General features: G+C 45.0%; 1 protein-coding gene across 2 annotated transcripts; it reads left to right on the top strand.

The window, feature by feature from the left end:
• The first annotated feature begins 15,937 nt into the window (after nucleotides 1-15,937).
• On the top strand, nucleotides 15,938-114,656 carry LOC120943332 (CREB binding protein). 2 transcript variants are annotated; one of them, XM_040356567.1, is made up of 31 exons: nucleotides 15,938-16,046; nucleotides 54,204-54,886; nucleotides 73,721-73,897; nucleotides 75,847-76,096; nucleotides 83,202-83,315; nucleotides 84,904-85,128; nucleotides 85,277-85,373; nucleotides 88,490-88,636; nucleotides 88,746-88,863; nucleotides 89,569-89,761; nucleotides 89,841-89,894; nucleotides 92,075-92,202; nucleotides 92,671-92,853; nucleotides 93,200-93,652; nucleotides 93,747-93,911; nucleotides 95,704-95,893; nucleotides 95,997-96,115; nucleotides 96,315-96,554; nucleotides 96,708-96,796; nucleotides 101,928-102,008; nucleotides 102,474-102,530; nucleotides 102,743-102,820; nucleotides 104,008-104,075; nucleotides 104,395-104,545; nucleotides 104,761-104,907; nucleotides 106,615-106,728; nucleotides 106,913-107,078; nucleotides 107,653-107,820; nucleotides 109,225-109,386; nucleotides 109,883-110,164; nucleotides 110,975-114,656. In XM_040356567.1, exons 1-31 carry the CDS (start codon nucleotides 15,959-15,961, stop codon nucleotides 113,069-113,071), a joined length of 7,284 nt encoding a protein of 2,427 aa, XP_040212501.1. In that variant the 5' UTR covers nucleotides 15,938-15,958; the 3' UTR covers nucleotides 113,072-114,656. The 2 variants fall into 2 exon arrangements, with proteins under 2 accessions (XP_040212501.1, XP_040212500.1); XM_040356566.1 differs by having other exon boundaries at nucleotides 104,368-104,545.
• The last annotated feature ends 18,767 nt before the right edge of the window (nucleotides 114,657-133,423 follow it).

Below are 133,423 nucleotides of genomic sequence, written 5' to 3'. Positions count from 1 at the left end.
CTGTACAGACGAGCGGATCCATCCGTTGGAATGGATTCCAGCAGATGGATTTGTTGAGCATGTCAGCAAATATCCATCTGCTGGAAATCCATCCCAGGGGAGATTTATCCGCGGATAAATATCCGACGGAGTGTACACACCATAGAATCTATCCGCAGAAACCCATTTGATGGGATTTATCTGCGGATAGATTCTATGGTGTGTATGGGGCCTCAAGGCCGAGTACACACGGTCGGACCAAACCGATGAAAACAGACCTAAATTTATTTTCATCGGTCCAAACCGACCGTGTGTACGACCCATCGGTCTTTTGTCCGTCGGACAAAAATCATAGAACTTGCTTTAAAATTGACCCGATGGCCCGCTGAACGATAGGTCCAAACCGATGGTTAGTACACAAAAGCATCGGTTGAAAACCCGCGTATGCTCAGAATCAAGTCGACGCATGCTTGGAAGCATCGAACTTCGTTTTTTTCAGCACGTCGTGTGTTTTACGTCACCGCGTTCTGACCCGATCGGATTTTGAACTGATGATGTGTACACACATCAGACCATCAGGTGTCAGGGGATGCCCACGCAGGCATCCGAGTACTGAGTTACAGGTCAATGGGCTGCACTAATGGAAACAGGCACCAAGATAGTGAAAAAATATATATGTTTATTAAGTTAAAGCACACGTGAAAAACAATCAATGAAAGCAAGCGTGACACAGCAACCAAAAACCACTAAGCAGGTAATGCAGGGATAAGACATAAGCAAGTCCAAGGTCCAAGCCAGGGGTCAAGGATAGGAGAGAGCAGCAAAGTCCAAAATACAAGCCGGGGTCAGTAAGCGACAGGGTCCAGGGCAGGGAGCGAAGCAGGAACAGATGGGCAACAGCTAACAGGTCAGGCAGGGAACAGGCTGACAAGCAAAATACTGAAGCCCTGAACTCCAGTTTAGGGCGGGCTTAAATACCTGTGCAAATCTGTATTGAGCGACACCTGCTGGAGGCCACCAGAACTGCACCCCTGTTACTGAAGAGAACAGTGCCACCAGCAGGTGACCAGAGTCATGACACAGATCATGACATCAGGTCACTTCAGCGATGGACCGATGAAAACGGTCCGTCGGACCGTTCTCATCGGATGAACCGGTCGTGTGTACAGGGCCTAACAGGTTTTCTTCTAAGATTGGCCTGTATATGTCTCCATCCATCTTCCCATCAACTCTGACCAGCTTCTCTGTCCCTGCTGAAGAAAAGCATCCCCCATGTTTCACAGTGGGGGTGGCATGTTCAGGGTGATGTGCTTTTGCTTTTAGGCCAAAAAGGTCAAGTTTTGGTCTCATCTGACCAGAGCACCTTCTTCGATATGTTTGCTGTGTCCCCCACATGGCTGCTCGCAAACTGCAAATGGGACTTCTTATGGCTTTCGTTCAAAAATGGCTTATTTCTTGTGATTAGTAGCTTTCTTCTTGCCACTCCTCCATAAAGGCCAGATTTGTGGAATGCATGACTAATGCCGCATACACACGACCATTTTTAATGGTCTAGAAAAAAATATGTTTTTTTCGACGTGATTCTCGTCAAGCCTGCCTTGCCTGCACACGATCGTGAAAAAAAATGCTCGAACGAAGCGCGGTGGCGTACAACACGTACAACGGCACTATAAAGGGGAAGTTCCATTCGGATGGCGCCACCCTTAGGGCTGCTTTTACTGATTTTGTGTTAGTAAAAGTTTGGTGAGAGAGACGATTCACGCTTTTCAGTCTTTGTGCTTTTCAGCCTGTTACAGCGTGACGAATGTTCTATCTCCATTATGAACGCTAGTTTTACCAGAATGAGTGCTCCCGTCTCATAACTTGCTTCTGAGCATGTGCGTTTTTGTCACTTCGTTAAAGCCTACACACGATCGTTTTTCACGATGTGAAAAATGACAATGTGAAAAACAACACAAAAAAATAGAGCATATTCTAAATTTTTAATGCCGATTTTTCACGTGATGAAAAACTGTCGTGTGTATGCGGCATAATAGTTGTCCTGTGGACAGATTCTCCCACCTGAGCTGTGGATCTCTGCAGCTCCTCCAGAGTTACCATGGGCCTCTTGGCTGCTTCTGTGAATAATGCTCTCCTTGCCTGGCCTGTCAGTTTAGGTGGACGGACATGTCCTGGTAGATTTGCAGTTGTGCCATACTCTTTCCATTTTTGGATGATGGATTGAACAGTGTGATACATTTGCCTATATGTCTCAGTTTACTGCTCCCTGCTAGCCAGGTTATTGATGTGCTAATGTCCCCTCACTATTTCTAAAGGTTAATTGATCTATTGTGTTGTGTGAAGGAGAGCTGGGTTTAAGTGGCTTGTGTTAATTATTCTGATTGCTTCATTGTGGTAATTATCTCTCTATATGCGGGGTCGAGCGGTCTGGTTGATGTATTCAGTACAGCTAGTGCTCAGCGTCATTGATGTCATTGTCTAAAGAAAATGTGTTTTCAGCATCGGCCCCGTCGTGTCTACCTAGTCATCTGTATGGAAGCCCCAGTGTGAGGGGGGCGGAGATTTGTCATTGTAACAGTTTTGGAAATGACATATAAGCTGTGTGTGTTATAACATTAAAGTCTCTGTTGTTCAAGCAGTAAGCTGGTCTCATGTGTGGCTTTCTGGGCGATTCCAGGGATATCCCTCCTCGTGGAATATTGGGGTGATTTTCGTTATGGGAAGAAGGGAACGTTGACGGGGATATCATACCGATACCGTCACAATTGGTTGGTAGCAGTGGGATTTTTCCCTTCTATTCCCCTTCACACCCGGATTCCAAGCAGACACTGGAAGAACTACTGGAAGTTCGTGGAAGGATTGCTAGCAACAAAACCAAGCGGGTCATCATAGCAGAATCAATGGAGCTAGACCAGGAGGACGGGATTGCAGCAACGCCAGCAGTACAAGAGATGGAGACACCAGTGATTCAGGAGGAAGAATCGCCAGCCAACAAGCTAATGAGAGAGAAGCTAGCGTGGTTCGGCCCGAACCCAACGCCAGATGTGGTACTGAAAGTGATGGACCTGTTAGCGAAGGAGGCTAAAGAAATAAGAGACGCGGAGCTACAGAAGGATAAACAAATAAGGGACGCAGAACTACAGAAGGATAAACAAATAAGGGACGCAGAACTACAGTTAAAACTGGCAGCAGTCCAACAAGCAGCCGCACCTTCTCCGAACAGTGAGTACAGCACAGCAGACGCAAGGAAGATTCCGTTTAGCGCTTTTAAAGCTTTTGATGAAAAGGACTGTGAGATTGATAACTTCCTGGCGGATTTTGAGCGACAATGTAACCTACACCGAATAGCTAGAGGAGACTGGGTTGCAATATTGTCAGGCAAACTGTCAGGCAAAGCTTCTGATGCTTTCCGGACCGTGCCAGATCAGGATATCCATAGCTACGCCAGGGTTAAAGAAGTGCTCCTGGCTCGTTATGCAGTAACCCCAGAGTCCCACCGACAGAAGTTCAGGGACTCACGCAAAACCACGAAAGACTCTTATGCGGAATGGGCATGCCAATTGTCCCGGTCGGCCTCTAACTGGGCTAACAGCAGCCAGGCCACCACCGCAGAGGACATTTTGCAACTAATGCTCCTGGAGCAATTTTACAATCACATCCAGACGGACGTCAAAGATTGGGTGAGAGATCGCAGGCCCATGACTCTACCAGAGGCCGCGAAGTTGGCGGATGAATATGCAGATACTCGCAAGACGAACCAGGTCACACCACAGGAACAACCTCCACCACAAACGGTGCCCTCACACCCACCAACCGCTAGATACCAACCTCCTAACAGACCGGTGACATCTAGCCCTCGCTATCATCGCCAGGAGGGCAACGAACAACGCTGCTTCCGGTGCAAACAGCTGGGTCACTTCAAGCAGAATTGCCCCATGAATGACAACACCAGGTCAAATTGGTCTCAACCTGGGTACCGCCCACCAGCAGCAGCCCATTGTGTAGACTCGGCTTGGGATCCAAAGGAGCTGGGTCAGGAAGAACCATTGGGCACCCCTTACGAAGCCCTCATGGTACAATCTGTTATTACGGACAACAGGGAACACCATTGTCAGCTGGTCATGGGCGACAGCCCTGAGCCGGAGGGGCCCTGGAGGGAGCTGGGCAGAAAGAGGCACCGCCGGCCACCCTTCAAGAAGAAGAGGTCCTGGAAGCCGTATAACAAGCTGACCTGGGAGGAGAAGAAGCGACTGGAGGAGAGGGAGTCGCAGCGGGCGTCCCAGATGCGTGCCGAGATGTTCGCCAAGGGCCCACCGGTGGCCCCTTACACCACCACCCAGTTCCTGATGATGAAGGACCATGTGGAGAGCCTGCAGGACATGAGCAAGCAGGAGCTGATCCGTGAGTACATAGAGCTGGAGGAGTGCATAAGCCGCATGGAGGAGGAGAACAACCACCTGAGGTCACAGCAGCATGAACTGGAGATGGAGCTGGAGAACCGGCGGCTGCGGAGGGAGCAGGGGGTGGCTGACCTTATGGGGCTCTGATTCCCCCCCCCCCGGACTCTGAGCACCAGTGCTACAGCATTTCAACAAATATAACTTTTTCTTTTTATGAATCTCCTGGGATTGTCACTTCAGAGCCATAACCTGCCCCCTCCCATAGCGGGACACCTAGACGGCGGCGCACAGACCCATTCGCTGTCTTCACACTGACTTCTGGTGACTTTGCAGATCGCACAAAGACTTGGGGACTGACCGGCGTGTGATCTGACGACCCGGTGACATACCTGAGTCTGAAGCAGTTGCCAAGGGAGGTCAGTCATGCCAAACGGAGTTAACCTCTGACTAATAGCTCTGAACCCGTCAACCCTACTGGACCAGGGAAGGTCCAACCGGGTTTGCCGGAACAGGGAGCAAAAGGGGGGCCATTGTGATACATTTGCCTATATGTCTCAGTTTACTGCTCCCTGCTAGCCAGGTTATTGATGTGCTAATGTCCCCTCACTATTTCTAAAGGTTAATTGATCTATTGTGTTGTGTGAAGGAGAGCTGGGTTTAAGTGGCTTGTGTTAATTATTCTGATTGCTTCATTGTGGTAATTATCTCTCTATATGCGGGGTCGAGCGGTCTGGTTGATGTATTCAGTACAGCTAGTGCTCAGCGTCATTGATGTCATTGTCTAAAGAAAATGTGTTTTCAGCATCGGCCCCGTCGTGTCTACCTAGTCATCTGTATGGAAGCCCCAGTGTGAGGGGGGCGGAGATTTGTCATTGTAACAGTTTTGGAAATGACATATGAGCTGTGTGTGTTATAACATTAAAGTCTCTGTTGTTCAAGCAGTAAGCTGGTCTCATGTGTGGCTTTCTGGGCGATTCCAGGGATATCCCTCCTCGTGGAATATTGGGGTGATTTTCGTTATGGGAAGAAGGGAACGTTGACGGGGATATCATACCGATACCGTCACAAACAGTGTTCTAAATGTGGCGGGATAGGACTGACTGGGGGAGGAGACCGATCGGTGTTGCTATATACTAGGAACACATGATCTGTCTCCTCTCCCCTGACAGGACATGGATTTGTGTGTTTACACACACACAGATCAACGTTCCTGCTCTGCCACAAGCATTGAGGAGCACCGGCTCCTCAGTGAAGCTGCAGCACGAACATGCCCCCTATGTCCCTTAAAGCAGCCGCCGTTCTGCTACAGCGTTTTACACAGAGGAGCCATTCTGCCGCCGTTGGACAGTCGGCATGTGGTTAAACATCTCCACAACTTTATCCCTGACCTATCTGATGTGTTCCTTCCTAGGTGACTTCTGAAGGCAATTGGTTCCACTAGATTTTAGTTAGGGGTATCAGAGTAAAGGGGGCTGAATACAAATGCACGCCACACTTTTCACAAATTTATTTGTAAAAAAATTGAAATCCATTTATAACTTTCTCTTCAGCTCGCAATTATGTGCCACATAAAATCCCAATAAAATACATTTAGGTTTTTGGTTGTAGAATGACAACATTTGGAAAATTTTAAGGGGTATAAATCGATTTTCAGGGCACTGTATATATATATATCAACCCATGCAATCTATACATACAAAGAAACCAAAACAAATACTTTCAGAAATTTAATTTTTTGTAATAAAATGGAATGACACAGGGAAAATTTTTAAGGGAGCTTCAACATGCTTTTTCTTCAGCAATGGAGTCTTGCGTGGTGAGCGTGCATACAGGCCATGACAGTTGAGTGCATTACTTATTGTTTTCTTTGAAACAATTGTACCTGCTAATTCCAGGTCTTTCTGGAGCTCTCCACAAGTGGTCCTTGGCTCTTGGACGACTCTTTTGATAATTCTTTGCACTCTTGTCAGAAAGTTTTGGTAAACTTCAATCTGTATTTTTTATGTTTGTATCAGCAGTGGGGTCCTCCTGGGTTTCCTACCATAGAGTCCCTTTTCATTCAGATAGTGATGTATAGTGCGATCTGACACAGTTGTACCTTGTGCCTGAAGGTCAGCTTTAGTTTGTCTGGAAGTTGATCAAGGTTCTTTAGCCACCATTCAAACAATCCTTCAATGCAATCTTTTATCAATTTTTCTCTTTCGTCCACATCCAGGGGAGATTAACAACAGTGCCATGGGCTGTAAACTTCTTGACAGTGTTGCGGACAGTGGACACAGGAACATCTAAGATCTCCGGAGATGGACTTGTTATCTCGAGATTGTTCATGCTTTTCCACAATTTGGCACTGCGTCGCTTTAAATGACAATTGCGCAGTCGTGCAATGCTGTACCCAAACAAAATTGACGTCCTTTTTTTCTTACAAATAGAGATTTCTTTTGGTGGTATTTGATCACCTCTGCGTTTTTTTTATTTTGTGCACTATAAACAAAAAAAGAGCGACAATTTAAAAAAAACTATGGTCTGGATTCTCAAAAGAGATACGACGGCGTATCTCCAGGTACGCCGTCGTATCTCTGCGTTGTGCCGTAATATCTATGCGCCTGATTCTTAGAATCAGTTACGCATAGATATCTTTTAGATCCGACAGGCGTAAGTCTCTTACGCCGTCGGATCGTAACTGCATATTTACGCTGGCCGCTAGGGGCGTATACGCTGATTTATGCGTCGAAATATGTAAATCAGCTAGATAGGCTTTTCCCAGGGTAAATTTACCCCTGCTATATGGTGGCGTAAGTGCGGCGCACCAATTTTAAGTATGGTCGTCGTTCCCGCAACGAAATTTGAAATTTTTACGTTGTTTGCGTAAGTCGTTCGTGAATGGGGCTGGACGTCATTTACGTACACGTCGAAACCAATACGTCCTTGCGGCGTACTTTGACGCAAGGCACACTGGGATATTCCACGGACGGCGCATGCGCCCTAAGTGAAAAACATCAATCACGTCCGTTCATGGATAATTTACATACCACACGCCCACCTCTTCACAATTTGAATTAGGCGGGCTTACGCCGGCCGATTTACGCTATGCCGCCGCAACTTACGGAGCAAGTGCTTTGAGAATACTGCACTTGCCCGTCTAAGTTGCGGAGGCGTAACGTAAATCAGATACGTTACGCCCGCACAAAGTTACGCGCTCCTACGAGAATCTGGCCCTATATTTATAACTTTTTTCTATAATAAATATCCCAAAAAAAAAAAGTATTTTCATCAGTTTAGGCCAATATGCATTCTTCTACATATTTTTGGTAAAAAAAAATCGCAATAAGTACATATTGATTGGTTTGCGCAAAAGTTATAGCGTCTACAAAATAGGGGATAGATTTATTGCATTTTTATTATTATTATTATGTTTTTTACTAGAAATGGCGGTGATTAGTTATTCTTAGTGGGACTGCAACGTTGTGGTGGACAGATTGGACACTTTTTTGGGACCAGTGACATTTATACAGCGATCAGAGATAAAAATAGCCACTGATTACTGTATAAATGTCACTGGCAGGGAAGGGTTTAACACTAGGGGGAGATCAAGGGGTTAAGTGTTCCCTAGGGAGGTGTTTCTAACTGTGGGGGGAGTTTACTGACAGAGAGTAGAGAGAGATCCTAATCACTAGGAACAGCAGATCTCTCTACTTCCCTGACAGAATGGGGATCTGTCTGTTTACATTGACAGATCTTCATTCTGGCTCTCTGAGAGCCTGCCATGCACATTGGCTCCAGGGGGACGCACCCACTATACACCTTAAAGCAGCTACCATACAGCTACAGCGATTCACACAGGGGAGCCAACCTGCCGCTGTATAACGACGGCGGCTAGTCGGCAAGTAGTTCATTACAATTTACAAGAGCATCACAAACTTGAAATGTAATTATTTCTTACAAGTTTGAGAAGGTGACAATAATTTTGTCCGGTCCATTTTTGGAGTTTGGCGTGGAATGTGTCAGATTTGGCTTTTTTTTTTCCACTTTTTTGTGTCATACCTGTACATTCAAAAGAAATAAACACGAGAATACTTTAAGATTTGTAATTACAACAATTATCTGGGTGAAGTGGTGCATTATCTGATAGAAATGTTAGGGTGCCAATATTTTCAGGCCATGACTTTATAAAGGGGTACCAGATAATATATATATATTTACATGGAAAGGGGTACCAGATATTATATATAAGGGACGCTATGGTAGGAAACACAGGAGCAGGGCCACCATCAGGGGGGGGGGGTGCCGCCGCTAATTGAGAAGCGGGGGGGCTGTGAATTGAGAAGCGGGGGTGCCACGAAAAGCGGGGGGTGCTGCCGCCGCAAATTGAGGTTGGGTATTGCGAAACAAAAAAAAAGGGGGGGTTGCCCCGGGACCTCTGGGCCCCTTACAAAAAAAAAAAGAAATAATAAAAAAATATATATAAAAAAAGGGGGTAGCCATGCGGAGCCCTGGGTACCTCTGGGGGCCTTTAATAAAATAAAAAAAAATGGCTTTTTTTTATAAAAAAAAAAAGAAGGGGGGTTGCCATCCGGGGCCCTGGGGACCTCTGGGCCCTTTAATGAAAAATATATATATATATATAAAAAATATATATATATATAAAAAATGTTTTATAAAAAAATTATTTAAAAAGGGGGGTTGCCATCCGGGGCAAAACATTTTTTTTTTTTAAATATTTTATAAAATAAAAAAAGGGGTTGCCATCCGGGACCCTGGGGACCCCCGAGCCCTTGGGGACCTCCAGGCCCTTTAATAATAATAAATAAAATAAATAAAACATGTAAAAAAATTTTTTTTAAAAAGGGGGGTTGCCATCCAGGGCCCTGTGGACCTCCTGATGGCGGCCCTGCCCAGGAGGACCCCACTGCTGACACATCAACATAAAAAAAAAGTCAGATTGGAGTTTGCCAAAACATACCTGAGCAAGCCAATATCCTTTTGGGAGAATGTTCTGTGTACAGACAAAACAAAATGACAGCTTTTTGGTAAAGCCCATCATTCTACTGTTTTCAGAAAAAGAAATGAGGCCTTTAAAGCAGAGGTCCACACAAAAAGTGAACCTCAGCTTTTCGGAACCCACCCCCCCCCCCTCCAGTGTCACATTTGGCACCTTTCAGGGGGAGGGGGTGCAGATACCTGTATTATACAGGTATTTGCACGCACTTCTGGGAATATCATTATTATTATTATACAGGATTTATATAGCGCCAACAGTTTGCGCAGCGCTTTACATCAGGGAAGACAGTACAGTCACAATACAAATCAATACAGGAGGGATCAGAGGGCCCTGCTCGTTAGAGCTTACAATCTAGAAGGGAGGGTCAAGTGGAACAAAGGGTAGTTAGCTGTGGGGGATGATCAGATGGACTCAAATGAAAATACAGTTGTTAGGTGTGGGTAGGATAGGCTTCTCTGAAGAGGAGGTTTTCAGGGATCCTCTAAAAGCCAATAGAGAAGGAGATAGAGGGATAGATTGGAGTAAGGAGTTCCATAGGCTTGGAGAGGCTCTGGAAAAGTCCTGGAGACGAGCATGGGAGCAGGTGATGAGAGAGCTAGAGAGTAGGAGGTCTTGAGAAGAACGAAGAGAACAATTAGGTTGGTATTTAGAGACTAGGTCAGTTATGTAGCTGCGGGCAGAGTTGTGGATAGCTTTGTAGGTAATTGTTAGTAGTTTTGAATTTGATTCATTGAGTGAGCGGAGTAGCAGATGCAGAGAGGTTGGTAAGGTGGATGAGTCTGGCAGCAGCATTCATGATGGACTGAAGGGGATAGAGTATGCTGAGGTAAGCCAATGAGGAGGGAGTTGCAGTAATCGAGGCGAGAGATGACCAGGGAGTGAACTAAGAGCTTTGTGGTGTCATTGGTTAGAAATAGGGTTGTCCCGATACCGATACTAGTATCGGTATCGGGACCGATTCCGAGTATTTGCAGGAGTACTCGTACTCCCGCAAATACCCCCGATACCGAAATAGAATACTTGCCGCCGCCGTTACGTCGCATCCCGCCGAATCCGCGCTGCCGCCGACTGTTTAACACGCGCAGGGAGTGTAATGATTGGCGCCGCGCAGCGTACAGACACTCCCCCTTGCTCGGGTGAACTGTCCAATCCCGAGCAAGGGGGAGTGTCTGTACGCAGCGCGGCACAAATCATTACAGCTGTAATGATTGGCACCGCGCCGCGTATAGACAATCCCCCTTGCTCGGGTGAACTGTCCAATCCCGAGCAAGGGGGAGTGTCTGTACGCAGCTCGGCACGAATCATTACAGCTGTAATGATTGGCACCGCGCCGCGTATAGACACTCCCCCTTGCTCGGGTGAACTGTCCAATCCCGAGCAAGGGGGAGTGTCTGTACGCAGCGCGGCACCAATCATTACACTACCCGCGCGTGTTAAACAGTCGGCGGCAGCAGCGGATGCAGGTAAGGGGGATATGGGGGGAGACAATGTCTGCATATGGGAGACAATGGCTGGATATGGGAGACAATGGCTGGATATGGGAGACAATGGCTGGATATGGGGGAGGACAATGGCTGGATATGGGGGAAGACAATGGCTGGATATGGGGGACATGGCTGCATATGGGGGGAGACAGTGGCTGGATAATGGGGGGAGACAGTGGCTGGATAATGGGGGGAGACAGTGGCTGGATAATGGGGGGAGACAATGGCTGGATATGGTGGGAGACATTGCTGCATGGGGGGAGACAGTGGCTGGATAATGGGGGGAGACAGTGGCTGGATAATGGGGGGAGACAATGGTTGCATATGGGGGGAGACAATACCTGGATATGGGGGACATGGCTGCATATGGGGGGAGACAGTGGCTGGATAATGGGGGGAGACAGTGGCTGGATAATGGGGGGAGACAGTGGCTGGATAATGGGGGGAGACAGTGGCTGGATAATGGGGGGAGACAATGGCTGGATATGGTGGGAGACATTGCTGCATGGGGGGAGACAGTGGCTGGATAATGTGGGGAGACAGTGGCTAGATAATGGGGGGAGACAGTGGCTGGATAATGGGGGGAGACAATGGCTGGATATGGTGGGAGACATTGCTGCATGGGGGGAGACAGTGGCTGGATAATGTGGGGAGACAGTGGCTGGATAATGGGGGGAGACAATGGTTGCATATGGGGGGAGACAATGGCTGGATATGGGGGACATGGCTGCATATGGGGGGAGACAGTGGCTGGATAATGGGGGGAGACAGTGGCTGGATAATGGGGGGAGACAATGGTTGCATATGGGGGGGAGACAATGGCTGCATCTGTGGGGGGACATGGCTGCATATGGGGACACATTTAAAAAAAAGTATCGGTATTCGGTATCGGCGACTACTAAAAAAAAAGTATCGGTACTCGTACTCAGTCCTAAAAAAGTGGTATCGGGACAACCCTAGTTAGAAAGGGGCGTATTTTGGAGATGTTGCGAAGGTTGAGGCGGCAAGATTTGGACAGTGAATGAACGTGAGGCTTAAAGGAGAGTTCAGAGTCCAGGACTACTTCTAGGACCTTGACATGTGGGGATGGGCTGATAGTTGTGCCATCAATTTTGACGGAGAGATCAGGGGAAGAGGCATGTGGGGGAGGGGAAATGATAAGTTCTGTTTTGGATAGATTGAGTTTGAGGAAGTGGTGTGACATCCAAACTGATATATCTGATAGTAAATTAGTGATACGTGAGGAGAATGAAGGAGTGAGTTGAGGGGTAGAGAAATAGATTTGAGTGTCATCAGCGTAAAGATGGTATTGGAAGCCGCGGGAGGCTATCAGCATGCGCAGTAAGGAACCGGGCAGTGAAGCCGCAGCGCTTTACTTCCTGATTCCCTCACCGAGGATGGCGGCGGGGACAGCCGAGAGACGAGTAATTGCTCGGGCTCGGCTGCCGACATCGCGGGCACCCTGGACAGGTAAGTGCCCATTTATTAAAAGTCAGCATCTGCAGTATTTGTAGCTGCTGGCTTTTTTTTTTTTTTTTGGGTGGACCTCCGCTTTAAAGAAAAGAATACAGTACCTACAGTCACACATGGTGGAGGTTCACTGATGTTTTGGGGTTGCTTTGCTGCTTCAAGCACTGGATTTCTTGACTGTGTGTGTGGAATTATGAAATCTGAAGACTACCAAAGAATTTTGGGGTGCAATGTAGGGCCCAGTGTCAGAAAGTTGGATCTCCATCAGAGGTCATGGGTCTTACAGCAGGACAATGACCCAAAGCTCATGTCAAGAAGCACCCAGAAATGGTTTAACCACTTTAGCCCCGGAAAAATGTACCTCCTTCCTGATCAGGCCATTTTTTGCGGTACGGCACTGCGTTGCTTTTAACTGACAATTGTGTGGTTGAGGGGTGCTGTACCCAAGTGGAATTGATGACCTTTTTCCCCCACAAATAGAGCTTTCTATTGGTGGTAGTTAATCACCTCTGCAGTTTTTATTTTTTGCGCTATGAACAAAAAAGGAGCGACAATTTTGCAAAAAAAAACAATATTTTTTACTTTGTCACCCGCTAGAGGGGTGACACCATCCCTTTTTTTTTAAGCTGACATGCCCAGCCTGCCCTGTGCAATCCCAGCCTGCCCTGTACCACCCCAGCCTGCTCTGTGCCACCCCAACCTGCCCTGTACCACCCCAGCCTGCCCTGTATCACCCAGCCTGCCCTGTACCACCCCAGCCTGCCCTGTATCACCCAGCCTGCCCTGTACCACCCCAGCCTGCCCTGTACCACCCCAAACAGCCCTGTACCACCTCAGCCTGCCCTGTACCCCCCCCAAACAGTCTGTACCACCCCAGCCTGCCCTGTACCACCCAGCCTGCCCTGTACCACCCTGCGCTGCCCTATACCACCCAAAACTTTCCCATGCCACCCCAACTTGCCCTGTGCCACCCTAACTTGCCCTGTACCACCCCAATCTGCCCTATGCCACCATAACTTGCCCTATACCACCCCAACCTGCCCAATGCCACCCTAACTTGCCCTGTACCACCCCAACCTTTCCCATGCCATCCCAACTTGCCCTATGCCACCCTAACTTGCACTATACTACCCCAACCTGCCCTGTACCACCCTAACTTGCCCTATACCACCCCAACCTGCCCTATGCAACCCTAATTTGCCCTATACCACCCCAAACTACCCTATATCACCCAACATGCCCTATACCACCTTAACCTGTCCTATACCACCCCACTACACCAACCTGCCACTATACCACTCTATACTACCCTAACCTGCCACTATACTGCCCTATACTATCATTCACAGGGGCTGGTTTGGGGTGCGCCCCGTGCCTGTGCGCTGCCTGCTTGGTGCTGGGCAGCCTAGACAGAGGGGGGGGGGGTGACACCATGTTTTACTGCACCGGGTGACACCAACCCTAGTGACGCCACAGCTTACAAGTTTGAGAAGGTGACAATAATTGTGTCCGGTCCATTTTCTGAGTTTCGCGTGGAATGTGTCAGATTTGGCTTTTTTTCCCTCCACTTTTTTGTGTCATACCTGTACATAGAAAAGAAATAAACACGAGAACAACAAAACATTTGTAATTGCAACAATTATCTGGGTGAAGTGGTGCATTATCTGATAGAAATGTTGGGGTGTCAATATTTTTGGACATGACTGTATAAAGGGGTACCAGATAATATATATATATTTACATGGAAAGGGGTACCGGATAATATATATATTTACATGGAAAGGGGTACCGGATAATATATATATTTACATGGAAAGGGGTACCGGATATTATTTATTCATGTGACAGTTCTGAAAAATATGTTGTATTTATTTTGCAGCTTGTACACCTGTGTATGGTTTGCTGGGTATATATATATACATGTAGGGTTTGCATGATGATGCCCCACGCATGCATGCAGCTCTCCTGTCTGTGTATTATGCATTGCTCTCCCCCTGACCCGTAATCACAGCCCAGGGTTGTCACTCAGCGCTCCGGTGACAGCAGTCCAGCGGAGGATTCCTCCGCTACTGCTGCTTCCACCTTCAGCCGGAGCCTCTGGGCGTGGCCAAACCGTACGTCAGCGGGCGCGGCCAACCATCCATGGGCGTGCCCTGCCACTCCCTACAAGGCGTGCCCTCCCCTCGCACAGCAAGTCTACGTGCGCTTCACCTCCACCCGCTCCGTTTAGCTTCATTCTCCATAGCCTGTACGTCTAACTCCTCCCCCATCCCCTCCCGTGCGTGCTGCGTGGCTCCGCCCCCTCCTCCCGCCGTCGTAGAAGAGAGGAGGAAAAAAAAAAAAAAAAAAACTTTTTTTTTTTTTTAATTGAGGAATCAACAGCCGCCATCTTGTCGCGGCTCGGTCAGCGCCGGAGATCTCCGGGGCCCAGCGAAAGAAGAGAGAGTGGGGCTGCCGGTATTCGAGAGGCAGGGGGGGGCGGCTCGTTCTCCCCGCCACCCCCGGAGGAGGCTGCTGTTCGTCCTGTAATCCCCCGGGCCCCCCGTGTGCCAGCGGCGGCTCTTCATTGTTTTCCCTCCCCTCCCGGAGGAGGAGGAGGAAGCGGCCGCACGGTTGCGTGGGCGGGCGGAAAAGGGACCGGCAGCGGCGGAGGGGGAAGGGGGGCCGGAATCAAAGGCCTGACGCAATCTCCATCTCCCCCGGGGCCTACCTTCTCCTGACACCCACCCGACACCCCCAACTTTTTTTGGGGGGGTCGACAGTTACCCCAATTTTTTTTCCGGTGACCCGCTTTGACCCGACGGGAGCGCGCATTGCGGGTTCATTTTTTTGGGGGGTGACGTTACTTTTGGGGGTCTTTATTTATTTTGGGGGTGACCCAAGTAATTCCTGATTTTTTTTCTTTTTCCTGCCATTGGCCACACTCAAGGGAATTTGTTTTCTGAGGTGGAAGTGAGGTCCCAAGGAGGGGGGTCACCCATAGAACAGGCAGTGACAGCGGACACCTATATAAGGAGCAGGCACTGACAGCCCCCTATTTTGGGGTCCTAATACCCCCTACCTGTGGGTGGGCTCTGACACCTGGTGGGTCACCTGTGATTGGTTATTGGGGTGCCCTGATTGGAGGGGTTTCTGGTCAGTGATAGTGGGGTGCACCTGTGATTGGTGGAGGGGAGGGTATTGGGGTGCACTGATTGGGCTCCGATAGTGGGGCGCACCTGTGATTGGTGGAGGTGGGGTGCACAGATTTGGTGGGTGGGGGGGTCACCTGTAGGATTAGTATTGGGGTGCAGTGATTGGAAGGCAGATCCCATCCAGAACAGATCAGGGGGGTCTGCAGGTGAGCCGGGTCTCCCGTACACCGGTGAAGCTCCCCCTGCAGGGGGTCGGAGTTTGGGCCTTCCCGGCCCCGCGGGGTCCCTCCCCCCCGCTTCTCTCTCCGGGGACGATGCAGGACTCGGGGGGTTGCTGAGTTGTGGTCAGGTAGTAGTAGTACGAGTGCCGGGAGGAGGTGGTGGCCGGCCCGGGATCTCTCCTCCTCCTCCCCTCTCTCTCTTCTCTCACTGCTCCTCCTCCGGGGAGGGAGCCTCGTCTGTCTTCGGTGACCGATCAGAAAAGGGGAGAAGATGGCCGAGAACCTGCTGGACGGGCCGCCCAACCGGAAGAGACCCAAACTCAGCTCGCCGGGCTTCTCGGCCAGCGCAGACAGTACAGGTAGGTGGGCCGGGGATCGGGCGGGCCGGAGGGGATGGGACAGGAGGAGGATGCTGGGCCAGATGTGAGCGCTGCATGGAGAGAGAGTGAGAGAGAGCATGGAGCAACTTCATCACTGCACACCGGACACACTCACCCAACTCTACCCGGGAGAGATCCGGACAGTGCAGGCCTCGGAGCACACCATGCACGGGGGACGTGTGATCTCTCTATGGTGTGTGTGTTCTCTCTCTATGGTGTGTGTGTGTGTTCTCTCTCTCTATGGTGTGTGTGTTCTCTCTCTATGGTGTGTGTTCTCTCTCTATGGTGTGTGTTCTCTCTCTATGGTGTGTGTGTGTGTGTTCTCTCTCTATGGTGTGTGTGTGTTCTCTCTCTATGGTGTGTGTGTGTGTTCTCTCTCTCTATGGTGTGTGTGTTCTCTCTCTATGGTGTGTGTGTGTTCTCTCTCTATGGTGTGTGTGTGTTCTCTCTCTCTATGGTGTGTGTGTGTTCTCTCTCTCTATGGTGTGTGTGTGTTCTCTCTCTCTATGGTGTGTGTGTGTTCTCTATCTATGGTGTGTGTGTGTTCTCTCTCTATGGTGTGTGTGTGTGTTTTCTCTCTCTATGGTGTGTGTGTGTGTTCTCTCTCTATGGTGTGTGTGTGTGTGTTCTCTCTCTATGGTGTGTGTGTGTGTGTTCTCTCTCTATGGTGTGTGTGTGTTCTCTCTCTATGGTGTGTGTGTGTGTGTTCTCTCTCTATGGTGTGTGTGTGTTCTCTCTCTATGGTGTGTGTGTGTGTGTTCTCTCTCTATGGTGTGTGTGTGTGTGTTCTCTCTCTATGGTGTGTGTGTGTGTGTTCTCTCTCTATGGTGTGTGTGTGTGTGTTCTCTCTCTATGGTGTGTGTGTGTTCTCTCTCTCTATGGTGTGTGTGTGTTCTCTCTCTCTCTATGGTGTGTGTGTGTTCTCTCTCTCTATGGTGTGTGTGTGTTCTCTCTCTCTCTATGGTGTGTGTGTGTGTTCTCTCTCTCTCTATGGTGTGTGTGTGTGTTCTCTCTCTCTCTCTCTATGGTGTGTGTGTGTGTGTTCTCTCTCTCTCTCTCTATGGTGTGTGTGTGTGTTCTCTCTCTCTCTCTCTATGGTGTGTGTGTGTGTTCTCTCTCTCTCTCTCTCTATGGTGTGTGTGTGTGTTCTCTCTCTCTCTCTCTATGGTGTGTGTGTGTGTTCTCTCTCTCTCTCTCTATGGTGTGTGTGTGTTCTCTCTCTCTCTCTATGGTGTGTGTGTTCTCTCTCTATGGTGTGTGTGCTCTCTCTCTATGGTGTGTGTGTGTGTGTTCTCTCTCTCTCTCTCTCTATGGTGTGTGTGTGTGTTCTCTCTCTCTCTCTATGGTGTGTGTGTGTGTGTTCTCTCTCTCTCTCTATGGTGTGTGTGTGTGTTCTCTCTCTCTCTCTATGGTGTGTGTGTGTGTTCTCTCTCTCTCTCTATGGTGTGTGTGTGTGTTCTCTCTCTCTCTCTATGGTGTGTGTGTGTGTGTGTTCTCTCTCTCTCTCTCTATGGTGTGTGTGTGTGTTCTCTCTCTCTATGGCGTGTGTGTGTTCTCTCTCTATGGTGAGTGTGTGTGTGTGTTCTCTCTCTATGGTGTGTGTGTGTGTGTGTGTGTTCTCTCTCTATGGTGTGTGTGTGTGTTCTCTCTCTATGGTGTGTGTGTGTTCTCTCTCTATGGTGTGTGTGTGTGTTCTCTCTCTATGGTGTGTGTGTGTGTTCTCTCTCTATGGTGTGTGTGTGTTCTCTCTCTATCTCTATCTCTCTCTCTCTCTATGGTGTGTGTGTGTGTTCTCTCTCTCTCTCTATGGTGTGTTCTCTCTCTATGGTGTGTGTGTGTGTGTTTGTGTTCTCTCTCTCTCTCTATGGTGTGTGTGTGTGTTCTCTCTCTCTATGGTGTGTGTTCTCTCTCTCTATGGTGTGTGTTCTCTCTCTATGGTGTGTGTGTTCTCTCTCTCTCTCTCTCTCTCTCTCTCTCTCTCTCTCTCTCTATGGTGTGTGTTCTCTCTCTCTCTATGGTGTGTGTGTTCTCTCTCTCTATGGTGTGTGTGTGTGTGTGTTCTCTCTCTCTCTCTATGGTGTGTGTGTTCTCTCTCTCTCTATGGTGTGTGTGTGTGTGTTCTCTCTCTCTCTATGGTGTGTGTGTGTGTGTGTGTGTTCTCTCTCTATGGTGTGTGTGTGCTCTCTCTCTAGTGTGTGTGTGTGTGTGTGTGTGTGCTCGCTCTCTCTATGGTGTGTGTGTGTGTGCTCTCTCTAGTGTGTGTGTGTGTTCTCTCTCTCTCTCTATGGTGTGTGTTCTCTCTCTCTCTCTCTATGGTGTGTGTTCTCTCTCTCTCTATGGTGTGTGTGTGTGTGTGTGTGTGTGTGTGTGTTCTCTCTCTCTATGGCGTGTGTGTGTTCTCTCTCTATGGTGAGTGTGTGTGTGTGTTCTCTCTCTATGGTGAGTGTGTGTGTGTGTTCTCTCTCTATGGTGTGTGTGTGTGTGTGTGTGTTCTCTCTCTATGGTGTGTGTGTGTGTGTGTGTGTGTGTGTGTGTGTGTTCTCTCTATGGTGTGTGTGTGTGTGTGTGTGTGTGTTCTCTCTCTATGGTGTGTGTGTGTGTTCTCTCTCTATGGTGTGTGTGTTCTCTCTCTATCTCTATCTCTATCTCTCTCTCTCTCTCTATGGTGTGTGTGTTCTCTCTCTCTCTCTATGGTGTGTTCTCTCTCTATGGTGTGTGTGTGTGTGTGTGTGTGTGTTTGTGTTCTCTCTCTATGGTGTGTGTGTGTGTTCTCTCTCTATGGTGTGTGTGTTCTCTCTCTATGGTGTGTGTGTGTGTGTGTGCTCGCTCTCTCTATGGTGTGTGTGTGTGCTCTCTCTAGTGTGTGTGTGTGTGTGTGTGTGTGCTCGCTCTCTTTATGGTGTGTGTCATTGTACAGATCTCTTCATACATCTCTGATCGCAGTGCTCTTCACCTCTGTGTGTGACATGCATTGCGTCTTGGGTGTGTCGCTATTAAACATCTGTGTGTTTTAATAAATGGGCAGCAAGAGTGTGTTTTTTGTTTTTTATTTTTATGAACGGGGCCTAAGGCTGCCTTGTCACCTGAGTGTTTTGTGTGTGATTTTTGCGCACATTTACTAAATGCACAGCTCGGGGCCATTCATTACACAACGCGTTTTTCTCATGGTATAGAATTGAAAAGGTTGCATGAGCTGCTCTTTGGGCAGACTGGAGGTTTTGGCGCCACAATGCATGAATGAGGCCTAAGGGTCTGTTCTCGTGGTGTGGGAAAGATGCGTTCTCCGTGCGTTTTACTATTCGTGAATGCGCTGCCTTTGCTAGGTTCACACTACGAGTTGCATATGAATCTCACAGAAACGCGCTGAGCTCATTCCTGTGCAATTCTGTGTGGTGCGATTTCAGGCAATTCATTTATGAATGGGCTCAAATCACACCATAGTTCACCAAAAGTAGTGCATGCACCAATTTTAGTGCCATGCGATCTGGTGCAGACAAATGTGCTGCGTTTGGGGTGTCTTTTATATTGCACTGATACCCGCTGCATATTGCAAGGGCAGTGCATTTTAACGCATGCGATTTTTCCACACTGCGTTCTGGTGGGAACTGGAGCTTAGGGCCAGTTTACACCATAAATCATACGTTGGCGTGCTGTGCGTTCCTGTGCTATTTACGCGCTTTTTGGTTACAGTGCGATTTCAGCCCATTTATTTGGGTTGAAATGACGGACTGCAGCAAAAAGTGGTGCATGCGTGGCTTTACACAGAGCGACCGGATCACATAGGAACCCTGTACCACGCAGTCTGGTGCAGACAATCGCACTGTGCGCTTGGGGTGCCATTAGCATGGCACTGACACCCGCTGCAGATCACAAGTGCAGCGCCATTTGAATGTGGTGCGTGAAACTTTCGCAAAACAAGGGTTTCCCACATGCCAAATGTTTTTTGGTTCTGGATAGGATGGATTCTGGTGACAAATTGTTTCGCGTGTTCAACTTTTTCTTCAACCGGCAACCCATAACACTGGCTGCATTCACACACAAAACGTGTGTCATGCTTGTGGTGCCGTTTGTTTATGGCGCACAAGAAATGCAAAATATCGCTCATAAAGGTGCATAAGTTACTTTGCTGTATGTTGGGCAGCATATTCATTTGTGTGTGTGTATAGCATGAAAACACGCAGGCTTCAGTGTGAATGGGGTCTCATTCTTCATGGTTGTGTGTAAAATGTTTCATATTTCATGTGTACAAGTGGAACTTCATCCAAAAGTGGAAGTTCTGTTTGCCCCCCCCCCCCCCCATTGCCAGATTTGGCACTTTTTTGGGTGGGCACCTGGTTTTGACAGGTACCCGCTCCCTCTTCTGGTCCTATTACCATAGCAATGTTTGGCCCCTCCTTATTGCCCCTCTGCCTTCTGTTACACATCACAGGTCCCAGAAGACTGCAGAACCATTTCCCAAACACAGCAAGGCTTGCACATGCGCAATAGGAAACCGCAAGACTTCACTGCTGGTTTCTCTTGTATAAGATGCTGGCGTCTGCGCCAGAAGCAAATGGAACAATCAGGTTGGGTGAGGACATCGCGGGATCCCTGGACAGGTAAGTGTCCTTATAATAAAATTCAGCGGCTACAGTTTGTAGCTGCTGACTAAATTTTTTTTTTTGGGGGGGGGAGACTGGAGCTCCTCCTTAACCTGCAACCCAGAACACATCTGCACTTTCCAGTGTAGTGCGCAGAAGTGCGTGTTCCTGCAACGCACAAAAAATGTTTGTTGGACTTGTGGTGCTATTAATTGCTAATGGCACCCCAAACATGGCCAGCAAAAGAACATTTCCATCCAAAAAGGTGTGTGTGTGTGTGTGTGTGTGTGTGTGTGTGTGTGTGTGTGTGTGTGTGTGTGTGTGTATATATATATATATATATATATATATATATATATATATATATATATATATATATATATATATATATATATATAAATATAAATTTGAGTATAAGCCAAACTTTTCAGCACTTTTTTTTTTGTGCCGAAAATGCCCCACTCGGCTTATACTCGAGTCACCTTTTTCGTGCCTGATCTCCCGGACTTTGGGGACCCGGTACCGGCCGGCCGTAGGTTCCCTGGCACACATGTAGCCTCCCTTTTACTCTACAAGTGTGCAAAGTTTGTTGTCCGGGGGACCTACGGTCGGGGAGCACTGATTTTTCAAAGCCGGGCACCCCTTCCATAGACTCCCATGTTAAACGTCAGTCTAGGCATGGACACAGTGAGGCATGCAGATGGACACCCTAGGCTTATACTCGAGTCAATACATTTTCCCATTTTTTGGTGGTAAAATTAGGTGCGTCGGCTTATAGTCGTGTGTGTGTATATGTATGTATGTATGTATGTGTGTGTGTATATGTGTGTGTGTGTGTATATATATATATATATATATATATATATATATATATATATATATATACATTCTGCTAGCCATGGTGTTGTGTGATCTTGCATTAGAACAGGGATCCTCAAACTACGGCCCTCCAGCTGTTGTAGAACTACACATCCCATGAGGCATTGTAACACATTGACATTCACAGACATGACTAGGCATGATGGGAATTGTAGTTCCTGAACAACTGGAGGGCCGTAGTTTGAAGAGACCCATGCATTAGAACATCCACTGACAGGGGAATGTTCCCTGATATCCACTTATGCATCAGACTGAACTTTGTGAGATGGATCTGTCCGGTGCGCAGTTCAATGTTGGGGGAACATTCCCAAAGAGAGCAGGCTGTCTTTTTCTATGAATTAATAAAAAGTAATTTTCCTCAGCTTTATAATATTAATAGTATGATAAAAAATATTATAATTGTCATTTCAATATGTAAGGCAGTTGGTGTCATTTCACTGGACGTGTTTGAGAATACATTTCTTATAATGTTTAGTGAACGGTAAAGCATGTTACACGAGCGATACAAGTGATTGCAGATGTTTAATGTTGGCTGGATCACATAGCAAACATAGTTCTGTCTCAAACACAATTCACTATTCGACAGTGTACTCGGAGGGCGCAGACTTTTCGTAGCAGCATTTGTGATATCAAAGAAAACTTCATCTTGCTTGTATAAAAAAAAAAAATTATGCATACACTTTAATATAAAATCGTATGCATCTCGCCTGCAAAATATGTGATGTTTTTTCCTCATTCTGCAGATGAGGTGCATGATTTTTGTGTGATAATTTAAAACATTTAAAATATATATATATATTAAATGTTTTAATTATGTGTGTCTGTATATGTTAGAGCTGCAAGATTAATCGTTAAACGAGATTGCGATTCTTTCCCCCCTCACGATCTTAACAAAGCATTTTCCTGATTCTTTGCAGAGTTCTCTGCTCAATCCGACAGCTGTCAAAAAAAAAACAGGCAGTCTGCCAAGTTTCAACATTCCTTAGCCACTGAGCTAACTATAAACATTGTAACGTTTTGTTCTTTAGATCAAGGGAATAAACTTTGGTCTGTAAATGAAGAGTTTACCCACTTAAAGGGGTTGTAAAGGTTTGTTTTTTATTTTCTAAATGGGTTCCTTTAAGTTAGTGCATTGTTGGTTCACTTACCTTTTCCTTCGATTTCCCTTCTAAATGTTTTGTTTCTTTGTTTGAATTTCTCACTTCCTGCTTCTCCTCAGTAAGCTTTCCACCATCATCCGAGCGGTGGAAACTCATTGAGAACAGCTTACGGAGGAACAGGAAGTCAGAAATTCAGACAAAGAAAAAAAACATTTAGAAGGGAAATGGAAGGAAAAGGTAAGTGAACCAACAATGCACTAGCTTAAAGGAACCTATTTAGAAAATAAAAAAACAAACCTTTACAACCCCATTTTAAAGGGATTGTAAAGGTTTGTTTTTTATTTTCTAAATGGGTTCCTTTGAAGCTAGTGCATTGTTCACTTACCTTTTCCTTCAAGTTCCCTTTTTTTTTCCGAATTTCTCACTTCCTGTTCCTCCTTGGTGAGCTGTTTTGGCTGGCTGACTAACCCCCATGGATGATGACAAGCTTACTGAGGAGAAACAGAAAGCAAGAAATTCAGACAAAGAAAAAAAAACATTTAGAAGGGAAATCGAAGGAAAAGGTAAGTGAACCAACAATGCACTAGCTTAAAGGGGTTGTAAAGGTAAAGTTTTTTTTACCTTAATGCATCCTATGCATTAAGGTAAAAAAACATCTGACAGCACCGAGCCCCCGTTTTACTTACCTCACCCCTCGAAAGTCCTGTGCGCGTTCTCGTCCTCCTGTTCGGTTCCCAGCCTGGCCGTTAATTGGCTAGGCTGGGCGGATTGATAGCAGCGCAGCCATTGGCTGGCGCTGCTGTCAATCACAGCTGATGACACGCTGCCCCGGGGGGGCGGGGGCGATGTATCATGGGAGCGCGCTCGCAAAAACTTCTCCACCATGCGAGGGAGCTCGTATGAACGTGGAAAGCTTTTGCGAGGAGGAGCAGAGACAGCCCCCGAGGGACCCCAGAAGAGACGGATCGGGGTCACTCTGCAAAATGATCTGCACAGCGGAGGTAAATATAACATGTTTGTTATTTTTAAACCCAAAAAATCTTGCCTTTAGTGTCCCTTTTAAAGGAACCTATTTAGAAAATAAACAAACCCTTACAACCCCTTTTAAAGACTAAACCTTTTTCTGACACTTGTTGGTATATTTTTTAGCAGTGACCCTAGAGAATAAAATGGTGGTTGTTGTAATGTTTTATGTCACACTGGATTTTTTTTGGGGGGAAAAAAATGCACTTTAACCACTTGCCGACTGGCTCATGCCGATATGTCGGCAAAGTGGTATGTTCCCGCGAAACCCCATATGGGTAAGTTGCTCCCTTTTTTAAAACCCATAGGAGGCGTGCACCCGCTACATGAGGGGGACGCGATGCGCGTGACGAGCAGGCGTGATCCTTGTAAACGCACAAATCCCTGTTCCGACAGGGGAGGAGATACAGATCATCTGTTCCTTCTAAGTAGGGACAACGATCTGTCTCCTCCTCTAGTCAGTCCCATCCCCTCACAGTTAGAAACACACCTAGGGAACACATTTAACCCCTTGATCGCCCCCCTAGTGTTAACCCCTTCCCTGCCAGTGACATTTATACAATTACCAGTCCAAAAAATGTGTCAAAAGTGTCCGATCTGTCAGCCGCAATGTTGCAGCACTGCTAAAAATCGCAGATCACCGCCTTTCCTAATAAAAAAAAATATATATAAAAACTGCAAAAATCTTTCCCATAGTTTGTAGACGCTATAACTTTTGCGCAAACCAATCTATATACGCTTATTGTTTTTTTTGTTTTTTTGGCAGTATATTGTGTGACATCTCTAGTCGGAGCTGCTGAGCTATTGTGTTCTGTCGGAGGGCTGCCCCCCGCCAGAACACTCCGGTCAGTGATCTTTGCCATTGGCTGAGAGCGCTAATTGAGAGCCAATCGGCTGCTGGTTTTCCAGCATGCTCGACTGACAGAAGCCGGCTAAATGGCTGGCTTCTGTCTGACCGGCTGCTATACACACTGGCTGATTGTCGGACGGTTTTTATTGAACCAGCCGATGTCTCCCGACATTTGGCACGTTTGTACCAGGCTTTACACACTGCAAAGTACTTGGTACAAAAGCTTCCTTCGATCCATGTAGGAGTGAGAGATCTAGCTATGCCTTTGTGTGTGTATAATGTTCAAATATTTATAGTATAGGTCAGTGTTTCTCAACTCCAGTCCTCGGGGCGCACCAACAGGTCATGTTTTCAGGATTTCCCTCAGATCAAACTGCTGTGGTAATTACTAAGGCAGTGAAACTGATAAAATCACCTGTGCACAATAATGGAAAGCCTGAAAACAAGACCTGTTGGTGCGCCCCGAGGACTGGAGTTGAGAAACACTGGTATAGGTATACATGGCACTGTTATGGCATATGGATTGGCAAACACATTTGTATGATAGTGATGTAAAAGGTAGGTTTTAAGTTTGTAAGTATCTGCTTAAAGTAGAGTTCCACCCAAAAGTGGAACTTTCGCTTTAAGGTATTCTCACCGCCTGACATGTCACATTTGGCATGTCGTTTATTTTAATTTTGGGAGGGGTGCATAGTTTTGACGGGTACCCTGCCCCCACTTCCGCCCTCACCACCTAGGCGGCTCTTAATCCCCCCCCCCCCCCCCCGGCATCTTCTAGGGCAGTGATGGCGAACCTCGGCACCCCAGATGTTTTGGAACTACATTTCCCATGATGCTCAACTACACTGCAGAGTGCATGAGCATTATGGGAAATGTAGTTCCAAAACATCTGGGGTGCCAAGGTTTGCCATCACTGTTCTAGGGCATGTCATAAAATATTGCTCGGCCATTAAGGGCATGCAGCGCGACTCGTGCATGTGCATTGCACACCCGGTTGTGAAGCTGCAAGCACACTTCAACTCCACACTTTTTTTTATGATGTGCTTATTGTAGTGTGTGTGTATTATATATGTATTATTAAAAAAAAAAAAATATATATATATATATATATATATATATATATATATATATATATATATATATAATTAGGGCCGAAACAACTAATCGATTATGAAATTAATCGATTAATCGGCCAGTAACTTAATGGGGTTAAAAAAATAAAAATAAAAAAATGGCCCTTTATAGTACAGAAAAAGCAAATCGCTACTGTAAATATTACTTTCACTGTTCAACAGTAAAAAATTAACCCCTTACAGTAGCAATTATTTGCTCCTTTTTATACTAATTTTAGTTTTTTTTTTTTTTTAACCCCATTATGTTACTAAACATCTCAGGCTGGGGTCACATCTCTGTGTTTTTTGGTGCTTTTTACAGAAAGACACTACAGTTCATTTAAATGTTTTCCTAGTGGACACGTTCACATGCATGATTTTTTTTCAGCTGCTGCGTACTTGGAAAGAACAATGACTTTTTTTTTAATGCAAAATAGTGCTATTTTGTGTTTTTTTTTTTTTTTGGTTCAATATAAGAAGAAGCTGCAGAAAAGTATGTAATGCGTTTTTGTGAAAATTTGTGTTGTTTTAATTTGGCCAAAAAATAAAAATGCAAATCACTGCAAAATGACTTTTTTTTTTTATTAACCGATTAACCAAAACAATTGGCCAACTAATCGATTATGGAAATAATCATTAGTTGCAGCTAACGATTATTCATAATTGATTAGTTGGCCGACTTGTTTCGATTAATCGGATAATAGCCTTAAAAAAAAAAAAAATGGCTTTCTTTTTTTGGGTCAGTTTGTTGTTGGGCAGATTACAATACACAAATTGCCGCAAAAACACATTGCATGCTTTTCTGCAGCTTCTCCATTGAAGTATATTAAACCAAAAATTAACAAAGTTGCCCTTTCCAAATACACAGCAGCTGAAAAAAAATCATGGATGTGAGCGTGTCCCATAGGAAACCATGTAAATGAACTGTAGTGTGTTTCTGCAAAAAGCACCAAAAAACACAGAGGTGTGACCCCGGCCTGAGATGTTTAGTAACATAATGGGGTAAAAAAAACAAAAATAAGTACAAAGAGCAAATAATCGCTATTGTAAGGGGTTCATTTTATTACTGTGGGACAGTGAAAGTAATATTTACAGTAGTGATTTGCTTTTTTGTACTATAAAGGGCTTTTTTTTTTTTTTTTTTTTTAACCGTGTGTGTATATCTATCTATAAAATATGTGTCTATTTCATTTTGTATGTTTTAAATGAAATTTAAAAAAATAAATAAATACAACATATTTTATCAAACGCTTTTAGCTTTTTAGACTCCATGCACACTGAAGCTGATAAAAGCTATAAAAAAGCGCCAGTAGCTTTGCAGGGAGCCTGTCAACGTTTTTTTAGCGTTTTTGCAATAGCTTTAATCAGCGTTTTTCAGTGGATTAAAAAACGCTGCCGCCGGTGTTTTTGAGCGTTTTTAAATCGTTTTTTTTGCGCAGCAGAAGCAGTGACACAAGGTTAGAAAAGTAGTTGTGCTCCCGGAGTGCTGGGACCGGCGTTGGGATGTGTTCACCGTACTGTCGCAAGAGCATTGAAAGTGGCAGGGATGCAAATAGACAGTTTGGATGTGTGAGGACGGATCGCGGGAAGTGAAATGGCTGCTCAGACAGGCTGGACAGTCACTTCACAAAGCAAAGGAATAAGGGGAAACGCACAATGCACGGGCGCCAACAATAGCAAGTGGTGCACTGAATTGGAAGTGTGCTATAAAGTGAGGCATCCGTTTACACTAATAGGTGATCTATATAATATAATTGGTGTGAAGCAATGTGCAGTGTTTACTGGAAGAACATTGTTTAGGGCTGTGGGGACAACATAGATGGGATATGGAGAACGGTTTACTATGTGTTGATAGAAATATGTAGAACATTACAGCAATAGTATGAATGTTGCAACAGGGTGGATTATTTTTTTATTTTTATTTTTTAACGTTAGAAAGAAGGCTTGATTTAACCACTTGAGCCTTAGCCTATTTTTCAAACTTGTTTAAAAAATTTATTTTTTTTATAGAATATTACTTGGAACTCCATTTATATATATATATATATATATATATATATATATATATATATATATATATATATATATATATATATTAATTTTTCTAACTCTCGAATAAAATGGCAGTAGTTGCAATACTTTTTGTCACACCGTATTTGCGCACCGGCCTTACAAGCACGCTTCCTTTTTTTTTTTTTTTTTTTTTTTATTGTGCACTTTTTTCAATAGTAAAGTTAGCCCGATTCTTTTTATATTGTAAAAGATTATGTTACGCCAAGTGAATTGATGTCACCCTTCAAAGTTGCGCCCGCTAGTGGAATGGCGACAAATTTTTATCCCTAAAAATCTCCAAATGCAGCGTTTTAAACAATTCTACAGGTTTCATGCTTTGAGTTAAAGCGGTAGTTCACCCCCCCCCCCCCCCCCCCGACACATTTTACCATCGAGACAGGCATTGTAGCGCGAGCTACAGTATGCCTGTCCCGATTTTTTTAACCCCGAACTCACCTTGTAATCCGACATCGTAGGTTTCGGCTCCCGCGGGGAATGGGCGTGCCTATGGAGAGGGAGGATGATTGACGGCCGGCCCTGGCACGTCACTCTCCCCGAAGACAGCCGGAGTAGGTCTCGGCTCTTCACGGCGCCTGCGCACAGGCTATGCGCACGCGTCGTGAAGACCAAGCCTATTTCGGCTATTTCCGGAGAAGCGTGACGCGCCAGAGCCGGCCGTCAATCATCCTCCGTCTCCATAGGCACGCCCATTCCCCGGTATCTTCGATGGACGACTACAAGGTGAGTACGGGGGTAAAAAATTCGGGACAGGCATACTGTAGCTCGCGCTACAATGCCTGATTTTAAGGTAAAAGAAAAAAAATTTTTTTTTTTTGGTCGATAGGGTGAACCCCCGCTTTAAAGAGGAGGTCTGGGGCTATAACTATTTCTCTCGCTCTAACGATCGCGGCGATACCTCACGTGTGGTTTGAACAGTTTTCATATGCAGCTGCTACTCACGTAAGCATTCGCTTCTGCACGCGACCTCTTCAGGAGGGTGCGCGTTTTTAAAAAAAAAGAATTTCACTCATTTATTTTACTGGTTTGTGGTGTTTTTTTTTTTTTTTTTTTGTTTTGTTTTGTTTTTTTACACTTTTGCTATAAAAAAAATTGTGTCACTTTTATTTATATTACAAGGAATGTAAACATCCCTTGTAATAGAAAAAAAAGTATGACAGGACCTCTTAAGTATGAGATCTGGAGTCAAAAAGACCTCGGAATCTCATGTTTACACTAAAGTGCAATAAAAAAGTCTCTTAAGTGCCGACTTACAGCGCGACTTTGTAAGGCGACTTCAGTGCGACTTGGAGCAACTTACAATGCGACTTAAATTTGCCTCCAGAACAGTGACTTTAGCTGTGGCCAATCACAGAATAATCAGCTCTGTGGGAGGGAGGGAGGGGTTTGCCTGAGTAAACTATTTTCTCTTCCTGTAAAGTTGATTCAGTTAAGACAGTGATCCGACTTTGGAGGCGACTTCCATTGAAATCAATGGGTACAAGTTGCTTTTGAAGTAGTACAGGAACCTTTTCTGAAGTCAGAGTGTACATTAAGACGACTCTCATTCACTTTAATGGAATTTCTCATGTCGCCCATTACAAGTGGGATCCCAAGTCGCGGTAGTGTGAGCCGGTGACTTGTCGTTATGGTTCCCCTATCCAGATGGTTCCTGTAAGGACTGCGCAGGCGCAATCCTTGCCGACGGAAATCTCCGAACCTCGGCCGGCATCCAGGCTCATTCTTTAACATCCCCGTGGATTGGAGGATGTTAAAAAAAAGAGCCAGGAGGCCGAGCGAGCGAAGTGAGGCCGACTGGCCACTTTCCTCAAATTCCACGTCGCCCTGGATGCCGGCCGAGGTTTGGAGATTTCCGTTGGCAAGGGTTGCGCCTGCACAGTCCTTACAGGAACCATCTCGATAGCCGGAACCATATTGGCAGATCACCTGGACAAAGCCATGGGCGGAAGTGATGTTTGATGTCTTTTCCGCCCTGCAATGGTATGGAGCCCCAGGTCTTCCCCTCACTTGTCTCCATACCACATACAGAAACGGACACTATCCACCTCAGCAGAGGGAACTGGAGCGGGGTTGTCTGCCGGTAAGTGATCTTGTGGCGAATCCGCTGCAGAGACCACTTTTATCTGAAAGTCTGCCCGCTGAAGAAGAGGATACTAGGGTTTATGGTAGCTAGCTGCTGCCATAACGATGTATATAGCCGCATCCTTCATTCGGAGATCTGTGAATAAATAAAGTCCTGTTTTCCACTGCGGCAGATAGCTTGTAGTTCAGTGAGCTACGGGGGGCACTAATTAGTGCCCTCAAAGTTAAAGCGGAGTTCCACCCAAAAGTGGAACTTCCGCTCATCTCATTCCTTCACCCCTCCTGTGCCACAATTGGCACCTTTCGGAGGGACGGGTAACCTTTCTCACTTACGGGAGCCTCAGCCGTGGATATTGACGTCACCGCTCGGCTCCCTCCTCCTTCCTGTTGCTGGGGCCAGAAGGAGAGAGGAGCGGGCCTCGCGCATGCGCAGTAGGGTTCCCGGCGTGAAGCCACAATGCTACACTGACGGGTTACCTTGCCCGCAATGGCAGCTGCAGCACCTGATGGAGACATCAGCTGCGGTGCCGACATCGCTGGGCTCCAAGACAGGTAAGTAGCTGCTGGTATAAAATATATATATATATATATATATATAATTTGCAGACCCTCTCTTTAATTTACACTACTGGCTGAGAAAGCTGCAGGGAGAATGTGCAGGAGCCTGACAATCCACCTGTGATCCACTGATCGCGGTTGCAATGCTCTGCAGGCTCTTGAGGAAAATAAATAAATGCACAATTTGTTTTACCTGCAAAAACGTGCATGCCTCCTGTTTTTAAAAACCTTGTGGAATTTGATACAAATTTGCCTGTTTTCACTGGGTGTTGCCAGAAGCTGTAAACAATGAAAATAGCAATGTTAGTTTACATTTTCTAGAACCACAGATGAAAATATATGCTTCACTTTACCCTGAAATGTGTGTATAGTCCATGTGTGCTGAATAAAGGCACGGGTGGTCTGATCTCCCACTGAGGCTGCTGCATTTTGACAATCAACCCCACCGGCTGTCAAAATACCATCGCAGAACCTGCAGCTTTTTGGATCCAAGCTGCTATTTGACTGAAGTTTTCTCTCGCTTTTTCAGTTGAGGAATATTAAGCGGGAGGCGGCTGGTAGGGCCACCTATTGATCAGATTTCAGCCCGGTTTATCAGGAAACTGCTGAAACTCAAATGGTATATGGCTAGCCTTATAACCTATCCTGATCCGGTCTGGTCATGTAATTTCCCCTGTTTCTGCCAGCAGCAGCTGCAGGGGAATGGCGGGAGCGTTCAACGATGGCTTGTGTAATACCTGAGTGGTGAGCAGCTTACTATGGCCCATTCGTTACCAGTGCTGCCTTAGGGCCCTTTCAAACGGGCTGTCAGTTTTTTAGGCGGATCTGAACGGGCGCCCCGTCGCCTCTATGGAGCCACGGATGTTAGCGGTGACATGCCCACTGACATCCGACCCGCCAAAGTGTGAAAACCCTACTTTTCCTTCCGGCAGATCGGATCTGGACTCTATGGGCCGTCGTCATCTGACCCCCACCCCCCATAGGTAAGAGTGGCGCTCTCACAGGTCGGTCCCTGCACAGTGTGCAGAGAAAGACCTGTCATCTGCCTGCTCAGCGGGGATTGACAGAGCGATCCCCGCTGAGCAAAGCGGTGCCCACACACGGACAGCCCTGTGTGACAGGGCCCTAACTTGGCATTACTTTGTCATAAGCCTGGCACACACAGGCCACGTATTGGCCGGTTTGTACCACAGCCAGCCAAATGGGCATGCCTGAAAAACATCAGACCGGTGTCATATGGGGGGGGGGGGCTTCGTCCCCCCTGTCGGTACACAATAGCTCAACAAGGAGATCACTGTACTAACACTGAATAGTTAGTACAGCAAGCTTCTCTGTTGTTTTTTTGTCGTTTAGCTGTGTTGAACGAAATAAAACTGCTACTTTGTACCTAGCACAAGTTTGACCATTCCATAAAGGCTGAGTGAAGTCTGACAGTTGCTGCCCTGTGGAAGATCTGCTAGAATAATTTGATTTGTTATTTTTTTTTTGTCGCCTATGGCAAGAATTGGTGCAAGTCTCCCTGAGTAGCTGTAAGGCTGCTTTCACGCTCAAAGCACCGGCCGTTTGAGCTAAAGCGCTGCGCATTTTAGCACTGTTTAAGCGTCGCCTTTCTGCCGCTAGCGGGGCACTGTTGACACTCAAAGGGTTAAAAACGCTTGTTTTGCGGCGCTTTCTAAGCACTTCCCATTCATTGCAATGAGCGGGGACGTTTTGGGAGCGCTGTATACAGCTGATCCTTTTCCCGAACGTCCCGCCATCGTGGAGAATTCGAGGCAGTTTTCAGGCGCTATTTCTAGCGCTAAAATGCCTGAAAACGGCCTCAGTATGAAAGTGCTCTTAAAGTAGGCGTTTCCAAATTTAATGAATTTGTCATGATTAAAAAAATATATATTTTATTTTTTCAAACGTTCAGCCTGCTGCTTTTGGCTTTGGCTAGTTCTTGTATTCAAATATTACCAAGTGCCATCAAGCAAACCTTTTTTGTTGTGTGAATCGGTGTAAACGTATGGAGACGGAGTATGCAAGCAGGCGGAGCGGCAGATCTGCTTCATACAAAGCACAGTGAGGGAAATTGAGTTGCCGCCCCGTTTTTCTGGCGTCGCTCCCTCTTCTTAGAGTATTATCCTAGATTCATAAAGCATCTGCTATTCATTCCGTTTCTGACAGTGGCTCGTCTACCAAATTCGGGACATTTTAAAATGCGTAAATTTCACATTGTGGCGCGATGAATGCTCCGAATTCAAAATAAAAATACCAACAGTTTGTATCTTACCAAAGTGGAGCTAATTAAATCCAACTTTTTTTTTTTGGCCTACAGAGAAAAACTGGCGCAGACAGATTTTGCAAAAGTGTCTTGCGTGCATTTTAAAAGTGGCGCAGCATGCTCCAAATTCATGTTCTAGACGGGTGCATGAATTTAGTGCATGCCGCGCCAATTTTAGAACGCATGAGAGAGACTTTCACCAAATCTGTCTGTGCCAGTCTTTATGAATCCCAGGGAGTGTGTTTTTAGGTTGGGTTGTCTAATTGGCCATATGAATAAGACTACCAAGTTTAACCAAAAGCTATGCAATATTAACCTAAAATCATAATTTTATGATGATTATTATTAAAAAGAAAACAGAACCTTTAGTATCACTTTAAAGGAGTTGTAAAGGTACAATTTATTTTTATTTTTTCCAAAACAGCTTCCTTTACCTTAGTGCAGTCCTCCTTCACTTACCTCATCCTTCCATTTTGCCTTTAAATGTCCTTATTTCTTCTGAGAAATCCTCACTTCCTGTTCTTCTGTCTGTAACTCCACACAGTAATGCGAGGCTTTCTCCCTGGTGTGGAGTGTCGTTCTCGCCCCCCCCGGACTACAGGAGAGTCAGGACGCCCTCTAACACACAGCTCCTTTCTCTGTCTGCAACGTAGAGAGTGTCCTGACTCTCCTGTGGAGAGATCGGACCAAAACGGACACCCGATCCGATCTGCCATTGACGGATGGGGACGTATATCCATAAGTCTGTTTTTATCGGATCGTGTTGGATGTCAGCGGACATGGCTCCGCTGATATCCGACACTCCATAGAGATGCATGGAGCGGCCGTTCTGGTCCGCCGTCAACTGACAGGCGGACCTGAGCGGTCCGTCCGTGTGAAAGGGGCCTAATAGATTAAATCTGGTGAACATTTGACTTTCAAAGCAATTTCTTCTCCTTTGCTACAACATTTTGAAACAGCTGGGTCTGAAAATTAAGAGAATTTTTGATGAGCGGACGTGTGTGTGTGTGTGTGTGTGTGTGTGTGTGTGTGTGTGTGTGTGTGTGTGTGTGTGTGTGTGTGTTTTTTTTTTTTTTTTTTCCAATAATTTTTTCAATTTTTTCTGAAACAAAGGAATACAATCCATGGACATCATACATAACCTAATATCCATCTCTATCTGTTAATTAATATGCCATAGTATATTTATACACTCTTATGTTGAGTCTTTATTAATCACCCCACCCCCCCCGCCCCCGAGAAAACTTACTCGTAATGATTCAACTCAAACCACCACGGCTTGGACAACAGAATCCCCCCCCTAGATCTTCAAGCTATATTATATTCGTACTGATTTTTGTTTGGATTTAACTCAAAAGAAGCGTTGGGTATTTTTGGCTAAACAAACCATTACGTAAAAATTTACTACAGTTGTAGGCTTTTGGTCAACCTTTGTTACCAAAAGCAGGCAGATCAATGGTGGCAACATTTCCACGAATGATTTCTCAATGGATCATTTTTGACATCCAGCCAGATGAGGTGAAAATCGATGTGGGTCTGGCATTGGTAACCAATATTCTCATTGCATCCACCACTTTTGTCTTGAGAGATTTTTAGTAGTTCAATCATGCTACAAAAATTTTAAGCAATTATTTTAACGTGTAAAGCCGAGTACACACGTTTTTTTTTTTTCTCCCCTGCTAAGCTGTTGTGTTCTGACAGGGGGGATGAACATAACCCCCTGTCAGAACACTGAGCAGCGCTCGCTGCCATTGGCTGAGAGTGCCGATCAGGAGTCACTCGGCTGCTTGTTTTCCAGCATGGACATCCGGCTTCTGTGGGACAGACCGACATACCCACAAGCAGAATATTTTTTTGTACCGGTGATCTGACGATCTGGTTCCGGCTAACGAGCTGGTTCCTGTAAGGACTGCGCAGGCGCAATGCTTGCCGACGGAAATCTCCGAACCTCGGCCGGCATCCAGGGCGACGTGGAATTTGAGGGAAGTGGCCAGTCGGCCTCACGTCCTCGCTTCGCTCCCGGCATCCAGGGCGACGTGGAATTTGAGGGAAGTGGCCAGTCGGCCTCACGTCCTCGCTTCGCTCCCGGCATCCAGGGCGACGTGGAATTTGAGGGAAGTGGCCAGTCGGCCTCACGTCCTCGCTTCGCTCGGACAACTCGCTCTGCTCGGCCTCCTGGCTCTTTTTTTAACATCCTCCAATCCATGGGGATGTTAAAGAATGAGCCTGGATGCCGGCCGAGGTTCGTAGATTTCCGTCGGCAAGGATTGCGCCTGCGCAGTCCTTACAGGAACCAGCTGAATAGGGTAACTTTAACCACAAGTCACCGGCAAATGTCTCTTGACATTAGGCCTCATACACATGGGCAGAACTATTTATCTCTGTTGGAACAAATGGTAGTATTCGTTGCTTTGCAGCTGTAGCCATTGAGGTTTTTGTGTTTTTTTGCATTGACTTCTTTTGATTTGTGTTATCTGTTTTAAGTAGACTACTTCAGACCACCGACTAGCTTGTGTATCGGGCTCCCTCCAGTATGGTATAACCACATTTCCTGGTGAATCGAGCTTTGGTTGCGTGCTTGAAAATGGTCTGCCTGCCTCTTTGCAAGTTCCTTGTTTCTAACAGCCACTGAATAAAGACTTTTGATTTTATTTTTTACACAGCTTTAAGTAGTTTTGCACCCACTGACAAACTGGAATATTTACTAAAAATTAAATGGAGGTATATTTCAAAGTTATGCAGAAATGAAATGAGAACTTTTCATGCATCGGGAAATTTCTGTTCTTTTTAAATGCTGCATGCTAGGTTCCCATCCAGGAGATGAACCAAGACCATGGTCTCTGCAGACAGGGCTCCGAAAACTTGGATTTTGTTTGTTTATTTTTTTTCCTAAATTATGATCCTTAACCACCGCCTCCTGCACATATACGTCGGCAGAATGGCACGGCTGGGCACATGCACGTACGTCATCATTAAGTTCCCAGCCGTGGGTCGCGCACCCGCGAGCCTGTCCGAATCGCAGTGACCGCGGGACCCGATCGCTGCTGGAGTCCCGCGATCAGTCCCCAGAGCTGAAGAAAGGGGAGAGCTGTGCTTGCCCGTTCTTCACTGTGGCGCCGTCATTGATCGTGTGTTCCCTTTTTTATAGGGAAACACAATCAATGACGTCACACCTACAGCCGCACCCCCCTACAGTTAGAAACACAAATGAGGTCACACTTAACCCCTTCAGCGCCCCCTTGTGGTTAACTCCCAAACTGCAATTGTAATTTTCACAGTAAACAATGCATTTTTGCTGTGAAAATGACAATGGTCCCAATCGTGTGTCAAAATTGTCCGAAGTGTCGCCCTAAAGTCGTAGTCACGAAAACAATCACTGATCGCCGTCATTAGTAGTAAAAAAAATTTTTTTTTATAAAAATGCAATAAAACTATCCCCTATTTTGTAAACGGTATACATTTTGCGCAAACCAATCGATAAACGCTTATTGCGATTTTTTTTTTTTTTTCAAAAATATGTAGAAGAATACGTATCGGCCTAAACTGAGGAAAACATTTTTTTTTTTTATATATATTTTTGGGGGATATTTATTATAGTAAAAAGTCAAAAATATAGATTTTTTTTCAAAATTGTCGCTCTATTTTTGTTTATAGTGAAAAAAATAAAAACCGCAGAGGTGATCAAATACCACCAAAAGAAAGCTCTATTTGTGGGAAAAAAAGGACGCCAATTTTGTTTGGGAACCACGTCGCACGACCGCGCAATTGTCAGTTAAAGCGACGCAGTGCCGAATCGCAAAAACTGGCCAGGTCCTTTAGCTGCCACTTAAGTGGTTAAGTAACAGGCCACCTGGCATTGATCACATTTTACAATTTTTATGGCAACAAGTAATACAACTTTAAATTTAATTTTTACATAAGGCTGCTTTTAATCTGCTTGCCCAACATCGAATCTGGTTTGTGAGAACGAAGCGTTAAAGTTTTAAGATTTTAAAGCCTAAACAATTTTACCCTATTGAAATCCTTGCATTAGGCTAAAAGATGTTTTAGGCGTCAGTGTCCTCGGAAACCCCTTTCACTTACCTGAGCCCTCATTTAATCTAAAGCTCTTCTCTGCCCTCACTTTCTATCGTCTCTGGCTGAGGCACTGGGAGCCATTGGTTCCCGTTGCTGTCAATCAAAGCCAGTGACGAGGGGGCGGGGCCAAGTTCCGCTGTCTGTCAATAGACAGCCTGCACAAGAAAGCGGCTTTCTATGGGGGCACTCCGTGGAGAGGAGGAGCCAGGAGCGCTTGCGGGTGACCTGAGAAGAGGCGATTTAGGGCCACTCTGTGAAATTCTGACTTGGCAATATTTGCCCACTCTTATTTGCAAAAACACTCCAAATCTGTCATTGTGAGGGCATCTCCTGTGTACAGTCCTCTTCAGATCACCCCACAGATTTTCATCAGATTCAGGTCTGGGCTCTGGCTGGACAATTGCAAAACTTTAATCATAATCTAGTAAAGCTGTTCCTTTGATTTGGATATATGCTTTGAGTCGTTGTCATGCTGAAAGATAAAGTTCATCTTCATGTTCAGCTTTCTAGCAGAAGCCTGAAGGTTTTGTGCCAATATTGACTGGTATTTGGAACTGTTCATAATTCCCTTTACCCAAAATTGCCCCAAAGCATGATGCTGCCACCACCATGCTTCACGGTGTGTATGGTGTTCTTTTGGTGGTGTGCAATGTTTTTGCACCAAACATGTCTTTTGTAATTTTGGCCAAAAAGTTCAACCTTGGTTTCATCAGACCAGAACACATTTTCCCACATGCTTTAGGGAGACGTCAGATGTGTTTTTGCAAAATTTAGCCGGGCTTGGATGTTTTTCTTTGTTAAAAAAACACTTCACTGTGTTCTATGGTATAATGCCTTGAAAATTATTTTGTACCCTTCTCCTGACTGATACCTTTTAACAATGAGATCCCTCTGATGCTTTGGAAGCTGTCTGAGGATCGTGACTCTTGCTGTAGAATGTGACTAAGAAAATGTCAGGAAAGACCTACTAGAACAGCTGAACTTTATTTGGGGTTAGTCAGAGGCACTTTAAATGTTGGCAGGTGTTTACTGACTATTATTTAACATGAGTTTGAATGTGATTGCTTAATTCTGAACACGCTACAACCCCAGTTATAAGAGGGTACGCACACTTATGCAACCACATATATATATAATTTTTTTTTTTTTTTTCAGTTTGTAGTTGTACAGTTAATAGTTCAAATTAAAGGTGGAAAAAGTTCTGAAATTATTCATCCTTTGTCTTTTTAAAAAAAAAATGTTTAAACATCACAGAAACCCAACATTTTAACATGGGTGTGTAGAGTTTTTATATCAATTGTATATTCGGGTTTTAGAGCAACATACACTCCCATCCAAACAAGGTCTTTATCAGGGAAGGCCTGCATATTTCAGCAGGACAATGCTATACTGCAATGACAACGGCATGGCTTTGTAGTAGAAGAGTCTGAGTGCCTAACTGGCCTGCCTGCAGTCCAGACCTTTGATCCATTTGAAAATATTTGGCGCATCTTGCAATGAAAAATGGCAGACGACCCAGGACTGTTGAGAAGTAATGCCGCGTACATATGATAATTTTTTGGCATGAAAAAAAAAAGATGTTTTTTGGCATTTAGAAAAAACGAAGTTTTTCCAACTTCATCATTAAAACAACGTTGCCCACACAGACCAAAAAATGCTCTAGCAGAGCGCGGTGACGTACAACACGTACGACGGCACTCAAAAGGGGAAGTTCCATTAAGCCACCCTTGGGGCTGCTTTTAGCTGATTTCGTGTTAGTAAAAGACGATTCGCGCTTTTCTGTCTGTTACAGCGTGATGAATGTGCTTACTCCATTATGAACGGTAGTTTTACCAGAATGAGCGCTCCCGTCTCATAACTTGCTTCTGAGCATGCGCGGGTTTTTAACGTCGCTTTAGCCCACACACGATCATTTTTTACAACCCGAAAAACGACATTGTTTAAAATTTTGTTTAAAAATGCAGCATGTTCGAATTTTTTTTTTTCGTAATTTTTCAGAACCCGAAAAATGTTGTGAAGCCCACACACCATCGTTTTAAATGACATTTTTTAAAAACGTTTTTTTCATGCCGAAAAATGATCGTGTGTACGCGAGTTCTATTTCAGGCAAGAGTAAGACATCATTCCTCTCCCAAAACTCCAGTATCTGGTCTCCTCAGTTCTCCTGCGCGCCGCTGGCTCTCTCTCGCTCCTGCTCGCCGCTGGCTCTCTCTCGCTCCTGCGCGCCGCTGGCTCTCTCTCGCTCCTGCGCGCCGCTGGCTCTCTCTCGCTCCTGCGCGCCGCTGGCTCTCTCTCGCTCCTGCGCGCCGCTGGCTCTCTCTCGCGCTCCTGCGCGCCGCTGGCTCTCTCTCGCTCCTGCGCGCCGCTGGCTCTCTCTCGCTCCTGCGCGCCGTTGGCTCTCTCTCGCTCCTGCGCGCCGTTGGCTCTCTCTCGCTCCTGCGCGCCGTTGGCTCTCTCTCGCTCCTGCGCGCCGTTGGCTCTCTCTCGCTCCTGCGCGCCGTTGGCTCTCTCTCGCTCCTGCGCGCCGTTGGCTCTCTCTCGCTCCTGCGCGCCGTTGGCTCTCTCTCGCTCCTGCGCGCCGTTGGCTCTCTCTCGCTCCTGCGCGCCGTTGGCTCTCTCTCGCTCCTGCGCGCCGTTGGCTCTCTCTCGCTCCTGCGCGCCGTTGGCTCTCTCTCGCTCCTGCGCGCCGTTGGCTCTCTCTCGCTCCTGCGCGCCGTTGGCTCTCTCTCGCTCCTGCGCGCCGTTGGCTCTCTCTCGCTCCTGCGCGCCGTTGGCTCTCTCTCGCTCCTGCGCGCCGTTGGCTCTCTCTCGCTCCTGCGCGCCGTTGGCTCTCTCTCGCTCCTGCGCGCCGTTGGCTCTCTCTCGCTCCTGCGCGCCGTTGGCTCTCTCTCGCTCCTGCGCGCCGTTGGCTCTCTCTCGCTCCTGCGCGCCGTTGGCTCTCTCTCGCTCCTGCGCGCCGTTGGCTCTCTCTCGCTCCTGCGCGCCGTTGGCTCTCTCTCGCTCCTGCGCGCCGTTGGCTCTCTCTCGCTCCTGCGCGCCGTTGGCTCTCTCTCGCTCCTGCGCGCCGTTGGCTCTCTCTCGCTCCTGCGCGCCGTTGGCTCTCTCTCGCTCCTGCGCGCCGTTGGCTCTCTCTCGCTCCTGCGCGCCGTTGGCTCTCTCTCGCTCCTGCGCGCCGTTGGCTCTCTCTCGCTCCTGCGCGCCGTTGGCTCTCTCTCGCTCCTGCGCGCCGTTGGCTCTCTCTCGCTCCTGCGCGCCGTTGGCTCTCTCTCGCTCCTGCGCGCCGTTGGCTCTCTCTCGCTCCTGCGCGCCGTTGGCTCTCTCTCGCTCCTGCGCGCCGTTTGCTCTTCCTCGCCCCTCCCACTGACTTGTATGCCACTACAGGACCTACATGCTGGTGGGAGGAACTACAGAACACTTGCAATGATTGGGGAGCAGTGAATTTGCAAACATGATCCTAGTGGAAAGGTAATAATGACGACGATCTGGACAGTGTTTTAAATGCTAATATTAAAGTACTATAACTGGTGTGAGATGAAAGTTCTGGCATTTTTTTTTTTGCTTGTTTATTCGGCATTACAAGGAAAGCATTGTTCAGCCAATCATAGATTTGAACTGTCAGTTTTGGTTGGCTTGTGTTGATAGTCCATGTGTCTGCGTTTGGGGTTTCAGGCGTGGTGAGGGTTACGTTTTTTTTTTTTTCATGGTTCATTGAGAGAAAGGATCGCCTTTCAGCCGGCAGCTTTGTTTCTGGAACTTTGCAGTGAAATCCAGCCCACTTCTATGGAGGGTTTTCCTGCTGCAGAAGTGTTGTGTCCGTGCCACATGTCCGCTTTGTGGGGCTCGCCTGTCTCTGTTCATTTTACGAGCTGGGATCTGAAAGCGTGCAGGAAGCGATCTGACTCTTGCTTGTTAGGGTTTCTTACACGACTGTGGTATTTAAAACCTCGTAAGCATAAAATGTCAGCAGCCTGTTCCTCGTAGTGGACATACATGGAATGTGTAAGACAGGCAAAGTCTCTCAGCCTCCATTTACTTGTGCATGCTTACAAAATGGCAAAGTAAACCATGTTCAGCGCTCAAGCTGTTGATTTTTTTTTTATTTATTTTTTTATTGTGATTATAAATTGATAATGTAAACCTTGATTAGATCTATGAAAGTTAGAAGTTGGCATTCCTTTGTGTAAACTTTTTCTGAGATCTATGCAGGCTGACCTTCTGATAATGCTTGTTTCTTAGTAAGAGTGCTGAGCATCTGGTTTAGAAATTTAGAATTACTGATCCGATACAAGTAAGCTCTGCAGAAAAGATGAAAATCTTTCATAAACTTTTGGTGTGACTGCTAGACGACTAGCTTTTGCAAAATGAGGAACTGGCAATGGCAGCCTATATGTTTTTGATGGGTAACCGTTTCTTTTTTGGGTTGTGCAAAAAAATCGAGTTTTGGGTGAGCCAATTTTATGGGTTCTTGGTAGGGTTGTCCCGATACCAAGCATTTGCCCGAGTACTTGTAAATGCTCCCGATGCTTCACCCGATACTTGTACAGTCAGCGGTGATCAGTGCGTGGGGAAGTTACAAGCACCGATCACCGCTGTATAGATTTAAAAGTAATTTTTCCGCTTCTCTCCCCCCCCCCCCCCCCCCCGCGCAGCTTTCAGCTGCTTTAAAATCAGCGGTGATCGTAACTCCCCCACACACGATCACCGCTGACTGTCCCATGTCCTCCAGCCCCCCTCCGTTTTGCTGCAGTCTCCCTCCGTGTCCCCCGCCGTGTTTCTCTCTCCCTCCGTGTCCCCCACCGTGTTTCTCTCTCCCTCAGTGTCCCCCTCTCCCTCCATGCTCCTCCTCCACCTCCTGGAACTGTCAGGATAGAGAGCGGCGTTAGGAGCTGGTAAATCTGGCTCCTTACTGCTCCGAATAGACAGTCAGTGAACACTGACTCTGTCCATTCACATAACTAAAACATCGTAAACTGTGATTACAATGTTTCAGTTTATGAATGAAGAGAAGACGCTGTGTTCTCTCCATTCATTTTCAGCGCAGCTGAGGCTGCTGAGAAAGGGACAGGGGAACATGTGTCCCTAGTCCCTTTCTCTGTCTCAAAGGGGAGATGTCAGAGGTCTGTTAAGACCCCTGATATCTCACCAAAGCCCCCCAACAGGGCTGAAAAAAAAAGAAGAAAAAAAAATTATTGTAGAAAATAATAAAAAAATAAAACAAAAAACACACTGACACGGTCCCCCCCCCCCCCTTAAAAAAAAAAAAGAAAGCATTATAAATAAAAAATAAATAAAACATTTGTAAAAAAAAAAAATGTTAAAAAAAAAACTGACACATGTGCCACGGTCACATCTGTCAAATGAGATTAAAAAAAAGTATTGGTATCGGCGAATACTTGAAAAAAAGTATCGGTACTTGTACTCAGTCTTAAAGTGGTATCGGGACAACCCTAGTTCTTGGGCCCCATTCACACTTGCGTGACTTGTCATGGGACTTTGCACCCCACAGACCGCACCCTACGTTTCCCAATAAGTACCATTCATATCTGTGACTTAAAGTCGCAGTACTACTTTGATCTGACTTTCATGCAACTGGAGGCCCATAGAATGCAAACCCATGAAAGTCGCGCATGCGTGATTATACATGTGACTTGTAAAAAACTTCCCGGCAATGAAAAATAAATGGGGGGGAGCGTGTAACATGCTTCCCCTAACTGTACCAACCCTTCAGGTCTAAATATTTTATATATATATATATTTTTTTTTTTTGATGACTTTGTGTCCCGCCCAAAACCCATTCCAGACCCTTATCAGAGTATGCAGCTTGGCAGTTTAGAAATGGGGGGCGGGGAGGGACAAGCGCTCCCTTCTGAATCATACCAGGCCACATGCCCTCAACATATGGGGGGGGGGTGCATTGGAGCACCCAAAAGCACTCAACCAGCTATTCACACAGAATTATAATCGCCCAATCAACTTTCAACCCGATCCGAGTAGTTCTAAAAATTTAGAAAGAATGAAACCAATTTTTTTTCTTTTTTCTGTTCTGCACATGTCTAGTGACTTTGTAGAGCACAAACAAAATGATCACATTGGTCAAAGATTTTAGTTGGAAGGACTTGTGTACACACGGTCGGATAAACCGATGTAACGGATTTATTGCCAGACAGTTGAGGTGAGCATGAACAGCCAACATTTGTTGTAGTTAATTCAGCCAACAATTGTCTGATGGCGTATATACACACGGTCGAATTATCCGACGCAACCCGTCCATCAGACAATTGTGGTCATAAGATTGGATCGTGTGTATGGTCATAAGCTTGGATCGTGTGTATGGTCATAAGATTGGATCGTGTGTATAGGCCTTAAGAGGACGGGTTTCTATAGAGGTTTACGTTGGTCCCATGATGTAGGCACATGATATTGGGGGATTTGCTTTGTCAAAACTCTTGATACATATGTTGCTAGCGGGTAATTTGTTGGTGGACACTCTTGTGCATGGCAACACCTTAATTGGTAAGTTTGTTGCAATGTGGATTCATCACAACAGCCAGTTGTAGTGGTTATTGGGTGGGGACTGATGTTTAGTGCCCCTCGCTTGTCGGACTGTTGGAATGACCATAAATCTGTGATTAAGACCCCTTTCACACTGGGGCGTTTTTCAGGCGCTTTGGCTTTAAAAAAAAAGTGCTCTCAATGGGAAGGGGGCTTTAGGAGTGGTGTATTTAACGCTCCTAAAGCGCTGCAAAGAAGCTACTTGCAGGACTTTTTTTTTTTTTTTTGACGCTCTGCCAGCGCAGTGCTTCAGTGTGAAAGCACTCTGGCTTTCACATTGGGATTGCAGATGCAGCTTTTTTCAGGCGTTTTTTTTTACGCTAAAACGCCTGAAAAAAACGCCCCAGTGTGAAAGGGGTCTAAGGGAAACAATGGGGTGACATTGCAGATGCCTCCATCCACACTGGTTAGCATGGATGGTGGAATATATTGAGTTTATGGCTAGCTTTACCTACTTCTTTCTCTCCCTAAACACAGTTTTTCTGCATCCAGAGCAAATGGATCCAAGTGTGATTTAAATGTGGACAGATGAGGCTTCTGTCTGCTTGTAATTTGTACAGACTTCCTGGACTCCGCTCGCATACACCTATAATTCCTTCTATTCTCTGCATCTTCAATAGTAGTCACTGTGTCTACTATGCCTGCTCCTCCAGTCTTCCTGCCCAATAACAGAAGCCTTGGTATTATGTGAACACTTTCTCAAAATACAAAGGCTCCTGTGAATATGCAGCAGAGTAGAGGGGCGGGCATAGCTGCTGTGCGTGCCTCTCTCTCATCTTGGATCCCAGAGTGCGTCTCCGTTAGAACAATAAACCTTTTAAGAGAAGACCAGGAGATGGACCTAAAGAGGAAGTAAACTTCCTCTGCAAACTTTTACCTATAGGTAAGCCTATGATGATGAGGCTTACCTATAGGTATTGAAAATGTAAAGTTTAGGAGATATTTCCAGTGCATGTAGTCAGTGACATCACTGGTGCACATGCTCTGAATGCTCACATGCTCGCTGTTCCCGGGCGGCCTACGATTGAAGTGGAGGTTCACCCTAAAAAACATCTATATACCATTACATGCAGCATACTTGCGTCAGCTACAGTATGCTGGTATTTTTTTTTCGCGGTACATACCGTTATATAGTTCATTTTCTTTTCTTATTCCCGCGGGGAATAGGCGTTCCTATGAAGAGGCGTAGATGATTGACGTGTGGAAAAGGCGCGTCATGCGTTCCGAAAATAGCCGATCTGGGACACAGCGCTATACGGCGCCTGCGCACCGACTAGGAGCCGTGCAGAGCTGACTGCGCAGGCGCCGTATATAGCCGAGTCCCAGATTGTCTATTTTCGAAATGCGTGACGCGCCTTTTCTGCACGTCAATCATCTACTCCTCTTCATAGGAATGCCTATTCCCCGCGGGAGTAAGAAAAGAAAATGAACTATATAACGTTATGTACAGCGATAAAAAAACAGCATACTGTAGCTGACGCAAGTATGCTGCATGTAATGGTATATAGATGTTTTAGGGTGAACCTCTGCTTTGAGGTCGGCAAAGCCAGAACAGGGGGATGCCTTGTGAACAAGGCATTCCCCTGTTCTGCCTAGTGACATGTCGCTGATCTACTGTTCCCCGTGATCGGGAACAGTGATCAGTGACGTGTCACTGGTAGCTCCTCCCCCCAACAGTTAGAATCACTCCCTAGGACACACCTAAACTAATAGTTAACCCCTTCACTGCCAGTGTCCTTTTCACAGTAATCCGTGTATTTTTTTTTAGCACTGATCGTTGTATAAATGATAATGGTCCCAAAAATGTGTCAAGTGTCTGGTGTGTCCGCCATAATGTCGCAGTCACGATAAAAATCACAGATCGCCACCATAACTAGTAAAAATTTTTTTTTATAAAAATACCATAAAACTATCCCCTATTTTGTAGACGCTATAAGTTTTGCGCAAAGAAATCAATAAACGCTTAATGCAAATTTGCTTTTTAAAATAAAAATGGGGAATATTTATTATAGCAAAAAGTACTAAATACTGCTCTTTTTCGTCAAAATTTTCGCTTTATTTTTGTTTATAGCGCAAAAAATGAAAACCGCAGAGGTGAGCAAATACCACCAAAAGAAAGCTCTATTTGTGGGGGGGGGGGGGGGGGAGAAAGAAGTACATTTTGTTTGGGAGCCACGTCGCACGACCGCGCAATTGTCAGTTAAAGCGAAGCAGTGGCGAATCGCAAAAAGTGGCTTGGTCTTTGGCCAGCCAAATGGTCCGGGGCTGAAGTGGTTAAGGCAACTCTCGCCTTTCTTGGGTCGATGTTTAGTGTGGTGCTCACAATGATCCCAAACAGTTTATTTAGATTTAAATGGAATAACGGATTCCAATATTGAAGACAAGGCTGCATTTGCACACTGACTATTGTTAATGCGCCCCAACACAGAGGCAAAAATCCGAAATCCCCAGACCCCTTGTGATATTACATTCACCGAGAACTTTTCCTTCACTCTTTGTTTCTGTAATGAGAAGAATGGCCATTACATTTTTCCACACACAAAGAATGGGCAGCCCTGAGTTCTTTTGTTTCTATGCATGCGCTGCCAAGGAATATACAGCGGATGAAATTTACATGCAATGATCATGGCTTATCCCTGTTTCACCTTTTGTGAGTTTCCTGAGGTCATCTTGTCTGCTTCTTACCAAAGCTGAGGAAGTGAACAGATCTAATATACTCAAATAACTTTTGTGGTTTCACTTGCAACTCGTTTTCTTCTTCCCTCCCCCCAGGGGTGCAGAACTCTGGAAGAGACGGGGTTAAGTGTATTGTGAAATGGCATATTTCTATACTACGGCATGCACACAGGAACATCATTGTATGGGCACGCCCTCTTTTGTTTTACGATTTGTATGTAAATGAACTCGTACATGGTGGAACGTCTACCGATTCTGTGTACAGTAAAGTAAAAGGCAATAGATCGGCAGATTGATCAGTTTTAGGACACTGTATACTGGTATCTGTCTAAAAAATGTTCAAGGTCCTGGCGATTTGAAGCTTTATATTGCAAAACTGAAACCATGTGCATTTTTGGTACTTTGTGCATTTTTGGTACTTTGTGCCTTGTTGGTACTTTGTGCCTTGTTGGTACTTTTGTGCCTTGTTGGTACTTTGTGCCTTGTTGGTACTTTGTGCCTTGTTGGTACTTTGTGCCTTGTTGGTACTTTGTGCCTTGTTGGTACTTTGTGCCTTGTTGGTACTTTGTGCCTTGTTGGTACTTTGTGCCTTGTTGGTACTTTGTGCCTTGTTGGTACTTTGTGCCTTGTTGGTACTTTGTGAATTTTTGGAATTTTTTTTGTGTGCCTTGTTGGTACTTTTTGTGCCTTGTTGGTACTTTTGTATTTCCAAAATGGGATAAATGAGTTTAGTGGCTCTTGGCGATCAATCACCTTTTGTGTTAAGTGTGGTCAGTTTTTTCATGTTTCTGTGGCTGCGGGTACATGTGCAGAGTTTGCCACAATGGTTTACAGGGTAAATTAAAAATCAATGATATCATTATTAAATTGTGTGTTTTTTATTAATATATTACCGTATATACTCGAGTATAAGCCGAGTTTTTCAGCACATTTTTTTGTGCTGAAAATGCCCCCCTCGGCTTATACTTGAGTCACCTTTTTTGCGCCTGATCTTCCGGAATTTGTGGACCTGGTACCAGCCAGCCGTAGGTCCCATGGACCCCAAACTTGGCACACATATAGCACCACGCTTTCAAGTGTGCAAAGTTTGTTGTCCAGAGGACCTACGGCCGGGGTGCACCGATTTTTCAAATTCGGGCACCCCTTCCATAGACTCCCATGTTAAACGGTAATTTCTCCGATAACTTTGGGGACCCGGTATCGGCTGGACGTAGGTCCCCGGAACCCGAAACTTGTCACACATGTAGCCCCAGTTCTCCTCTACAAGTGTGCAAAGATTGCTGTCTGGGGGACCTATGGCCTGGGGAGCACCAATTTTTCAAATCTGGGCACCCCTTCTATATACTTCCATGTTAAACGTAAGTCGAGGCATGGGCACAGTGGGGGCATGCACATGGACACAGGCATGCAGATGCCTCATTTTCTCAGTTCTTTGTGGTAAAATTAGGTGCCTCGGCTTATATTCAGGTCGGCTTATACTCGATTATATACAGTATTTATTTTTTATCAGTTTTGTTTTTGAATTTAAATCTGATTTTTATAAAATTTATTTGAATAAAATGAATTTGGAATAAATATCCATCTAAAGATAGTTTTTCTGTTTAAAGTGGAGTTCCACCTTAAAAAAAATAAAAAAAACTACACCAGAAACCTGCAAAAAAAGATTTATTTTTTATTTTTTTTTACTTACAGAAATGCCGGTTGCTATGCGGATGTTCCTAATCTCGTGGTGTCTTCTGGGGAATGGTGCAGGCTGCCTTCTGGGAACTTTGTGTATCCCAGAAAGCAGCCGCCCATTCACAAAAGCGCCGCAAGACTCGCACATGCGCAGTAGGAAACTGGCAGTGAAGCTGCCAAGCTCCACTGCCCGTTTCCCTCAGAAAGGATTGCAGCGCCGGGAGCTGCCAGGGTCAAGGGATCGGCCTCGGGGGGCCGACATTCGCGGGCGCCTAGGGACAGGTAAGTGTCCTTATTAAAAGTCAGCAGCTACAGTGTTTGTAGCTGCTGACTTAAAAAAAAAAATTGCGGTTGGAACCCCCTTTTAACCACATCAATACTGAGCACTGATGCTACAGACATCGTTCAGATATCCTCTTTTTCAGCCAGCGATTCTGTACACTGTAAGAATGATCATAGCAGCAGTTCAGCTGCTAGATCGTTCTTACAGGTGATGGGAGTGGACACCCTCCGCCCCCCTCTCCCACCTTCGGTGCTTCTCCAGGCTCTCCCGTGCCATCAGGGACCCGGAGAAAGAATTGGCCACTGCTGGGTGACGATCATAGAGATTTACAGTCATCTCTACGACCGTCTGAGGAACAGGCGCGACGTTATCACGTCACGATCGCGTCTGGAAAGCACGAGATCGTGATATTTTTTTTTATTTTTTTTTTTGGATCTCATGCTTTTCAGCTTGGAAAATAAATGTGGGGTCTTATTGACCCTGCATCTCTCCATAAAGAGGACCTATCACACACCATTCCTATTACAAGAGATGTGTTTACATTCCTTGTAATAGGAATAAAAATTAAGTGTAAAAAAAAAAGTAAGCGCCCCAGTAGCTCGCGCACAGAAGCGAACGCATATGTAATCGCCTTTCAAACACACATGTGAGGTATCGCTGCATGCTTTAGAGTGAAAGAAACAATTCTAGTCCTAGACCCCCTATGTAACTCTAAACTGGTAACTTGTAAAAATGTTGAAAGCGTCGCCTATGGAAGTTTTTAAGTACCGAAGTTTGGCGCCATTCCATGAGTGTGCGCAATCTTAAAACGTGACATGTTGGGTATCTATTTGCTCGGGGTAACTTTATCTTTCACATTATACAAAAAAATTGGGCTAACTTTACTGTTTTTTTAATTCATCAAACGGGTCCCCCCCCAAAAAAAACACGTTTGAAAAATTGATAATTTATAATCGTATTGCCCTCTTTTTTGCTGGGTTATCCACACACAAAAAAAACAAACCCACTTGCATACCCAGAACATCCAGCATTGTTCAATTATAATCTGCCGCTCCCCTATGACATCATCTGGAGTCCACTGTCATTTCCTGGTTCCTGCAACCAGCTCCCCCTGATGACACACCGGGAACCCTGTCCTGTAGATTATCATAGGAGACCTCAGGTAGCTGGGGGATGTCCTTTTCACCTAGGTGAGAATTCCAAAAGTACAGAGATGGGGTTATCAAAGTCTTTTTAAAGGGGAGTTTCAGCCTTTTAGTGTTAAGTCGGCATCTACAAAAAGTGTAGCTGCTGACTTTTAATAAACAGACACTTACCTGCTCCACGGTCCAGCGACGCGGCCGCTCGGAGCTCTGCGCCTCCATTCATAGTGTGGGCACCCAGCCGTGAGAGCTTTCGGCTTCATGGCTTGGCATTCACTGCGCATGCGCGAGTCGCGATGCGCTCTGAGTGTACAGGCGATCTCCAGGGACCTGTCGCGTGCCCCTGGAGATTGCCTAAGGCGAGAAGAGAAGTCACCGAGGCGGAAGTGGGACCGGAAGTCCCACTCCTACCGAAAGCCCCCAAAAAATATTTCATGCCAAATGTGGCATGTAAGGGGGCGAGGAGTGCTTAAAGCGGAAGTTCCACTTTTAGGTGGAGCTCCGCTTTAAATAAGTAAATGAATGAAAAAAAAAGTGCAGTTGTGTAAAAGGATGGGGTTTAGAAGCAAAATGATGGAAAGTGGGTGAGGAGGGTGAAGGTCCTGATTGGTCAATGCCTTTTTTTTATAGCACAAAAGCTGTCAGTCATTTCTCGCTATACACTAGGTGGTTATTGGCATTCTGTGCCTATAACACTCTAATCAACCCAAGCTTTTGCACACCATTTTTTCCCTTTAAGCAGAGTAAATGTCCAGACTTGTCGTTCCTATCAGTAATACTTTCTCAGTGTTGGAAGGATAGTAGTACTGTAAGCTTACCACACACTCTTGTGGTTCTTAATGTTAGGTTTGGGGTTAGGATTAGGCATGTAGTACTTACAATCCTGTGTTATGATGAAAGGATATTGCATTTAACGCTAATCATTTTAATGTAGACAAAATTAGCCCTCAACCCTAACATTAGTAACCACTGAGGCCTATTGCATATTACTGGGCTGCTGTCCACTTGGTAGAGAAGCCTCAGCAAACCAAAAGGTTTGTTTTCAAGTGTTTCTTCGCACGCACTCTTCACTATCTTATAAAACTTGCCCAGACTATTGTGAAGGCCGATGTTCCTACTGATTGTTGACCACGAGAAATGATTTGGCCTGTAGAGTTGGCTGACTCGGGCAAATATGTACATTTGTGTTAGAGCTGCGCAATTGTGGATAAAAGGAGCGCCGCCCTTTTTTTTTTTTTTTTGCTTGGTATAAGGCATCGTGCACAGGACGTTTTTCAGCAGCTGTTTTTGGCAGTAGACATTTTTTTCTACAGTCAATAAACTCTCCATCATGTTATCCTATGTGTCCATGCACACACAGGCTGTTAGCAGCAGTTTTGGGCAGTGGCGTTTTTGAGCAGTAAAAAAACAAAACTAGTGGGTTCTGAGAGACGTTTTTCAGCTGTAAAAAAGCTCTAAAGCTGATAAACGTCACTCAGCAGCGTTCTTTACCATTTTTGATCCATTGAAAATATAAATAAATAGAGTAAAACATTTTTTCTTCAACCAAAAAACGCTAAAAAAACCCTAACGTGGAAAAACGCTAATAAACACTATTGAAAAAACTAGGGTTGTCCCGATACCGATACTAGTATCGGTATCGGGACCGATACCAAGCATTTGCCCGAGTACTTGTACTCGGGCAAATGCTCTCGATGCTTCACCCGATACTTGTCTTATGTCCTCCTCCAGCCCCCCCTCCGTTTTGCTGCAGTCTCTCTCCCTCTGTGCCCCCCCCGCCGTGTTTTCCTTCTCCATGTCCCCCGCTGTTTCCTTCTCTCCTCCGTGTCCCCCGCCGCTGTTTCCTTCTCTCCTCCATTTCCCCTGCCGCTGTTTCCTTCTCTCCCCCGTGCCCCCCCGCCGCTGTTTCCTTCTCTCCCCCGCTGTTTCCTTCTCTCCCCCGTGCGTCCCCCGCTGTTTCCTTCTCTCCCCCGTGCGTCCCCCGCTGTTTCCTTCTCTCCCCTGTGCGTCCCCCGCTGTTTCCTTCTCTCCCCTGTGCCCCCCCCCCCCCGGAACTGTTAGGATGGAGAGCGGCGGTAGGAGCCGGTAAACCCGGCTCCTTATTGTTCCGAATGGACAGAGTCTGCGATGACTCTGTCCATTCACAGAACTGAAACATCGTAAACTGTGATTACAATGTTTCAGTTTATGAATGAAGAGAAGACGCTGTCTTCCCTCCATTCATTTTCAGCGCAGCTGATGCTGCTGAGAAAGGGACAGGGGAATCTGTTTCCCTAGTCCCTTTCTCTGTCTCAAAGGGGAGATGTCAGAGGTCTGTTAAGACCCCTGATATCTCACCAAAGCCCCCCCAACAGGGCTGATTAAAAAAAAATTCCAATAAATAAAATAATAAAAAAAAAAATGTAAATTAGTAATAAAAAATTAAACACACTGACAATCCACTATCCCCCCCCCTCTAAAAAAATATAAAAAATAAAATAAAAAGCCACTGTAAAAAAAAAGAAAAAAACGCCACGGTCACATCACATTAAAAAAAGTATCGGTACTTGTACTCGGTCCTAAAGTGGTATCGGGACAACCCTAGAAAAAACTTTGAAAAAGGTTGAAAAACTCACTGCAAAGCTACTGGCGTTTTTATAATGTCCAGTGTGCATGAGGCCTAAGGGTCTCTGCTAAAAAAAAGTTTGTGTGTATTTATTTGGGGGTTCTAGGGCCGAAACAACTAATCGATTATGAAATTAATCGATTACAATTTTCATAAACGATTAATCGGCCAGTAACATAATGGGGTTAAAACTAAAATTAGCCCTTTATAGTACAAAAAAGCAAATCGCTACTGTAAATATTACTTTCACTGTCACTAGTAAAAAAAAAATGAACCCCTTACAGTAGCGATTATTTGCTCTTTTTTGTACTTCTTTTAGTTTTTTTTTAACCCCATTATGTTACTAAACATCTCAGGCCGGGGTCACACCTCTGTGTGTTTTTTGGTGCTTTTTGCAGAAAGACACTACAGTTCAGTTACATGTTTTCCTATGGGACACGTTCACATCCATGATTTTTTTTCAGCTGCTGCGTATTTGGAAAGGGGAAGGACTTTTTAATGCAAAACAATGCTCCTTTTTTTTTTTTTTTTTGTTTGGTTCAATATACTTCAATGGAGAAGCTGCAGAAAAGCATGTAATGTGTTTTTGCGGCAATTTGTGTTTTGTAATCTGCCCTTTTTTTAAGGCTATTAATCGAAACAATAATCGGCCAACTAATCGATTATGAAAATAATCATTAGTTGCAGCCCTGGTTCTAATTAATTTTCTAGCAAAAAAATACTGATTTTAACTTGTAAGCAAGTGTCAGAAAAGGGCTTAGTCTTTAACCACCTGCCGACTGATGCGTGCCAATATACGTCGGCACAATGGCAGCAGTGGGCATATGGGCGTACATGTACGTCATCTTTAATTTCATGTGTAGCGTGCGGGGCGCGTGCCCGCCACGTACTCCGTGAATGTGCCCCACACATTCGTTGGAGGCCCCCTGTTCGTGACACTATGTAAACATAGCATCTCCCTGTTCTGCCTAGTGACAGCAAAAATTAAAAAATATTCCTTTTTTTTTTTTTTACACTCTCTTATTTTGTTTATAGTGCAAAAAAAGAAAAATCGCAGAGATGATCAACACATCGTCGCACAACCGCGCAATTGTCCGTTAAAGCGACGCAGTGCCAAATCGCAAAAAAATGGTCCGGTCATTGGGCAAAATTTTTTTCCATAATAACCAGGCTCAAAGTTACCAACCAAAAAGCAACAAACCAAATTAACCCGTCTTGCTGTATGCATTAAAAACAGAGGTTTAGTTGCACGCATTTGCAAATTCCTGTGTAAGCTGCAGGCCCCGTCAAGGCACTCTGTGTACTGCAGTCCTAACTCTGACCTTTATAAAGTCTCCTTTTGTCAAACCCTGATGCCAGCAACTTGCAGGGGGAGCTGGTGGTTTTTCTGTTGAAGAATTCTACCGTTTTTAGGAGGTCAGTCGAACTAAAATGGTTGTGGCCTAATGATGTCTTTTAGTTGTCTGTCTAGATCAGGGTTTGACAAATTTTCTTGGAATCTAGGAGCCAGATAAAAGTTAGGAGCCAGAAAACGCACCCCGTCCCGACGAGCTTGCGCGCAGAAGCGAGCGCATACGTGAGCAGCGCCCGCATATGTAAACGGTGTTCAAACCACACATGTGAGGTATCGCCGCGATTGGTAGAGCGAGAGCAATAATTCTAGCCCTAGACCTCCTCTGTAACTCAAAACATGCAACCTGTAGATTTTTTTAAACGTCGTCTATGAAGATTTTAAAGGGTAAAAGTTTGTCGGCATTCCACGAGCGGACGCAATTTTGAAGCGTGACATGTTGGGTATGAATTTACTCGGTGTAACATTATCTTTCATAATATAAAAAAAAAAATGGGGATAACTTTACTGTTTTTTTATTTTTTAATGAAAAAAAGTGTAATTTCTTTCCCAAAAAAGTGCGCTTGTAAGACCGCTGCACAAATACGGCGTGACAAAGTATTGCAACGATCGCCATTTTATTCTCTAGGGTGTTAGAATAAAAAAATATACATAATGTTTGGGGGTTCTAATTAGAGGGAAGGAGATGGCAGTGAAAACAGTAAAAAAAAACACACATTAGAACTGCTGTTTAACTTGTAATGCCAACGGCCACCACCAGATGGCGCCAGGTCACAGAAGGAATCTTGGGCCTTCACAAGGCTGCAAAGCCGTGGCCTAAATTACCGGCCGTTGCGGGCCCGCCGCGATTGCGTGGAGGTGGGGGCGCACGGAGACACCGGATCCTGTGCCTCCGTGCGCCCCCACCTCCCCGCCACATGATCGCGTGATGGCCGGTAATTAAGGCCGCAGACTTCTAGGCCGCAAAGCCGCGACCTCAATTACCGGCGGGCACGGGCCCCAGGTCACGATTTCTTGTCGCAATTGCGACCTGGCGCCCGGATTTTGTCGAGCCCTGGTCTATATACAAGATGAATTGATGAAAGCTGCTCACTGCTAAAAACTTTAATGGTCAGTTTTTTGGTGTGAACTAGAAAATAAAACTGTCCTCCTAATTGGTTGTTGTTGACAGTAGTCCTGTTTTACCATAGTTGAAGATTTAGATCAGCTCCATAGTATCTTTTGTGTTAACTTTGTTTTTTTTCTTTTCTTTCCAGAATTCTTCTTTGACTTGGAAAATGACCTCCCTGATGAACTAATTCCCAATGGAGATTTGAACCTCTTGGGTGGAGGGCTAGGACAAGATGCAGCTTCCCAGAACAAGCAGCTGTCCGATCTCCTTCGTGGAGGAAATCCAGGGCTGGGCGCTGGCATGGGAAGAGGAGGTTCAGGTAGCCCTGTGCAACAAAGCATGGGAGGCCAGGGCCAGCAAAACAGCCCAGGCCTTGGCAACTTGGGCGGTCTCAACAAGAGCCCACTTAACCAAGGACTATCTGGCACCCCACCGTCTGGATTAAATAAACCAGCTACTGGCACGCCTGGTCCATCTGCACCCTCGTCCCAGTCGCAAAAACAAGTCGGCATGGTGGCAGGCAGCCCAGCTGCTCAACAGGCCTCTGCAGGACTCTGCATCAACTCTAACTTCAACCAAGGGCACCAAGCACTGATGAATAACAATTCTGGGCATGCACTAATGAGCCAAGGCCAGCCTGCACAGGGACAAGTCCTGAATGGCTCGCTGGGACCTGGAAGCCGAGGTCGGGGTGCAGGTCTACAGTACAATACTTCTACTTTACAGACCGCCCCAGGTAGCGTCCTTGCAGAAACATTGACACAAGGGACGACAGCAATGCCACAACACACAGGCATGACCACTGCCCAGACAGGACCCATGTCCAAGGTATGTGCTGCTTTACCATGGCTTTGTATACTTGGTTTACTATTACAGTGCAAAACGACATCTACAATTGGAAACTCCAGTTTAATTAAAAAATGTCATTGTTTTGCTGTATAAATATGACCTTTCAGTTTCCTTGTTTATATACATTCTGGCAAGACCTTTTAAAAGGGACAGCACACCTTGTAAAAACGGTGACTATTTACCTTTCCAGTGTTGAAACACCAATGATTTCCTTCTCCAAGGCCACTGCAGGTATTTGACACTTCGGGTGGGTTGAATGCATGTTACCCCTGCTGCACGCTATGGTTTCTTCTGCTGGCTCGTATGTCCTGTGGTGACATGTGGACCAGCAAGAGTGTATGATGGAGGAGCAGTTCTTATACACACCCAAAGATGCCGACTACTTGTAGCTGCTGTCAAGAAGCAGAATGGTGGTTTAGAACCGGAGGCTCTGGATATATTGTCACATCTTTTACATGGTGGGAATTCTGTGCAGGTGACACTTTAGTCACTTTTTTTTACCAGTCTATCCATTCGATTTGGCAATTAAAGGACCATTGCATCCAATAATGGTGTTTTTATGGGCAGAGTCTGGTGGGCTAGGGGCCCTTTCACACGGGCGGATCAGTAATGATCCGCCTCCGTGTGTCTGCAAAAGCTCAGCGGGGATCCTCCGTAAAATCCCTGCTGAGCTGTGCAGGGACCGCCCTGTCTTTTTTCTCCGCTCTCCCCTATGGGGATCGGATGAACACGGTCCGTATGTCCGTGTTCATCCGATCCGGCAGACGGAAGAAAAATAGGATTTTCTTCCGTCCGCAAATGTGCCGTCCGCAAATACGGACAAATTACGGGTGTCAGCGGATGGTCATCCGCTGACACCCGTAATCACATAGGGACCCATGTATGTTCCGTTTTCATCCGCAACGGACGGATGAAAATGCGGACATACGGTCCGTACGTGTGAAAGGGCCCTTAGTTGGCTGCTGTTTTTCATTTGCCTTTTAAAATCACAACAGTGAAATTTCACTTCTATATCTGCAGACTGTTCCTGTCCACCATGGAAATTTGGATGTTCCTATTCACCTTTTTTCTGCTCAAGCTTTTTTAGTAGCATTTTATATGTTCTAAACTAAAAACATCCGTTGCAGAGAGTGGGAAACCCTCACTATGGGCACGGCTGGGTTGTAGACCCATAGAATTGGGTATAGGGATTTCTCCAGTCAAGTCCCAGAGAGACTGAGGTGGTTTAACCACTTGACCACTGGGCACGTAAACCCCCTTAATAACCAGACCAATTTTCAGCTTTCGGTGCTCTCACAATTTGAATGACAATTACTCAGTCATACAACACTGTACCCAAATGAAATTTTCGTCCTTTTTTTCACACAAATAGAGCTTTCTTTTGGTGGTATTTAATCACCGTTGGGTTTTTTATTTTTTGCGCTATAAAAGAAAAAATGAAAATTCTGTAAAAAAAAATAATTTTTCTTTGTTTCTGTTATAAAATTTGGCAAATTTAGTATTTTTTCTTCATTTTTTTGCATAAATGTGAAAGATGAAGTTACGCCGAGTAAATAGATACCCAACATGTCACCCTTCAAAATTGCACACGCTCGTGGAATGGCGCCAAACTTTGCTACTTAAAAATCCCCATAGACGACGTTGCAGGGTATTGTGGGGTATTGTGGGGGCATTGCAGAGTGTGGGGGCATTGCAGAGTGTGGCTGGTACTGCAGAGTGTGGCTGGTACTGCAGAGTATGGCTGGTACTGCAGAGTATGGCTGGTACTGCAGAGTATGGCTGGTACTGCAGAGTATGGCTGGTACTGCAGAGTATGGCTGGTACTGCAGAGTATGGCTGGTACTGCAGAGTATGGCTGGTACTGCAGAGTATGGCTGTGGGGGCACTGCAGAGTGTGGCTGTGGGGGCACTGCAGAGTGTGGCTGTGGGGGCACTGCAGAGTGTGGCTGTGGGGGCACTGCAGAGTGTGGCTGTGGGGGCACTGCAGAGTGTGGCTGTGGGGGCACTGCAGAGTGTGGCTGTGGGGGCACTGCAGAGTGTGGCTGTGGGGGCACTGCAGAGTGTGGCTGTGGGGGCACTGCAGAGTGTGGCTGGTACTGCAGAGTGTGGCTGGTACTGCAGAGTGTGGCACAGGGAGGGATCGATGGCTGGATCTGTGACTGCATGTGTCACAGATCCAGCCCGCAGCAGCAGCAGCAGCAGCTGCTGCTTCCGCTCTCTCCCCAATCCTCTCTCACACTGTACTGTTCGGTACAGAGAGGAGAGGGAGGAACCGGCGTCATCACATGACGCCGGTTTGTTTACTAATGATCGCTCCGTCATTGGACGGAGCGATCACGTGGTAAATCGCCGCTATCAGCGGCGATTTACCGTGATCCGGCGGTCACGGAGACTCCCGTGTGCGCGCCCCACAGGGAGCGCGATTCTGGGAGGACGTACATTGACGCCCTCCCAGAGTTAAGCAACCGCCTTGTAGACATATTTCGTCTATAGGGCGGTTGCTAACTGTACACAGTGCAAATTTGCTCGATTTCCCCTTTAACACGAACAGTGTTGACATGGGAATCCCTCCTGCCGAGCCGATGTGTTCTCCCAGCTGGGGGAGCGGGGAAGCCGACCCGCCGGGAAACGACCAGTGATTATTATAGTTGCATCAATTTTTTATTTTTATTTTCCTTTCTTTTTTAACCGGTGCTTGTGCAAATACTCGGTATCGATATTGGTGCGTCCCTAGTAATTTTTACTAGCGGGTATATGGGCCACTAAAGTAATCGCATGCAAAATCTGGCAGGCTGGTTGATCGATCAACATGGTACATTCTGGCTGCCCATATAGTGGTTCCTGCTGAACTGGCTGAGATTTAAACCACCTATGGCTGGCCTAATGTTTCAGTATGCACCACAAGGAGATTGACATTGGGTGGGGCTGATCCTTTAGGCTCGGTTCACATAAATGCAAATCTGATGCGTTTTGAATCCAAGCCTTAATATTCAGGATAATGCAGAGAAAAGTGCTCCAGGATGGGACTACAGAGCACTGCAACATAGTCTTTGGTGGAGTCTGAGAAAGATTGGAAGTCAATATAAATGAATGTAATAACATTCACCTTTGTATGACACTGTATGGATTTAAAGGGGTTGTAAAGTTAAAAAATAATTTCCCTAAATAGCTTCCTTTCCCTTAGTGCAGTCCTCCTTCACTTACCTCATCCTTCCATTTTGCTTTTAAATGTCCTTATTTCTTCTGAGAAATCCTCACTTCCTGTTCTTCTGTCTGTAACTACACACAGTAATGCAAGGCTTTCTCCCTGGTGTGGAGAAAGCCTCTTGAGGAGGCGAACAGGAGTGTCAGGACACTCTCTACTTTGCAGATGGCGAAGAGAGCTGTGTGTTAGTGGGCGTTCTGACTTTCCTGCGCGCCCCCTCAAGAGGCTTTCTCGACACCAGGAAGAAAGCCTCGCATTACGGTGTGGAGTTACAGACAGAAGAACAGGAAGTGAGGATTTCTCAGAAGAAATAAGGACATTTTGGGCTCTTTCACACGGAGCAGATCCGTATTGATCCCCTCCGTTAGCCCCAGCGGGGATTCCTCCGTTAATCCCCGCTGAGCTGTCGGCGGACAGGGCGGTCCCCGCACACAGTGCAGAGACCGCCCTGTCTCTCCTCTGCTCTCCCCTATGGGGAATCGGATGAATACGGACCGTCTGTCCGTATTCATCCGATCCGTTCCGCCGGACAGAACAAAAATAGGGTTTTCTTCCGTCCGCAAAAGCGGATCTTTGCGGATGGTTGCGGACGTTAGCGGATGCATCATCCGCTAACGTCTGCAATCCCATAGGGATACATTACAAGTCCGTAAACGGACCGTTTGTCCGTGCGTGTGAAAGGGCCCTTAAAAGCAAAATGGAAGGATGAGGTAAGTGAAGGAGGACTGCACTAAGGTAAAGGAAGATATTTAGGAAAAAAAATGTTTTACCTTTTACAACCCCTTTAAAGCGGAGTTCCACCCAAAAGTGGAACTTCCGCTTTAAGCACTCCTCGCCCCCTTACATGCCACATTTAGCATGTACATTTTTTTTGGGGGGGGGGGTGGGAGTGGGGGCTTCGGTAGTAGTGGGACTTCCTGTCCAACTTCCTCCTTCCGCCCAGGGACCGCCTCGGCAACTTTTCTTCTTGCCTTAGGCCGCCCCCCTCCCTTTAAGCGATCTCCAGGGACACGTTACGAGTCCCAGGAGATTGCCTGTCCATTCATAGAGCGCATGCGTAGTGAGTACCCGGCTGTGAAGCTTAAAGATGTCACGGCCGGGTGCCCACACTACGAATGGAGGTGCCGGCCGGAGAGGAGTGGAGCTCCGGGTGGCTACGCTGCTGGACCGTGGCGCAGGTAAGTGTCTGTTTATTAAAAGTCAGCAGCTACACTTTTTGTAGCTGCTGACTTTTAATAAACACTAAAGGGCTGGAACTCCCCCCCCAGTGTGTGTAGGATTTGATCTCGCATGTAGCATCTTGTCAACTTGATTGATTTCCCTGTGTAGTTTTAGCAGATGAAAGCTGGTAGCCAATGGCAACAGATTTGTACTTTTCCCCTATCAGCCCAGTATAGATTTTAGACGGTCTTCAGGAGATGGTTTCGGACCCCCCTACAGAGTTCCCTGCCTCCTCGCTGTATTCGTGTGGTTTCTTGTCTTGGTTGCTAGAGCTGCGTTTGTTGGTTGCTCTGTGTGTGTTTGCCATTTAGTAGCTGTGATATGTTTTGTACTGCTAAATGTTGTGTTTTTTTTTTTTGTTTTTTTTTTGCATTTTGAGAAGCTGCTTTATTTGTGTGATCAGTCCCTATGTGTGTCTTTAAATTACTAAAAAGCACAGAGCTGCCATTTTTATATACAGCAAGTGAAGACCTTTGTGCTGCCATCTTTTACTGAACCGAGGATAAAGAAAAAGTGCCCATACCAACTGGTCAAACGCAGACTGGCAATTCTTTTTCCTGAAAGCCGTTTTGGTGTTGCGACATCGCAGCAGGCACGCAGCCATTCACTTTCACCTAAACTCGCTAAATAAACGTACCTGTGTTGGAGTGACTCGCTACGTGCTGTAACTACCGCTGCATTACAATAAATGGTGCATTGGCAGCCCATTCAAATAAATGGGCTACTTTAACACAGACGTCATATGGGTATGAATGGATCCGAACGGGTTTAAAAAAATCTAAATGGGTATGCTTGTTAAAGGGAACTGTAAGAATGGAAAAATGGAAGCTACTAGCGCTGACTTTAAAGTATTATTAACCAATTGCCACCCAGACCAATTCTGACATTACTCTGCTTTTGTTTTTTTTTTGCTAGAAATTATATACATTGTTTTTTATTTTTTCCAGCAGACACCCTACCTAGAGCAGGGGTGTCAAACTGGTGGCCCTCCATATATTGCAGAACTACAAGTCCCATCATGCCTCTGCCTGTGGAAGTCATGCTTGTAGCTGTCAGCCTTGCAATGCCTTGTGGGATTTGTAGTTCTGCAACAGCTGGAGGGCCGCCAGTTTGACACCTGTGCCCTAAAGAATAAGATGTCTGTCATTTCAACTTTTTATCTCGCTGTATTTGCGCAGCATTTTTTCAAACAAGTTTTTTTCCAAAAAAGAAAAAGTTTCATGCTTAAATTTTTTTTATAACAAGTTAAAGTTAGCCCAATTTTTTTGCATGATGTGAAAGATGATACACCGAGTAAATAGATGCCTAACATGTCGCACTTCAAAATTTGCACACACGCGTGGAATGGCACCAAACTTCGGTACTAAAAAATAGGGGGCCCCGGGCACACGGGGGCCCAAACAGCAGAGGGAATCGGTGTGGTTGGACAGAGGGGCAATTACAGGATGCCCTGTGCGGCTCTCTGCAGCAGCTGAAAACTGGTTTCCCTCCCCGCCGACTTTAGCTGCTGCAGGGAGAGACAGCTGCCGGCTTCCCTGCCCCTTTAATAAAAAAAATAACAAATTGTAACCCTGTATTGTTTTAATCCCTTCTAAAATATATACGGTACTTTTTTATATATAAAATGTTTTTGTTCAAAATGTAAAAAAAAAAGGGCTAATTCACACAGCTTTTCTGTTATCTTTGTGTCCCGCTAAGAATGATGTTAGTATATTTTAAAGCGGTTGTAAACCCGCATCAAAATGTAATTAATTTTTTCTCCTGCAAGGCAAAAGTCATAATGAGCTAATATGCACCGACATTTAAAAAAAGCTACAGGTTGCATGTTTTGAGTTAGAGGAGGTCTTGGGCTAGAATTATTGCTCTCGCTCTACCGATCGCAGCGATACCTCACTTGTGTGGTTTGAATACCGTTTACATATGCGGGCGCTGCTCACGTATGTGTTCGCTTCTGTGCGCGAGCTCGTCGGGACGGGGTGCATTTTCTGGCTCCTAGATTCCAAGCAAATTTCTCAAACCCTGGTTTACACACACAGATCCCAGTTCTCGCTCTGTCATGCGTGATTGTGGGTGCTCGGCAATCATCGCGCTCGCATCGGTTTTGACAGCGAGACGCAGACACGTGGGCCCCCCCTAGTGGCCAAAAGGCGATGCGACGTAAGATAACGTTGTTTCGCCATTCTGTCACAGTAAATGTGTGGCGGCTGGTTGGGAAGTGGTTAATCTGACTTAATTTACAGACAGAAGTTCATACCTTTTTGATCTAAAAGAACTTTGTTACAATGTTTCTCTTTAGCGCTGTTGTGAGAAACTCCCCCCCCCCCCCCTGTATTTATTTTTTTGGCAGCTTGAGCATAGAACTCTCTGCACTGAATCAGGGAAATGCTTTAAGATCGGGAGGGGGATAGAATTGTGATCTCAATTCTTTAACTACTAATCACGCCGATCTAGTATGAGTGTAAATTTATTTAGATGGCCAAAATAAATGAATATTCTACACAGTAGAATACATTTACGCTTGACACCATACACGCAATAAATGCACGTAGATGAGCAACAGCTTTTTTTTTTTTCTGCAAAGGTCTGGCAATGGAAAAAATCCAGCATGATTGAAGCATACGTTCATATGCCCATGTGCACAAGGCCTAACCATTGCTTTGCACACTGCTTTTATACCAGCTGAAGCCTTGGTCAACAAGGACTCATCTGTTTGTGAATAAATTACCCTAAATTTCATTGATTCTGGTTCTGTTTGTAAAACGATTGCTTCCACTGTTTGAAGTCCTCTACAATGACTGTAAAGGATCTGCATAATGATATGGTGACGAATGTCAGGTCCGAGTAATTCAAGTGGTTCTAAAGGCCAAAGGATTTTTACCTTGATGCATTAACCACTTGCCGACCGCCGCATGTATATGTACGTCCACAGAATGGCACGTACAGGCATATGGGTGTACATGTACGTCCATGCCTTTCCGCGGGTCCGATCGGGAAACCCCCCCACCCCCGCTACATGCGGCGGTCGGATACCCGCGGGGAGCGATCCGAGACGACTGCGCGGCTATTCGTTTATAGCCGCTCCGTCGCGATCGCTCCCTGGAGCTGAAGAACGGGGAGAGCCGTATGTAAACACGGCTTCCCCGTGCTTCACTGTGGCGGCTGCATCGATCAAGTGATCCCTTTTATAGGGAGACACGATCAATGATGTCAGTCCTACAGCCACACCCCCCTACAGTTGTAAACACACACTAGGTGAACCCTAACTCCTACAGCGCCCCCTGTGGTTAACTCCCAAACTGCAACTGTCAATTTCACAGTAAACAATGCAATTTAAATGCATTTTTTGCTGTGAAAATGACAATGGTCCCAAAAATGTGTCAAAATTGTCCGAAGTGTCCACCATAATGTCGCAGTCACGGTCAAAATCGCTGATCGCCGCCATTAGTAGTAAAACCAAAAAAAAAAAAAAAAAATGCAATAAAACTATCCCCTATTTTGTAAACGCCATAAATTTTGCGCAAACCAATCGATAAACGCTTATTGCGATTTTTTTTTTTTTAATTTTTTTTACCAAAAATAGGTAGAATATGTATCGGCCTAAACTAAGGAAAATTTTTTTTTATATATATATTTTTGGGGGATATTTATTATAGCAAAAAGTAAAAAATATTGCATTTTTTTTAAAATTGTCGCTCTATTTTTGTTTATAGTGCAAAAAATAAAAACCGCAGAGGTGATCAAATACCACCAAAAGAAAGCTCTATTTGTGGGGAAAAAAGGACGCCATTTTTGTTTGGGAGCCACGTCGCACGACCGCGCAATTGTCTGTTAAAGCGACGCAGTGCCGAATCGCAAAACCTGGCCTAGGCATTTAGCAACAAAATGGTCCAGGGCTTAAGCGGTTAAGGTAAAAAAAAAAAAAAAAACACCTGTGTGGAGCTCCCCCACCAGCCCCCCTTATACGGAATAACTTTTTTGAATTAAAAAATAAGAAAACTGTTAAATTAGCCCAATTTTTTTTCTTATATTGTGAAAGATATGCAGAGTAAATTGATACCCAACATGTCATGCTTCAAAAATGCGCCAACTCGTGGAATGGCTTAAAAATCTCCATAGGCAAAGTTAAAAAATGTCTACAGGCTACCAGTTTTGAGTTGCAGAGAAAGTCTTTTGCTAGAATTATTGCCAACGATACTAGAGATGCCTCGCATGTGTGGTTTGAACCAGGGCTGTGGAGTCGGTAGATAAATGTTTCGACTCCGACTCCTCAGTTTTATGTACTTCCGACCCCGACTCCGACTCTCCGACTCCTCTGTATTAATATGCGAATGTATTTTATACATTCCTTGAGTGAAAGAAACGCAACCTACCACAGGACTACTGGCTGGGAAGCCAACAGTCTACTGTATTGCACAGTTTAAGCAAAAGACAAACCCAATGAAAACAATCAAGTGACTGGATAGTAGCAGCAGGCATAAACATCAGGAACAGGATCTTTACCAGTTCAAAAATACAAACCACATTATTTGGTTGTTTTAGAACAAAAACAAAGCTTATCTATAATGAACCAAAAACAAAATCTGCAAAACCTAGAAATGGTTTATATTAATCTTGAAATGTAGTTCTAGGCTTAGCAAATGCAAATCAATTCAATGTAGAGTTCTAAGGAAGAGAATTGCCTCTGCCAGATCCTCTTTCATAGAGGCTCTTAAGTCAGACTTTATTATTTTTAGGGCTGAAAATAATCTTTCGACACTGACTTGGGTGGGTGGCATTGCAGTAACTATTCTGGCCACATCACTAACGATCTCTGGATAAACAAGGATGGCTTCTTCAACAGTAAGTTTTGATGAGCGATCATACTTTTCAACTTCTTTTAGTGCTTTATAAAACTCCTGTTGGAATTTTTTTATTTGGACACTTACTGGTTCTCTAACATGCGTTCCCTGTAAAAGCAGAACACAACACTATGGAAAGTATAAGTATTGCAGCTCCTAATTGTGCGTTGCGTGCCATATAGTGAAGCACATGAAAAGCATGCTTCTTCACGGTCACTTAACGTGTTCGTTTTGCGGTTACGTGAGGCACTGCATGCATTGGTCTTTATTCTTACAGTAGAGAAGTCATTAATTATAACTTTTTGTGAATTGGGACATTTAAACTTGCTTTTTTTTTTTTTAAATTCCAATCTAAATTTAGTAGGAGTCGGAGTCGGTGCATTGTTTGCCGACTCCGACTCCAGGTACCCAAAATTTCCCCCGACTCCTCGACTCCGACTCCACAGCCCTGGTTTGAATGCCGTTTACATATGGGGGCGTGACTTGCGTATGCTTCTGCATGCAAGCACCAAAGGAACGGGGCACTTCTTCAACAAAAACAAAAAATTCCCCTTTAAGACCATTGGGCGGAAATTCCCTCACTCAACTTCATGCTTCTAAGACTGCATTCACACCTGAGCATTTTGTCGCCTGAAGCGCGACGCTCAAAAACGCTAGAGGGGGAAAAAATACATTATTCCCTATGGAGATGGTTCACATCTCCACTCCAAAACGCCTGAAGCTCAAACAAGTTCCGGACCCCCGCGCGAATCGGGTGGTTTGGGCGTTTTTGAGCGTTTCTATTTCCCATAGAAAGTAATGGAAACGCTTGATTCAAGCGACTAGCGCGGCAACGGGCGTTTTTGTCGCTTTAATCAATAGAACATTTCACCCAGGCAGAAGATAAAAATCTACCAACATAGCAAAAAGTGATGAAAAGATGATAATTTTTCCTATTGGCTAAAATAAAAAACGAAGTGCAAAAACGTCGGACGACGCTGTATGCAAACGCGCAAATAAGCGCGACAAAACGCCGGAAAAAACGACCAAACTACCTACGCTCAGGTGTGAATGCAGCCTAAAGGGAAAGGACTGGATTGTCTCCGCCGCTACCGACAACTCTGATAAGTGGTGGACTGAATCGTCTCCCCCGCCACCGCTGAATGTGATCTTGCGGCAAATCCGCTGCAGACACCACTTTTATCTGAAAGCGGTCAGCCCACAGTTTTTAAAAATACCAGGGTTATTATGGCAGCTATCTGCTGACATAACGGTAATCGGCGTCAAAATACCGACGTATAAAGTGGGTGTAAACCCGATTTCATGAAATTTGAGCTGGGCACATATATCTGCAGTATTTTTTCTTATCTGAGTCCTGTAGTGTTGTTCTGTTATCAGCCTGATAACTTCTGACAAGTTCTCCAACTGATAAAAGCAGCCAGCGTTTTGTGTTAGGGAGGATGCTACAAATAGATTAGCAGAAAGCTATTCAAGGAACAGATCTGAAAGTCTCTACCTATGAGGAGAAGGGGTGTGTCCCTTTCCTCCAATCCGCTGTCTTGGCTGTATACCCAGACTTCCCTGCAGTGCTGAACAGGAATAGAAAATCTCCCAACAGGATCTGAACTTTCTAAAGAATATATAAAGCTAAAGACAGCAGATATGCATGTAAAACTTATGTAGGGAGATTTGTTTCATTGCTGTGTATCATCTGAGGCTGTTTACTTCACAGGGTATATGTGAGGGATTAACATCCACTTTAAGTGTTCTTGGGAACACTTTCTTACAATCCAGTGTGAGTTAGAGCTGCATGATTAATTTCGGAAATTCGTTATCGCGATTCTCCACCCCCCCACGATCTCAATCCTGGATTTGAACAATTCTTATAGGGTTAAAACAAATTGTCAGCTTACATTTTGAGGAGGTAAAAAGCATGCAGCGATCAATGGTGTCCCCGGGATGCTGGCATTAGTATTGCGGCATGATGTTGAGATTGCCTGTATCGGAGCAGAGGAGAAGCTGTTGGCCGCGACGGAACCAGCGTGGAACACATATGGCGGAGATACCAGAACTGACGTCAGCGAAGAACGTGATGGTGATGCTGTGAATTGGCAGTATCGCGCTTCTTCCCAATGAGGTCCCGGACAGCGCACCCTTGCTCCCACAATTGTTTACACGAGTCGCACTGGCAATTTTTTTTTATCTACTGAAATGTGAGCTGCTAATATTTACTGTCTATTTTTAAGAATCAGCAGAGTCTCTCCTGTAAAAGTATGGAAATAGAAAAAATGCTCACCTTTTAAAATAAAGTCTCCTCTCTAAAAGCTTTTGAGAATCGTAAGAGAATCGTGATCTTTATTCTAAGCAAAAGAATCGCGATTCTCATTTTTTCCAGAATCGTGCAGCTCTAGTGTGAGTTCACTCTGAGATATCGGAAAACTCAGTATAGTTTTTGTGGGATGTTAAAATGAAATACAAGTAGGGTTGTCCCGATACCACTTTTTAAAGACCGAGTACAAGAACCGATACTTTTTTCCAAGTTCTCGCCGATACCGATACAAAAGTCATGTGACAGTTTGACGGGTGGGCACTAATGGGCGGCTGGCACTTGCGGGCACTGATGGGCGGCTGGCACTTGCGGGCACTGATGGGCGGCTGGCACTGAAATGCTGCAAAAAATGACACAGGATTTAAAAAAAAGCTATGCTGCAACATCCATCTTGGTACACCCTGCACTTGGCTGCAGTAAGCAGCAGCAGACCTCTTGTTACACCCAGCCCATATAGCTCGGGCTGGGTGTAAAAAGGTGTCTGCTGCTGCTTACTGCAGCCAAAATCCTTTGCATCCTTGATGACAGCATTTAACCACTTGGTGCCCACGTTATAGCGGAAAGACGGCTACAGCATGGGCTTAAAATGCCGGGAGGGCATCCATGTACGTCCTTTCATGCTCGCGCGCTGCACATGATTGGCGGAAACTGTGATCGCTGAGTCCTCTTGACTCGGCTGATCACAGATCAGGGTAACGGTCCAATCACAGCAACCCTTTACTATGTGATCAGCTGTCGGCCAGTGACAGCTGATTATGGAAGTAATCAGAAGCCGGTTATCTACTTTTTCTTTTTTTTTCTGTTAATCTGCTTCTGGTACAGAAAAATTGGTCTCCTCAGTGCCCATCAGTACTGCTAATAAATGCCACCCCTCAGTGCCCTTCAGTGTCGCCTACCCGTGCCTCCTAGCAGTGCAACCTTATCGGTGCCTCCTGATCAATGCAGCCTATAGGTGCCCATCAGTGAAGGATAAAAATGATCTGTTTGCAACATTTTATAAGAAACTATAAAAAGTTTGTTTTTGTTTTTAAAATGTTGGTCTTTTTTGTTTAGCAAAAAAATAAACTGTTGCTTAAATACCACCAAAAGAAAGCTCTGTTTGTGTGAAAAAATATACAAATTTCATATAGGTACAGTGTTGCATGACCATGCAATTGTTATTGAAAGTGCAACAGAACTGAAATCTGAAAATTGACCTAGGAAGGAAGGGGGTGAAAGTGTTGAAGTGGTTAAAGCGGAGTTCCACCCAAAAATATAACTTCCGCTTTTCGGATTCCCCTCTGGTGTCACATTTGGCACCTTTCAGGGGGGAGGAGGGGGCAGATACCTGTGTAATCCAGGTATTTGATCCCACTTTCGGGCATAGGTCACCACGTCGGCACCTCCTCTGTCCCCCTCGCTGACTTCTGGGAGACGCACAGGTCCCAGAAGACAGCAGGTATCGCGCAGCGTGACTCGCACATGCACAGTAGGGAAACAGGAAGTGAAACCGCAAGGCTTCACTTCCTAATTCCCTTACCAAAGATGGCACCTTCACCCGAGAGCCAAGGGACAGATCTGCTTTGGGTGCCGACCATCGGACAGGTAAGTGTCCATATATTAAAAGTCAGCAGCTGCAGTATTTGTAGTTGCTGACTTTTTTTTTTTCGGCGACTCTATTGCCAAGGAGAGTAGCTGGCCTTGCAAAAGTTCACCAACTGAGTAACGTGTTCACTGTTTTTTGTCAGTGTCCAGCTTAGGAGCGAGTGTACCTGAGCATCTGAGGTCAGTTGGATGTTTGTCATGCTTTTCCTATGCTTTCACTTTGACTTTAAAGCAGGTGTGCGGTGAAAAAAATAAATATTAAAAGCCAGAAGCTACAAATACTGCAGCTGCTGACTTTTATTATTAGGACACTTACCTGTCCTGGAGTCCAGCGCCGTCCGCAGCAGAGGACGAGCGATCGCTCGTCACTCTGCTGCTCCCCCCCCCCCCCCCGCCATCCTCGGTGAGGGAACCAGGAAGTGAAGCGCTCCGGCTTTACTGCCCGGTTCCCTACGGCGCATGCCCGAGTCATGCTGCGCCTGCCGATTGGCTCCCGCTGTGTACTGGGAACCAAGTGTTCCCAGCACACGGGGGGGGGGGGGGGGGGGGCGGGAGGTGACGTTGTGGCCGGAAGTGGGTGCAAATACCTCTTTAGACAGGTATCTGCACACCCCTCCACCCTGAAAGGTGTCAAATGTGACACCGGAGGGGGGGAGGGTTCCGATCAGTGTGAGTTCCACTTTAGAGTGGAGCTCCGCTTTAAGGCTCAGTTCACATCTATGCGAGTGCAGCGATACCTGCACTCATAGTAAAAACATGCTGCTGTAAAAACACAGCACATTTGTGGTTGCTGGAACCGCAGGAAAATCGCATGGTCAAAATTACCATGCAATTTCACTGCAGGCCGCGTTTTGAAAAAGGTGCATGTACCTTTTCTGCCCAAGCGAACATGGTCCACATACTTGCAAAGGTGGGAACCGAGCCTAATGGAGGAATAAAGTAAAAGAACGGTTAACCGATTTTCAAACTGTAGACCAAAATGGGTGGCTGGGATGTTATAGGTCAAAAACACACATATGATTATATAAAATACTTTATTAAGCATGTACTAAGCTAAAAACACATAGACACAGGATTCTAGTTGGCATGTGAACAATAACCAAACGCTCAAAAAGCCATACAGTCAGGTGTGTCCTAAAAATAAAAGACGGGAAGAGTAGGAAAGGTTCACCATAGAGAAACCAACAAGTTGGGTTCTGATTCAGGACCAGCAGGTAACTATAGCTCCCATATGGACAGAATGGTGGCCAACAGCGCCGCCCTGTTGAGACCCCCCCAAGCTAACAAAGAAAAAAGGAAAAAATATACCTGTTGTGTTACTGGCCAGATCACCAGTTTAAAATGGAGGTGGAAAAAGCCAAATAAAACAAATGCAGCCATCACATCTGATGGGTAAGCTCTAAAATATTAGTGTTTTGGTTTTAATACCGCTTTAAATGTTGCTCAAAGAATGAGATTCCACAGCTGTGTCTCTGTTCAACTAGATGGGGTGTGAATGGATGGCTGTCATTTTTTTCCCCTTCTTATTAAAGCTGACGTTTTGGTACAATTTTTTTTAATTTTATTTATTTATCTTTTTGCTTGGTTACATTGGGCCATCTCCGGCCAATGCAAGTATTTGTATCTCATAACTTACCATAAGCTGCAAATCACTTCAAATGGTCACCTGTACGTTCTATATCTAGTTGTGATGGCTGATTGGACAATATGGAGAGGTCACTGCCTCTTCACCTCATTCAGTCAGAGAATGCCTTCTATTCATTGAAAAAGATCAAGGCTTTAACTACATGGCGGCAGTACCCAACAAGCGACCCCCTGAGCTACAGCTGCTTGGCATTGGACCTGGAGAAATGCTGTTATCCATATTGTAGTGGCGACTACTTCAGTGGTTTGCAGTTTTCACATAATGAGATTTGCCCACTTACATTGGCCCAGCTTGGACTAATGTAACTATACCAATAAAAATGGCACTCATAAGTTTGAAGTCTCTTTTGTAGGCTATTGTGTAAAAATCCATACATGTTTGGGGTGCTTGTTTGTGTGGCTTCTGTAGCTTGGATACCTGTATTTTCTGAGGGTGATGGCAGCTGTAACCAAAAAAAATGGAAGTCATGGCATTTATTCTATAACATTCCCTATCCCTAGTCAATATCACCCCCACAATCTGCTCTGTCATTGTAATGTGACTATATCAGATATTGGCAATTACTTTTTTTTTTGTATTTTTTTTCTTGCTACTTCCTCTGGACCAGGGATACTAAAATAACGGCCCTTCAGCTGTTGTAGAACTACACATCCCATGAGGCATTGTAACTCACCGACGTTCACAGACATGACTAGGCATTAGGGTTGGCCGATATCACTTTTTTGAAACCGAGTACAAGTACCAATACTTTTTTTTTAATCTCATGTGCCTTTTTTTTTTCTATTTTTTTTTTTTATTTTTTTTTTACATTGCTTTTTAAAAAAAAATCTTAGGGATAGTGGATTGTGCATTGTCAGTGTGTGTGTGTGTTTTTTTTTTATTATTATTATTATTATTATTATTATTATTATTATTATTATTATTATTATTATTATTATTTACATTTTATTAAATTATTTATTGCAATATATATTTTTTTTTTTTAAAATCAGCCCTGTTGGGGGGGCTTTGGTGAGGTCAAACGCACCTCTTGCCCTGTTACTTTTTGTAGGCTCCAGGATAGGCAAGAAATGTCAACAAGTTTTCCTTTAGGCCTCTTGATACAGAGCTCCATAGTGACCAGAAATTGAGTCCCCAGTGCCTGGGCTTTTGCCAGCCCACTTACCGCCAGGAGTGAGCAACTCCCAGTGTCCGACACCCCAGACATGCAGCGCCGGAGAGCAGATGTAGCTCCAACATCCAAAAGCAAAGAAAACGCAAGCTCTGCTGCTCACCTGCAGCAGAGCCAAAGTTGTTCTTCCTCTCCACACACCGGCACCCTCCGCCCCCTCCCCAGCATACCTTCCGTGCAAAAAGGCTCCCACACACACACACACCTCCCTCGGCACCAGCCGATTTGTGCGCACCTGGGTTTGCCCTTCTTCCTTGCCAGTCCCTGTGTGCGGCACTGGATACAAGCAGGGAGGTGAGCAGAGTCCAGCCCACATGCACACCAAAACCCTCAGCCCCAACAACCTCAAGTGTCAAATCACCACACTTCTAGAGCCCCAGAGGGACACACACCCCCTGAGCCCACCCAGCAGCATGCCTGGCTCCAGTCTCCTCCATGTGCCTTTTGGAGTTTCTTGCTTCATTGTTCCTTCTGGAATCAGGTGAATTGGGGCTTGGAGAACCTTCCATACTTACAGCCGCTCTGGTCTTCTACCAGGACATCATTCTTCAATTCCACAATCCAGTCCTGGTTTTTTAAAAGGTAGCTCCACCTTGTCGACCATGGTTTCAGGTTGTGACATTTTTTTCCCTGTAAAGTAATCTTTATTTTATTTTCTCTTCCGTTCATAGACGGACACCGCATCCTTTGACAGTAGGGTTATATCCGCTTCCCTTTAGGAGAGTTTAGGCAGAAAAAAAGCACTTTAGGTGTTAACACATTCCTCAGTGCAGCTCCTCCCAGGGGGCGTGGCCCCCCGGGTATAACCCACACCCAGCTCTAGCAGCCTCAGCTTTTTTTCCTGCCTAACGACAGGAGAGGTCAGGCACTTCTGGAGTCCTGTACCATGGTTTCAGGTTGTGACATTTTTTCCCCTGTAAAGTAATCTTTATTTTATTTTTTCACCCTTCTGGTTTGAATAGTAAGTAGCTTCACGCTAATGGTCTATAGCAGGGATATGCAATTAGCGGATCTCTAGTTGCAAAACAAAGTCTCATCATGCCTCTGGGTGTCATGCTTGTGGCTGTCAGTCTTGCTATGCCTCATGGGACTTGTAGTTCTTCAACAGCTTGAGATCCGTTGTGTGTGTGTGTGTGTGTGTGTATGTGTGTATATATATATATATCTATATATATCTATCCCTGCTCTATAGTTTGGTGCTTCCTTCCCATGTTGAGACATTCCTCTTTCGATATTTTAATGGTCTTTGGTAATCCGGCACGGTTCCTTTTTGTTTTTTCCTCCTGGTCCTATGTTCCCCCCCAGTGAGGGTTTTTGTGCCAGTTTCAGACATTTGGTCCTTCAGGCTGCCCCTGCGTTACAGGCAGGTATTCCTCAGTTAGTGGTTGATTGCTGATGCCCAATTTTGGGCTTCTTGATGGTGAAGACATTTTTTGTTCCTCGGTGGACAAGATGGAAAGTAGTTTGGGGAGACTCCCGTAATACAATGAGTGTCGTTCTTGAGTTTTTAGTTTACCAGTCACACTCCTAACACATAATAAGCTTTATCAACGTTTTTACTATTTTGTACCCTCCTTGTGCTGTGATTTTGTTCTACTCTATAAGCATTGTGATACCTGCTGTACCTCTGAGTTGTGTATTATTACTTTCTGTAAGATTTATTATTCTGAAGAATGCAATACAAATGTATTTTATTTCTTAATAAAAAAGGAAAATGGGATTCTTTGCACTTGTCGTAAAATCTTTTTCTTGGAGTCCATTGCAGGACACGGGCGGGTCCCAACCCTCCTTTAATTATAATCAGGCCCCTGGTACTGCCTTGTTACTTGAGATATGCTTGGTAGTAGGAGATTATCCTGGGCTGGCCTTACATTTTATGCTTGCCTTTGTGCAGTCATCTTGTAGGCCAGGGCTCGACAAATCCCGGGCGCCACGTCGCCATGGCGACTAGAAATAGGGTCCTGGCGACTGGTGGGTCTGGTGGTGAGCCATTGGTATTACAAGTTATTACCACCAGATGTGTAAGCTGGCGCCATCTGGTGGTGGCCGTTGGTATTACAAGTTAAGCATTACAAGTTAAACAGCAATTCTAATGTAATTTTTCACTATTTTCACTGCCATCTTCTTCCCTCTAATTAGAACCCCCAAACATTATATATATTTTTATCCTAACACCCTAGAGAATAAAATGGCGATCGTTGCAATGCTTTCTGTCACGCCGTATTTGCGCAGCGGTCTTACAAGCGCACTTTTTTGGGAAAAAATTACACTTATTTTAATTAAAAAATAAGACAACAGTAAAGTTATCCCCATTTTTTTTTTATATTATGAAAGATAAAGTTACGCCAAGTAAATTCATACCCAACATGTCACGCTTCAAAATTGCGTCCGCTTCTTGGAATGCCAACAAACTTTTACCCTTTAAAATCTTCATGGGCGACGTTTAAAAAAATCTACAGGTTGCATGTTTTGAGTTACAGAGGAGGTCTAGGGCTAGAATTATTGCTCTCGCTCTACCAATCGCGGCAATACCTCACGTGTGGTTTGAACACAGTTTACATATGCGGTCGCTGCTCACGTATGTGTTCGCTTCTGCGCGCAAGCTCGTCGGGATGGGGCGCGTTTTCTGGCTCCTAACTTTTTTAGCTGGCTCCTAGATTCAAAGCAAATTTGTCAAACCCTGTTGTAGGCAGAAGTTTGACCAGAAGGTGAATGACTTCCTGTGTCCCTCCAGAAAACCATTCACTAATTTTGTGTTTAATGTACACTACTCATTCTTAATATCTGGGATTTTTGGGTTCTTCTTCCAGCTCTTATGTTTGCTTATCTTTCCCTCTACAGATGGGACTTCAAAGCAACAACAGCCCTTTTGGACAAACTTTTAACCAAGGCCCAGGACAACAAATTCGAGCCCAAGGGGTAAATCCACAGCTTCCCACCAAGCCTGGCATGGCCAACAGCCTTCCTCCCTTTCCCTCAGATATGAAAAGCTCACCTGTCCCTAATGTGCCCAGCATGGTAAGTTGTATTTTTTATATTTTCTGTGCTGTCAATTTTTTTTTGCAGAAAGTCCTACATTGGAAAGTTAATATAGAGACCTATAATAAAGGGTCATTAAAGGTATTAAAAAAAAAAAATAACTAACATGTTATACTTGCCTCCACTGTGCAGCTCGTTTTGCACAGAGTGGCCTCGATCCTGGTCTTCTGGGGTCCCTCGTCGGCTGTCTCTGGTCCTCCCCGCAAGAACTCCACACATTCATGCAAGCTCCCTCGCATTGTGTGGAGTCCTTGCGGGCGTGCTCCCGTGATACAGAGAGCGGCCATAGCCGCTAACTGTATCACTCGGCCCCGACACACCGCGTCATTGGATGTGATTGACAACAGCGCAAGCCAATGGCTGCGCTGCTTTCAATGAACCAATGAATGAGCCGGGAAGATGGCCCAGAAGCCTGCGCGTTCACGGCGCGGGACTTTCGAAGGGTCAGGTAAGTAAAGGGGGGGTTGCTAATACAGATGTTTTTTCACCTTAATGCATTAAGGTGAAAAAACTTTTTCCTTTACAACCCCTTTAAATGTATTATATGTATAGAGAACTATAATTATTCTACCACAAATTTTGAAATGAATAGCTGCTTGATCCTCCATGGAATTTTTTTGTGTTTTTTGAATAGAGGCAACTGTAATCAATCTTAAATATTTTTAAAGCAAAAATGTGTGACAGTGCTGCCTCCAGAGCTTTGATATAATGTACAAGTATGGGAGACTGCCTCTTAGGCTGCATTCACACGTGAGTGTAGCAATTTACTGACTTTTATTTGCGTTTTTGAGTGTTTTTAAAAGTGTATTACAAGCGTTTTGCAGCTTCAGGCATTTTTGATTAGCCAATAGAAATCACCAGGTGGAGGTAATTGGGGGTGGAGAGCTGCAGCAGAAACTGTGTGACAAAATGCTCGGAAAAAGCTAAAGTCGCCCGTTTTTAGGCGTTTCTATTGAAGTCTGTGGGCCAAAAGATGCTTGTAATCTGAAAAAAAGCTCATGTACTTTTTTGAGAGATAAGCATTTTTCTTCAGGCGACAGAGCGCTCATATGGGAATAGGGGCCATTAAAATTAATGGGATTTGGCGTTTTGAGCATGTTGGAGCATCAAGCTTTGCTCTAGTGTGAACGGGATCTTGGGCGCGGTTCACATCTATGCCTGTTGCTTTTTGAGCAGTTCTAGGTTTCTTTTTGCTGTGTTTTTTTGAGGGGGTGTCTTTTTTTTTTTTAACATGTGTTGGGCAGATAAGACCCCAAACCCCTTCTCTGCCCTTGATGGCATTCAAAATGCCAATATCTGCATTTTTTAATACTTAGATTTTTTTTAAAACTGGTGTCTTTAAGGCTCCAGTAAACAGGAAGTGATGTCAACACATCGCTTCCATGTTAATAGATCCGATTCCGGCTTTGTTTGGGTCTCAGGCCAGCTGGCAGTGGGGGAATGTCCCTTCCCACTGCATGTAATAAAATGTGTATGCTGGCTAGCTGCATATGTTACAAGAAAGCTCATCGTCTGCTCTAAAGAACGGTACTGGGGTGATGCCTGCAGAAGCAGGCATCACCCCGGTACAACCCAGTAGAAGCAATATCGGTACGTTTCTGACTGATACTTTTGAAAAATTTGAAATCCGCCCCCGATAATCGGTCGACTCCTAGTAACCAGCGTGAACCCGAAAGCTCCTGCTGCATACCAGCGATCAGGGGCTTTCTCACCACGTGACAGCCAAGAACCCTTAAAAAAAACCTAAAGGGCCAGGAGGCGGTCGGCAGGAAGGGATCAACTGAACTTTTTGACATCTCTTTGCTTTGATGTACATCCCTGTTTCACAATTGTGTCTATCACACTTTTTTTGTTTAATTTTTTATATCTAGCTTTTTTGTTCTGTACCATTATGAATGTGTTTGTGTTTTTTTTCTTCTCTATTGCAGTCTCCTTTACAGGCACAAGTTCAGCAGGTTGGCATAGGTACAACTCCCTCCATGGGAACTGGCCCCACTGCCGACCCAGAAAAACGCAAACTCATCCAACAGCAGCTGGTGCTGTTGCTCCACGCACACAAGTGTCAGCGACGAGAACAGTCAAATGGTGAAATGCAGAATTGTGCACTTCCTCACTGCCGTACCATGAAAAATGTACTTAATCACATGACGCACTGCCAGGCTGGGAAGGCCTGTCAAGGTAAGTTGTTTCTACCTCTAAACCTCCTTGTAGTAACTGCTTTAACACTCATCTTTCTCCATTCACCAATACGGGGGAAAACTTGGACAGCCACACTCCAAAAAAACTTTCCTTTTATTAAAACGGGCTATGAATAAGCACCGAGCTACAGTGTGAAACGCGTCGGCTTCTGTTCTATTTTTTGCTGTGACATGTATTTTTTGTGACCTGTTTTAATAAAAGGAACGTTTTTTGGAGTGCGGCTGTCAAAGTTTTTCTCCGTATTTTTGCATTACCATTGCATTGCCGGCACCCATGGTTTGGAATCCGTGAGGAGGCTCTTTTGGCTACATCTGAGCAGTTACCCTTTCTCTCTATTTCTCCATTTACCACTTGGAAAGTCCCTTGCTTCCACCTTCCTTGGCTTTTCTGCTTTGTTATGGCAGTGATGTTTTTGGTTAATTTTCCATTGTATTTTTTTTTCCTCTTCTTACAAGTGTCGGGTGGTGTGTAAACTTATTGCTTAAGAATTCTACATGAACTTGATCAATATATATATATATATATATATATATATATAACAGGTTTCAGGTCGACTGAGCCTTTAAAGCAAATGTTTTAAAAACCCTAAAGAATATTTTCATTAGAAAAGTCTCACTTGGAGACCCTTCCATGTCTTTCGTCTTGCATTGCATGTAGTTGGTATAACTTTTTTTTTTTTTTAAGACTCTAGCGCGGCGATATGCAATTAGCGGACCTCCAGCTGTTGCAGAACTAAAATTCCCATGAGGCATAGCAAGACTCTGACAGCCACAAGCATGACACCAGAGTCAGAAGCATGATGGGACTTGTAGTTTTGCAACAGCTGGAGGTCCGCTAATTGCATATCCCTGCTCTAGCATTATGAACTTGCTAAAAAAAAAAAGCCATCCCAGTAAAGGTTTCATGTATTTCTTTATCGTTACATCACGGGACACAGAGCGGCATTCATTACTATATGGGTTATATGGAGTACCTTCAGGTGTAGACACTGGCAATCTTCAAACAGGAAATGCCCCTCCCTATATAACCCCCTCCCATAGGAGGAGTACCTCAGTTTTTACGCCAGTGTCTTAGGTGTTAGTCATGGTTTAGCTTGCCTCCGCATCCTTGGGATTAGGTGAGCTACCGGTTCTGTCCAAAAAAGCCTGCGCGCTAAAGTGGTCAGTAACCGGACCCCAAACCCTTGGGGTATAGCCCATAATGCTTTCTTTTTAAAGAGAGCTGGACCCTGGGCCCAGAACTTAGAAACCTTTGGGGCGCCTAATGTTTTCTGTTTGCCAGGGTGCTGTATGGGCCCAGGACAGTGGATCCTTCATGGAAGAAGAAGGTTCCCAGGGCCTGAAGGTCTAGACATCCCCACGGAGATGGGGGAAGATTGGACCTCTTGCTTGGCAAAGTCCTGCGGCATGGAGCAGGTAAGTAAGGGGAAAAACCTGCGGGGCTTGGCTCTTAGCAAGTTTTTCTGGGAGGTCACAGGGGACATGCCTAAGGTTATGCATTGCATCTGGCAAACCAGTCACATATCATGAAGATAGGATGGCTCTATATGTTATATTTCCCCATAAAAGGTGACCTCCCTGGTAGTGTTGGAAAAGCTGTGAGTGGGGCCTTTTATGTACAAGTGTATGTGTGTGTCAGAGAGCTATGCTTACCTGCAAGCCTCCAGGCGATGCTCTATCCAGTCCTCTCCCTCATGCCTGCAAGGCAGGCAAAACGCTGACCTCCTCGTGTGTTCACAGGCCTGCGGCTGCAGGAACAGAGAGGCCCTTCCTCCCAACCCCCCCCCCCGTCGCGGGCGCGCGCGCGGTGCGCGTGCACGTGTTATAGACGCATTTGGCGCCGTTTTAGCTGGGGGGGGAAGGGCGGGTCAGTGGTTTAAAGGAAGGGGCGGCCCTTCCTTAGATGCCACAGCTCATTCATTTCTCTGGCTTAAGGGAGGAAGGACTGGAGGGAAGCACGGGGCGCTGAGGACACACAGTGGCCAGAAAGAATACTACAGTCTTCAGAAGATTGTGGTTTAGCCTAGGAATAGGCTGGTTTTCTTTTCCATCTCATAGTCTTTTCTTTGGCAATACTACTCAGGGGGATAGAATGTTTTTTCTTGCCTAGATTGAAAAAAAAAAAAAAAAAGGAGAAGAAAAGTTTTTCTTTGAAAAAAAAAAAAAAAAAAAAAAAAAAAAAAGTGTCATCTAGGGTAGAGGAAACATTTTTTTTTTCCCCCAAACAGGTGTTTGGGCATTTAACTATTATAAGTCCCAGGTACCAATAAGTAGCAGGTGTACCTCGGTATTGTACCATGGCATCAAGATCAGAGGGTACAAAAGGTGGGGATTCCCCCGCAGAGTCTGAGGTCTCGGATAGAGCTATGCCGCTGCTTTCCCCACAGGGAGCCGTTGGGCCATCGGGGTCTGGGGCTAGAGCTGACGCGAGTCAACCCAACCCTAAGGTGGTCACGGAGGAGGTGTTACTCGCCTCTTTAAATGAGATGCGGAGAAGCATGGGAGAAATGATAGCCGCAGCCATGCGGGGTAGTAAGCGGAATAGATCTCCGTCACCCGTGCGCGGACCCTCGGAAGAGGAGGTCCTTTCCTCTGGGGAATTGGACGACCTATTGGACAGAGACCAAGTAGGTTCAGGGATCGAAGATCCGGATACAGAGGAGTCTGGGGCAGTCTCCCTGAGGGAGAGCTGGTGGATTCAGGGCTTGACGGACTTGGTCCATAAGGCATTCAACCTGCCTGTACCAGATCTCCAGGTATCGACGGTTTCAGCTTTGGGCTCACTGAGGGCGCCTCAAAGCAGGGCTGTGTTTCCGATCCATCCTCTCTTAGAGGGAGTCTTGTTCCAAGAGTGGAACAAACCAGACAAGGTTTTCTTTCCACCTAAGAAATTTTCTGTCTTATATCCTATGGAAGAAAAGTTTTCCAAGAGATGGGCTTCTCCTGCAGTAGACGCAGCCATCTCATGTGTTAACAAATCGTTAACATGTCCTGTAGAAAACGTACAGGTTTTCAAAGATCCAGTTGATAGACGCTTGGAAGCCCTACTTAAGAACTCCTTCACTTCTGCAGGGGCAGTAGTACAGCCAGCCGTGGCTGCGATTGGAGTCGCTCAAGCTTTATCGGATCAATTTAAACAAATGCTTGAATTTATTCCTGCCGAGCAGGCAGAAGAATTTTCGGATGTCCCTAAAGCCATATGTTTTACGGTAGACGCAATCAAGGATTCTATCCAACAAGCGTCACGTTTATCATTATCCCTTATCCATATGAGAAGACTCTTATGGTTAAAAAGCTGGGAGGCTGAGCCCCCATGCAAGAAGCTCCTGGCAGGGTTTCCCTTCCATGGAGGACGGCTCTTCGGAGAGGACTTAGATAAATACATTCAGACCATTTCAAGCGGCAAGAGTACTCTCTTGCCAACTAAGAAGAGGGTTCAGGGGCCTGCGTTTAAACGACAGTCCTCCCCTGGGCAGGGGCCCTCTAATGCCAAGCAGTATCGACGGCCTCCTGCAAGAACAAACTTCGGCTTCAACAGCAGATCAAGAGGACAGGCTGTTAGGGGCAAGAGGCAGTGGTTTCGCAAGCCGGCAAAACCAGCCCCCAAGTCTACCTCATGAAGGGGCGCCCCCACCCACGAAGGTGGGGGGAAGGCTGCGACTCTTTTCGGAGATTTGGGAAGCCAGCATTCCCGACGAGTGGGTACGGTCTTCCGTGGCCACAGGCTACAAGCTAGAATTCCTAAGGTTTCCTCCTCCTCATTTCCAGGAGTCGAGGATTCCAAACGATCTGGAGAAAGGAGCCGCATTAAAGTCGGCTCTAGATCATCTACTTTCCCAGGAAGTGATAGTAGAGGTACCAGTCCTGGAACAGGGGCTGGGTTTCTACTCCAACCTATTCATCATCCCAAAGCCCAATGGAGATGTCAGGCCAATTTTGGACCTAAAGATGGTAAATGCATACTTAAAAGTCCGCTCATTTCGGATGGAATCCGTGCGGTCAGCAGCTGCCACACTCCAAAAGGACGACTTCATGGCGTCCATAGACATAAAGGATGCCTACCTTCATGTTCCAATTTATCAGCCACATCAAAGATATCTACGCTTTATGGTGGCTTCGCGTCATTTCCAATTCGTGACGCTTCCCTTCGGGTTGGCTACGGCCCCCCGGGTGTTCACGAAGGTTCTAGCTCCAATCCTAGCCAAGCTAAGGATCCAAGGGGTCACGATCCTAGCATACCTGGACGACCTCCTAGTCATAGACCACTCGTCTCCCGGCTTGGAACGAGCAGTGGCCCTCACGGTCCAATACCTCGAGAGGTTCGGCTGGGTCCTAAATCGAGAGAAGTCAGCATTCCAGCCCACAAGGCAGTTGGAATATCTCGGCATGAGATTAGACACAGAACAACAAGGGGTGTTCCTACCTCTGAGGAAGGTCAAAGCCATCAAGGAATTAATCCTACTGGTTCTAAGCAAGAAAGAACCGACTATTCGCCTATGTATGAGATTACTAGGCAAGATGGTGGCTACTTTCGAGGCGGTGCCATACGCCCAGAGCCACACTCGCATCCTGCAGGCAGCCATCCTGTCAGCATGGAGCAGAAGGCCACAGGCCTTGGATATCCCGTTGCCTCTCTCATCAAGAGTCCGACAAAGTCTGTGTTGGTGGTTAGACCCTCAGAATCTACTGAAGGGGAGGTCTTTCAGCCCAGTGGCTTGGAAGATAGTGACCACAGACGCCAGCCTGACGGGCTGGGGAGCGATTGTGGATGGTTCCACTCGCCAAGGTATTTGGACAAAGCTAGAGAAGCTTTTACCCATCAACATCTTGGAGCTCAGAGCTGTTCGACTAGCCCTCAGGGCTTGGACGTCGAAATTGCAGGGGCTGCCGGTGAGAATTCAATCAGACAAAGCCACGGCAGTGGCATACATAAATCACCAAGGGGGGACCAGGAGTCAGGCCACTCAGAGAGAAGTGAGCTTGATTCTCCTATGGGCAGAGGCTCATGTGCCCTGCATATCGGCAATATTCATTCCCGGAGTGGACAACTTTCAGGCGGACTTCTTAAGCCGCCAGACTCTATGGCCGGGGGAATGGTCTCTGCATCCACAAGTCTTTCAAGCACTCTGCCAAAGATGGGGAGTGCCGGACGTGGATATCATGGCATCGAGACTCAACAAGAAGCTAGACAGGTTCATGTCCCGCTCAAGGGATCCGATGGCCTGCGGAACCGATGCTCTGGTTTGCCCTTGGCATCAGTTCAAGCTTCTTTATGCGTTTCCCCCGCTCCAGTTACTACCCCGCCTGCTGCGCAGGATCCGGGTGGAGCACATACCAGTTATCCTGGTAGCTCCAGCATGGCCCAGAAGGGCTTGGTACTCACTAATCCTAAGGATGGTAGTGGGAAACCCTTGGACTCTGCCTCTAAGGCCAGACCTGCTATCGCAAGGTCCGATCCTCCACCCTGCCTTACGGCATCTAAATTTGACGGCCTGGAAGCTGAATCCTTGATTCTCAGGGGTAGAGGTCTGTCTCAGAAAGTAATCTCTACCCTAATCAGAGCCAGGAAACCGGTCTCTAGGGTGATTTATCACAGGGTCTGGAAGGCCTATATAGGCTGGTGCGAGTCCAAGCTATGGCTTCCTCGCAAGTTCACCATAGATAGAGTTTTAAGTTTTCTCCAGCTAGGAGTGGATAAAGGATTGGCATTAAGCACAATCAAAGGACAGATTTCTGCCCTGTCAGTGTGGTTTCAGCGGCCACTGGCCACCCACTCGCTGGTTAAGACCTTCCTTCAAGGGGTCTTACGTATTAAACCTCCAGTTAAATCCCCGCTTTGCCCGTGGGATTTAAATCTTGTTCTGTCGAGTTTACAGAAACAACCGTTTGAGCCGTTGGCTGAAGTTCCTTTGGTTCTACTGACAAGGAAGTTGGTGTTTTTGGTTGCCATAGTTTCCGCAAGAAGAGTTTCGGAACTGGCAGCCTTATCCTGTAAGGAACCATATCTTATATTTCATAAGGACAAGGTCGTTCTCCGCCCTCATCCTTCCTTCTTACCGAAGGTCATATCCAGTTTTCATTTGAACCAGGATTTGGTATTACCATCCTTCTTCCCTAAACCTACTTCCAGAAAGGAATGGTTGCTGCATACCTTGGATATTGTCAGGGCCATGAAGGCCTATCTTAAAGCTACAGAGAAGATCCGGAAAACAGATGTGCTGTTTATTCTGCCGGATGGGCCCAAGAAGGGGCAGGCAGCTGCAAAGTCCACCATTTCTAGGTGGATTAAGCAATTGATCACTCAGGCCTACGGCTTGAAAGGGTTGCCTCCTCCAGTATCATTAAAGGCTCATTCTACTAGAGCCATGGGCGCCTCCTGGGCAGCACACCACCAGATCTCTATGGCTCAAGTTTGCAAGGCGGCAACCTGGTCTTCTGTCCACACATTTACAAAATTCTACAAGTTGGACGTAAGAAGGAATACTGATACTGCCTTCGGGCAGGCAGTGCTGCAGGCTGCAGTTTGAGACCCTCGGATTCCGGGGGCTCCTCTTTTTTTTGAGTTAAATTTAAAATTTAAGATTATTTTTCTCTAAGTTGGATTTATTATGATTTGAGTATATCTCTAAATTAAATCCTTTTGTCTTGGAGATGTTCTCCCTCCCCTCATTGTAAGCATTGCTTTGGGACATCCCATATAGTAATGAATGCCGCTCTGTGTCCCGTGATGTAACGATAAAGAAAAAGAGATTTTTAATACAGCTTACCTGTAAAATCTTTTTCTTGGAGTACATCACGGGACACAGAGCTCCCACCCCTCTTTTGAGGACCATTTTGGGAGGCATACTGCTTGCTACAAAACTGAGGTACTCCTCCTATGGGAGGGGGTTATATAGGGAGGGGCATTTCCTGTTTGAAGATTGCCAGTGTCTACACCTGAAGGTACTCCATATAACCCATATAGTAATGAATGCCGCTCTGTGTCCCGTGATGTACTCCAAGAAAAAGATTTTACAGGTAAGCTGTATTAAAAATCTCTTTTTTTTGCATAGACTTGGCAAATGTTTTATATTTTTCTCCTACAGTTGCCCATTGCGCTTCCTCAAGACAGATCATTTCTCACTGGAAAAACTGCACGCGGCATGACTGTCCTGTGTGCCTACCTTTAAAGAATGCCAGTGACAAGAGGAACCAGCAGCGTAAGTGTCTTTGATGGTAGTATTTGTGTGCTTATGTTGTATAAACCTTGAATATTAGGATAAGACACTAAAGGGAAAAAAATGAACGTAATCGGAATCCCAATAAATCATGATGGGTAGTTGAGCAGTCAGTGCTCGGGCTCCAGGTGTCTTCCAGTCACCCATACAAAATGCAAATGAAGCCCGCTATGATTAAGGCCACCTGGCTAAAACGCGTAAGGTGTTTTTTTTTTTTTTTTGTAGCAAAAAACACTTGTTCACTTGGATGCTTCGGGTTGCAGACTGCCTATATTAGTTTACAAAAAACGAATATGCCTTACTGGGCTTTATTCTAGAAGACATTTGTCCTTTTTGTTTTAGCTTCATGCCCATTGGAGGTAGATACTGGTCAACATACATATGCAGATTTAACCAAGGCTGGAGTGTAATGAAAGATAATGAAAATCAGCCACAAAATATTTTTGGCTAATGGGTCCATTTTTCTCTAATTCTTCATCTGTTTTGATCACGGTGAAACCATCGTTTAGCACTGAGCAATCGCCAGGATTCAGAAGGAGAAAAAATATTACAGCTAGCATTCAACTTTAGGCTTAATTTTTTTTTTTTTATAATTCCTTTATTTTCAAGTAGAAAATACATACAGTGTCAGCATCTAGTATAGGTCACACAAAGAGATAACAAGAAGGGGGTCGCCAAACTAAATTGACAGAAACCCTTCAGTAGAGTACTGTTGACAAGGCATAAATGGTAGGTGAAAGATACCGGAGTCGAGTATGAGGCCTTAGAGGCAACCAAACAGATGATTATATGACCAATAACCTCTAGAAATGCATAAGGTGCTATACTATACAGTAACATTTTGTATTTTATTAACAGTATTGGGGGCAGAGGAAACCAACAACCAGACGGGCCCAGATAAAAGGCCCACATAGCTATCGGCATTCACAGGATAGTGCAGGTTCAAGGTGAAAAGGTCTATTATTGGATGATAGCGAAGGGGAAAGGACATCAGCAAAAAGAGGAGGGGGGAGAGAAAAAGGAGAAGGCAGAGAACGACCCTTAAAAGACGGGGGGAGGGGCCAGAGAAAGAGGGGGGAGAGAACAAGAGAATAGAATAACAGAAAGAAGTGTGAGAGTATCCCCCGACCAGGAGGCAAGGCAAGCCCTGTGGGTCAACCAGACCTAGCCACTTCACGGAGATACTCGTCCGTGTAGATGAAATGATTCCAGGGTCTCCCGAAAGGTCTCCTCCCTGTTGTGCAAGGTGGCCGTGAGATCTTCCATGTTTCTCAGTTCGTTCACTTTAGAGAACCATAAGGACTTAGCCGGTGGGTTCTCCGATCTCCAACAGAGAGGGATGCATGCCTTGGCAACTTTAGGCTTATTTGAGCAATGTAGGCACTTGTTCCCTTGGTCTCCATGTTTGATTGTTACCTCCTAAAACTTGCTGTCATTTTTCCACTTCTGGAAACAATAAAAGAACGTTTCTTTATATTAGAAAAGCTGTTTAATTCAGTTGCATAGATGGTGCATTTGTGTGTTTTGTGTCCATTTTAAATACATGTACTTCTAATCTGTTCTTTCACAGCTCTCCTGGGATCCCCTTCCAGTGGGGTGCAGAACACAATTGGGACAGTAGGTGGCACCCAGCAATCGGCTCCATCGTTAAGTAGTCCCAATCCCATTGATCCTAGTTCCATGCAGAGGGCATATGCTGCACTGGGACTTCCTTACGGTAACCAGTCTCAGGGCCCTGGGCAGCAGCCTACACAGACCCAAGTTCATCAGCAGATCCGTGGCCTGGGTACATTGGGTGAGTAGTTGGGTTGTTTGCGGCTTGGCAGTCGCTGGATTTTACATTTTGGAAACCCTTGCCACCTTTATGAATGACAAAATGCATGATTGATTTGTTTTATAGCACCTTTTGTGTCTTATGGTGAGTAATATTTTTCTGCTTGTAGGTTCTCCAATGAATCACTCAGCTGGTGGAATGGCTGCTGACCAACAGGCCAACCTGATCAGTGAACCCGCTCTTCCCACAGCCCTGGCAAACACAAAGTGAGTGAGGTGCTCTTGTTAACATGTGGTTAGAATTTTGAGAGGTTTTGTAAGGGACTGGACAGGGTGACTGAGATTTATATGCTGCAGACCTATCAAGCTTTTTCTTTCAAATTGTTGTAGGAAGAGCTAATCTAGGATTGTTTTTTAGTGTATTTAAACAATGTTTTTTCCATTTTTTTTTTCCTTCCTACTATATCTAAGACGAGACAAAAAATGTTTTTTAGTTATACCTCAAGCATCAAGAACGGCCGACAGAACAGCTGATTGGACATTAAGTGCAAATGTAAAATTTCTTGAAATTTTTTGAAGCTATGGGGGGGGACACCTTTTTTCTGGGGGGGGGGGGGGTGGGGGTTGGAGAAATTTAAAAATAATCCAGTGTGGAGTAGTTTTACAAATTGAAAGTCACTTTGTTACACTGGGAATGTGAAATGCAGTGTGTATATAAGTGTTATGCTAGAAATCAGCTCCTTCAGTAAATAAACTAAACTTGCTATTTAAAATTGTATTTTTTATTACAAATGGAATAACAAAGACTGTTTATGATGAGAAAATTTCACCTATACATGAGAACAGATACCCATCCCCCTTTCCCTCGTAATAATGTAAAAGCTTCCTGCCCATATGCATTTTCAGTTGACAATGCTGATCCAGAAGCATATATTTATCTTGCAAGAGCATGATTTAATATTGATATTTTCAGGTGTTTTTTTTCTCTCTATAAATTATAAGGGATTTTTTTATTTTTGGGAGGCCCTGGTTTGTAAGACTTCCTTCCTTGAAGATGCTGCTGGAGAAGAAACACTTTTGTGATGATCCATAAGCAGTAGAAAGAGTGTTTCTGTAATGAGAACTCTGGACACAAGCTTCTCGCACTTTTATTCTGGTTTTCATTTAATTCCATAAAGTATTTTTTTGTGTATTTAGGGCACCTCTGACATGGCAGGATGTGTTTTTTTCTTCCTTGTAGCATTTGGAAAAGAATGTTTCTTCTCACAATATTTGCAAATTGCAGCTCTGCTTTCAGCAGAAATCAAACTGTGGAAATGTTTCCAAAATCTAGATGTTGGTCTCATCATTTTACTGAGAGGAGGAAAAGAAAAAAAACGATTTACTGACCAGACAATAGGGAAACATGCTGTGATGGTGGAGCACATTAATAGGAATCATTTAAAGGTTAAAAAAGAAACGAATTTGTCGGACAAATTTACCCTCTTACCTGTCAAGGCCTGAGAGCACAAGTTGCAATAGAAGGTACTGTGGAAGGTACAAGATGGAGCTCAGAAGCAAGCTTAAAGTGGAGGTTCCATCAAAAAAACAATTTTGCTTTAAACTGTAGCTTACACCTAAAAAAGGAAAAAAAAAGAAAAATTTATTTTTTTACTCATCTGGAAATGCCTGTTGCTATGCGGTCCCACAAAATCTGCCTTTGAAACCACCTAGGATTCTGACATCATCTCCCTCTAATGCTCCTGGGAAATGTGTGTCGTCATTTCCCAGGATGCAGTGCGCTACCCAATTATCACTACCCATCCAAGACTTCCAGGAAGTAAGTGCTTGTAGGCTTCACAATGCCCACAAGCAAAATGACAACGGTGTAGATATAGTTTTATAAACTATCTTTTTGAATATCTATGCGGATCGGCGGCGGATTGTAAAATAGTAAGTGACCGGATTTATATTATAAAAACGCATGATGAAAGGACATGCATTTAAAAAATGCTAATTGTGGTTGGAACTCCGCTTTAACTGGAGCCTTTCCCCTGCAGTCCCCCCTAGTGGAGAGCTACAGTGCTGATTGACAGCTGGTGATTTTAGGTCCGGTTGGTATCTGGTCTGGGACCTCTCTGGTCCAATCTTATTCCAATATGATAGGGACGGAGAGGGTAGTGGGCTTCCCCACCCCCCTCCTCACTTATCTCCTCAGCTATATGATCTTGAGTTAAGGCGTTCCCCTTCATGTAGTATCCCCTCCCCCCTTTTTTTTTTTTCTCTTCTTCTCTTCTTTCTTTTTCTCTTTCTCTTTCTCTCCCCCCTCTTTTTCTCCCCTCTCTCATTCCCCCCCTACACTGGGATTGTTCTTTCTTCTCCTTTCTCTTCTCTCTCTGTTACTGCTGGGAGGACGGGATGGAGTTATGCCGTCCCTATCCACCCATACTGCCTACAACAGGGGTAACTTAGTGACAGGTATAGAACCGGTATATGTAGGTAACAGGCCACAACGGGTTATGAGTTATGCTGTGTAAAAGGATCCAGAGGCCCATGATTATGAATATCCCAGTATCTCTCATCCTTGATACCTTACTCTACTTCCACCCTGGGAGATATATGATAGTTGGAAGCTTATGTGGGGCTAACGAAAATGCTGTATGACTCTAACCATATTTGTCTTGCTGGTTCCTAAATCTCAAGCATAGCAATATGTTGTAGCTCTCCTGGATTTTGCATGTAATATATAATGTTGACACTGTATTGTCTGTAACATTGTTCTCTTTCTACTTTCAATAAAATCTTTATGGAAAGAAAAAAAAAATGCATATATATCTTGTTTTGAGAACTGCATTAAAGTGAATGTAAACCCCCAAAAAAAATCATTTTTTAATTGAGGCTTGCTCCTTGTACAGTATAGGATTTCATGTTATCTGTGTCCAGTCTTGCCACGGAGAGTTAATCCACCTCTGAGCAGTCCTCTTATCTTGTTTTCATTGAGATAAAAACTGACAGAGAAATAGGAGTCAGGTTGTCTCCCTTGCTGTAAATGACAGGTGATTTACATATCTCATGCACGAGCCTTAGGGATACATTCTGTGTACTTCAGATCCCCTCCTTCTTTCTTCTCCAGCTCTCCCAGAATTGGCTTCTCCCCACTCTGGCATGATTGGGCATGCTGAAGTCATGTGGTGACTTTTCTGGGTTTTAACTGGATGTTGGTGATCATAGTGTGCCGTATAAAAGAACTGTGCACTGTTAAAGGTTTCATGTGGTCTGCAGAGAAGGGGTTACATTAGCTATTTTTAGAGTTTCTTGTAATCTCAGCAACTCTTCTATCCTAGTAAAGCTTCATTAAAAATGTACATAACTAATCCCTGTGAACCTTTTTCCCTCCATTCCAGTTCTTTACTGAGCGATGGCACCAACCCCAGTAATGTTGGTAACTTGGGTACCATGCCTACTGCAGCACCACCTTCTACAACAGGAGTGAGAAAAGCCTGGCATGAACACGTGACTCAGGATCTTCGAAACCACCTTGTCCACAAACTGTAAGTGAATCACACAGGAGAGATGATTTAGTGTTATGGTACAGTTGTAACATGTGAAATATACCGTTTCACAACAATGAATATTGTATACCATATCTTTTTACTACAGTGTGCAAGCAATCTTCCCCACACCTGACCCAGCTGCCCTGAAAGATCGGCGCATGGAAAACCTGGTGGCTTACGCTAGGAAGGTTGAGGGTGACATGTATGAGTCTGCCAACAGCAGGGTATGTATTGACCAGGGGGTTTCTGGTGGTCAGTGCAAAGCTGTTTGATTGAATCACAATAAACCATTAATGTCTTAATCGTTGCATTTCCATAAGCTGGCCTTAGGCTAGAGGGGGTAAAACATGCAAGACTGATATGATGGTCACCAGGCCTACTATGCCAACAAGATTAACCTTTTATATTAAATAAGGTAATGTAAGGAAACTAAATGCACCAATCGGGAGGTTCTATTTAATGTGGCATCTAATATAGTATAAAATTTTAGGTTCACTGGTTCATATGTTTCTCCAAGGTTGAATACTAAGTTCATGGGGTCAGCATGAGAGCGAGGGCAGGTGTCGTTTTCAGAAGGATGTTGACCATGACAGCACCCCCGCCGACTTCGACCAAATCTAAACATTACTGTTGGTGGGTTTACTTTTGCATAGAAAAATAGAACCTCTGGGCTCTACATGCACTGCTGCATTAGCAAGCTACACTATACACAGCCAGAAGGTACATGCATGCATTTTCTTGTTTTAGTCCGTCTAGAGGTTGTCAGATCAACAGTGGCTGGAGGAGATGGGCGGGGTTAGGACCCAACATGGCAAAGAAGGAAAGAAAAGTAATTGAGCTGTCTTATGCAGAATAGGTAGAAAGTGTGAGAATGTTTAGCTTCAACTACAATTTGTTTGTCTACTTCATTGCGTTTGCCTTTTATCCAGGATGAGTACTACCATTTACTGGCAGAGAAAATCTACAAAATCCAAAAGGAGCTGGAGGAGAAGCGAAGGTCTCGTCTACAGAAACAAGGGATTATGGGAAGTCAGGCCTTACAGACACCTGGAACACAGGCACCGGCTCTTCCACAGGCTGCGGCTGCTGCACTAGGCCAAGCACAGGCTGTCCGACCAGCCAGTAAGTAACACCGGGTTGAGATTAAGCAGCGTTCTTCTGTAAACGTTTTGTACTTACCCCCATCTCTTTCACCTTTCAGATGGCCCTCTGCCAATGTCTTCAGTGTCTATGAATAGAATGCCAATGGCTTCAGGTATTGCAAATTTTTATTGGTTTGCCTTTTTCACTGTTGTGGGTTTTTTATTTATTTTTTTCTGTATGGCAAAATGAACTTGGTTTAGGTGGAGGGGTGGAGGTCACTGGGAATAAAGAAATAATTAAGAGTGCACAAAACCTCTAACAATAAAACTCTCAATGAAAATTATACAATGATATAAATATTAAAGTGGAGTTCCACCCATAAATATAACATTACATCAGTAGTTTTAAAAAAAATTCATTAGTCCTTTACAATTTTTTTTTTTTTTTTTTTTTTAGATGCCTTCAAAGTGTTGTTGCTAGGCAGAATAGTTAATCTTCCCTCTTCCTGCACCTAGGTGCTTAATGCTTCCTAACCTACACCGCACAGACTCCTGGGAATGTAGTGGGTGTAACTTTCCAGGAGTCTGTGCACTCCCCAGTCTCAAAGAATCATGTGACTTGGACAGCACAGGTGCTGAAACCTGATCTGACACTGTTTGTGTAGCACTGAGCATGTGCGAGATCTGCAAGGCTGAAATCCAGGAAGTCATACAGTCTGGCTTCATGATGCCCACACTTAAGATGGCCACAGTCAATTTCTATTTTTATAAAGTGTCTAAATGCTGTAACAACCTAACAAAACGGACCTTAGTTTACAGACTAACTTTACTAGAATACATTAAGCTTGTGTATTACAGGGGTATTTATATTTCAAAAGTGAAATTGTGGCCGGAACTCCGCTTTAACATCCAATGAATACAATCATTAATAAAGTGAGAAGATGAAGCCATATACAATATAAATCAAACTACACTGTACTAGAAATGAAAGTTGGTGGTTTGCTGGTCTGGAAGTAGCAGCTGAAATATTTACTTTGTATACTTGGATGAGGGCAGCGTTGCTTCTCCCTTCTGCAATCCTCAGGTTTTGGTAGACCAGGATACTTGTGCATAAGAAAGCTCGAACACGCTGGGCACTCCGATTCCTCCTTTATTGAATTGTATTGTAAATGTCCTGTCTGCCTTCATGGTGTAAAGCGCTGCGCAAGCTGCTAGCCTTATATAAATCCTGTATAATAATAAGAGATGGCTTTAATTCCCGAAAGCATTTTCCTCTCGAGAGCAGAGTTTCTTCCAACTATTTTTTGTAAAGTAAAAGTAGATAACAAGATACAGTGAAACCTCGGATTGCGAGTAACGCGATTAATGAGCGTTTCGCAATCAAAGCAATTTTTTTTTCAAATCCTGATTCGGTTTGCTAGTGTCTCGCAAAACAAGCCATGTTCAAGCCTCTGCGGTGTGCAGTACCGCATTTGGCCAGAGGTGCGGGGGCGCCGGTGACACTCGGAGCCATTTGGTAATACTCGGAAACACTGTTCCCGAGTGCAGCTGAGCTGTCTCCAAGTATTTCCGAGTCTCTCCAGCGCACGACCCCCCCGGCCACATGCGGTATTGCATGCCATAGAAGTCAATGTGGAGCAAATTTATTTTCGTTTCCATTGACTTCTATGGGGAAACTCGCTTTGATATGCGAGTGCTTTGCATTACAAGCATTCTCCTGGAGCGGATTATGCACGTAATCCAAGGTTCCACTGTAGAGATTTAGTCCAAAAACTTTATAGTGTCTTCTTCCTTCCTCCTTCGTGGGAGGGTTTTCCTAGAGGGGAGGCATTGACCTAATGTTCCTTATGTAGTCTGGCCATTCACTCTATGGCCCTCTGTATTTTACTGAATAGTTTAAGGAAATGAAGATCAAATCCTTTATTTACTAGCTTTATGCTCCATTAGATTTTTCGTCTTTTAGAATACCCGTTAATGTGCTGTCTGGTAGGAGTGCCCCCTAATCAACTACCTTACTACTTCCATATATGAACTCAAAGTGGAACATTACCCATAACAGCTTGATAAGAAATAATGTTCTTTAGCAAGGAAAGTACATTCCAAATTAGATGGCACTTTATGGGCCACTTTCGTATCACTTGCACATATAGTGTGTAGCATACAGACCTGTGTGTTATGTACTGATGTTACCAGCAAACATATTTTCAATGACCCCAAATGAGCTTGATATTTGTGTATCTGCCATGTAGGACACAAACACTTGTCTAATAACGGTCATCCAATCTCTAGGCAGCAGGTCAAAATATGGTAATTTTAGTCTACCCACTGTTAATTTATTTTATTTTTAATACGGCAGGAATGAACCAGTTCAACAGCATGCCCTTGGGAAATGTACAGCTTCCTTCTGGCCCAATGGGACCTCGTGCAGCATCCCCACTTAACCACCCCACGCAGATGAACAACATGGGCTCCGTGCCAGCTGTGAGTACCCCTGTCTGTGTTTATACAATGTCTAGATGATCCCAGTAGATTTTGGAACCAGGTAGCAATGTAAGGAAGCTGGTACTTTTTACTATTTATTTATTTTTTAGTCTATTTTTTACCTATGGACCTGCAGGTCCCTTGGACTACTGGCTCCAAGGTTAGACATTGTAGACCAGGGATCCTCAAACTACGGCCCTCCAGCTGTTGCGGAACTACACATACCATGAGGCATTGACATTCACAGACATGACTAGACATGATGGGAATTGTAGTTCCTGAACAACTGGAGGGTCATAGTTTGAAGACCCATGTTGTAGACCTTTATCTCAGGTTTCAGGTCAATTTTGGACACTGTCGCTAAGATTTGGAAAATTTAGCTAAGATTGCATTGTCGGCATGCTTGAACATTCTATTTTATCCTGTGGAATCTTTCTGAAAGTGCTCTTGGTTGTATGATTCTTTTAGATGGCAGCGATGTCTCCTTCCCGCATGTCCCAGCCTCAGAGCATGATGGGAACACATGCAAGTAACTTGATGGGTCCTGCACAGACACAGAATCAATTCTTGCAGCAAGGGCAGTTCCCAACCAATACTGGAGGACTAGGAGTGGCGCTTGGACAGACAGGGGCAGCGGCAGCTGTATCACAGGTAAGGAAATGTCTTGCTTGTGAAAAAGGAGGAAGAATAATTGGTGTTGGAATAGATACATTTTCAGTGTGACATTGGGTTCTGGTTCAATTCTCAGCATGCACTTGTTTTCATGGAGTTAGCATGTTCTCTGTGTTCAAACAACCTAATGTTGGCTTAACTGCTTCTGCACAATTTAGCTTTAGAGAGTTTGGCTACAAGACACATTTGTGAGCTCCTCTAATGCAGGGAATGATGGTGTGTGTGTGTGCGCGCGCGCATATATAATATATATATATTCTATGTAATATTTAATCAATATGTAAAAATGTGGAAAATGCAATGTGTTTGTTTTTTTTCAATGCAGCAGGGACAGGCACCCACCGCATCTTTGCCAATCAGCAACTCCATGAACTTGTTGGGTCCACAAACAAGTCAGCTTCCAAGGCCAGCTCTCTCCCAATCTCCTCTTCATCAGACACCACCTCCAGTCAATGCTTCACCTACTGGCATGCCCCCAGTCCAGCACCCAACGCAACATCCAACACAACACCCAGCACCGAGTGGCATGACTCCTCCACAGCCAGCAGCACCTGCGCAGCCTTCCACTCCGCTGCCCCCAGCTGGACAGACACCAGCGCCGACACCTGGCTCCGTCCCCAATGCCATGCAGGCACAGAGCACCCCAACTGTACAAGCGGCTGCTCAGTCTCAGCTCACTCCACAGCCTCCTACGCCTGTGACCAGTCAGTCTGTGCCGACACCACAACCAGCTCCGCTGCAACCACCATCCGTGCATGCAGCGGCCCCTGGCACTCCAGTAAGTTACTTTTGTTTCTATAGAGGTGACGCTAAACTTCTGTAGACTGTTTATTGATGACTTTAATGAAAAATGTCCCGTTTTTTGATTTTAGTTATCCCAGCCTGCCGCAAGTGTTGACAACCGGGTGCCCACACCTGCCTCAGTTGCCAGCACCGACAACCCGTCGGCCCCTGATCACCCGATGATGGAGGTCAAGCAAGAGGTCAAGATGGAGGAACCGGAGCCTTGCGAGCCTGTGGTAGAGCCAAAACCTGAGGTGACTACTGACTACAGCACAGATTGTGGCAAAGTATGACTAAGGGCCCTTTAGCACAGGCTGTTTTTAAGGCGTACCCAATCAGACCTTCCAATCTCCTATGAAGCGGCGGGTGTCAACAGATGTGACGGCTGCCAAGATCTGATCCTTTCTGCTAAAAACTGATGGGGATTTCACCATCTGATGATTGGATGGAACTCCTGAGGTGTAAATGGACAGACTGACCATTTACATGTGATCGCCCATAGAGGAGAGCAGGCTGTGTCTGTATCCTGTCTGCATAATCGGACACAGACCAGCCATCCACCTGCTCAGCGGGGATCAGCGGACAGATTCCACCCTGAGCAGGCGACCTTAAGCCTTGTACACACGATCAGATTTTCCGGCAACAATTGTGTGATGGCAGGGTTTTTGACGGATAATCCAGCCGTTTGTACGCTCCATCGGACTTTCCCGACAACAAATGTTGGATGGCATGCTCTCAGATTTTCCGACAACACATGTGTGCTGTCGGATTATCCGATCATCTGTACACAAGAGCAGAAAAAACACGTAGTTTCATGTATGTTGGATGAAAATGTTCTGCTTTCTGTATGCAGAACAAGTTCACGGCCAACACCCTTCGCACAAAATTCCAGGGATTTGTCCGATGGAAATCCAATCGTGTGTGTGGCTTTAGTCTTCAGCAAATGCTAATGGAGTGATCCAACTTTTAGAATGTAGCCGGTTCCTAGCATACAGAGTCCTCAAATGTTAAAGCAATTAACTGAATGTGACAGCTGTGTGCAAGTCTTCCCATGCAGGGCACTTGATTTGGCTGGCCTGTTTTATGTGATTGTCATGCCATGTATGTAATGATAAATTCCAGTGTAAATAAGAATTATTGTTTAATGTTTTGTAATGAGGAATTTCTGAAAATCTGGTCTGTGCCAGGGTCACTAGTAAAAAGGCTCGATTAAAAATTATGATTTAAATCGAGATGATTTAAAAGAGCAACTGTCATCACCTGTTCTGGTTACTGGAAAATTGTGTAAATGCATTAATGCAGTGCATGTTATCTCCGCTTGCAGAGCTTGAATTCATTAAATGAGTTTGCCAAAAATGTAAATATTGCAGAATATACAGCCTTATGCTATATAACTAAGATCAAAATGTTGAAATAAACAAAAATTTTTTTAATGTATCTTAAATAGAAAACTAGCTTTTAGGGCCCTTTCACACGGGCCGATCCGTTTTTTTTTTTTTTTTTTTTTAGACATCCGCCTGCTCAGCAGGGATCGATCTGTTGATCCCCGCTGAGCCGGCGGATGACTAGTCCGTCTCTGCACACTGTGCAGAAATAGACCGGTCAGATCTCCGCTTTCCTCTGAGGGGATCAGATGAAAACTGACTGTAGAGTCAGTTTTTCATCCGATCCGCCAGACGAATGGAAAATATGGTTTCCATCCGTCTGGATTTAGCATGGCGGATGTCAGCGGACATGTCACCGCTGACATTCGTCACTCCATAGAGATATATGGAGCGTCTGTTCAGGTCCGCTGAAAAAAATGACAGGCGGATCTGAACGGTCTGCCTTTGATTTTTTACTTCAAAAGCATTTTATTAAAATCGGATTTAAAAAATAAATCATTGATTTATATCTACCCTGGTCTGTGCCCATTCCCTTTTCTAACATTTGGCAGCCTTCGTATCTGTTTTACTATATACATGGGGGACGTTGTTGTAGCATGCCCACCTTTTGATAACCCATTGGTTACTTGCCACCTAATGCACTCCTTTCTTTTTTGTAAAGCCGGTTGAGGAGGAGGCGCCTCCCCCGCCAGTAAAGGAAGCCCCACCTGAGAGTACGGAGGTAAAAACAGAAGCTATGGAAGTTGAGGAAAAGAAGCCAGAGGTTAAAACCGAGATTAAAGAAGAGGATGAGGCCACCAGCAACAGCACTACCCCTCCATCCACTTCACCTTCTCAGCCACGCAAGAAGAGTATGTCATTGCTGGACTTCCTTTCATATCTTCAAAGCAGACAAGTAAAATTGCAGCTGCACAAATAAAATCTGACTTTTTTTTTATTCTGTGTTTGTTTCAGTATTTAAGCCAGAAGAGCTGCGTCAGGCCCTAATGCCCACATTAGAAGCACTATACCGACAAGATCCAGAGTCTCTGCCTTTTAGACAGCCTGTTGACCCACAGCTACTGGGAATCCCTGTAAGTAGAATATATTTCTTATATATAGGAATTTGCAAGTGACAGCTGTGTGTGGTATCTGTTGGCGTTGTCCTTTTTCGATGTTTCTGTAGCCTAGCAGGGAAGTGCATCATTTTACCTGTAGGTGTCACTAGAGCACATTAAATCTTTTATCTAGGACCTGCAGTATACTGATGTTTGATTCCTCCGTGTATTATAGGATTACTTTGACATTGTGAAAAACCCCATGGATTTATCAACTATCAAGAGGAAGCTTGATACAGGGCAGTACCAAGAGCCTTGGCAGTATGTGGACGATGTATGGCTGATGTTTAACAATGCCTGGTTATATAATCGCAAGACCTCCCGGGTTTACAAGTACTGCAGCAAGCTTGCGGAGGTGTTTGAGCAGGAGATTGATCCTGTCATGCAGTCTCTTGGTTACTGCTGTGGCGGAAAGGTAAGACCTGGACATTAATATTAAATATATATATATATATATATATATATATATAATATATATATATATATATTTTATACACACGCAGGTTGTGTTTCACTGCATTGAAGGGGGACTTGCAGCTAATTCTACTTCTTTTGTTTTTGCTGCCAGTTTGAATTTTCACCACAGACATTATGCTGTTATGGGAAGCAGCTGTGTACCATCCCTCGTGATGCTGCCTACTTCAGCTATCAGAACAGGTAACCTTCAGTTTGTGTTCTTATGGGCCAATCGGAACATCTCAACCAGGTGTGCTCTAAACATGCGCAACATGTATAACCAATCTAAGAGAAAAGTCTTGTAGATTTTAACCACCAACCACACGGGTTTCTAGAAGATTAATGTACTTGAAGATGTTGAAATTTTAAAGTGGGTTTAAAGCCAATTTAAAAATAAAATAAAAAAATACTGACAGGCAGAGAGTTTCTAGTGGCCTCTTCTAGTGGCCGTGTGCTGGAAGTGATATCAATAGCCTGGCTAGTCAGGTGGCCAAAATGACAGGACCCAGAAGAAAGTCTGGGTGAAGATGGAAGCGCTACAACCAGCGGGAGTGGTGCAGCGCTTAAAGGTTCCGTTTGACAGGTAAGGCCGGCCATATACATTTCGAATCTTGGCTGAGATTTGAATCATGTATGGGCAGGCTGAATGTACTAAGTTGACCGATCAATTAACTTGGGTACACCAGCTTGCCAAGTTTTTCATGTGATTATCGCTAGTGGCTGCTATAGCTGCTGGCAGTAATCGCTGTCTTCTGCGGGGGTGTTCTCTCCTGTTTGAAGAATACAATGGCTTGGTGGGAGAAATTTGCGTAAGTCTGTCATAATGTGGTGCATACTAGCACATTATGGTCTAAATCTGTCGGGCCACTCTTTATTTATATAATTTTATTATGGTGGACTTTGTGTGTACAAAACATCCAACCATGAATAACTCTAATGCCCCGTACACACGATCGGATTTTCCGTCGGGAAAACCTTGGATGGTTTTTCCCTCGGAATTCCGCTCAAGCTTGGCTTGCATACACACAGTCGCACAAGTTCACTGAACTTTCGACTGTCAAGAACGCAGTGACGTACAACACTATGACGAGCCGAGAAAATGAAGTTCAATGCTTCTGAGCATGCGTCAGAATTGCTACAGACGATCGGTTTTTCCGATAAAAAAAATTTCGGTCAGAAAATTTGAGAACCTGCTCTCAATCTTTTGCTGGCAGAAATTTTGACAGCAAAAGTCCGATGGAGCCTACACACTGTTGGAATTTCCGACCAAAAGCTCACATCGGACTTTTGCTGGCGGAATTTCCGACCATAAGGCCTCATCCACGCTGGATGTTAAAATAACGTTATAAAAATGCCACGGCCCAAAACTGCTAACGGCCTATGTGTGCATGAACACATAGGATAACATGATGGAGAGTTTAATGACTGTAGAAAAAAAAGTCTACAGCCAAAAACAGCTGCTGTAAAAACGTCCCGTGTGCATGAGGCCCAAATCATATTTAAACCAGTAATAAACCCTCATATCCTTTACAGTCAAAGATGCTGCCATCTTTGCCTCTGTTGGATCAGAGGTTGCCATGGTGCTGCACATGTAATTCATTATGACACCAGCCATTTGATGGCTTGACAGTTTGGTTGAGAGCACATGCAGCTGTGACAGTTAATAATGCCATGCTTTGAATGTAACAGTTTTGGGAAGCCAGTAAATCGATAGGCTTAGTTGCAGTTTGCTTCAAGGCCTGAGCCTATATCAAAGTGAAATACACCCATTTTTGTAGTCTCATGGCAGTGAGAGCTGTATACTCCATCCATCATTTTAAAATGCATATAGGAGTATATAACCAGAGGTCGTTAACATGAAAATGCCACCTGAGGGCATAGGCCAGAAAGTTTAGAACATTTTGCCAATCTGTGTCCATCTGCCCATTTCTTTCCTACATGTATGTGGAAGCATTGGGTCTTTACTGCTGTATGCCTCATTTTTAAACTGCTGCAAATTCCATGGAATTCTTTTACTTGTATGCTTTTGTTTTTATTCGTAACAAAACATTTTTTGGTACAGGTAGTTGTCCATTCTGAAATGTGATTCAGTTTGATTATACTTGCTGCATAGAAGTCTATTTTATCGATTTTTTTTTTTTTTTTTTTTTTTTTTTTTTAAAAGCTTCAAGGTCCATGCATGTTTTTTTTAATTTGTGTTTTTTTATTTCTTTTAATAATTGTTTTTTGTTTCATAAAAGCTTATTGCTAATAACCAACCAAAATGGGGATGAGGAAAACAAAACACTGCACCTCAAACATATATTTAATAAAAATACTGTTTTTGTAAACATATTATATTGAAGTGTGGTGGTGGTTTGCTCTTCCTTCTTCCTCTTTTAGGCCTCTTTCACACTACTGCAACTTCAAAGTCGCGCGATTTTACCGCGATCGGCAATTTCAGGGAATGCCTGTGGCATCCAAATCGGACAAAAATAGTGCAGCGACTTCCTTTGAAGTCATACAAATATGAATGGTTGTCATTGAAAACGAATTGTCATGCTACTTTGCCATCACAAATCGTGGGGCAAATCGTATAAGTGTGAAAGGGGCCTAAGGGGTTATTAGCAATAGTCATGTTCACGGGTTGTGGGATGAGTAGGTGCTGGAATAAGTACAGATCTTTTCCTGGAGACTTCATTTTTATTCGTATTGGACATCAGGCCTTGTTTTGAATTTGTGATAGAAGCTTCCTCATATCTATAGAATTGAAAACTTAAAAGTAACAGAACATTTTAATGAATGTCAGGGCAGCTCTAAGGCTGGGTTCACACCTATCCAATGTCAACATCCCATGTGATTCGCACTGCATTGCTGTGCAGATCACATGCAATGTATGTGCAATGCCAGTTCAGCCATACAGTTGTATGGCTGAATTTGCATTGAATTTGCAAGAAGATAGTGCAAGATTCTTTTTTTTATTTCATTTTTCTCTTTTCCCCGCACTGGAATCTGATCGTATGGGTGTTTGCACCCATGCAGTCCAATTCCTGTCCAAATTCACAGTTCGCACTTCGATCTGTGGGTGTCATTAACTTTGTATTTACACCCGCAGCAGTTCACAGAGGGCAATGTTCCCTGCCTGTGAGGGAGATGTGATGCTGGAACTGCCACTGGAATCGCATATGTGTGAACCGAGGCTTACAGGTTCCAGTAGATGGATTGTTATAGCCTAGGGCTCACAATTTCAAGTCCTGAGCCACTAGCCAGCCCCGCCCCTAAACACACCCTCGTAAATGTATCTCATGAAGTGACACTGTTTAATATTTATTTTTGTAACTTAATTCTGCATAAATCATTTATCTACTTGAGCAATGTCCATCAGTCTAGCAGCCTCAGTACCCATTAATGCAGCTTACCACTGCCCATTAGTGGTGGCTCATCAGTGCCCATTAGTGCAGCCTCACCAGTAAGCCATAAGTGCAGCCTCACCTGGGGGGGGGGGGGGGGTCACTAGCTATACATTCCCAGGACAGCACAGCCATGTCCATACTCACACTCCTCATTTTACTCGCCAAATGCGAGCAGGCTAGTTGAAATTTTGAGGGCTGGCCTAGGGGACGTACACTAGAAGATTCCATATTTGTGTGTATTCTAATGCAATTTTTGGCTGAGCGACCTGGAGAGTGAGGATCTACAGTGGAATCTGGTGAAGGGTTTGTGTAGACTGCTCAATTTATGAATGCTGTGTTTTGCATGCGCACACTTAGTGATTGTAAACGATCACCTTGTAAAACAACCCATTCAGTTTAATGTAGAAATGAAAGGCAAGACATTTTTGTATAGCTATAAAAAAAATATAGAAATACCTTTTTCTTTTTTTTTTTTAACCACTTCCCGACTGGCTCACGTACATTTATGGCGGCAGGTTGGCTCCTCTGTGCGAAATGCTGTACCTGTACGTCAGCTCCTTTTTAAGAGCAGGGCGCGCCCGCTGCACGGCGGGGGAGACCCGATGCGCATGGCCGGCAGCCGCAAAGTCATCCGGCCACCAGCGACCGTGGGCATGAGAGCCAGAACGGTGATTTGTGTGTGTATAAACACACAAATCACCATTTTGACAAGAGAGGAGAGACAAATCGTCTGTCCATACTAATTAGGAACAGCGATGTGTCTCCTCCAGTCACTACACTGTTAGAAACACACACGAGGAAACACATTTAACCCCTTGATCGCCCCCTAGTGTTAACCCATTCCCGTGACATTTTACACAGTAGTTTGCATTTTTATAGCACTGATCGCTGTATAAATGTCAGTGGTCCCAAAAAAGTGTCAAGTGTCCGATCTGTTCGCTGCAATGTCGCAGTTCCCCTACAAATCACAGATCGCAGCCATTACTAGTAAAAAATAATAAAAATGCCATAAGTCCTTCCCCTATTTTGTGAGACGCAATAAGTTTTGCGCAAACCAATCAATATACGCTCATGGCGATTTTTTCTTTTTTTTTTTTTTTCTCTTTTTTTACCAAAAAAATGTTTAATACATATCGGCCTAAACTGATGAAGAAATTTGTTTTTTGTTTTTAAAATTTGGGGGATATTTATTATAACAAAATGTAAAAAATATTGTTTTTTTTTTCTTCAAAATGTATCGCTCTTTTTTTATAGCGCAAAATATAAAAACCGCAGAGGTAATCATATGCCAACAAAAGAAAGCTCTATATGTGGGAAAAAAAGGACGTCGCTTTCGTTTGGGTAAGGGTCGCACGACCGCGCAATTGTCAGTTAAAGCAACAAAGTGCCGTATTGCCAAAAATGGCCTGGTCATTAAAGAGGCAAATCCTTCCGGAGGCTGAAGTGGTTAAACGTGATCAGATTCTCTGTTCTCAGCTGCATAAGAGCTGGGGGAGGAGAAGCAGCAGTACACTGAGCTTCTTCCCAGTGAAGTGTCGGTACAAGTCTGATTCTTGGAGGAGAGCAGGCTATGTTCTCAGCATAGCTAGAGAACGGACTACAGTGTGCTCGCCTGCTTAGTGTGGTCAGTTTGTAATAGGCGAGCTGGGGGACTGGCAGGAACACCAGGGATTTCACATAAAGAAAGCAATACAAAGAAAAGCATACTTTCTCATACACATATCAGGAATATGAAGTGTTGGGGTAACAAACGCATGCATATGGATAGTACAACAGGGGTTATGTGACCTTCTTACAGTAATATCTCAGTAGGACTTATTTTCATCCATAGAAAGCCAGTCAAACCACCCTAGAATGGCCATCCACGATAGACAGCAAATAGAAATTTGCAAACTGTTTTTAAAGGTGCTTGTGCTAATGTTCAATTTCTGTTCCCTCAGGTATCACTTCTGTGAAAAGTGTTTTACAGAGATTCAAGGGGATAATGTAACATTAGGAGAGGATCCTTCCCAGCCTCAAACGTAAGTGTCCTCCCTGTTCTCTGGGTAAGCCCTTGGGCTTGATGATGCGGCTTACCGTGCCCAGCTCCCTGTTCTCTGGGTAAGCCCTTGGGCTTGATGATGCGGCTTACCGTGCCCAGCTCCCTGTTCTCTGGGCAAACCCTTGGGCTTGATGATGAGGCTTACCGTGCCCAGATCCCTGTTCTCTGGGTAAGCCCTTGGGCTTGATAATGCGGCTTACCGTGCCCAGCTCCCTGTTCTCTGGGCAAGCCCTTGGGCTTGATGATGAGGCTTACCGTGCCCAGATCCCTGTTCTCTGGGTAAGCCCTTGGGCTTGATGATGCGGCTTACCGGGCCCAGCTCCCTGTTCTCTGGGTAAGCCCTTGGGCTTGATGCGGCTTACCGTGCCCAGCTCTTAGCTTTTTGGGTGGTTGGGAACTGTCATTAAACTATATCTACAATAATATTAATAATCTCTTTACACAGAACAATCTCCAAAGAACAGTTTGAGAAAAAGAAAAATGACATGCTGGACCCTGAGCCGTAAGTAGCTTTTGTTCTTGGCATGTAGTACTTTGTAATGTCTACTGTGAGTCACATTTTTCATTTTTCTTTTTAAAATATTCTCTCTTTTTTCAGTCATTAAACTTTTTTGTCAATTTATACATCTATACACATTTGCAGCCTCATTGTGTGGTGTCAGTGGTAAAATATTTATAAGTTCCTGAGGACTCTGTATTTTCTGTCTACACCAGGTTTGTGGATTGCAAAGAATGCGGCAGAAAGATGCATCAGATCTGCGTCCTTCATTATGATATCATATGGCCATCTGGGTAAGTTCATCTCTTCTAAACACGCACCTTCTTAGCCTGTGAGTTGAGTATTCTGTACGCTATCTACTGGGCTGTGACCCATGACCAGGCAGGCATTTAGCAGGTAGGGAAAGCACAAAGATCTAGATATAGTAACTTGTTCAGCTGAAGGTGAAAAAACACCTGGCTATGGCAGCCCACCCAGCCACTGGCTGTATCACGGGAGCGTGCCCGCAAGCTAACCCCCCTTGGAAGAGTGCTTCCCGTGAAGGGGGTTAGCTGTTGTGGGAAGGAGCTGAGACAGCCGTCGAGGGACCCCAGAAGATGAGAATCGGGCCACTCTGTGCAAAACGAACTGCACATTGGAGGGAAGTATAACATGGTGGCTATATAAAAAAAAAAAAAGTAACCTTACAACCCGGGCCGTGAAGTGGTTCTGTTATCCTGACTGGGTGTCATATGATGTCCAGCAGGATAACATGCCGGCTCGTGCCCGCGGCGATCGCAGCGTGTCAGTCTGAGACGCAGCATCTCCTCTGACATACCAATCACAGCTGATCATCGCGTGAACCGCGAAGTGCCGGTAAACTGCATTCCTCAGTTCCCGCCGACAGAGATGATCAGCACCGTCCCATTAGATGTGCCACCACAGCTGCCAAAAAGGTGCCCATCAGCTGCCAGTTGATGCCCCATCAGAAACTGCTGTAGGTGCCCATCGCAGTGCTAATCAGTGCCCTACAGTAACACCTGTCAGAACCTCATCAGTGCTGCCAATCTGTGTCGCCTGTCAGTGCCCATCACAGCTGCCCCTCAGTGCATATTGGTGCCTATCAGTGCCCATCAATTCTACATATCAGTCCCGCCTCATCAGTGCCCGTCGGTGAAGGAGAAAACAAACTTTTAAAAACCAATACAAAGAAAAAACTTCAAAAATTGCGGTCTTTACTTTGTTTAACAAAAAATAGAAACCCCAGTGGTGATCAAATACCACCAAAAGTTCTATTTGTGGGAAGAAAATGATAAAAATGTAGTTTGAGTGCAGTGTTGCATGACCGCACAATTGTCATTCAAAGTGTGACAGCGCTGAAAATTGTCCTGAGCAGGAAAGAGCAAAAGTGCCCAGTATTGAAGTGGTTAATTATCTTGCAAACATAAAGGCTGAAAGGATTTTTCAAACATACAATAAAAAAACACATTTTCTCATATAGATTTGTCTGTGATAACTGTTTAAAGAAAACTGGACGGACTCGTAAAGAAAATAAATTCTGTGCAAAGAGTAAGTAGCTATTTTTCTTTCATGTTTACAAATCTCTAGTCCTGAGAATAAGTCAGATTTTTTACTTTGCTTACTGAAATTTGTGGTTGCATCTTTATTTGGCCCTGTGTTTCTATGTGTGTTTTTTCCTTGTTTTCGTCATTCTTAAGCTGGATACACACTATCCAATTTTCTGTAGATTTTCAATTTGTATGCAATCAATCAGACCCTTTGGTAAATCTAATGGAAATCAAAGAACAAAAGTTGTATTGTGTGTGTGTGTGTATGGGGTCCTAAAATAATCTTTCTCCAGGGCTTCAAACAAGTAATCTTTCTCCAGGGCTGCAAACGACCCGACTAGGAAACCACCTTGAGGATCGCGTGAACAAATTCCTAAGGCGGCAGAACCACCCAGAGGCTGGAGAGGTGGCAGTCAGGGTGGTGGCCAGTTCTGATAAGACGGTGGAGGTCAAGCCTGGGATGAAATCCAGGTACGCATTATGAATTTACTTTGCGTGTTGCCATCAAGCACTGGGCAGGATTGCTGACCCTTGCAAAGTGCGAATTTTCCAGATATGGCATAATACAATGACATTTTTTTTCTCATAGGTTTGCTACTCTTCCCTGTTTTTATATGTACATGCTTCTGGAGATCTTGGCTTGATGGTCTACTTGATTTTTGTTCTAAATCTAATCTTTTGAACAGGTTTGTGGACACGGGTGAGATGCCGGAATCCTTCCCGTACCGCACTAAGGCACTTTTTGCCTTTGAGGAGATTGATGGAGTGGATGTGTGCTTCTTTGGCATGCATGTTCAGGAATATGGATCAGAGTGTCCTCTTCCAAATACCAGGTGATCACACTTTTTCTGTAATATTGACCCACAACATTGCTAATCTCGATGCCCTACAACCTTCTGGAGCTTTACATTTTGGCATACATATGGGCTAGTTTTTACTGCTATACACAGGAAAGTTGCATAGTAGATGAGGTTGAAAAAAAATACACAAGTCCCTCAAGTCCAACCTATGTGTGTGATTATATGTCAGTATTACATTGTATATCCCTGTATGTTGTGGTCGTTAAGGTGCTTATCTAATAGTGTTTTTTTTTTTAAACTATCGATGCTCCCCGCTGAGACCACCGCCTGTGGAAGGGAATTCCACATCCTTGCCGCTCTTAAAGTAAAGAGCCCTCTATGTCAGGGCTCAAAATTTCAAGTCCTGAGCTACTAGCCATGCCTCAGGGGTTACTCGCTACCAGTTGCCCCACCCAACCCCTACCATGTACCGCCCCTAGACACATTCTCATAAATTATCTCATGAAATGACACTTAAATGTTTTATGCAGAATTAAGTTATAAAAATAAATATTAACAACTTTATCTGTGCCCAAAAATGCAGCCTGCCCATGTCTACCAGTGCAGCTATGTGTCCCCAGTGCAGCCACGTGTCCCCAGTGCAGCCTACCTGTGCTGGGTAAGAGAGAGGAGAGGAGGAGGAGCCGCTGCCTGGTTGTTCAAAACACAGGGAACATAACAGCTTTCAATTCAATAGCTGTGTTCCTCCGCCTCAAGCCGTCATATACAGCCCCTTTCCCCCTTGTCTGGGAAACTTTGATAGACAGATCACCCGTCCAATCCTGGGATGGGTGATCTGTCTATCAAAGTGCCCGGACAAGGGGGAGGGGCTGTATATGACGGCTTGTGGTGGGGAACACAGCTGTTGAATTAAAAGCTGTTATGTTCCCCACGCTCTGACCAACCAGGCGGTGGCGACGCTCCTCTCCTCTTTCTTCCCCTAAGATCACTCCTTGCTTGCCCCCCCCTGCTCCCAGACAGTCCACACTTGCCAGCCCTCAAAATCCACTCGCAAAATGCGAGCAGGCGAGTGGATATTTTGAGGGCTGCTCTATGTAGTTTAAGGTTAAATTTATTTTCCTCTAATTTTAAGTATGGTCTTTGTAAATTGAAATCATGTCCCCTCTCTAGCGTCTTCTCCAGAGAGAATAAGTTCAGTGCTCACATCCTTTCCTCATAACTAACATCCTCCAGACCCTTTATTAGCTTTGTTGCCCTACTTTGTACTGGCACCATTTTCAGTACATCCTTCCTGAGGACTGGTGCCCAGAACTGAACAGCATACTCTAGGTGCGGCCGGACCAGAGTCTTGTAGAGTGGGAGAATTATCATTTTTTTCTCTGGAGTTGATTCCCTTTTTAATGCATGCCAATATTCTGTTTGCTTTGTTAGCAGCAGCTTGGCATTGCATGCCATTGCTGAGCCTATCGTCTACTAGGACCCCCGTGTCCTTTTCCATCCTAGATTCCCCCAGAGGTTCTATCCTTTCTACAAAGTCATTCACTTTATTTTCACATTTTATAGTAGTGGTGTAGCTTTTTGCACAGCAATTGTACCTCTGGAAAAATGGGAGATAAGTCTCATCCCTGGCACTTGTCACATCTGCAAACATATTCCCTTTGTTCTTAATACCAGTCTGTATATTCCTGTGCATCCCTATGCATACACTTTTTTTTAACTTGAATTTGTGTCTTTCATCAGACGTGTATACATCTCATATCTGGACAGTATTCACTTCTTCCGGCCGCGAAGCCTCCGTACCGCAGTCTACCATGAAATTCTCATTGGGTACTTGGAATATGTGAAGAAACTTGGGTAAATCTTTTCTTTGTATATTTTAAAAAGGTTTATGATTAAAAATTATAGGACCCAATGCCAATGTGTCAAGTAATTTATGTAAAGTGTGATAAATATCTGAGCATTTGCATATGTATTGCTTTAAGCTACTGTTTTTTATGTAGCTCTGTTTTTTTAACATTTAAAATCCTTGTCCATTCAGTTATGTAACAGGGCACATTTGGGCCTGCCCACCAAGTGAAGGAGATGACTACATCTTCCATTGCCACCCACCTGACCAGAAGATTCCCAAACCCAAGCGTTTACAGGAGTGGTACAAGAAGATGCTGGACAAAGCTTTTGCAGAGCGCATCATACATGACTACAAGGTATGTAAAAGCTGTTTTTAGGGTGAATGTCTGGACAAAATGAGCATGCAGTACATATCTCCAATGCATGCATATTTCTCCATGTATTATCCCTCTTTAAAAGTCTGCAAATACAGAAAAATACCTGAAGATCCTGCCAGAAGTCCATTGATCTCCCAATTCCCTGTTGACTTCCCCTGCTGTGCATAAACCCTAAGCAGGTTTATCATTCGCACCTGAGGTCTCCTCTACTGGATTGCGGAACTCCACCTATCTCCACGTCCCTGATCATCTCTACATGCACTATTATTTTACTAGCAAAACAATGTTGTAGCCTTGGATCCCGAGAGACTGCCTACATTGTGTGTTGGGAAAACGACTCTTTTGAGAAATAGCCTGGTGATGTCACCTGAAGGTAAAAGTGGTTTCTCACTACAACAATAGGTGAAAAATAAAATAATGCTAGGGCGTGCACTGAACGAGGAAAGGGAGGTTTTTGGGGGTAAATTGAGTTTATGCCTATTCATTTATGAAAAAAAATTGAATTGGTAAATGAGCCAATCATGTCTGACTTAAAACTTTGTCTCCTGTGCAGGACATATTTAAACAAGCGACTGAGGACAGAGTAACTACTGCCAAGGAGCTGCCATATTTTGAAGGTGACTTTTGGCCTAACGTGCTGGAGGAAAGCATCAAGGAGCTGGAACAGGAGGAAGAGGAGAGGAAAAAGGAAGAGAGCACGGCATCTTGCGAGCCCCCCGAGGTGAGTTTACATTGATATCATCTTTTTCGAATAAAGGCAGTCCCGAGTTTCAAACATCCAACTTGCATACGACTCACACTTGAGAACAGAGGCAGCGTGACATCATGCTGGTCTCGGAAACTGATGGGCGGCCATTTTGCTGCTCACCGCATTCTGCCACCTACTGTCTGGTGGACCCGTCGGCAATCCCACATCACTGCATGGCCATTTCCTATGCTATCCAAAATGTAAAAAAAATTTTTTGTCTCGAGTTACTCTTAAAAAAAATGTACCTGTTCCAACTTGCATACAAATTCAACTTAAGCACAAACTTACAGAGCCCATCTTCGAAACTCGGGGACTGCCTGTACACTTTAACCACTTAAGCCCCGGACCAATATGCTGGCTAAAGACCCAAGGTGTTTTTACAGTTCGGGACTGCGTCGCTTTAACAGACAATTGCGCGGTCGTACGACGTGGCTCCCAAACAAAATTGGCGGCCTTTTTTCCCCACAAATAGAGCTTTCTTTTGGTGGTATTTGATCACATCTGCGGTTTTTAGTTTTTGCGCTATAAACAAAAATAGAGCGACAATTTTGAAAAAAATGCAATATTTTTTACTTTTTGCTATAATAAATATCCCCCAAAAACATATATAATTTTTTTTCCCTCAGTTTAGGCCGATACGTATTCTTCTACCTATTTTTGGTAAAAAAAAATCGCAATAATCGTTTATCGGTTGGTTTGCTCAAAATTGATAGCGTTTACAAAATAGGGGATAGTTTTATTGCATTTTTATTTATTTATTTATTTTTACTACTAATGGCGGCGATTTTTTTCGTGACTGCGACATTATTGCGGACACTTCGGACAATTTTGACACATTTTTGGGACCATTGTCATTTTCACAGCAAAAAATGCATTTAAATTGCATTCTTTATTGTGAAAATGACAGTTGCAGTTTGGGAGTTAACCACAGGGGGCGCTGTAGGAGTTGGGGTTCACTGTGTGAGTGTTTACAACTGTAAAGGGGTGTGGCTGTAGGTGTAACGTCATCGATCGTGTCTCCCCTATAAAGGGGATGACGCGATCGATACGCCGCCACAGTGAAGCACGGGGAAGCCGTGTTTACACACGGCTCTCCCCGTTCTTCAGCTCCGGGGACGATTGCCGCACTCGAGCGGCGATCGGGTCCGCGTGACCCGCGGTCCCGGAGCTTCGGACCGGGTCGCGGGCGCGCGCCCGCGACCCACAGCTGGGTACAAGTACAGGACGTATATATACGTGCTTTTGCCCAGCCGTGCCATTCTGCCGACGTATATGTGCAGGAGGCGGTCCGGAAGTGGTTAAGGAGCACACAGACTATTTTCATTTCAGAGGAGACGTCCAGGTTGCAAAAATATATATATTTTGACTTGTCTATAGGGCTGCCAAGGTGATGCCAAGAACGCCAAAAAGAAAAACAACAAGAAGACCAACAAGAATAAGAGCAGTATGAGCCGGGCCAACAAGAAGAAAACTAGCCTGCCCAATGTGTGTAATGATCTGAGCCAAAAACTGTATGCCACCATGGAAAAACATAAAGAGGTAAGGAAATGGTTGCAGCAATTTAAAGCCGACATGTCCAACTGGTGTTTTTATGTTTCGAAGACCTTTTGGTTCTATGCCTGACCTATAGAAAGTTGAACACCAAGTTAAAGATGGCTGTACTACATGAGTAAATGCCCTTTTCTTGAAGTAATGACTTTTTAGAAGGTAGGCACAGTATAGATGCTGGCTTAAATATTCCCATTTTGTTTTCTCTTAATTTAGTCTATTAACTATTTAACTTTATACTCCCTGAAGACAGAACCGCTTCCCTCTGATGAATAAAGTGCATTACAATTATCATTTTAACAGGATTGTAAGTCTGCCATGGGCCTTAAAAATAACTGGGTATTGTAGTAGGGGGAGACCCAACTGTGGCTTTTGTGTTCTAAGATATGGGCAAGGTTTAAAATTTTGCAGTGTATTTTATTGCTAATTTTGCCACATGAAATATAAGTTTGTGTTGGATCCATTCTCTGGTATTTTTCTTTTGTAGGTGTTTTTTGTGATCCATTTCTATGCGGGCCCAGTGATCAACTCCCTCCCACCTATTGTGGATCCAGACCCAATGTTGAGCTGTGATTTGATGGATGGACGAGATGCATTCCTTACCCTTGCCCGGGATAAGCACTGGGAGTTTTCCTCATTGCGTCGCTCCAAATGGTCCACACTCAGCATGTTGGTGGAGCTGCACACACAAGGCCAGGACCGTTTTGTCTACACCTGCAATGAATGCAAGCACCATGTGGAGACTCGCTGGCATTGCACGGTCTGTGAGGTGAGTGTGCCTAAATGTTTCATGTTGAGGGAATTGTATGTGCAAATTATAAAATTACTTTAGGGGAACTTAAAATGCCTGTAAAGACTAAAGATTTTTTTGCATCAAGGTAAAAAACCTTTTTGTGTTTTGCTTCCCCTCTCCAGTCCCCCCAAAAATACTTGCCTGATCTCGATCCAGTGCTGTGCCTGTGAACAGCAGATTATGTCTCTCTCTGGCTCAGACAGCAGCAGGAACCATTGGCTCCAGCTATTGTCAATCACAGCCTGTCAGAAGAGAGCAGGACTGAGCCTCGCTATTTGTGTCTATTGACACAGGCAGTGTGGCTCGAGCCCGTAGGTATGCTACAATAGGAAACGGCTTCCTATGGTGGCACACCAAGAAAAGGAAGAGCCAGCAGCACTGACAGGGAGACCCAAGGCAAGGAGAATCAGAGCTGCTCTTTACAAAACTATTGCACAGAGCAGGAAGCATAAATCTATACAAAAAAAAAAATGGCTTTTACAATCACTTTAAGGGTTAGCATTAGTTTGTAAAATCTATTAACCGTATTTGCACTGTTTACAAGGTTCTCCACGTCGATCAGTTGACTGCCAAGTTTGCCTGAGTCACATAGTATAAGATGGTCCTGGTAGAAAGAAGACATTCTAGAAAAGTAAATCATTTGGAGGGCATTACATGAGCTACTATAGAAAGTGATTAAATGCAGCACGTTCTTTGTTTTGGTGCAGTGTTTTTATATTCAAGTCTTCCTGCTTTTTATTGTGTCTCTAGTGGTTTGGTATGCTAATAATATCCTCATTTTTATAGGATTATGATCTGTGCGTGAACTGCTACGCCACCAAGAACCATGAGCACAAGATGGTGAAGTGGGGTCTTGGGCTGGACGACGAGGGCAACAGTCAAGGAGAGGCCCAGTCAAAGAGCCCTCAGGAGTCCCGCCGGCTGAGCATCCAGCGATGCATCCAGTCATTGGTACATGCCTGCCAGTGCCGCAATGCCAACTGCTCGCTGCCTTCATGCCAGAAGATGAAAAGAGTTGTGCAACATACAAAAGGATGCAAGCGCAAGACCAACGGAGGCTGTCCAGTTTGCAAACAGCTTATTGCATTATGCTGTTACCATGCCAAGCACTGCCAGGAGAATAAGTGCCCAGTACCATTCTGTCTCAACATCAAACAGAAGTTACGGCAGCAGCAGCTTCAGCACCGGCTACAGCAGGCCCAGCTGATGAGGCGGCGTATGGCCACTATGAATACGCGTACAGTTCCACAACAGCCTCTGCCTTCCCCTACCCCAGCCACTCCTGGCACACCTACGCAGCAACCCAGCACCCCACAGACTCCGCAGCCTGCTCCACAACCTTCTCCGGGTGGCATGGCCTCACCAGGCTTCCCCAGTGTGGCTAGGACTCAGCCTCCAAACGTGGCATCACAGGGAAAGCCAACGAGTTCGCTTCCTGTGGCCCCTCCTCAGCCTACACAACCCCCACCGGCTGCCGTTGCAGCTGCCCGTCAGATAGAGCTGGAGGCACAGCAACAACAACTTTATCGGGTTAACATTGAGGGAATGACCAGTGTGCGTCCAGGCATGGTGAGCCCCACAGTGGGGCCTGTAAATCCATTACCACAAATGAGTATGAATGTGCCACGCCCAGGTCCAATCGCTCCTCCTCCTATCATGCAAGGCATGCAACCGGGACAGTGGTCCACAGCCCCAATGCCTCAGCAGAGTTCAATGCCACAGAATATCCAACGTCCAGTGCTTCAAATGACTGCAGCCCCGCAGGCTGTGGCTGGACCTCGATTGCAAGGAGTTCCCCAGCAGCAAGCCCGTAACATATCACCCAATGCTCTCCAAGACCTCCTGCGAACCCTGAAGTCTCCTAGTTCTCCTCAACAGCAGCAACAGGTGCTTAACATTCTGAAGTCGAACCCTCAGCTAATGGCTGCTTTTATAAAGCAAAGAACTGCTAAATATGTGGCCAACCAGCCTGGCATGCAGCCACAGCAAGCACCCCAACAGCCTCCTCAGCAGCCTGGCATGCATCCGCAGCCTGGCCTGCAGAGTATGAACCCTATGCAGGTCGGGGTTCAAAGGCCTAATGTTCCTCAGCAGCAGCCAGGAATGAGCCCACAGAGCCAAGGCATCAGCATCATGAATTCAGCTCACAATACCAGCTTAGCCCACAACCCACAATATCGAGAGATGCTTCGACGGCAGATAATGCAGCAACAGCAGCAGCAACAACAGCAAGGCACTGCAGTCATGGCAGGCGGAATGCAAGCCCATGGGCAATTTCAGCAGCCGCCAGGGGGATACTCACAGTCACAGGCTTTGCAGCAGCAGCGTATGCAGCAGCACCTTCCCATACCCAGTGCAGCAATGGGACAAATACAGCAGATGGGGCAGCCAGGACTAGGCTCAGATGGAGCACCACAGAGCATCCAGCAGGCATTACGACTTCAACAACAGCTCAAGCAGCAGATGGCTTCTTCTGGGCAGCCTAACCCTATGAGTCCTCAGCAACACCTTTTGACAGGCCAGCCGCCTTCTACGCATCTTCCCCCAGGCCAACAAATTGCAACCTCTCTAAGCAACCAGGTGCGATCACCTGCCCCCGTCCAGTCACCCCGCCCTCAGTCACAACCTCCACATTCCAGTCCTTCACCCCGAATACAGCCTCAGCCTTCTCCTCACCATGTCTCTCCACAGACGGGATCGCCTCACCCAGGCTTGGCAGCTTCTATGGGCACCTCTTTAGACCAGGGTCACCTGGGGAACCCTGATCAGAGCGCCATGCTTCCACAGCTCAACCCTCCCAACCGTGGCGCCCTCACGAATGACTTATCTCTTGTTGGAGATACTTCAGGGGACACCTTGGAAAAATTTGTTGAGGGATTGTAGCATCCACAGAACCGGCAGTGAACTGGAGAACTGCAATGGTGGAGGGAAAGGGGTCCTCTTTAACTCCATCTGCCCCTCCCGCCCCTTTTTGTTATATATAAATATATAAATATCTATCCCTCCCATTCCTTCCACCTTACCATGGACATTTATTTTAATATTTACTTTGTTTGCGTACTCATTGCTGGTCTGCACATCAGGGACACAGGGCCTCAGTCTGGACTGAGACCGCCACCCATTTGCCAGATTCAAACCCTACACTGTCGGAGAGGATGGCATAGCGCTGCTGAGCATCGCCTTCACCCTTCTCTAGCATTGTCAGTGGCTGCTCTGACGTTCAACGCGTTTGAACACTTTTTTTGTTTTTTTTCCTTTCCAAGCTGACCAGGCGGCCAAATTTCGACACCTCCCTCCCCTTGGGCTGTTAAATTATTGCTCGGCCTCACAAAACACAGCAGGCCAACCACGTTAAAGAGGATTAACCCCCTTTCTGTGCTCACTCTGCTTCCTTCTCTGGCAGACTGGTGCAATTTTGCGTCTGACAGGGAAGGGGTGAACTCATCAATACCCTAATGTGTGTAGTTTTTTTTTTTTTTTCATCTGCAAGGACTGTCTTACCGGGTATTTTTTTTTATTTTTTTTCCTCCTGCAGCTGCAGAGCCTAAAACAAAAACTAAGGGAGGGGGTTTGGGGTCCTTTTTACCACTTGTAAACTACATCATCCTCTTCAATCCCAAGAAGAGGCATTTCCATAAGACGTTTGTAAAGACAGATGGTTTCGGGAGGGGGGAGGATGCTGTATAGAAGCCGTCATCCTCATGGTTATATATATTTTTCTTTCTTCTTCTTTATATAAAAAAAAAGAATAAAAATCCCAGGCAGCAAGAAAGCTCTTCCACCGAATCTTCCCACCAAGACCGATCCCTCGTTGTACAGAAAATTTTCACAGAAGCCAGAGGGAGAAGCCGTGCAATTTGAATTTTGCCATCTTGTTGAAATATCCCGCCCCCCCCTCTCCCCCCCCCTTTATTTTATTTGTATTTTCTAATGGTTGGGGCCGTGAAAACTGAAACAAAGGCTCCCGCCAAACGTTGGAAAACTGCTTATTAAAGGAAAACTACAGAAGCAACATTTTTTTTTGGAAATACAAGCAATCATGTAAATCATGCCGGTTGTTACCCCCACCCCCCATATAAATAAGAGGCACCGAAGGGAGAGAAAACCCGAGACTGAATCATTGTACAGACTGGTAGAACGTCTGGGAGCTTTTCTTAACCGATATGATATTGTTAACCACTTTGCTGTCAGAGGGGGTGAGTAATTCTCTTCCTCCCTTGACCCCCTCTGGCAGGGAAGGGGTGGGAATACTGTCTGACAGCAGCTATTTTCATGCTGAGTAAAAGTGTACATGGTATTAAAACTTCAGTGTTCTGGGTTTTTTCATTTTTTTTTTTCCTTCCTTTCCCGTTTTGTTTTGTTATGGAAAAAAAATGCTGTTTTCAACATTGTATGCTGGACTATGCATGTTTTTTTTTTAATTGTATATAAAGTATTGCTTAAAATTGATATAAATTACTGAAATTTTTACAATGTAGTTTATTCTTACGCCCCTTAGATCATTTAGGGCTTTGCTGTGTGAATATTTAAGAACGACCATGATTTTCCCATTGATCTATTCTAAAATATAATAGAAAAAATGGCTATTAAAGTGCATCTTAAAGGTGTTGTAAAGGTTTGTTTTTTATTTTCTAAATAGGTTCCTTTAAGCTAGTGCATTGTTGGTTCACTTACCTTTTCCTTCGATTTCCCTCCTAAATGTTTTTTTTTTTTCTTTGTCTGAATTTCTCACTTCCTGCCGTTGGCTCGGATGATGGGGGCAAGCTTAATGAGGAGGAACAGGAAGGGAGAAATTCAGACAAAGAAAAAAAATATTTAGAAGGGAAATCAAAGGAAAAGGTAAGTGAACCAAAAATGCACTAGTTTATAGGAACCTATTTAGAAAATAAAAAAAACAAACCTTTACAACCCCTTTAACTCCGTAACAAAAATGTAATATATTATGGTTTGCCAATCCTTAGATGTGGTAGCTGCATTAGATTTTTATTTTTTCTGTTATCAAATCCTGTTTTTCATGCTAGAATTGGAGTGTTCCTCGTCACTTCCCTGTGCAGTGAATTGAAATCTAAAACAATGTTGTCCTCTCCCACCATTTCTTTCTGTGGGCTTCAGATTGTCTCCCCCCAATGTTATGGCGAGGAGCAGAGTAGTAAGAGTTTAAAGCCCAAATCAGCTCAGGCTGACAATGCTGCTTTTCCATTGGTGCATTACACTGAGCATTTGGTGGTCCCATAAGCCAAATACATGCCCCATTCTGTTGTCCCAGCCAGCTAGCAACAATGTTTGTAGGTTCTGGTCGAGTTGAATACTGGCTCATCAGTCACATTGAGGACTACGACAAAATGGCGCCTGACTGCACACTGCTTTGGCATATAGTGGTCTCCTACCCATGGGAGAACCCCTCTAACCCCTCTAACATGTCTTGCCCAGGAGGTGCTTAATTGTACAAGCCTCTATGGTCAAGCCCCGACTGGGCAAAACATGTTGGTAAATGTCTTCAGCTTGGTCTCCTACTCATGGAAGAACCTGCTCTAGCATGTTTCGTCCCAGAAGGTGCTTAATTGTACAAGCTTCTATGGTTAAGCCCCCTACTGGGCAAAACATGTTGGTATATCTCTTCAGCTTGGTCTAGTACTCATGGGAAAACCCCCTCTAACATGTTTTACCCAGTAGGGGCTTAACCATAGAGGCCTCTACAATTAATTACTGGGCAAAACATGTTCAAGGGGGTTCTCCCATGGGTAGGAGGCCAAGCTGAAGCCATTTTTTACTTACCGACTGAGCGCTGCTCAACAAGGACCGGAAGTGTTACTGACTGGATTACTAGGTGAAAATCAAGGGAAAAGGCGTAAAAGAAATAATGCAGCCACCACATTTAGGAGTGGCACAGATTACCAAGTGAATATAAAGGAAACGGCTTGAAAAATAAAGATAATGCAGCGGTCACATCTAAGGACAGAAGGTAAATTATATTACATTTTTGTTCTTTTGGTTTAGATACACTGAAAAGCTGAACTGCAGGCAAACTACTAAATAAATGTGAACGGACTTACCTGCCAATAAGGTTTGTAATTTTCTCCAGCTGCTGCTTGTGAGTTGTAAGACTCTGCCAGTGGCTCAGCCAGGAAAGTAAAAATAGGATGCTTTTTCACAAGGGTTAAATAGTTGATTTCAAGTGCAAATGTGTAGAAAGCTGCTGCCTCCACTTGGACCACTACTAAGGGAGAGTCCCTTTAATAGAAAATTAAAAGTGGGTGTGGTGCTGCTTTGTAAGGATTTGTTGTAATTTTAGTAAGCAACTCTTTGTTTGCAGTCTATTGCACCATTTGGTTAGTATTGGGGTTAGGCGGCATTCACGGCACACACTGGCTAATACAGAACCCCTTGTGGGTAAAGCTCTCTGGTGAGTGCGACACGAGGGGGAGCACGAGTTAAACGCCAGCACAACGCATGATTTTGTGAATACACACAGTTGTTGGGGCACTTTATTTGACACTATTATTTGGACTTCTATACAGCACCTGTCACTTTATTTTGTAAACTAAACTGCACATGGACTTATTATATTGTTAAATCTCTTGGATACATATTTCAGCACATTTTACAAGTATACGTTTATGCATTCACTTAGGCTGGATTCGCACCATTGTGAATTGGATGTGGAAAATTCCGCATCCAATTCGTAATAGCAGGAGAGATGACCGACTCTCTATGGAGCCGGTTCACATATCTTTGCAGCAGGTCTGATGCGTTTTGTACAAAAACACGGTACGTTTTTTTAGTCCGTTCCAGGTCTGAATTTAGCCCAAAATTCAGGCTGAAATTGGACCTAAAAACGGTGAACCATCATGCACCCGGACCCCAGCTGTGAGCCGCATGCGGTTCATAGGTGAACCAAGCCTCAGTCTTGTATTTATATCAATTGAATTGTTTTTGTATTTTTTTTAGATTCTTGCATATGTATGAAATGGAGACGTTGTTTTTAGCACTTATTTATAATGTTTATTGCACCCGCACTGCCTTGGAAAAACGTATTCATAGCCTTTTGAAATTTTCCACATTTTGTCATATTACAACCAAAAACGTAAATGTAACTTATTGGAATTTTATGTGAGAGACCAACACAGTGGCACTTAGACAATTCGCATTCGGCGCTCTATAAGTATTTATTCCAATCCAATAGTGTGTGTTGGCCCCCCAAAAAAATACAGATTCTGGTCCCTTTAAAGAAGATTACACAGCACAGTGCTTGTGCTGTGTAATCTCCCCCCCCCCCCCTTCTAAACAGTAAAAAAAAACACCCTGAATCTGCTACTTCCTGTATGCCCACTCTGCGCTGACCACAAAAATCAGGGTTGCTCAGCATACTTCCCTGCCCCCTCTGCTCTCCCCCTCCTTCCTGTCTTCTCATTCTGTCTCTGCCCTGGCCCCCCACTGCTATTCCTGAAAAAAACGCACGTAAAACTGTCACTGCCAAGCCCCTCTATTGGAGGCTGGCATAGCACACTATTAAAGTAGTTTTTAAAAAACGAGTGTTTTAAATACCAATTTTGAGCTGTCTTCAGGCTGGTCACGTGACTCCTCGGCTGACGTCAGATGGAGATCATGGCTCCTCCCGCAGAAGCCATCAATTGGAGCTGAAAAAAGTGGCCGCGAGTAATATGACCGGCCTGAAGATGGCTCTAAATTGGTATTTAGAACACTCGTTTTTTTTTTGTTTTTTTGCAGACTCTAACAGGTTTTCTTCTAAGATTGCCCTGTATTTGGCTCCATCCATCTTCACATCAACCCTGACCAGCCTCCCTGTCTCAGCTGAAGAAAAGTATCCCCACAAAATGATGCCCCCCACCACCATGTTTCACGGTGGGAATAGTGTGTTCAGAGCGATGTGCAGTGTTAGTTTTCTGTCACACATTTTTAGGTCGTAAAGTTAAATTTTAGTCTTGCCTTCTTCCACATGTTTGCTGTGTCCCCCACATGGCTTCTCGTAAACAGGACCTCTTATGGCTTTCTTTCAACAATGCCTTTCTTCTTGCCATTCTTCCATAAAGGGCAGATTTGTGGAGAGCACAACTAATAGTTGTCCTGTGGACAGATTTTCCCAACTGAGCGGTGGATCTCTGCAGCTCTTTCAGAGTTACCATGGGCCTCTTGGCTGCTTCTCTGATTAATGCTCTCCTTGCCTGGCCTGTCAGTTTAGGTGGACGGCCATGTCTTGGTAGGTTTGCAGTTGTGCCATACTCTTTCCATTTTCGAATGATGGATTGAACAGTGCTCAGTGAGATGTTCAAGGCTTGGGATCTTTTTTTTATAACCTAATCTGGCTTTAAACTTCTCTACAACTTTATCCCTGACCTGTCTGGTGTGTACATTGGCCTTCATGATGCTGTTTGTTCTCTAACAAACCTCTGAGGGCTTGACAGAACAGCTGTATTTTTACTAATAAAATAACACACAGGTGTACACTATTTACCAATTAGGTGGCTTCTGATTGGTTCTACTAGATTTTAATTAGTGGTATCAGAGTAAGGGGGGGGGGGTGAATACAAATGCTTGCCACACTTTTTCAGATTTTTATCTGTAAAAATAAAAAAAATTAAAACATTTTATAATTGCCTTTCCACTTCACAATTATGTGCCACTTTGTGTTGGTCTAGCACATAAAATACATTTACATTGTTGCTTGTTACGTGACAAAATGTGGAAAACTTCAAGGAGTAGGAATACTTTTTCAAGGCACTATACATATACATTTTGCAAACCGTACTAACCGGTACAATAGGCTCCAAAAAAATAGTTGCTTATCGAGTTACAAACCCCCCTTTACAAAGCAGCGCTGCACCCACTTTTCATTGTAACTCAGGAGAGTGACACCACTTACTCCATTAATTACACTGTAGTCACTGACAGTTCCTGCAGATTAGGCAATGAAAGAGCATAACGCTCTATAACTGGCCATACACAGAAACCTAGCTGGTTTAATTATTTTGATCACTGTATGGTTGTTGAAGGAACATATATGAAAACTTTTCTTGATCAGCAGCTGCTGGTCAGTGCATTCTGACAGCAGGTGGTTCAGGGATCAAGTCCTGCGGGAACGGAGTTCCTGCACTTTTTTCACAGCAGGAACTCAGTTCCCTTTGCAGGACTAGAGCAGCCGAGCCGCCTGAGCCAATCCTTCACTAAGCGGCGATGCCCAGCTCGAGTCACTGTCAGGCGAACCTTAGTAATCCTTTGTTACTGGCCGCTTCCTGTATATGGATTCATCGGGTAGTGTATTCCGTCACTTCCTCGATGCCGCAATGTCTCCTGGGAGCTTTTGTCATTGTTCCCAGGAGATATTGCAGAGGTCTGCCGCAAGTTATTGCAGGATTTAGAAAGAACTTGCTTCTTCTAAATCCTGCGATAACTCACCGCAGACTTCTGCGGTTTAGTAATTATGCATATGAGCGTATCATTTTTTTTTTTTAGGTGGTGGAGTGGATCTTGGGTGGGAGTTCCCACACTTTTTTCCCCAGGACTTGACCCCTTAGCAGGTTCCTCTTTGTATGGATGGAAAAAAAGCTCCTTTGAAAATGAATTGCCCCCGATCACGCATGCTGCGTTTTGCCAGCATTGCAGTACGATTTGGAATCGCGGCGATTCCACCCACGTTCCCAAATCACTAGATGTTAATGGAATGTGTAAAAGTCCAACCTAAATTGGAACTTCTAACAAACCTATCTTGAGGGAAATATCAATGCTGGGCTGTCCTGTATTTACTAGCTGCCTGTCTGTCATGTGGATATCTTGAGTCAACGTTTCAAGCCACTGACCTGGAATATAATTCATATAAGCTTTCCTGATCTGGAGATTTGTTCCAGGTTGGTAACTAAAAGTATTGATGCAAGAGGCTTCTGATAGAAAAAGGCAGCCATTTATATTCTTTCTTTTATAAACGGTTAGCTCAAATCCTATGAAAGAATGATCGATAACGCTCACAGGTACATAGAACATGGGCAAATTGTTAGTTTATTTTGTATGATTCAGTGAATTTGCACAATTGGTGGTCAGTTCATCTTGCAATGCGGCCAACAACTATCATGCAATAAGATGTTTCCAGCAAGATTGATGAACAGTCTCGATAGACGGCCTACAACCTGAGGTGTTATTTGTGCAAACAGTTCTACAAGGTGGCTGGTAGTGGCGTTGCTTTTACTTGGGTCTGCTGAAGCCATTTTGCAACTCACTATCACATCAGGAAGAGCCCCTGTAACATGTTTCTCCCATGTAGGGCCTCTGATTAAGCCTTACACTGGTGAAACATGTTGGAGGGACTTTTCTGATAGGTGGAGAGCCATCTGAAGCAATTTTGTGGTTCATTGTATTGGTGTATGGTCCTGGGAAACTTGTGGCCCTATGGTTGGACTTGGTTTGCTCTTATCAGTGACTCGGCAGTGTTAAAACTGGCCAGTACGTTTGATAGAAATATGTGAGCGGTGCTGCTCTTCGTTCAGTTGCTGATCCCCAAAAAGGAGCCGAATGACAGGTCTGTCTACTCTCACTGCAGGGCCGATCCTGGGGTCACAGGCACCTGGGTGCAGAAATATTTTTTGGTGCCCCCCCCCCCACCCACCCACACACATATGGGCGTGATGATTTTAATAACTCCTCCCCTTTACACATGTTTCTATGGCAACGACTAACCACAGAGATGCTCCCCCACGAAGTCTTCATTACCCTGGGATCCTTACATGATCTCTTAACAATAAACAAAATACAGGAAGAGAAGCAGAGTACTTTATTGGGTCCTGGAGGGGGGGGGGCTCTCTGATGGACACAGACAGGGCTTCTGTTATAAAGACCCCCAGAAATACTACAGACTTGATACAGGAGATGGTCAGAGACTGGGGAGATGGTCAGAGACTGAAGACATGGTACAGGAGATGGTCAGAGACTGAAGACTTAGTACAGGAGATGGTCAGAGACGCATGAGTTCTGGACGGACACACCTATGCTCAGAACACTAGTTCTGGACAGACACAAACAAGGAGAGGAGGAAGGGGAGAACTCTGCCACTTTGGTGCCCCCCACCTCTGCTGGCGCCTGGGTGCAAAGCACCCTGTGCACCCTGCCTAGGATCGGCCCTGTCTCACTGTGCAGAGACTGTTTTTAGCAGATCACTCATAGAAGAGAGTGGGACTGAGAGGTCAGACAGGTGGTCCGTTTTCATCTGATCTGCCAGACGGATAAAAAATAGGGTCACCATCTGTCTGGGTTTCACGGACAGGATTGGATAGCAATGGGCATGTCACCACTGATATTCGCTGCTCCATAGGAGTGAGATGGAGCATCTGATCAAGTCCACCTGTAAAACTGAAAGGCAGACCTGATCAGAAAGCCCGTGTGAAAAGGACCTAAATCTACCAGAAGTGTGTAAACTCAACCTGCTGGTCCATCCATACTTCTACTATTCGGTCAGATCTGTAGAGCAGGAGCAGCTTTCCATTTGAGGCTATGGGACACTACTCTACTAGATTTTTACAGTTAACAATTAATTTAACAAGATATCTAAATGTAAGAGAAAAACATATATTGCGGCTTGTCGGTTCTGAGCCTGAAAAAAAAAAAAAAAAAACTATAATTTAATACAGCCATCACAGAACAAATAATATTTGATAGATTCTAGAAAATATCTGATTTATCAGTAATACAGTTTCCTTTTCAATTTGTGTGGTCTTAACTGAAAGCACAAAGATTCCTACCTGCCTTCCAAGCTGTGGTGTGTAAACTTCTAAATTCTTCTCCCCCGTGTAATGGAGAAAAATGGATCAGTAGTCCAAATCGGGGAAAACAGTAAAGTGTGACAACCATGGCTTCAACCTCTATGGACCCAAGAAGTGTGGTGGTAATAGGATTACCAGGTGACAGAGAGGGGGGGGGGGGGGATACATGCAGCCATCACAGATAAGGACTGGTAAATTTAAATATATTAAATTATAACTAAAGGCAAACTTACTTTTTATTTTCAGTTTTGGATAGAGTGGAGAGGGATTAGAACACATGTCATTTTTTTATTTATTGCTGTCTGTTCCCATTAAGCTGTTTTATCCTCTCTATTTGTCCTGTTTACCATTATTATTGAAATTAAAAGAAAATCCCAAATTTTGGGTTGTCCCCAGGAAAGTAGTAGAGGAGAAGCTTCAAATAAGGACACTAGTTTTGTTGACCTGCCCCCCCCCCCCCCCCCCTAAGAGAGGCTGTTAATTTGCAGGGATTTCCTCTTGCTTCCTGTTTGGCTATGAGACAGGAAGTAAAGGAAAATTTCCCAAATTGAACAAAGATGGCAAAAATAACCTTAAGACTTTTAACCCTTCCTTGCTATATCAAAAAATGGGGGGGGGGGGGGGTTTGCTTATAATTTTACTTTAAAGCGAAGCTCCACCCTAAAGTGGAACTTTCACTCATCGGAACCCTCCCCCCTCTGGTGTCACGTTTGGCACCTTTCAGGGGCGAGGGGGGGTGCAGTCCCCATCTTTCAACCATCTAAACCCAAACCACACCCCCCCCCCTCCATTTTGTTCTGGGAATCACACAGCTCCCAGAACATAGCGGGGACCAGTGAGCACAGCGCGACTCGCGCATGCGCCGTAGGGAACTGGGCAGTGAAGCCGCAATGCTTCACTTCCTGATTCCCTCATCGAGGATGGCGGTGGGGGCAGCAGAGTGATGAGCGATCGCTCGTCTTCTGCTGCCGATGTTGCTGGACTCCAGGACAGGTAAGTGTCCTAATATTAAAAGTCAGCAGCTGCAGTATTTATAGCTGCTGGCTGTTAATATTTTTTGTATGGCGGAGCTCCGCTTTTAGCAATTTTTTTTATGGAATTAGAATATTATTTAAAAGTGTTTGCAGCCTTTCTCCCTGTTGATTACTTGCCTAAGGATTGATTGGATATCTGTTGCTTTAATGAGTTTCTTGAGCAGTGTGGCGTGCACGCTCCACCTGGCCATAGTCATTGAAAATTGCAGGTTCCAGGGACTGAGCTTTGTACATCATGCTATAAAATAAAGAACAGTTCTAAACTGTGATATCAAGCGAGGGGATCATGTTCCTAGTCAGAAGTAGATACAGAGGGGTTATTTTTGATAGTTATACACCAAGTGGGCTGATGGTAGAAACTAGGGTTGGCCCGATACTACTTTTTTTTTTTTTAGGACCGAGTACAAGTACCGATACTTTTTTTTAAATGCAGGCAGCCTTGTGTCCCCACAGTGAAAGTCAAGCCCCCCGCCGCTGCCGTCTAGTTGATCAGCTCGGGGAACATAACGGCTTTCATTTGAATAGCTGTGTGTTCCCCGCCCGCGCCTTGTCATGTATAGACACTCCCCCTTGCTCGGGCACTTTGATAGACAGATCACCCATCCAATCCTGGGACGGGTGATATGTCTAGCAAAGTGCCCGGACAAGGGGGAGGGGCTATATATGACGAGGTGCGGCGGTGAACACACAGCTATTCAAATGAAAGCTGTTATGTTCCCCGAGCGCTAATCAACTGGATGTCGGCAGCGGGGGGGGGGGGGGCTTGGCTTTCACATTGGGGACTAGGCGGCAGCAGGTTTCCTCTCCTCCATACCCGAAGACTGTTCTGCTCTCCGCCCCCTCTCCACCCGCACCTGGGGGGGGGGGGGGGACGAAGCATCGGGAGCATTTGTGCGAATACAAGTGCAAATGCTCAGTATCGATCCCGATACCAATATTATCAGGACAACCCTAGTAGAAACCCCTTTAATGTGGCTAAAGACATTAGCTGGAGAATGTTTGTTCACCAAACACACAATCATTTTTCCCTCATCACATCCAGATCGGCTTAATAGACTGGATCTGCTGGTTGCAGTCATCACTTCACCTCTTGACGTTGCCATATTAGGACATTACAATTTTGGGAAATGCCAAATAAGATGAACATTGGTGGCACAATCAACCCCTTAGTGATGTTACTCAGTAAAGCGCAGCATGGACATGAGAATTCAACTTATGGTGAAGGAATATGGGGCCAAATTCTCAAAAAGCGGGCATAACTTAACTTTAGGGAGTTAAGTTACACTGCCGCAATTTTCCGAAATTAAGTACCGATTCTCAAAGCACTTACCCGGAAAATTGCGGCAGCGCAACTTAACTCCGTCCGTCGCAAGGCGTTCCTAGTTTAAATGGGCGATTCCCATTTAAATGAGGCGCGCTCCCGCGCCGGACGTACTGCGCATGCGTGTAACGTCATTTTTTTCCCGACGGGCAGCGCGCGAACGTAATTTACGCCGGGCTTTGTGGATTGCGACGGGACAATAAAGTTGCGTCGGGTAAAAAAAAAAATACGCGCCGGGAAAAAAAAATCAAAATTTAAAAAAAACGCGGCGATCGAAAAAAAGGTCTGGTTTTGCATGGTGGACTAACTTTCCACATTGTAAAACCAGCCCTAGTTTTGCGCAAGCAAATCGGAACTTACGCAGAAACCACAATGCTTAAAAGCTTTGTGGATCTGCTTAAGTCCTCATTTGCATACGCAAAGCGGCATTTCAATGAGAAATGCCCCCAGTGGCGGATGCGGTACTGCATCCTAAGATCTGACAGTGTAAGTGTCTTACAGATGTCAGATCTTCTGCCTAACTTTGGAAAAATCCTTTTGAGGATCGTTTCCAAAGTTAGGCACAGAGATAGGCAGGCTGAACAGCAGTTCCGCCTGCGTATCTCCTTTGGGAATTTGGCCCATGGTCACTGTAGTAGCAGATCACAATGGCAGGCACTGGGGGGAGCATGTAAATCACAAATGCTTCTGTATAGAGCAGTGAACAGTTTAGGAGGACAGTGGATTCTTGGTGAATAGGTTACAGGTGTACATTCAACATCCGTTTTGTAAAGAGTGCTCTGTTCTGCTATCAAATGGTGGATCTGTTTTCACTTGCCTTTCTAAGAGAGGTTTAATAACGGTATCATCCATTGGAAACCTTTATGTGCCTTTGAATATTAGCCGGTCTTTCAAAAAAAAGTATGTTGGTCAGTTAATCCTAAATGTTGACCCTGAAGCCTATGTAATTGTATGACTAAAGCCTCATACGCACGCTCGGACTTCCATCTGACTTTTCCGTGGACTTTTGTCCGAAGGGGCGTTGGCCATAAACTTGTTCTGCATACACACAGCAGGACATTTTCAGCCACCATTCACCAAACCACGTGGTTTTTCAGCTCTTTACGGACACCCTTTGGGCAGCTTCTGGTAGTGAGTACACCCCCCCCCCCCTACAGTTAGAACACACCCAGGGAACATACTTAACCCCTTCCCCGCCCCCTAGTGTTAACCCCTTCACTGCCAGTGGCATTTTTATAGCACTGATCCCTATAAAAATGCCAATGGTCCCAAAAATGTGTCCGCCAGAATGTCGCAGTACTGAAAAAAAATCGCTGATCGCCACCATTACTAGTAAAAAAATAATAAAAATGCCATAAAACTACCCCCTATTTTGTAATATAACTTTTGCGCAAACCAATCAATAAAAAGCTTATTGTGATTTTTTTTTTTTTTTTTTTACAAAAAATATGTAGAAGAATACGTATCTGCCTAAACTGAGGAAAAAAATTGTTTTTTTTATATATATTTTTGGGGGATATTTATTATAGCAAAAAGTAAAAAATATTCATTTTTGTTTATAGCGCAAAAATGGAAAACCGCAGAGGTGATCAAATACCACCAAAAGAAAGTTCTATTTGTAGAAAAAAAAGGACGCCAATTTTGTTTGGGAGCCACGTCGCACGACCACGCAATTGTCAGTTAAAGCGACGCAGTGCCGAATCGCAAAACGTGCTCTGGTCTTTGACCAGCAATATGGTCCGGGGCGTAAGTGTTTAATGATCTATGCATAAAATGTTAAGTGCACAAATAATTTTATGGGAAAATTGTTGAAATGAACAGCCTGTTGACAGATCTCTTTTAAACATATGTCAAGGCATCTCTGTATTACATGCACATTTCTTTGTTTAATCCTGTTGAAGACCATGTGAGGTACAGATCAATACCCGTTGATCTACTAGAAAATGCACCTGTGTTCTAGTTTTTTTCTTGTGCAATGACACAACATGCCCTTTTGTTGACAGATTTGGTGTCAGCCCTGCTCAGTTGACAAACTACTAAATCCTGCTTATTCCCATAATATTCACCGCTTAACGAATAATTGTTTTGTAATCCACTTGGTGGGATTTGCATACACTTTCATTTAAAAATGTTATATGTACTTGCCCTTAATTGTTGGGGGTTGACATACACTTTACCTTCTCTTATGTACACCCTTTCAGTATGTTAATTCCACTGAAGGCTGTTTTGGTTAAATCTGTTCGATGTGGATCCTGACAGAAATCCAGTGCTATACCATGCCCTCTGCAATCTTCTCTGAAGCATTTTTATCAGCCCAGTTCAGCTTTGGCTACGGTGTCCCCCCCCATGCTATATGAATAAGGTGGGCTGTAGCTCTGATATACTTTCACTAAGTGAGTGTTGTCCGTAAACATGCATTGGACAATTTGGTTGAAGTGCTGGATTGCAGAACCCACGTCCAAGAAGTGGCCTTGGAAAGACAGGGGTAGATTTACTAAACTGGAGCACTCGGAATCTGGTGCAGCTGTGCATGGTAGCCAATCAGCTTCTAACTTCAGCTTGTTTAAGCTTTAACAATACAATCTGGAAGCTGATTGGTTTCTATGCAGAGCTGCACTCCAGTTTTAGTACCCCCCCTCAATGTGTCTTTGCATCTACCTTTGAAATCTCTTCATGTTAGGAAATATTGCTCTCATTTCTCCACTCCTCCTGCACCCTTCACATTAATGGCCTGTACCCACGATCCAAATATCGGATGAAAACGGTCATTCGAGGAAGAATCATACGATTTTCGGATTGTGTGTACACTACTTTCGAGAGCCGATCACGACAGTTCATCCGATATTCAATTGGACAAGCACGAAAATGTTCCTGGTTACGATACAAGATCGCACGATTTTCGTTTAGACAGGTATAGTTGTCCTCTGAAAATACAATACAAATACATGACATCACGTCCGATTTATTTATTTTTTTCTGTCGTATGAGAATTTCTGTGGCTTTAATAGACTATTAAGCAAAAAAAGTCATACAATATTCGGATCGTGTGTACGGGCCATTAGACACTCCAAGCTTGGCTCCTAGTCCACCTAAAAAGTCTGCGGCTCAAAACCTCAGACAAAGCTTCCTCCCGTATGGAGGTCTGACCCCACTTTCTAGAGTGGGAAGGTGGTGTTTACCTTTTGGGATGGTTGCATCTCGGACGCTTGGGTGCAGGAGGTGTAATCCTGGGCTTACTGGAGTGTTGTTGCCTACCCCCTCCTCAGTTACTTAACCCTAGACTTGGGTCTTCTGGACCAGGGTGTTCTTGCCCCAAGGATTTTGCTTCAACTTGCACATAGTTGCCAAGTCCACAGAGCCCGTTTGCCGCATCTTGGATCCCAAATGGCTAGAAGGCTTCATTTCAGATCTGAAATTCTGCACGAACTCTTCCAGGTCTACCACCACTTCCCTTCACCAACAAGACCTGCTGAGTTCTGTGAAGAGCAAGTACACCTACCTCCATGTCCCCATTTTTCCAGTGCATTGGTCTTTCCTATGTTTTGCTGTGGCACCTCTACACTATCAGTTTGTGGCCCTTTTTCTTCTCGCTCTCATTTGCACCTTGGGTGTTCACAAAGATGTTGACCCTACTATAAGCCCTACTGCACTCTTGTGGCATCTCCATTGTGAGATAACTAGATGGCCTCCTGCTGAGGAGACGGAGGGAGCTCTGCCAGATCTCTTATTTTTGTGTGTACCTTTTTAGGTAAATACAAAAGTTGATACTTAAATATAAATATATGTATATATATATAATTATAATAATGGTAACTCTTTGAAAGCTCACAAAAAAAGAGACAGAAATTATTAATAGTAGATGTTCAGCCTCATGTCCATGATTTCACATCGAAATATGAGCGAGAAAGGAGAAATGCACGTAGAAAATGCATTGTGCGTTGCAATAAGTGTTTGCAATATCACAATAAAAATGTATTAAAAAAAAAAAAAAACACACCCTACCTTCATCCACTTAGAGGAGTGCCATTTATATTTGTGTTAGAAGTCAGCAGCTACAAAAACTGTAGCTGCTGAGTTTTAATAAATGGACATCTGTCCCAAGATTCAGCGATGTGCATAACTGAGCCTTCTATCGGTCTTCTGGTGCTGGCATCTCAACTGTGGGCACCCGGCTGTGGCTGTTTGTGGCTTTATAGCCGGGTGTCCATGGCACATGCGAAAGCCGTACACTGTAAATGGTCTTGTGGCCTTCTGGGACCTGTGATGTGTCCCAGGTGACTGAAAGGAGGGAGGTGAATTTCTGCTCAGATCGCTGTGGAAGGTACCTACTCACCCCATTTTCTAAAGAGAGGGGCGTGAGGCCTTAAAGCAAGACTTCCCATTTTGGGTGGAGCTCAGCTTTAAGCTGGTCATACGTGGACTTTTAGGTCGCAATAGTGGAAACCTAGGCTAAAGCTGATCTTCTCATTCAGTGTGTAACCACCCGTTTACATGTGAAGGTTCAATAAACTTCAATATCGGAATTCCTGAACAGGAATATAGTCAAACTGTAATGAGCTCTCCCAAAGGTGACAAGGAAAGTGTCTATGGTCTATAACAGTGGTCATCAACCCTGTCCTCAGGGCCCACTAACAGGCCAGATTTTATGTATTACCTTGGGGAGATGCAGATTAGAATACTGCATTCACTGAGCAGCAAATGATATCACCTGTGTTTGATGTATTTAAGTTATCTTGCAAACCTGGCCTGTTAATGGGCCCTGAGGACAGGGTTGATGACCACGGATCTATAAGGGCTCTTTCACACGGAGCGGACCGTTTCCGGGTCCGTTCCGTGTGTCTCCGTCGGCTCAGCACGGATTCCCGCTGAGCTGTCGGCGGATAGGGCGGTCCCCGCACACAGTGCAGGGACCGCCCTGTCTCTGCTCCGCTGTCCCCTATGGGGAACCTGATGCAGACGGACCGTCTTCCGTTCGGAAAAGCGGATCCCGACTGACGCGGACGCTAGCGGATGCTAGCGGACTTGTAATGAGTCCGCTAGCATGTAGCATGTAATGAGCGGACGAACGGTCCGCTAGTGTGAAAGGACCCTAAGGCTAAAAGTTAATACTCACTGTGCCCTGGGTAATGTATTGCCAGCTAGTCTCTGTACTTGGTGCCTACGGCCTTGATTCCCTGCTTCAGGATACTCTGAGCAGAGGTCCCTGAGCTCTAACTGGAACCCCAAAAGGATTTCTTCCAATGCTCCCCCCAGGAAAAGAGAGTGCTGCTCTATGCCCCTGCTTATTTATTTCCCTCTCAGCCCCCTGCTGGTCACTCACACTCCTAACCAGGGATTGGCTAAAAAGAGCATGAATATGCAGGCCAGGGTCAGACTCTCCCACTCGCTATAGTCTATTAGCTAGATTCAGTAACAGTTAGGTCGGCGTATCAGTAGATACGCCGACCTAACTCGGAATCTGCGCTGACCTAAGTTTAAGTGTATTCTCAAACAGAGATACACTTAAACCTATCTAAGATACGACGACTTGCGCCGTCCCATCTTAGGTTGCAATATTAAGGCTAGCCGATAGGTGGCGCTTCCATTGCGGTCGGCGTAGAATATGTAAATCACTAGATACGCCTATTCACGAACGTACGCCCGGCTGCAGCAGTACAGATACGCCGTTTACGTAACGCATTATCAGGCCTAAAGATATTCCATCAAAGAGTTGGAATAGTAATGTTAAAGTATGGCTGCCGTTCCTGCTTCGAAATTTGAAAATTTTACGTTGTTTGCGTAAGTCGTCCGTGAATAGGGATTTACGTCATTTACTTCCACGTCGAAACCAATAGGCCCGTGCGGCGTACGTTGCCGCAATGCACACTGGGATATGTAGGCGGATGGCGCATACACCGTTCCAAAAAACGTCAATCACGTCAGGTCAAGCCCCATTAACATAAAACACGCCCCCTCAGCCAAATTTGAATTAGCCGCCCTTACGCCCGCCCGATTTACGCTAGGCCGCCGTAACTTAGCAGGCAAGTACTTTGAGAATCATGTACTTGCCTCGCTAAACTTATGGCGGCGTAGTGTAAACACGATACGCTACGCCGCCGCAAAGTTAGGACACCCTCTCTGAATCTAGCTATATAGCTAGATTACCAAAAGAATTAGGGCGCCTGTCTTTCCACGCACATGAACTTTAATTGCATCCCAGTCTTGGTCCATAGGGTTCAATATTGAGTTGGCCCACCCTTTGCAGCTATAACAGCTTCAATTCTTCTGGGAAGGCTGTCCACAAGGTTTGGAGTTTGTCTATGGGAATGTTTGACCATTCTTCCAGAAGCATTTGTAAGGTCGGACACTGTTGTTGGACGAGAAGGCCTGGCTCGTAATCTCCAGTCTAATTCATCCCAAAGTTGTTCTATCCCTTTGAGGTCAGGAGTCTGTGCAGTCCAGTCAAGTTCCTACACCCCAAAACTCGTTTATCCATGTCTTCATGGACTTTGCTTTGTGCACTGGTGCAAAGTCATGTTAGAACAAGAAGGGGCCATCCCCAAACTGTTCCCACAAAGTTGGGAGCATCAAAATGTTATGGTATGCAGAAACCTTAAGAGTTCCCTTCATTGGAGCTAAGGGGCCAAGCCCAACCCCACACCTTAATCCCCCCCACTAAATGATTTGGACCAGTGCACAGAGCAAGGTCAATCATGGGTTTAAATCGGGTGCTGAAGAGGCAACATATCACTTCCTCACCACTTGTTAAAAACACTCGGATGGCTTTTTGGAGGCGCAGCAGTGCACCGAATGAGCCCTTACCAGCACACTTAGGACTCATACACATGTAAAGTTGAGGGGGTGGTAAATCCCTGTGGTTGAGTTGCAGATTTACCACCTGGCAATCCCTACACCCCTCCCCTTTAGCTGCTGAGATAGCAGCCAAAAGGTGTACACATGGTGCAGTAGGAATTAAAAAAAAAAAAAAATTTGGTGGATGCTACTGCCTGCCAATCACGACCCATTCAATGAAATGGGGCCATCCTGCAAGCGCCCCGCAACTGCATCTGCGGGATAAAAGGGAGTAAAGCAGGTGGTGAGAAAGCAACACAACATTGCCTGCTTTAACCCCTTGTTTGCTGTACTGCACAAGGTTTCAGGGTACTTGCAGAGTGGCCTCATTCACTTGCATGGGTCATGCTGGGCAGGTGCTACAAATCCACCCACCAACCAACCCACCCACCCACTAACCATGACCAGACGTATAACCCATGCTGCAGCTGCCACATGGCTACTGCAGCTAAAGGGGGTGTGGTTGGGGCGGGGTGGTAAAACCACCCCCCCCCCAAAAAACTGCACATGTAAATTAACCCTTACTGTTTTGATCCCCAAAAAGGCTGCTTTCAAACGAATGTGCTGTGGTTTACCTGCACCGCGGGTGTAGCAGAATGCATCTGCAACTTTGCTGGGTTAGCTGCGCTTTGCCATAGACTTCTATTATATCCTGCAGGTGTGGTGCACTTTCCGAAAGTGCACCAAAACTCCTGCATTCAGAAAGTGCACCAAACCCGCATGATATAATAGAAGTCTATGGCTAAGCTCAGCATACCCGTGGGAGAGCTGCAAGTACACTGCACTGCCCCCGTGGTGTGGGTAAACCGCAGCACATCAGTGTGAAGGCATCATCCGGTATCATTCTTTTCAGCTGGCGATTCTGAGAAAGGCAGAAGAGTTCCATCGCGGAGGCTGAGAGCAATGCGGCCGGCAGCGATGGCAGCCCTGTACAGAGAGAGAGAGAGAGAGAGGAACCAGTAACCCTGGAAACCGGGTCCGACAAGTAGTTTGTCACTTCTGGTTCTGCCCCTCTGTGGGCGGCCATTAAAGCAGCCGATCAGACTGATCTGTGTCTGATTGACTGCATGGGAGGCCAGAGGAGATAATAGACCCCAAATCTCTCCATATAGAGGACCTGTCATGTCCCATAAAAAAGTTAGTACAAATAAAAAGTGTAAAAAAACATTACTTGTATAAAATAAATTAAAAATTAAATGCCCAAGTCCCACCGCTCTGACTCGCAAATGCATATGTTTCTCCTGCATGCATATGTAAACGGTGATCGCACCACACATGCAAGGTATTGTCACCAACATCAGAGTGAGAGCGAGAGCAATAATTCTTGCACCAGACCTCCTGTGCCACTCTGAGCTGGTAAACTATAAAAGTATTTAAAGCGTTGCCTATGAAGAATTTTAAGCAATGTAGTTTGCCGCCATTCCACGTGCGCAATTTTAAAGCGTGACATCTTAGGTATCTATTTACTTGGCGTAACATCATCTTTTACATTATACAAAAAAAAAAGTGGGCTGTTTTGTTTTTTCATATCATGAAAGTGTAAAATGAAATCATGAAAAATGTGTTTGAAAAGCTGCTGCCTAACTACTGTGTGACATAAAAAATTGCAACACCCACCATTTTATTCTATAGGCTCTCTGATAAAAAATATAAATATATCATTTTTGGGGGTTCTAAGTCATTTCCTAGCAAAAAAAAATTGTTTTTTTTTACATGTAGCGTAGTGTCAGAAATTTCCCGGATGGCAAGTGGTTAAAAAGCTTCAGTGTCGTAGAAAGGGCGGGAAATAGCTATTGGTGTCATATGACTTGGTTTGGGTGTGAACCGGATGTTAAAAGTAGAACTGAGGACAGTGAGCAAACCGAAAGCTACTCAACAACTCAACACCTCACCGACTGCACAGCCTTCTCAAGGTGGTAGGGCCTTACTGAGCTCCAATAAGGTTGAGACAGAGTCCATGGATCCTCAGGAGTCACGCAGACTGAGCCTCCAGCGCTGCATCCAGTCCCTGATACATGCCTGTCAGTGCCGCAATGCCAACTGCTCACTGCCTTCATGCCAGGAGATGAAAAGGGTTGTGCAGCATTCAAAAAGATGTCGGCGCAAGACCATTGGAGGCTGTCCAGTGTGTAAGAAACTTATTGAATTATGCTGTTACCATGCCAAGCATTGCCAGGAGAACACATGCTCAGTGCTGTGGTGTCTCAAAATCAAGTTTAAGATACGGCAGCTGCAACTCCAGCACCGGCTGCAGCAGGCCCGGCTGATGAGACGGCGTATGGCC

Source organism: Rana temporaria, chromosome 6, assembly GCF_905171775.1.
Source record: "Rana temporaria chromosome 6, aRanTem1.1, whole genome shotgun sequence".
Classification (NCBI taxonomy): domain Eukaryota; kingdom Metazoa; phylum Chordata; class Amphibia; order Anura; family Ranidae; genus Rana; species Rana temporaria.
Note: the sequence above shows the minus strand (reverse complement) of the source record. Positions and strands in the feature narration are given on the sequence as shown.

What these genes read in the sequence shown, in the direction of transcription:
- LOC120943332 (XM_040356566.1), top strand. Translation starts at nt 15,959, where the DNA reads ATGGCCGAGAACCTGCTGGACGGGCCGCCCAACCGGAAGAGACCCAAA. An exon ending in CAGCGGCCCCTGGCACTCCA is followed by an intron (nt 93,653 to 93,746) that starts GTAAGTTACTTT and finishes TTTTGATTTTAG; the next exon opens with TTATCCCAGCCTGCCGCAAG. An exon ending in TACTTCAGCTATCAGAACAG is followed by an intron (nt 96,797 to 101,927) that starts GTAACCTTCAGT and finishes CTGTTCCCTCAG; the next exon opens with GTATCACTTCTGTGAAAAGT.